Below are 107,484 nucleotides of genomic sequence, written 5' to 3'. Positions count from 1 at the left end.
AGTGTTAAGTATAGGGCAGCCAAAGACCTCCAGAGCTGAAAGGTGGAAAACATCCCTGCTCCCTTAACTCGGTGTGAATTAAAAGACAGAGAAACCAAGAAACTTGAAAGGAGGAATTCCAACAGGAAAGGACCCATATTGACCAGATCAACTCTTGAAGTGCAAATGAACATTGATTTACAGAAAACAGCCAGATATTATCGCCAAAATCAGAGACATAATTTAACCCACCCTTGAGATCTGGAACTTCTAAGCTTTAGAATTTTGTTTATCCCTTTCTGTGTTTTTCCATCTATAATATTTGTGTCAACAATCTGCCCTTTGACTGTCTTAAGTATAATGAATGTGTGTGTATTTGGGGTTTGCAAGGTGTATTCACCAAAGATCCTTTAGACAGTACCTTTCAAACCCACGGAAAAGAACAGCAGATACATGGGAACCCTATCATCTGCAAGTTTCCCTTGAAGCCACTCACCTTTCTGACATGGAAATATATCATTATTCCTTTGCTGTTGCTGGGTCAAAATCCTGGGACTCCCTCACAGGGAGTTCGCACAGGGATTAAATGATAGTGGTTTCTTTTTCTGGTTTCAGTGGGAATTTGTCATTAAACAAAAGAAGCATGGATAGGGTAAATAGACAGGGTCTTTTCCCCAGGGTGGGGGCATCCAAATCTAAAGGGAAAGGTTTAAGGTGAGAGGAGAACGTTTTAAGAAGGGCCTAAGGGGAAACCTTTTTAAGCAGAGGATGGTGCATGTATGGAATGAGTTGCCAGAGGAAATGGTGGAGATTGATACAATTACAACATTTAAAAGGCATCTGGATAGGTTTATGAATAAGAAGGGGTTAGAATGATATGGGCCAAATGCTGGCAAAAATTTATTTAGGATATCTGGTCAGCATAGACGAGTTAGACCGAAGTGTCTGTTTCCATGCTATATATCTCTATGACACTATGACTCTTTCAATAACTTCTGAGACATTGTTGCTAAACAGCACAATATGTGGGTCTTTGGAAACATTGTTGAGGATTCAGATTTCCAATCAAGATTAGGTGAAGTTGTGGAATTATGGAAAGGATAGTTTAAAGTGTACATGTGTTCAAAATTTTAATGGAACAATATCTGCGGTGTTGCTTACGGCGAGTTAGCAGACAAGCTGGTTTTGAACAATAGTAACTTGATGCTTAGCGATGCATTGTATTATCCAGCCACTGATTTACAGTGATTGAGTAAGTTAAGTTCTGTATTGTGGTTCTTGAAATCTGGGAAGTTTTTTGAGTGTCAAACTTTATAATGGCATCTGTTGCTTTGTGAAAATCATTTGCAAGTTTTTTTTAAAACACGTTGTCATTCGTTTCCTGATTTTGTTTAAACCTCAGGCCACACATAAAATATATGATGTGCAAAATGTTCCAGATGGGCCCATTGCTCACTGATTGAGACTGCTGCCTGTTTTTTGGTGGTTAGCTGGATGTCTTGGTTTTATAACTCATCCAGTGAGCCATCAGAGCAATCTGTTTCATGGCTTTGAACCATATAAGGGATTTTTCACATCACTCGGTAGGTTCAATGTGCATACAAACAGTCTATTCCAAATGGCAGAAATGCTCTAAATAATCTGCTAAATCACAAAGTTTTCTTACAGAATCATAACCCCTGAAAATAGATCTTTGGTATGATGTGCATGTATACATTTCTAAAACTGCCATTGCAAATTACTAATTGGCTTTACAGGCATGGGGTACAATAGAATTTTGGAAGACGGGGAATAGAAATGTTTTCATTATTTAGTGACTCAGTGGTGAACTTTGCATCAAATTTCAAGATTTTATTTTTAAAATAATTTATCTTTCTTGCAATGCATGCATTATCTTTTTGAGTAGTGTCTAGAAGTCTTGTAAATATTAATTCTTTTTGTCAACAAGAATTTCTGTGTTTTCGAATAAAAATTCCAGTGGAGGTGTTTGTTAAATGGTGGAGTGGCGTTTTTCCTGTTTTAGTGCACAAATCTTGGCAGACTCTGTGATGTAATAATATTCATGTAAATCATAATGATGTAACTGATCATCTGACACACACATCAGTAAGCGAATAAATACCAGTCTTAGAATGTGAAGAGGCAAGTCTTTTACAAGGGGGCTATATTTGATAATCTCGTATGTACAGATGTAAATAAAAGTGTGTTACAGTACATAGGAAGTTGAGAACTTTTCTTTGTAATAAAGAGCAAGCAGCCTCAGGGACACTGTATGTGTAGATTTCCACAGCCTGAGACACTCCAGACCAATATCTCAATGTGCAAGTGGCAGTATTAGCTGAAAGCACAAGGTAGAGCAGACTTCATGAGCTGACATTTCCATTGGGCATCAGGCATCTGACTTTGGGACAATTTCTGAAGTATGACATCTTTCCCATTCACTCAGTGTGATCTTACAAGAGGCCTGAATTAAGGTCACTTGTACTTTTGCTGTCTGAGTAAGGATGCTGGTGGAACAGTGATGTGGAAACCCCAATCGGCAGTTAGCAGTTGTGTACAGCCTGCATCCCCAGGAGAGGTGAGGGCACCTCAAAATAGAGGTGTTCTTGAATGCCAGCAGAGAATTAAAAAGCAAAGGCTGTCCACAGTTTCACTTGTCAGAATGGAGGGGAGACACTTACAAAAATATTGATGGCTGCAGTGAGAGGAGACTCTGATAGATCCTTCAGCCTTCCCTGGGGGTTGCTTTCACGAAGTTTTCAAGCTAAGCTTTATAAGTACTGCTGCTTAACACCAGGGAAAAAAGACTGAGGGTTCTGGAAATGAACATTAAACATTACCTTCATTACTTCAATTGGTTGTTCAAATCTCATGCATTGCTGATTCACTTGGCAGCCCTGCCCTGGGAATCTCACCAGCATTAGGAATTGCCCAGATGTTGAATTTTCCTGACTCTATCCATCTCCAAGCCTCCTGTATGGGAATAGTAAAATTTCAACAATATATCTTTCATCTTATTTGGTGCCTGTCATTAAACAGGCTACTTTTGTTAGCATTTGTAGTAATTTGAATACATGTGACCAGAGGTCAGTTAGCTCAATTAGCTGGATAGCTGGTTTGTAATGCAGAATAATGCCAATGGCATAGGTTCAATTCCTGCACTGGCTGAGGTTACTATGAAGGAATTGCCTTTTCTCTCTTTCCCCTGACCTGAGGCATGGTGACCCTCAGGTTAAACTACCACCAGTCATCTCTCTCTAACAAAGGACAGCTCTATAGTCTGGTAAGACTATGGTGACTTTAACTTTACATAGGACAACCTTTAATAGGTTTACAATCAAATCTAGTTTGACAGTTTTACACAAAGCGGGTAGTTCATGATTACTTCTGTTTCACAGGCAGTTCTTAAGATCTAACATTTTGAGTGGCGGATTGAATGCGAAAAGAACATATGCTATACCCTAACTAAATATACTATTAGTTTTAATGTATTTAATATTTTAATTTTCTAATTGTACTAAAATAATGAGCATATTTTATTGTTAACTGAATGACTATTCGACTTTAAGTTATGGACCCAGGATAGAGAAAAATAATTATGTAGCACCATGCGACATAATGAATTATACAAAGTTGGAAGATGGGAAATGTCACCTCTGAAAAGCTGAAGGCCAGGGTCGAAAAATAGAGATATACCAATGGTCACTTTAATTTACAATTTACAACATTTGGAGATTCAGGAGAAAATATTAGTTCAGGAGGTTAAATGACTGAGATAGAATCTATGATGGTAGATTGTGTAATAAGCAACAAGTCAATGGCCTTTTTTTTGCTTATTTTCTGATTTTATTAATTAGTGCATTGGGCACAGTACTAATATAGCGATATCTTCATGTGATACTAACACCTATATAAAATCAAATTTGAAAAATCAAAAACTGGTGCACAATTAATTATTTTCTGTAAAATGGAGGATAAAATTGATTGAAACTTTGGTCTTTTACTTTTGGCTCTGACCTAGCCCAATCTAATATGGTTAAAGTCTCTCTTTGATGAAAGAAACGTGACTCACTTTCTTCCCAAAAACCATGACACAGTAACTTACAAATGCCAAAATTCAATACAAATCATCTTTGTCACCCTAAGATGTGGGAAATAGAATTGGACCCGTGGTGAGTTTGAGGTTAAAACACATGATTGCTGGAACTTCAGGATGATGTCATGTTGAAAACTGACTCTAAGGTTGACGCTGTGTGTCTTGAATTAAGTGAAATGCCAGATCGCAATATTCTGCCAAATTGACATCATTAGAGTTAATACTGGATTATCACAACTTCAATAAATGACTGAATATTTATAAAGGCCAACATAGGAAATAATCATGGACTCGTAATGATGAGGTGCTGTTTTATGACTTGTGAATTAATCAGCCAATTACTATCATGGATTAGTTAAAACAGTGAATAAAGTGTCAGGTTTATGCATAAATATGATTAATTAGTAAACAATACATCAACCATTTAAACATGTGCCTGCAATGTATTATGTTGTACAGTACACCCTTGCGATTTGTCATACAGTCTGTATTAATCTGAAGCTGGCAATATGAAAAAAATTAGAGAAATGTTTCATATGCAAAGAATTAAGTGTGAGAGTATATTCTTAAAATAGACTGGTGTTTGTTAAAAGTAAAATTAATAGAATTTTCATTCCTATTCATTATATCGTATTTAGGATTGGGTGTTTGGAATCTGCACTCACTTCAGACCTTTGTGAGAAACAATTTATCTCATTTTATTTCTTAAATGGATTATCAAGTCCTCCCTGACCAGATGTAGAAGAGGCCTAATGTAAATCTCCCTTTACTCTATCCCATTAATATGTATTAGTCATAACTTCACAAAGGCATCGCTACTGGGCCATTGCAGATTTTCTTACTTCATAGATAAATTAATCTTCTTCTCTAGGTAATATTAGAAATTTAGTAATGAATTATGAGTAACTTTGCGCTGGCATCTGAACATTCCAACATAAGATCACTCTTGCAAGCAGATTTCAGTCCTATCATCATACACTGGTTTCCAATTTGGGTTTTTTTTCTTTACTCATGGGACATGGGCATTGCTGGCTGGCCAGTATTTATTGCTCATACTGAGATACCCTAAAACATTTTAGGCGATAGTTGAGAGTCACCACATTGCTGTGGGTCTGTCGTCAAACGTTGGCCAGACCAGGTGAGGATTGCAGATTTCCTTCCCTGAAGGTCATAAGTGAGCCAGATGGGTTTTTTCCTGACACTTGGCAACAGTTTCATGGTCATCAATAGATTCTTAATTCCACATACTTTTTTTTTTCAAAAAATTAAATTCAAATTCCCTCCTCATAACTTGACCAATGAAGTCCAGGTGTCAATCTTGTAAATCTACACTGTACTCCCTCCAAGGCCAATATAGCTCCCCTAATGTGTGGTGCCTAGACCTGCTCACAATACTCCAAGTTATGAGGAGGGGTATTACAAATTAGGCCTGTGTACTCTAGAATTTAAAAGATTAAGGTGTGATCTGATTGAAGCTTCCAAGATTGATACAAACAATTTGGATGAGAATTTAAGAGGCATGGCTAAAGTTTGCAGATGAAACCAAAATTGGTAGTGTAGTCAACAGTTAAGAAGATTATCTAAGTTTACAAACGGACCTTGATCAATTGAGCCAATGGGATGAAAGTGACAGATGGAGTTTAATTTGGATAAATGTGAGCTATTACAAGCAAGAGCAGAACCTATTTGGTTAATGGTAGGGCATTGGGTAATGTTGTCAAACAGAGAGACCTAGGGCTTCAGGTAGACAGGGTGGTTTAGAAGACATTTAGCATGCTTGTCTTCATTGATCAGACCATTGAGTATAGGAGTTGGGATGTTATGTTGAGGTTGTACAGGACATTGGTGAGGCCACTTTTGGAATACTGTGTATAGTTCTGTTGCCCTGCTGTAGGAAGAATTTTAAATTAGAGAGTGTTCAGAAAAGATTTATAAGGATATTGCCAGGACTGGAGGGTTGAGTTATAGGGAGAGGCTGGTGAGAAAGGGACTTTTTTCATTAGAGCATAGGAGGTTGAAGGGTCTTCTAGAGGTTTATAAAATCATGCTAGGCATAGATAAGGTGAATAGTAAATGTCTTTTCCATTGGGTGGAGGAGTTCAAAACCAGGGGTCATGTTCTTAGACAAAGACTTAGGGTCAAACCATTCAAGAGTGATGTTAGGGAGCACTCTTACTCACAAAAGGTGATAGATACTTGAAACGTTCTTCCACAGATAGAAGTGGATGTTAGATCCGTTGTTAATTTTAAATCTGAATTTTTTTTTTATTAAGCAAATGTATTAAGGGATCTGGGCCAAAGGTCACAGATCAGCTGCATTGAATGGCAGAATGGGGTTGAGGGGTTAAATGGCTACTCCTCTTTCTGTGACTGCAGATGGATTTGATGAACTTCAAAGGTACTAGGCTTGAGATGATGTGGAGGTGCCAGTGTTGGACTGCGGTGGACAAGGTCAGAAGTCACATGACACCAGGTTATAGTCCAATAGATTTATTTGAAATCACAAGCTTTCTGAGCTTGCTGCTCCATCATCAGGTGAGCTTCAGACCAAGGTCACGATTCATATTGGTTCTGCTGACATGGGCATGCAAGGGGATGGTTTGGAGTATCAGTTTAGGGAATTCAGGAGTTGGTCTAAGATTTATACAATATAGTCAGGAGGCTTGTAATTGTACCTTACTCCTTGGTTCCAAGTGTAACATCAGCTGAAACAGATTAGATTCCAACATGTGATTTGAAAATGCAATAAGAAGAGTTACAAATTTCTCGGACATTGGTATGAGTTCTGCAGCAAGTAGAACCTCTGCTGCTGGGATTGGCTTCACTTCAATCAAACCAGTTCCATATTATCAACAGAGAAGTTTGAAAAGATGTGTGGAGGTTTTATATTTTAAAAAACCAAGAAGGCAAATATAGGGAAAGGTTTAGCAACCATTATAAAGTACAACGTGACCTAAAACAACTGGTTGAATGGAGAAGCTTGACACAGAACAGTGAGTAAACGTACTTAAGCAGTTAATGACATTAAAGTAGGGCAGAGAACCAAAGGGAAACATGTATTGAAAAGTATAAATTGTGTGTTATAAATATTGCAATGTTTATTCATGAAAAGCTGTAGGAAAAAAATAATAAAAGCGAAGTACTAAGGGTGCTGGAGATCTGAAATAAATACAGGAAGTGCTGGAAAAACTCAGCAGGTCTGGCAGCATCTCTAGAGAGAAACATAGTTTACATTTCGAGTTCAGTATGGCTGTTCTTCGGAACTTCAGAAAAACAATGGGATGGTCTGATGGCTGATTAGAATATATTCACTTATCACTGAGAACCATACAAAATCAATGTCACATTGAAAAGGTGCATCCAATAACTTTAAGAAGAGGTATGCATGAAACTGGAATTCGTGCCTCATTGTAATAACTTGCCAGCACTCTTTGTACTCTTGCTGGGCAGCTCATAAATTTGGGCAGCAAGGATTGTCAGTCTCACTGTTTAAAGGCACTCTGCCTCTGAAGGTGCATCATGAGTGCTTCCCTTTTGTAGTTTAAAAGTGGCAAGCAATGATGTGCTGTCTTCTGGTAACCTTTTCAACTCGCATTGCTTGGAATGTTTCCTACACAGCGACATTGACAGTCGCAGGAATGCTCAATATATCCTCCTGCTGGGCTCCAACTATTACAGTCACAGGTGACCGGAATACAGTGAGAACATCTTAGCAGAGACACTGGACATTCTAGTTTTTTCTCAGGTTGAAGGAGAAGATACTATTACAGAGGACCCACATGTTTCCTGTATCCCACCCTATTTTGGCCTTCTGTAACAGCAGCTGGAACATACTCCTCCAGTATGCTTAAAAGAAAATCCATCAGTTTTGTTGCAATAAATAGCTGACAGAAAATGCGTGCAAGTTGAATAATAGAAATATTTTTCCAAACAATTACTTCTGTCATGGAAGTCCACAAACTGGTCAAATTTTAAAATTGTTTCAATAGTAAGATGTAAAGAGTAAAATGCAACCCAATGTTTTGATTTGGGAATGACACAAGCTTGTGAATTCCAGAGTGTGTGAGTAATTTCCCTGAGGAGCAGTGAATCATAGAATTACTCTCATAGGTGGTCTTTCTTTTGATCTGTTCCCTTAGTGTCTAGAAAATGACTGTGATAATGATTGTGGCTTGTCTGACTAATTCCTGATTATCTGATCAGCAGTGAGGGAGATGGCATCAATTTGATTCTCGTGGAGGATTCAAGATGGACCTTCTTTCCTTGTTCCTTAGAGAAGGTGATCCCAATGGAATTTGAGTAGCTTTTCTTTGTTCCATGGTGATAATCATTAAGTCATTACATTTCAAACAATGGAATTCCCTTCAATGTTCTCACTCATATTTCTTTGACACAGATGCAGTAACCCAACAAAGATTTAGAAATGTTCTCCTCTCAGGATACAAACAACAATGGCACAGTGTTGTAGAAATGATGAGAATTGTGTGGCAGAGACACCCTCAGTGACTTAATTCTGAGTGTACCAATTAGAATGACCACACATTTACTACTGGTTTGTGCAGATTTGATGTGGACCAGCAGTAGCACAACATTTACAATAGATTTCAGCTTCCGACTTGCAGGAAAACAAGGAACATTAGCATATATTGTGGCTTTTGAAAGCTATATATTTTATTATTCATATGATGACATCAGATAAGAATCAGAATTTAACCATGACTTGTCACAATGTGCCAATAGTTATGAACAAGGTTCATATTTGAATAATCGCCCATTGAACAAATAGGCAGAAAATGATAGTTCCACTCTAACCCTCAGCATTAATATTTGTCGGTTTGTAATTTTGATTAACAGTCAGGTACAGTGCAAATTGAATGCTGCATTGTTCGAGATACTATCCTTTGACTGAGGAATTAACCCAAGGACTCTGTTGTCTGATTCTTTGGTTCAGACCATGCAGCACATCTTAGGGAACTACTTGGTAAAAGATTAGAGAGTTCCTCTTGGAGTTATTTATTGCTATCAACATAGTCATATATATGCAATACATATAGTCATATAGTCAATCCAGTGCAGAAACAGACCCTTCAGTTCAAATCATGTTCAGACGTGTCATGAGGAGTTGAATACCAGCCTCCTGCCTGAGAGGTAGGGACACGGCTACACCACCACAATAACCCTAGATTCCCCTTGTAGCTTGGCCAACAGTCAATGCTGTAAACACTACATAGCTGAATTGATCGTTTATCTTCTGGTTGTGTAAGGGATGCTGCAGTGGCAGAACGATTCTCTTTCTTGCTTGCTTAGCAACTGTGACTACATTTCAGAAGCATTTCATTTTGTGAAGCATTTGATTTATTTTAACAAGATAAAGTGCTACTCAGAATTTTAAAAACAAGTAATTTCCTTCTGGAGAGAGAGGGGTAAGAAGATCTCTGAGAAAAAAATGAAACATAAGAATCCTTAATTACCTCAAGCAAAACAATGTCCTTATTTTATATTCTAATTAACCATATTAGACAAGTTACATAATAAGAATCTTTTCACAAATAATATAAATGATTTGGATTCAATACAATGAGCATTTTGATGTGGAAATATCTGTGAATTTAATACATATGCCATTGTTGTTATGTAAAGACATCAGCTGTGGTCAGCAAAGGAGCCCATGAGTCAATGTTCCCTCAAGTCTTTTTCTTGTCCTGATAAATTAGTGCAGTGTTTAGCCATTTTATATTTCTTTCACAATAATGCCTGTGTGGTAATTTAAAAAGACATAGCCATTGCAAGGAGTTAGTTTATATTCTCTTCAATGATTTCAAGAAATTGCTGCATTTGTACTCTTCATACAACTTAACGCTTCACAGAAAGATGAGAGAAGCAGATTCTGGGTAGGGACAGACTAGCTAAGTAGGGCAGCCTCAGTACACACAAACAACACTCGGACTTTAATATGCAGAATCCAAGAAGGCAGAGTAAGAAAGGGTTGAATCCATGAAAACAGCACAAGCCATGGAGATAACAGGGCAAACAACCTTAAACCATTCGCCAAGATGAATATTTGGATCGTAATGGATTTTGAAATAGTATAGAAGGTGGAATTAGGTAGATCACCTTTGATTGGAGAGATTGGCAGAGCAGGTTTGAAGGGTCAAATAGGTTCCTGTTGCTCCTACTGTGCTTTGTCTTTATGAGCGATGTCAATTGGTAATAGGAAAACAGTAGCTTGATGCATTTGGGATAAAATCATACACACACACAAAAAACATCAATTCTCCTGCTGTTCAGATGCTGCCTGACCTGCTGTGCTTTTCCAGCGTCACACTCTCAACACACACCAAGTTATGTCTCTTAGCTTTCTTTCTCAGCAGTTGCCCTTACTTGGAGTGTACCAGCCTCCATTGCTTGTGTTTCTTTTTGGTACACAGGCACTACAGTGTTAACTTCTAGGCTGTCAGCCTCTGTGGCTTGCTTTTTAGCACACAAGCAGAGGTGGGTAGTTTAGCACAACTGAACTGTCAAGGGTGTAGATATGTCATTGCATGGTGGTGTGCTATGTCAGATTCACAGTTACATTTCTATCTGAATGTCAAAGGGGAGCAGTCCTCAGTGGGGTCAAGACGAGCGACAGTCAGTCATGGGGTGCCACCAGGTCAGTCAATGGCTCATCTAATTCCAGTCCACTAAATTGGCCATGGTCAGTCAAGGGTTTAGTCCTACCAGAACTCAGGGATCAGAGTCTTTGTAAACCAGGGAGTTGGCTACTATAAGTTCTACAGATCAACTGCAACCAGTCCAGGGATTGTAAGTACATTGGAGAGGGTGTTGTAAAGACATCAGTCGGGGACTTGGCCATTCTCAGCTTGTGCTGTCCTCACAAGTCAGTCCAGAGTATGGGCCATGATCAGTTGTACGGTTTACGCATTAATGGTCTGGAAGCATAGTCCATGGAGTCCTGGGGAAAGTGGGAAAATCAAGTCTGGTGAAGGCTTCATTGGAGGGAATAATAGAGTGAAAGAGGCAATAAATATGGCAGGATGGGATCTCATGAAGCAAGGAGGAGGCCTGTAACTCCTGAATGAGGTATTTTCAGAAGTTACACCATTCTGGTCTCTACTAAAGAGGAGTGTATGGCCATTACTAGCATGGCAATTTTCAAAACTGAGTCTCTGGGCATAAATCTGGAAATGTTGAAATTATATTTCAAAGATACATTATCTAAGAACAAGGCATCATAGTGGATCCAAGGAAGACCAGAGCCAGCAGTGAATTTCTTGCATTGAAGAGTATAAATCATGTATTGCATTTTTTAGACATAGGAATCAAATGGGAAGGTTTATCACCAACTTAGCCAGTCTTATTTAACCCATAATCAAAGACCAGCAATACTACTGAAGTCATGAACAGACTGTAGCTTTTGAAACACTTACACATACATTACTTTATATTGATGCTCTAGCATATTACAAACTAGATTTATTCATTGTAGTAGCTGCAAATGCATCATCCAAAGGTTTAGGAGCAAGTTGATGGAATATGAAGATTGGTCTACTCTATGTTGAGCACTTTGACAGGGGCCGAACAGAAATACACAACCAGAGAGAAAGAAGCATTAGCAGTTACACAGCATGTGAAATGTTCCTGGACTAACTCATTAGACTGAAATTTCAGGTCTCGACAGACCACAAGCTTAGGTAATATCATTGGGACAAACAGAAATCTTAAAATGCCTCTGCACATTCAAAGATGTGAATGTAGGTTGATGATATATGACTACGGATTAGACTATGTTTCATGCATAGCACACATAATGGTAGATAGATTCTTGAGATCAACAGTGAATTCAGCAGAAACATAGAACCTTATTCTTGTTGAAGAAATAGAGTTGCATTCCTTGGCAATAACCAAAACTCAATATTTGCGCTGCTGAACAATCTGGCAGAGTACACCAAGGTCAGACAACCGTATGCAAATTTGGTTGAAATATAGTTCAGCTGACCCAGTGCTGAAAAGGTATTGTAAACAGAAACAATACTTGACAGTAATGAATGATTAATTGGTGTACAACTGTAAAATCATCATCACAAAATCAATGTGAAGAGTAATCCTACAGAAATGTCACAGACGCCATCCAAATATCACAAAGTTCAGAGCAAGACCACAACAATCCATGTGGTGGTGAACGGCATACAGGATCACATCTCATCATGTCAATTGTTTGCCATATGATTTAAATGCATATATACATACAGAGCTAATGATTTCATTAAGATCTCTGGGAAGGCAATGGAAAAGGCTCATAACGGATTTGTTTGTTTTTAAAGGCTGAGGTATTTAGTCGACTATTGTTCAAAATGGAACTAAGTGGCAGGACCTCATTCAGCCACGGCAGAATAAGTCATCAGAGCTTTGAAACCGATCTTTGCAATATATGCTTTCCTTGATGAATTAGTATCAGACAATGGATCTCCAATCATGAACAAGGATCTCAAAAAGTTCTATTTAGAGGCAGGTATCAACCAAGTGATAAGTTCTCCACTCAAACAGAGAGGAAGAAAAAGCAGTCAAGACTGTGAAGATCTAGCAGTAGAAAGAGAAGCAGGTCTATTCCCAAGAGCTGTGCTTTTATACACTGCCAATTCTGCCATTTTCTTCAATAAGAAGCTATTTGTTTTGATAAAGAGGTTTCAGTAAATGGGTCCCCATAGTTAAGCATGGTATAATCAACAGCATACATTATAATTATTATGCATTTCAACTGTAACAGAGAATATTTGTTTCCCTTAGCAAAACCCCGATTAACACTGTTTCTCTGTTTATTCCTATTGATTTAGCTAGATTATTTTAGTTTTGGTTTTGCTTAGGGAATCAAAGTGGTTAGGTTGGAGCAATTTTTGACCTAGGCCATGTGAGGTAACTCATCCTTAACTCAGTATTATCCCAGAATGTGTCTACTTCAAACATATGGTTTGAACACAAGTTCCCATTTTTGCAATGACAATGAGGGAACGACACACAAATCGTTAGGTTTGTGGTGACTCTCGCCTCAAGTTGTCTCAGTATTAATGCCAATTGCTGACTTATTTCAATTCACCTTTCACAGATGACAGGGCTTGATAAGTTGCCACTTGACTAATACTATTCATGTTGGTTTCTTAGAGACAAAATACACCAGAAAGATTAGTTAAAGATGCTTTGTTTGAACCTTATATTATTTTAGAGCAGGATGCTAATGGTGACATTTTCTTTCACTTGCTTCAGAATTACTGAGTTTTTACAATATGTATTTTATGTACAAATGAGTAGGGCACTGGAGAAGGCACTTACTATTTCACGAGTCATTTATTCCTTTGTATATTAAACAGCACTGACATGTACAGTTATTATACTGCATTTATTACTCCTGTGATTTCATCATGTGAAGCACTTATAAAACTGTGGAAAAGAAAGTGGAATCAAATTTATGACGATCAAGCCAAAAACTCTATTTAATATTTGACTAGCTATGCACATTGTTTCAAGTTACTGTAATTCAATGTCAGTCAGCTGAACCTTTCTAGTTTTGATTAGCTAAGATTTCATACGGTATACATAGGCAATGATTAATAAGAAACTGTTTGTCATTGAGTTTATTCAACAAAAGCTGTTGCAGCATGGGATGGAAATAAATGTTGAATGTATGACCTTGAATTTGTTACTACCATTAGATTATCACTGGATTTTGCCTCGGAGCCTGTTTGAATGCAGAGCAGCAATCCTGATACAAAAAGTCAAAGTTCCCATGGTGTAACAGAAGTAAGTTTGTGGGTAGGGGTGGGTGGAGTGAATGTTCTGACCATTTGTTTCCAATCAGAATCGAGCTGGAAAAGCAAATAGATCATAGATAATGTGAGGCAGTAATTCTGTGTGCTTCATTAACAGAAAAATGTTTCTTAAAACTTCTTCTGTTCATTAACATAAAAAAGTTGATTGTCCTGATATTGTTATAAAATAATCATGGATCTACTTTTCAGCACTTTGAACCTACAGTTTGAACCTAATGGCATATTATCACGGTGAGATTTTAATAATTTATAAACTACATCATGCAGGCAGAAGCGAGCTTTATTGCAATTCTAAAGTCACTAAAAACTGCTTAAGTTATTAAGACTAATTAGAAGCTCTTTTACAATATATTATTTACACATCTGAAAACTAAACAAAGAAACAATTGTAGAGTGAGTGCTATAGAATTTTAAAATAGTCTAAGTGGGAAACAGACCATTTAATGTGGAACTGCCAAGCTTTTTACTTGGGGGTACATGTAAAGTTTACATGAAATGCTCTTATGAATTTGCTTACACTTTAAGTTGTTGATTCTGACAAACTTGGTGTTTTGATGTGAGATTTACCAACGACAATAGGATCAACCCTTTTCAAACCTTTAGATCACAAAGTGGGAACAGAACAGTAAGTGAAAAACAACAATGCAAGTTGGATTATGTTAATTAAGCTTTAAGCACTTGTTTGCCAGAGACAGTGGGTTTTAGTTTCAATATCCCTGACCTTGACCAAAGGAGTACAGTTTCCAAAGGAAGAGGATTTTCACATCAAACTATTTTTAATCCATGTTTGAATGGTTAATGAAATAAGTCCAAATGTGTCAATAGTTTGTTCGAGAAGCTGGATTACCTTTAAAAGAGATTTGTCCTCTCTGTGTACAGTAATTGCTATCGTTCCATATGGTTGAGCTTGTCTCCTGTTCCTGTTCTAATATTCAACTGCTCTATCGCTACACACAATGAATCAATTGATTAAGTCACTCTGATAGAATACCAGTTTTATTGGACATATTTGCAGATGAAATACTGGAATGAACATTCATCTTCAGTGGAGGTTTCAAACAGGTATTATTGGACTGGCTGCAATCAATTTCTGTTAGAAAGGATAATCTAATTATGTGTAAAACAAGTGGCCAATTGAAAAGTGCCAGTTTTGTGCCCTTAACGAAGGTGAACAGTAAAGAATTGCTACAGTCAATTCAGGTAGTTTTTAAAGCGATCAAAATATTGCCTGTACCAATGCTATGTGCATGTATAAATCTCAAAATAGAATTAATAGTGAATCTTCTGACCAGTAAATAAAGTGAAGCATGGTATCTTAGCAAAATGCAGAATTATTGCGTGAAGGTATTTTTTTCACTTTTTGACACTAATGCAATAGGTTAATGAACTTATTGTTGTAAAGCAATGATTTGGGGTTTCAAAGAGAAACTGACAGAAACACAGAATGCAATCCTCAGGCCACAAGTTAAAATGTTGGAAGATCTTGAAACCCCAGAAAATTACTGAATGTGACTTATGAAGCTATCATAAACCCTGAACTAATAACCAACTCATGGTTGCCTAATAAAAACAAATTTAATGTTCTATTCACTGTGGCACTGATTATTGTGGAATGGGGAGGAATTTAATTTCAAACATTTGGATCCTAGTAAGTCTGAATCTTCAAGAATCATTGGAGATTTTTTCACAGTAAGTTGAATGCTGCACTTTTAAAAAGTTTAGAAGTGCTCTGTCATGTAAGTCACAGTGTATTGTTTTTCTATTAACCCCATCAGTGTCTTCTTAAACCATTAGGTCTACAGGTTAATCGGATTTTAATTGTTTTGAGTTGATATTTTTTTAAAGTAGGAAGTAATTACAAATTCCTGGATCAAACTCAATTATTTATTTTGAATTATTTAATAAAATGTGACATCAGGAGTGTGATGGAATACATGGTGCATATAAAAGATTAATCACACTCCTGTGGTATTGCACATAGCCAATCAGAGAACATACCAAAACTGCATAAATAATGCTTTGAAGAAAGCTCCATTCCACAGTGGCTCTCGGTATATGTGATTTCCCGTTACCATTCTTTCTTTGAAAGTCCAGCATGTGTACTTAAATTCTAAGGCACAACTAAGTTATCTGACAGTCCAATCAATCAAGATATTGTTTTCTTCATCAAGCCATCCTTGCTTCTAGCCACATGTATATTGTGTAGCACTTGGTGACATGTAATATTTATAGAGCTGAACTGGGAACTCGGAGGTTGACAATTCAAAATTCATGATAGAATCCCCACCCATTATGGTAAGGTGTGAAATTAAAGTAAATTAAATGTGATAAATCTTTATAAATGTTGCGTGATTATCATTAAAAAAACTCAACAGTGTCCCTATTGTCCTTCAGCAATAGGAACCTTTCATTCGTTCCTTAACCAGCATAGATGAGACTCCATTATGTGATTGGTTATTAACGTTAAATTCACTTAGCAAGCCAAACAGTAGAAAATAGTCATGACAGTAGTAGAGGGAAGGATTAGCCATAATTCAGGCATTGGACGTAACAAGACGTGAGAAGTCCCAGTCCCTTTATAAAAGCCTTCTCACTAATATGTAGGGATTTCTTTTCATGTTGGTTGAGTTATCCAACAGACTATTCTATCAACAGCCTGACAGTGTCATGTTTAGCAGCTAACATTTCAGATCTCTCTATCAGTATATACATTCTGTCCTACAGGCAGAATGGACCCACAGGAGTGAAGCCACAATGGTATAGAGTTGAATAGATTTAGACTGAGGGTACTCAATAATGTAACAAGATTCTGTTAAGTCTCAGTTTCAGATCAAATAACTACTGCTCGGTCTCAACAGCTGAATGTTTCAATCCCCTCTCTAACATCCTTATTTAATGGGCCTGTTAACTCACATTCATGCAGTATGTTATGAATAATACTAGGCTTGCATTCATTCCATCTCTCAATAGAGAGATACAGACATGATGAATTGTTACGTAAAGAAAGGATCATGACTGCTCATGATCGTGTCTGTGACAGCTTTTCTGAGTCTAGATAACATCTAAACATTTTGGGAATAGCCTCCATGGAGATTCCATGTAAAATTTCTTCAACTCTTCAGAAACCATCACAGAAAAGAACTGTGCCCTCTCTTTTTTTTCACTTGAAAAACTATATAAGTTTCCTTGCTTAGCATATACCATACCAGTCATTTGCTTTATGCAAAATTAAATTCGAATTTGGTTATCCACCAGTAGCTTGGAAAGCTTCCTGCCAAAAAGTGACTTTCAGGAACAGCCACTGCATTCCTTGAAGTTCCCTAAATGTCAGCCCATAGCAGATGACATGGCTTCAGTCATTATCTTTGCAATCAAGTGGATACGGTGAAAGCTAGCTTTGACATGTTAATGGTATAATGACATGGCCTCCAAAGGTGAATTCTTGGGTACTGATAGCAATAATGACAGGGTGAAAGCCAAGGACCTTTCAAGACATGGCAGTGAGATGGTGGAAGACAGCGGGTATGAGCAGGAAAGATAAGAGCATTTGACTGCATGTTGGAGGGGTCAAGAAGTAATTGCAGGGGGAAGAGGGCACTCAGATAGATAGGTGACAGGTGGGAGGAGAGATAGAAGAATAAGCAGAATTAGGGCGAGTGAGAAAAAATTTGAATCCTTTGCCCATTGCAACATGCTTTAAATGTTTCTTTTTCCAATAGTATGCTGGTACATTTGTTGTTTAAACAATAATATCAGTTTGAATATTTCATATTTTCTCTTTCAATTGGGTGCTTCCCCAATCAGCTAGTATGGGGAACGCCTAAAGGAAATCCTGTCTCTGCTGAGAGTAAAGCAGCATACTGACTGTTAGCAGAAACATCCCTTAAATCAGTGAAGTGATTTTATTTTCTTACATACAGGGTAATTTTATAAATGCTGAAATAACTAACTTGTATTTGTTTTGTAACCAAAGAGGAACACACAGTTACACTTCAGAAGATTAGCACTTGGTATTTCATTGTGCTCTGTTTCTTAGAAAATAGCATATCCTCTATTAATTGAATAGACAGATTGCTAAAATATTTGAGAATATAAATAGACCTTAAAATCTATATAAAACAGATTGATCTTTCACAATATTTTAACATTGGGAATGACTTTGTATAATTAGCATTCTGAATCTTTATGAAACCTAAGTGTTTATATTAGATTAATTCTGCACTATGTTCAGATTCCCTTTGTGAAAGAACAAAAATGTCAAAATGTTGGCAGGACACAACATTATTCTGAGAAATTTGTGTTTGAATTCTTCACATCCTGAAATGAATGATGTAACTGAATAAAGTAGTATAGCAGCCAATGAAAATGCATTTTGTACGAAAAATCTGAAATGTTTCCAAAATGAGTTGAATTGAAATATTGAGAAATCTGCTATTTTATTTCAAGCTGAGAATGAATACCTTGAAATTGCTGTACTGGAAACTACAAGCTTCATGTCTCCATGAGGAGACATTATTGAGTAAGTACCTTATTTTCAGATGACTACGTCACTTTTAAGTTTTTTGGTTTTACTTAGCATATACTCACCAGATCAGAGTAAATATGTAAGCTAATTGTGAACAGACTACCTCTTTAAATGTATTAAATGGGAATGAAATTGTAGAAGTCAGTACTTTGATTCAAGGTACAAAAGGGTTAGTTGCATTGTCTTCATTTTTCTTTCCCAAGAAGAGATTTCCCACCCTAGCTGCTCTATTGATGTTACCTATGGCCAGCTGCCCAAGTGGGCCTGGATTAAGGGCTGCCAAAATGCCTGGAAATTATGTTGCTGCCTGGAAAATCTGACAGCACCAGAGCAGGGGACTGTTTGTGAATCCCCATGTCTAAGATGAACTTAATGATTAAAAAGTGTTATATAATAAACTGCAAAGAATATTATGTAATGAAGATTAGTTCCTTGAACGACAAATATTTTTATTAAACTTTTCTGTACCATTTATGTGAAGTAATTTGAGAAATTTGTATGTTAGTGCATTTTCACTTGACATTTGAGACCGTCTTTTGGGTGGTGCCAGAGAATATAAATGAATTCAGCAAAGAAAAGTGAAGATCCATAAAAGCCCCTGTGGTCTATTCGACTGTTTCCAAAAATAATAGTCAAATGTCTACTTTTTCAAAGAATGATCTAAGTGAGTCTTTTTGCATAATCAGTCTTCATGTTTTCATGGACAATCTGTTCCACACATTACCATCCTTTGTGTAAAGCAATAAAATCCAATTGTCTGCACCATCCCTCTTCTAAGTTTAAATTCATGTCCCCCAGTTCTAAGGTTTGTGATAAAATGAAGCATTCTGCTTAAGTTTAATGTCTCTATTTCATTAAAAATCTTATTTTCTAGAATAATACATCCATCAAGCCTTTGCTATATTGTGCTGGGCAAAATTACACATAACACATAAGTTGTGAACATTCTAGTAACTTGCACAAATTTAACACCAATTTTTAAAATAATGTGCTATATCCTTTCATAGAGTCATAGAGTCATACAGCACAGAAACAGACCCTTCAGTCCAGCTCGTCCGCGCCGACCAGATATCCCAAACTGACCCAGTCCCATTTGGTAATATTTGGCCCATATCCCTCTAAACCCTTCCTATCCACATACTCATCCAGATGCCTTTTAAATGTTGCAATTTTACCCACCTCCACCACTTTTTCTGGCCGCTCGTTCCACGCACGCACCACCCTCTAGATGAAGACGTTACCACCTCAGGTCCTTTCCCCACTCACGTAAACTTATGCCCTCTAGTTTTGGAGTCCCCACCCTTGGAAAATGACCTTGGCTATTTGCCCAATCCACGCTCCTCATGATTTTATAAACCGCTTTAAGGCCACGCCTCACCCTCCAAAGCTCCAGAGAAAAAAGCCCCAGCCTTTCAGTCTGTCCCTGTAATTCAAACCCTCCAGTCCCAGCAACACCCTTGTAAATTTTTTCTGCAACATCTCAAATTTAACATCTTTCCAATAGAAGGGCAACTAGAATTGGATGCTGTATTCTAAACGTAGCCTCACCAATGTCCTATATACGGCCACAACTCCTATACTCAATGTTCTGACCAATGAATGTAAGCCTGTCAAACACCTTCCTCACCACCCTGTCTTCCTGCAACACCACTTTCAAGGAATTATACACATGCACCTTGAGGTCTCTTTGTTCGGCAGTGCTTCTCAGGGCCCTCCCATTAACTATATAAGTCCTGCCTTGGTTTGCCTTACCAAAATGCAATACTCTATCTTCATCTAAATAAAACTCCATCTACCACTCCTCATCTAATTAAGGTTCTGTTGTACTCTGAGATAATCTTCTTCATTGTGTCACATATTTTGGTCTCATCTGCAAATTTATTAATCATGCCTCCTATATTCACATCCAAATTATTTATATAATTGACAAAAAGCAGTGGACCCAGCACTGATACTTGTAGCATACCCGGTGGTCACAAGCTTCCAGTTGGAAAAGCAACTCTCCACCAACACCCTCTGTCTCTTACCTTCAAGCCAATTTTGTAAACAATTGGCTAGCTCCCCCGGTTCCCATGTGATCTAACCTTACTAACTTGTCTACCATGGGGAACCTTGTCAAAATCTTTGAAGTCCATGTAGACAACATTGCCTTCATCAATCTTCTTTGTCATCTATTCAAAAACCTCAATCAAGTTGGTGAGACACAACGTCTCATGCACAAATCCATGCTGACTACCTCTAGTCAGTCCTTGCACTTCCAAATGCATGTAAATCGTGTCACTCAGAATCCTCTCCAACAACTTTCCCACCACTGACAAACGGCTCATGGGTCTATCATTCCTTAGCTTTCCTTACAGCCTTTCTTAAATAATGACACCATTTTGGTTACTTTTTCTTCAAATTAGAGTAATTTGTAGGTAGTTCTCACTCAAAATTGTCATTACAATATATAGAAACACTACTTTAAGTGAAACAAATTTATGTGAAACCTGGGTTCCTATTGTAGTCATTGTTAAAAGCAGAGCTAGAAATCTGGGTGGAAATGTACATAGATTATTGAAGGTGACAGGCCAGGTAAAGACAGCAGTTAATAAATCATATAGTATCCTAGGCTTTATTAATAGCAATACTAGGTATAAGAGCAGGGAGGAATCAATACACTTTTTAGACCTCAGCTGGAGTATTGTGCACAGGTCTGGGTGCCCACCTTTAGAAGGATATGGACATATTGAAGACAGTGCCAAAGAGATTTACAGAAATGCTGGAAAGCTGATTTGTGAGATAGATTGAAGAAATCAGGACTGTTCTCCTTGGAGAGATGAAGGTCAAGAGAAAATCTGATAGCCGTTTTCAAAATCATGAAGGGGTTGGATACAGAAGATAAGGAGAAACCACTCCAATTCAAAAAAAGGATCAAGAAGAGAGGACGGGTTTCAAGTGATTTACAAAAAAGACAAATCTCATGTAAGAAGAAAACATTTTCACAAATGAGTGGTTTGGGTCTGGTATACACCACTTAGAAGTGTGGTGGAGACAGGCTCAATTGAGGTATTTAAGACGACATTGGATGATTATTTGAACAGAGACAATGTACAAAGGTGCAGGGAAAAGGTAGAAGAATCGCATAAGACCAGTGATGCTCATTTGGAGAGTTGGTGCACACACAATAGGCTGATGGTCTCCTTCTGTTTTCCAACACTCCTGTGATTCCATTAGCTACTGCAGCACTGACCACTGTCACAATCAAATGTTGTAACCCTCATGAACCAGATAAAATGTTATTTTCTAAATCGTTCCCAGAGAACACTGACTTAACTGGAACTTCCCTAGATTGATTGTGTATTCTATCAGACCAAGATTTAGGCTTAGAAGGCACAGGTGGTTAACTAAGCTCAGAGCTCGTCTGTGATTAATATTTCTCTTATTTACAAAATAAAGTTAAATTTTGTTGAATATTGCATCTCAAAAACTTTTACTCACTACATTTGTTGCAAAATCTGAATATAAAATCAAATAGCTTAATGACTCTAAACTGAAGGTGGACTGAGGCATCAATAGATAACTTTCAAATGGAGGCTTCCATCCTTTCAGAGATTATTACCTATCCAAATTCGCTATCCTTTAGGTTTCCTTTCATTTAACATCTACAGTAATCCATCATTCATATCTCTATGAAGCAATCTGCACTGAGTGTTTCTATACCCCTGTTTATTGTCTTTACCACCCACACCTCCCTTAACTCCAACACTGATGCTAAATTTTATTTTGGCATCCAGTACTGAATAAGCAGAAATTTCCTCCCATTAAATGTTGGGAAGACTGAAGCCATTGTTGTTGGTCCCATTCCAAAATCCATTCCTTAGATACTACCCCATCTATCCCTCTCTCTGACAACAGTCTGAGAATAAGCTCATCTGTTTGCAGCTTTAGTATCACTTTTCATTCCAAGATGAACTCCAACCTAATATTTGTGTCATTACTAATATTGCCACCTCTATAACTTTATATCCTGCCTCAACTATTATTTCTGTACTTTATCATGGAATGTGAGTGTTGCTGACAAGGCCAGAATATATTGCATTTGCCTAAATTGAGAAGGCAATGGTCGAATGATTGCAGTCCATGTAGTGCAGGTTACAGTTACAGTATATGAGGAAGGGAGTCCTAGGATATTATCCCAGTGACCGTGAACAAATGGGAATATAGTTAGGATGGTGTGTGACTTGGAGGAAAAGCTGCAAGTGGTGGTGTTTAGTCAACTATTCCACATCACACTTTGCAAGTCTCCCACATTCTACATTCCAAAGACCTGAGGTATCCAGCGCTCTGCAGGAGCTGTCATAACTCTCAACAAGACTTGTTCCCCATGCGTAGCCTTGTACTCACTGATATACATTTGTGTCTCAAAGAAACAACACTATGATTTTAAAACCTCATCCTTTTTTTCAAATTCTGTAATCTCTTCAAAACTCCCAGATATTTGGCCTTATTCTAATACTGGGCTTTAGTAGCTGTGCCTTCAGTTGCCTGGAGTCCAATCTCTGGAATATCCTCCTGATACTTCTCCAGCTTGCTTTCCTCCTATAAAACATTGAAAACCGTCTTCTTTGACCAATCTTTGGTCTGCTGAACTAATATCTCTTTATGTGGCTTAGTCCCATACCAAAGAAGAACTGATTAGGTTTTATCAAAGATTGAAATCCAAGAGTTTTTTTTTTAAGGATCCTGTAATATTGGGCAATATGGTGAATTGATTGTTTTTAAAGAAAACTGAGTGTTATTAGATTTAGAATGGGGATTGTTCTGGCATATTGTGATTACTTCAGATGCAACTGTTAAATGCGAGCAGAGATTTCAAAGCAAGATTTTGGATATGAATTGACACGACATGAAAAGAGATACGAAACAGAATTGGAATGTTTCCACTTTCTGGAAAAACTATAAAGTTGCAATAGAATGGATTAATAAACCTTAGTCATTTGCAACTTGCAACCTTGCTATCTGGGCTGTTGAAACAGTTTTATAGGCTGTATTACAGCCTAGATCTCACAGAGGAGAGGACTTTACAGGCTTTGAAGACATTTAATTCCCAAATTAAACACATGTTCAGTATCAGAACTCAATGAAATGGAGACTAATGATCAGTATGTGACTGCACTGAAACTGGAGAGTTTAGTCAAGTGAAAGATGATCTTAAGAGTAATAGGATTGCTTTAGGTAGCATGGAACCTATTGTGAGAGCATGTCCACTGGGTGAGGAGAGACTTACTCTCAACAAAGCCATCAATACAGACAGAAACTGTGGACAAATTGGAGTCCCAAGTAAGGGAGGTCGAACCCTTGTGAGGAGTGCAAGCCCAGCATAGCTAGGTCCTTATGGATTATGGTAGAACATTACAGCACAGTACAGGCCCTTCGGCCCTCAATGCTGCACCAACCTGTGAAATAAACCTGAAGCCCATCTAACCTACACTATTCCACTTTCATCCATATGTCTATCCAACGATGATTTAAATGCCTTTAATGTCGGTGAGTCTACTACTGTTGCAGGCAGGCTGTTCCACGCCCCTACTACTCTCAGAGTAAAGAAATACCTCAGACATCTGTCCTATATCTATCACCCCTCAAGTTAAAGCTATGTCCCTTCATGCTAATAATCACCATCCGAGGAAAAGGCTCTCACTGTTCACCCTATCTAACCCTCTGATTATCTTGTATATCTCAATTAAGTCACCTCTCAACCTTCTTCTCTCTAATGAAAACAATCTCAAGTCCCACAGCCTTTCCTCATAAGACCTTCCCTCCATGCCAGGCAACATCCTAGTAAATCTCCTCTGAACCCTTTCCAAAGCTTCCACATCCTTCCCATAATGCGATGACTGGGACTGTCCACAATACCCCAAGTGCGGCCGCACCAGCATTTTGTACAGCTGCAGCATGGCCTCTTGGTTCCAAAACTCAATCCCTTTACTAAGAAACGCTAACACACCGTATGCCTTCTTAACAACCCTATTAAGCTGAGTGTCAACTTTCAGGGATCTATGTAAATGGACACTGAGATCTCTCTGCTCATCTACACTACCAAGAATCTTACCATTAGCCCAGTATTCTTTATTCCTGTTGCTCCTTCCTAAGTGATTCACCTCACACTTTTCTGCATTAAACTCCACTTGCCATGTCTCAGCCCAGCTGTGCTGCTTATCTATGTTCCTCTGTAACCCACAACTTCCTTCAGCACTATCCACAACTCTACTGACCTTAGTGTCATCCACAAACTTACTAACCCATCCTTCAATGCCTTCTTTTAAATCATTTATAAAAATTACAAACAGCAGTGGCCCCAAACCAGATCCTTGCAGTACACCAATAGTAACTGAACTCCAGGATGAACATTTCCCATCAATCACCACCTTCTGTCTTCCTTCAGCTAGCCAATTTCTGATCCAAACTGCTAAATCACCCTCAATCCCATGCCTATGTATTTTGTGCAATAGCCTACTGTGGGGAACCCGATCAAACCCCTTACTGAAATCCATATACACCATAACAACTGCTTTACCCTCATCCACCTGTTTGGTCACCTTCTCAAAGAATTCAATAAGGTTTGTGAGACACAATCTACCCTTCCCAAAACTGTTTTGACTATCCCTCTAATCAAATTATTCCATTCTAGATGATTATAAATCCTATCTCTTATAACCTTTTCCAACACTTTACCCACAACCAAAGTAAGGCTTACAGGTCAAGAATTTCCAGAGGTGTCTCTATCCCTTTCTTGAACAAGGGAATAACATTTGCTATCCTGCAGTCTTCTGGCACGATTCCTGTAGACAATGATGACATAATGATCAAAGCCAGAGGCTCGACAATCTCCTCCCTGGCTTCCCAGAGAATCCTAGGATAAATCCCATCAGGCCCACGGGACTTATCTATTTTCACACTTTCCAAAATTGCTAACGCCTCCTCCTTATGAACCTCAATCCCATCTAGTCTAGTAGCCTGTATCTCAGTATTCTCTTCAATAACATTGTGTTTTTCCAGTGTGAATACTGACAGAAAATATTTATTTAGTGCTTCCCCATCTCCTCTGAGTCCATGCACAGCTTCCCATTACTGTCCTTGATTGGCCCTAATCTTACTCGAGAGTGTGTGATGCTGGAAAAACACAGCAGGTCATGCAGTTTCCGAGAAGCAGGAGAATCGATGTGTCGGGCAGGTGCCCCCAGGAATGAGGATGGGAGCTTCGGGGATGGAGAGATAAATGGGAGGGGGAATGGGGCTGGGGAGAAGGTAGCTGAGAGTGCAATAGGTGGATGGTGGTGGGGTAAAGGTGCTAGGTCGGAGATGAGGGTGGAGCGGATAGGTGGGAAGGAAGATTGACAGATGGGACGGGTCGTGTGGACGGTGCTGAGCTGGAAAGTTGGAACTGGGGTAAGCAGAGTGGAGGGGAAGGAAAATGAGGAAACCGGTGAAGACAACATTGATGTCCTGGGGTTGAAGGGTTTCGAGGCAGAAGTTGAGGCGTTCTTCCTCCAGGCGTCGGCTAGTGAGGGAGTGGCAATGGAGGAGGCCCAGGACCTGCGTGTCCTTGGCAAAGTGGGAGGGGGAGTTGAAATGTTAGGCCACGGTCTGGTAGGGTTGATTGGTGTGGTGTCCCAGAGATGCTCCCTGAAGCACTCACCCACCCACAGCTTCCAACCTCACTGATGGGATCATAGTTCGGGAACCGCGCAACACCCAATTCTACCTCCGACCCAAGATCCATAAGCCTGACTACCCCGGCTGACCTATTGTCTCAGCCTGCTCCTGCCCCACCAAATTCAACTCCACCGACCTCGATACTGTCCTATCCCCCCGGCCCAGGAACTCCCCACATATGTTTGGGACACCACCCATGCCTTCCAACTCCTCCAAGACTTCCGTTTCCCCGGCCTCCTCCAACGCCTCATCTTCACCATGGTCATCCAATCCCTCTACACCTCCATTCGTCATGACCAGGGCCTCCAAGCCCTACGTTTCTCCCTCTCCAGACATCTCCACGAGTACATCTTTATGCGTTTGGCTGAACTGGTCCTCACTGCTGAAAATGTGTTGCTGGAAAAGCGCAGCAAGTCAGGCAGCATCCAAGGAACAGGAGAACTGGTCCTCACCCTCAATAATTTCTCCTTCCAATCCTCCCACCTCCTCCAGATGAAAGAGGTAGCCACAGGCACTTGCACGGGCCCCAGCTATGCCTGTCTCTTTGTCAACTAGGTAGAACAGTTTTTCTTCCTGAGTTACACCAGCATCACTCCCCACCTCTTCCTCCATTACATTGATGACTGCATCGGTGACTCCTCATGCTCCCACGAGGAGGTTGAACAGTTCATCAATTTCACCAAAAATTCCACCCCGACATTAAATTCACCTGGACCATCTCTATCACCTCTGTCCCCTTCCTGGATCTCTCCATCTCCATTAATGATGACTGACTCAACACTGACATTTTTTACAAACCCACTGACTCCCATAGCTACCTGGATTACACCGACTCCCACCCTACCTCCTGCAAAAATACTATCCTGTATTCCCAATTCCCCCACCTCTGCTGCATCTGCTCCCAGGAGGACCAGTTCCACCACAGAACACAGCAGATGGCCTCCTTCTTTAAAGACCCGTAATTTTCCTTCCCACATGATTGAAGATGCCCTCAAAAGCATCTCATCCACTTCCCGCACCTCCGCCCTTGAACCCCACCCCTCTAACTGCAACATGGACAGAACGCCTGGTCCTCACCTTCCAGGCTACCATCCTCCGCATAAATTGCATCATCCGCCAACATTTCTGCCACCTCCAAACAGACCCCACCATCAGAGATATTTCCCTCCCTACCCCATCCACTTTCTGCAAAGACCGTTCCTCCACGATACGTGGTCAGGTCCACGCCCCCTAACAACCCACCCTCCCCTCCTTTGCCACCACAGGAATTGCAAAACCTGTATCCACACCTCCTCCCTCACCTCCGTCCAAGGCTCCAAAGGAGACTTTCGCATCCATCAAAGTTTCACCTGCACTTCCACATGTCATTTACTGTATCCGTTGCTCCTGATGTGGTCTCCTCTACACTGGGGAGACTGGGCACCTTCTCACAGAGCGCTTCAGAGAACATCTACAGGACACTTGCATCAATCAATCCCACCGCCCTGTGGCCGAACATTTCAACTTCCCCTCCACTCTGCCAAGGACATGCAGGTCCTGGGCCTCCTCCATTGCCACTCCCTCACCACCCAACGCCTGGAGAAAGAACGCCTCATCTTCTGCCTCGGGACCCTTCAACTCCAGGGCATTAATGTGGATTTCACCAGTTTCCTCATTTCCCCTCCCCCTACCTTAAACCTGTTCCAACCTTCCAGCTCAGCACCGTCCCCATGACCTGTCCCACCTGTCAATCTTCCTTCCCACCTATCACCTTCACCCCCACTCCATCCACCTATTGCGCTCTCAGCTAAATTCTCCGCAGCCCCACCCTCCTCCCATTTATCTCTCCACCCCAGAGACTTCCAGCCTCATTCCTGATGAAGGGCTCCTGCCCAAAATGTCGATTCTCCTGCTCCTCGGATGCTGCAAGATCTGCTGTGCCATTCCAGCATCACACACTCTCGACTCTGATCTCCAGCCTTAGGGTTTTCCTTGATCCTATCTGCCAAAGACTTCTCATGTCCCCTCCTGGCTTTTCTTATCTCTCTCTTTAGGTCTTTTCTAGCTAACTTGTAACTCTCAAGCACCCTGAGTCTTCACGTCTCATCCTAACATAATCCTTCTTTTTTCTCTTGACAAGAGCTTCAACTTCTTTAGTAAAAATGGTGTTGAATTGTATTGTTTTACTATTTTTTAGAAATGAGAGCTGCAATGTTTAACTTTTAACTTTGTTTTCCTTACTTTTCTGCTTTGTAACTAAGACTTTGTAGCTACGTACCTTATTATCTAAGATGGTGTTGTAAATAGTGCTGGAAACTTTTCACTGTTCTCAGATGAGTACATGTGACAATAAACCTAATTCAATTCCAATTCAATAGAGCCTAATAGTGAGAAAACAGGCAAATACTTGCATAATGCTGAAAGACATTCCAGGCTGAATAAGAACAGCAGACTGGGAAAAAGCAAGATTTGCCGAAAAGCCACCAGAAATATTATGACCAAATAGCAGAAAGTAAACATTGAGAAGAACATCACACAAAATGTGTGTTGTTGTGTTACCATAGTCTTACCAGACTACTGGGGCTGCTCTATCATTACAGAGAGAAGCAACTGATGGTGATTTAACCTGAGGACCACCAGACCTCAGGCAAGGGAAGAGGTTGAGAAGGAGAGTCCTTCATGGTAACATTAGCCAGTGCTAGAATTGGCATCACACTGCTCTGTAAACCAACAATCCAGCCAACTGAGCTAAACCAACTCCCACACAAAAAGTAAAGGAAGAGAATCTAATGTGAGAAAACAGTGCTCTAACTATAAGAAGCTGAATCATTTTAAGTGCCTAGTTAAAAAGAAGTAGAACATGCACCTAAAGATGGCTGCTGGAGAGACATCTACCAAAGATTCTGACAAATCCCTCTACAAGATAAATCATCAGGTCTAAGTTGATAAATTGTTTTTGGAATGATGATTGCAGAAGGAGAGCATCAAGTGAATGTGATATGTTGGATATAGATGCTTCATGCAATATCATGAACTTCACAGACTTGCACTAAAGTGGCTCAAGGTGGTGATCCAAAATGAAGCCCTTGAAATTAAGTTTGAGTCTATATAATGGAATGATCCTCAAGCCAAGAGGACAAATGAAGCTGAGAGCCCAATGGAATGGGGGAAAGGAACATATGGAGTTCCAGATGGTAATCAAGAAGCAAGGTTCACTCATCTCAGCTGAAGCAAGCCAAATGTTTGGACTGGTAATCCTAAATGTGCTAGAGGAAATGTGCAGAATTTCACAGCCCATTAACCCACTAAGTGCTGAACAGATTCTAAAAGATTATAAAGATGTTTTACAAGGATGTATTCATGGTAAATATCATCTTGGAACTGATGAGAATAAGAAACCAATTCTGCATCTGCCAAGGGGAGTTCCAACCCAGGCCAGCCTGAAAGACAATACAGAAGAGCTGGAAAACTAGAGACAAATCAAGAAATTGAACACACTGGCAGACTGTATTTTTAAAAAAAATGTAACCTATTATTTCAATCAACCTGTTGAGAGATGTTATTACACACATCTGAAGTATGTGGCACTTGGGCTCCTGATCTAGGGATAGGGACACTACCAGTGCATCACAAAAAGGGCCCTCTGCAGATTGTATTAGCTGCAAGGTGAAAGTAAAAGAACTTGAGATGGATTAGATCTCAACAAAGTGTTGAAGAGATCTCACTACATGATGCTAAGGATGGCTACTGGCCTCAGTTTTCTTCCACATATGGATACTATTCAGGGATACAAATGATTGTACATGCCAATTTGCATTTCCATTGTTCATCAATATACACAACATGCAATAAGTCAGTGATCTTCCAGAGTTGGAAGCTGTTGTGGACCTTATAGTACATGCATGTACAGACACAGTGGAAGAAGCCATCACAGATCACAACCAGTATTTGGTATAACCATTACGGAGACCTCACCAGATGAACCTGAAACAATACCATCTAAAATGTCTGAAAATATCTGAAGTAAAGTATGTAGGTCACATACTGAGAGTGAAAAGACTTTGCCTGAATCCTAACAGGGTGTGAGCTGTAGTAGAGTTGCAATGACCTTCAGATGTGAAAGCAGTGCAATAATTTGTTGGATTCAGGAACAATTTAGTAAGTCCTTGTCTAACTTCAGAGTGCGGAACTTTACACAAGCTCACTATTAAGGACATGCAGTGGTATTGGGGCATAGAACAAAAAAGCAGCTTTCACTAGTAGCATCAAACAGCCAGTGGTGAAAACTCCTTTGCTGAATCATTATGATATTAGCAACGAAGTCTCCCTGCAGTGTAATGCCAGTGAGACTGTACTTACAGTCATCTTTCTGAGGCAAGGGAAACCACTTATATGTGCATCCAGAGCATTAATGCAAACTAAATGATACTACACCAGAGAAAGTGTTTTTTGGCAATTGTCTTTTCTTTTATTCATTTGTGGGGTGTGGACACTGCTGGCTGGCCAGCATTTTTTACTCATCCTTAGTTGCCTTTGAGAAGGTAGTGGTGAGGTGCCTTCCTGAACCATGGCAGTCCACCTGCCATGGGTGACCCACAATGATCACCCACAACAAGCTTTCTTAGATTCTTCATGTGAGTGCACTGGTTACAAAGGCCCAACAATGTCTCTTCTTCCTCAGGCAGCTGAGGAAATTTGGCATGATGGCGAATACCCATGCCAACTTTTATAGGTGTGACAACGAGAACATTCTGCCTGGATGTATCACAACCTGGCATGGCAACTGTACCATTCAAGATTGGAGACGGTTACAGAGAGGGGCAAACTCGGCCCAGAAAATCACAAAGGCCAACCTCCCATCTACAGAATCCATCTACCAGGCCCGCTGTCAAAGAAAGGCTGTCAGCATTCTCAAAGATCCATCCCACCCTGGCAATGTTTTTCTACAAACTCTACCATTGGGGAGAAAGTACAGAAGGTACGCACCAGCCGGTTTTGTAACAGTTTCTATGCAACAGTTGTTATAATACTGAATGTACTCACAAACTCTTAACATTCGCTTGTGTGGTGAAAGGGTTAAAATTGTGTCCCAATACATGTGTGAATCTAACCGAAAATGGAAGGTGTCGCTTAGTCCCGTGTGAATCTTATTATACACCTTCCCGTGTGAATCTTCTTATCTGTATGTAACCAGAATGGAATGTGTTTTTTAGCCTTGCTCTGCTGTTCACATGAATGTTTATATCTGGAAAAGAGTATATCAGCTGGAAAAGTCTCCAGTTCGGTAGAGTCTGCTCCGGGGTTACGTTTAACCGCCGAGCGTGGGTTGTTGCCAACCGCTCTACGAGAACTGACGGCTCCCAGTTCCGGTAACATGTAGAGTGAGTATAAGCCAGACCCGTTGTAAGGATGAGACCTGGTTGTGGCGACGCTGCGGGGAATAAAATGCTCATATTCTAGCAGACTCGCCTCTTGGTCGTTTGTTCTGTGTCAGACTACTCTCCTGCGAGCCTGGTCCTTGACCTTGAGAATTTTTTAAAACATTTTGGCGCAGCGAGCAGGGTCAATCGCAATTGAGGAGAGATTTTGATACAGAACAATGTTTTGGAAAAAGACTAAGAAACCAGAAGAACAAACTGTGGAGGTCCCGACCGTCCCGGGATGGCATGGATGTGGGCATGTACGTGGCAGTTTGTTTGAGAAATGGTGGGGGGCGACCGGAGGAACCCCAGGGTCGCTGCTGTCCACCCTTGAGAGGATCCCAGTCCTGCCGAAGAACCCCTTGCCTGGGGTACAGCGGAGGATGTGGGCATGTCCAAAAAGCTGAAGCGGAGTTAACAGAATTGAATGGGATTGAACTGAACTGAACTGAGTGGAACTGAAGTGAATCAAATTGAACGGAACAAAATGGAACTGAGCTAAATTGAATTGAAATGGACAGAACTGAATTGAACACAATTGAATTGAACTGAACAGACCTGAACTGAGCTGAATTGAACTACACTGAATTGACTGAACTGAAATTAACTGAAACGAATTGAACTGAATTAAGCATAATGTAACACATGTATTGGGCCAAGCAGTGGAATGTGGTGTAAAATTATGTCCCAATACATGTGTGAATCATAATGTAACACATGTATTGGGCCAAGCAGTGGAATGTGGTGAAACGGTTAAAAATTATGTCCCAATACATGTGTGAATCTAACCGGAATGGAGGTGTTGCTTAGTCCCGTGTGAATCTTATTACACACCTCCCCGTGTGAATCTTCTTATCTGTATGTAACCAGAATGGAATGTGTTTTTTAGCCTTGCTCTGCTGTTCACATGAATGTTTATATCTGGAAAAGAGTATATCAGCTGGAAAAGTCTCCAGTTCGGTGAGTCTGCTCCGGGGTTGCGTTTAACCGCCGAGCGTGGGTTGTTGGCAACCGCTCTACGAGAACTGACGGCTCCCAGTTCCGGTAACACGTAGAGTGAGTATAAGCCAGACCCGTTGTAAGGATGAGACCTGGTTGTGGCGACGCTGCGGGGAATAAAACACTTATATTCTAGCAGACTCGCCTCTTGGCTGTTTGTTCTGTGTCAGACTACTTTCCTGCGAGCCTGGTCCTTGACCTTGAGAATTTTTTAAAACAGCTTGTACCTGTGTTTTTGTTTTTGCCACTGATTACCTATTACTTACTATCTGTGCTACTTAATATGTGATCTGCCTGTATTGCTTGCAAGACAAAGCTTTTCACTGTGCCTCAGTACACATGACAATAAATTCAATTCAATTCAATGCCTTCAGCACATGTCTGTGTGGTTTCCTCCCACAATCCACATGCATGTTAGATGGATTGCTCTGCTATGTTGCTTTGTAGTGTCCAGGGAAGTGCAGGTTAAGTGGACTGGTCATGGTAAATGCAAGATTACGGGTATATGGTTGATCTGGATGGGAATCTTTTTGTGGAGGGTTAGTGCAGTCTCAAAGGGGCAAATGGCTGATTCAAGGATAATTGTCAAATCCAGCACAGAGTTACAAAGAAATTCACAGGGCCCTTGTGGTGCAGTGATAGTGTTTTTACTCCAGGTTAGAAGACCACAATTCAAGTATGACCTGCTTCAGAGGTGTGTAATTAATCTTTAAATGGGTTGGTGAGAAAAAATATCTATAAAGCAATCCTCATGTAGAGAAATACATTTACAAAAGGAATGGAAAATCGTCCAAACCAAACAGTAATGTCAAACTAATCAGCCAATAGGGAAAAGACTATTAAAACCAAAAGTAATATCAGGTATGAGTGACAAGATCAAGATGAAATGACAGAAAGTCACATTTCACTTTGACAAAACTATGAGCACTGGAGATTCAGAATGCAAACATTCAACGCTTTCAAAAAGGTCTGCCCTCATGGCAAATTGACAACTGCATTGAGTAGTTACCACTTTGATTGTGTGCCAGGTGAATCTTACTAAGTATGGGAGCCCTGGCTGACAGACATAAACAGGGGTTTCAGAGATTTCTGACTTCGGGGGACTGGCTCTGAGCTGGCTGCAGCCAGTGTACTGTGAATAAAGGGTTATTTCATGACAGGATGCCAGATTCTGGGCAGTTATTTCAGATTATATGCAGAGAATGTAAATAACCAGACGTGTTATCAAAACCTCAACTAGAAAGTACAAGTAAAAAAACATATAAAATAATCACCATCAATAGCTTTGCAATAACAGTTACCACAACAACAGCACTTTCCACAGGAACAACCACCCCAGAGAAAGAACCCCACTCTTAGAACAAGTAAATATCAGATGAACAGCCCACAACAATGTGCAACATTAAATTACCTTCATGGTTTAAGTGCAATGCATGCAATACATATGCAGAGACTGATGAAAAGACTAGAGTTGACACACTTTTCATGATTTTTTTGTTACCATGCATAACTTTAGCTTAAATAACTTCTAACAGCATTTTTTTTTGCAAAAAGGTTAAATGTTCGGAGAAATGTAATTGTACCGAGAGTCTGCTAACTGGCTCGCTATTGTCATGTTTTCTCTACATTTGCAACAAGCGTCTTTTACACACAACTTGTAACATTCATAGTGACCTTTGTGGTCGCAGTCATAGCTTCCATCTACAATTGAAAGTTATATACCAACTTTATAAATTTAACACTTAAGTATCTTGCTCTACATTGCTATAGATAGAATTTTGCACCTCGCCTTGCCCTTTTCCTTCAATATTTTCTCCCTACTATATTGTTTGTTTTCAATCAAACTTCAAAACCACCAGCCAGCCCCCACACACTCAAATTGGAATTTGCAGCATTTGCCAGAGTCGCCCTCTCGTCGTTCAGTTTATTAAATGTTTTCTTCATTCTAAACCTACACATGTTTAATCGTGTTTCTGAGCTTTAATCTTCTTAAAACGGTTTCGATACTTCTCTCGCTATTGCGAGGTCAGATCCTGTTCTGAGCTCTGACTGAGGGAAGTTTCTTCCGCTGCGGCTGTAACTTGACACTGGCCTGGGGCTGTGCCCTGTGTTGGAGGAGAGGGAGAGCGCGGAAGTGTGTGAGCTGGGCGGAGTACAGGATCAAGCAGCAGCGCCATGTCAGGTCAGTGTTCACCGCCCAGTCACGCAGTAATGAGCACGGACAAGCTCGAAAGGCTGACACCAGACCTGGACTGACACCACGTACCGTCCCTGTATCCAGCTCACTCCGCTGCTGCAGCCAGGGCTTCACTGTCTATTTCCTTTTCATTGTAACTGGTGTTGGGGAGTGGGGAATAGACTTTGCTGTCGTGGCACCGCCTTGTTACTTCCTCATAATCCGAATGCTTCTCTTTTGTCGGATTTCTGTTTGTTTAAAACTTGTCTTTACAGGATTTGACCGGGCACCACTTGAAGCGTCAGCGGGCGCAGCCAGCTAACCTTGGTATTGTCAGAGGCGGTGTTCGTCCTGACATTACACGTTAGTCATTCATGTAGCCGCATGCCGTAAAAACTACGTGTCCAAAGCTTTTTGGAGTCAATGTTCACGTCATTTCCAGTAGCAATTGGATTTCAGTTTAACCAATTGTCCTGTGCTATGATTTTCTATAAATCAAAGGCTTCCATTTGTAATTTTCAGGACCCAAACTGTGAAGCTTTTTAGTCGATGAACTGATTGTCAGTGCAGTCAATGGTGTGATGTAGGAACAGAGCAGCACATGCACTCCATAAACTCCCACAAACAACAATGTAAAAGTAACCAGATGATCAGCTGTTGTGTTGTTGATGGAAGGATAAATATTGGCCCTACGCCAGGCTGACTCCTGTTGTGTGTAAATTATCACAAGCTGCTGTTAATTTGGCTACTTATTAAAGAATCTCACATGATCAAATACTGAAACAATAATTTAAACTTTATTGCATGTAGCAAACAAAATAAGGCCCCTCATGTAAATAAGTTAAATCTCACAACCCATTTTAAGGTAGGATTTTGTCAAGATTCCAACCAACTGCGTCTATCTCTGGATATGTCCAGATTCAAGCCTTGTGAAGTGTGGTTTTCCAGAGTTCTGCTGAAGAATCCTGTTGGATTCTTATAGGATTTTCTGTCTTGTTAGGCTTGCAGTGAACAGTGGGTAAAAACAAGGACTGCAGATGCTGGAAACCAGAGTCTAGATTAGAGTGGTGCTGGAAAAGCACAGCAGGTCAGGCAACATCCGAGGAGCAAGAAAATTGACGTTTCGGGCAAAAGCCATTCATCAGGAATGTGCTTTTCCAGCACCACTCTAATCTAGACACTTGCAGTGAACAGTACAGTAATTAAGGGTTCTCGTGAGTAGGCGGGTAAGTGGAGCTGAGTCCACAAAAACATCAGCCATGATTTTATTGAATGGTGGAGTAGGCTTGATGGGCCAGATAGTCTACTCTTGCTCCTATTTCTTATAATCTTATGGTATATCATTATTTATGACACTTCTGAAGTCATCAAGTCTGTTGCTTACTTTCTTATCAGGAGTGAAAGCCAACTACTCTCAACCTCGCTTCTCTCTTCCTTATTACATTTGGTGTTTGCTGTCTGTTCGAAACACAGACTGTCCTGCTATTAACTCCTTAAATTCTTCTGCAGAGCAATCGATTGTCCTTGTGACATTATGTAAACAGCTTTTAAAACAGTTTGTCTATGTACCTTGGAATTTTGCATGCATTTCTGGTCTCCTTCCTATCGGAAAGATGTTGTGAAACTTGAAAGGGTTCAGAAAAGATTTACAAGGATGTTGCCAGGGTTGGAGGATTTGAGCTATAGGGAGAGGCTGAACAGGCTGGGGCTGTTTTCCCTGGAACGTCGGAGGCTGATGGGTGACTTTATAGAGGTTTACAAAATCATGAGGGGCATGGATAGGATAAATAGACATAGTCTTTTCCCTGGGGTCGGGGAGTCCAGAACTAGAGGGCATAGGTTTAGGGTGAGAGGGGAAAGATATAAAAGAGTCCTCTAGGGCAACTTTTTCACACAGAGGGTGGTACATGGAATGAGCTGCCAGAGGAAGTGGTGGAAGCTGGTACAATTGCAACATTTAAAAGGCATTTGGATGGGTATATGAATAGGAAGGGTTTGGAGGGATATGGGCCAGGTGCGGGCAGGTGGGACTCGATTGGGTTGGGATATCAGGTCGGCATGGACGTTTCCATGGTTCTGTTTCCATGCTGTACATCTCTATGACTAATAACTTCAACTCCTTTCCTCAGGAATGGTAAATTGGCATATTATTTGTAATTCCTTGTCAATTTATCTCAGGGAATAATTTAATCCAGAAAAAGTTATTGCTGATTCTTTCAATCCATGATCAACTATTAAAGTTTTGAAGTTTACAACGTTACCTTGTCAATCCACATTTGAAGACCAGACGTCCAAGTGTCTGACCAATTCTGATTACGCACACTCCAAATTTGTTCACATCAGGAAATGACAATCTTAATTAAATGCATTTACATGTATAAGCCACATATATAATGGCATTATTTAATAACATTTTATAACTTTCTGAAATACATTTTATAAATAGGCACAGTGGAAGCTGGGTTCGCTGGCACATTCTCTTATAAGAATGGCATTCTTTTAAACATACAGCTGCTCAGTAATTCATGTTTGCAAAGGTAACCTGGAAAGCATTACGGTCACAGAAAAACTGGTGAAAGGTACAATTATGTTTTCATGGTATCCAGTGTTTCCACAAACTGGGAGCAGACTCTCAGTCATTGATGTTGAAATGAAATTGGTTTGAACCCATTCAGGGAGAATTTGAGTTGTCTATTCAGTCCTTTGGAAATAGAATTATGTACTGGACAAGAAGAAGTCTGAATTGTGAACTACAGTTTAAATCGGCTATGAGAGAGACTCATAGCCTATTGCTCGGAATTTGTAGGAGCATATCATCTTGTCCCCATTTGTTATTCTTTTTATCTCTCTACTTAGCTGAAGGTAAAAATGTGCTTTTAATTGATGGAAATATGAATTGAAGGCCTCCAGACCATCAACAATTTCAGTAAATAACAGGACAGTTTATCTCTTTAACTAATCAGATTAAAGGCAAGTGCAAAGGCAAGAAAAATCAAAAACGGAAATGGGGGAATTGGAGTTAAATTAGATCTCATGAAATGTGAGATAATAAAAGGAAAACAAAATGTAAAAATGAAACATTTTAGAAACAATATTCTGCCTTCAGGAGAAATACTCTATTGTTTCAGCAGTACTGTTTTTGGGCCAGTGAGGTTATCTGACCCTGTGGAAGTAGAAATGTCACTATTTTAAAAGTCTTTGTTCATTGGTAGTCCAGTTTAATTCTTTATACCTGACAAATCCCTGAATTCCCTGACCATCGCTGAAGATTCCCCTAAACTCCCATCTTTACAAGGCTAACAGTAGATCAGTGTTAAATGTCCATCCACATCAGGCACTTTGCAACAGCTGACGTACTACCTGCTGGTCACAAATTGTTGAGTTATTTAAACATTTATAACAGCATGTACACTTGCTGTTATTATGAAGAAATTCTGAATGATTCATTTTTTAAAAACAATTATTTCCCTGTCTTTTCCTTCCCTGATAGAGATTTGAATCCTTGAAGGGGTACAGTTTAATGAAAACCAGGCCCCTCTGCTACATTCACCCAACATCAGAGCAGCCTGGCACTATGCAACTGAATTTTTTTGTCCCAGAAGTATTTAACATTCAACTTCAAAAGTTTTTTGTTGAACTTGGAAGTAAGAAACTTGACTTTTACTGCCCTCTGCTTTTTGCATGCAAGTAATGCACCCTCTACAAGGAAAATAAATGGAATGAAGATAGTGTGGATTAACTCTGGAGGTCAGCTTGAGTTGTCTGAATTTTCTGTTGTTTCATGTGATTGTTTGTTCAGGTTTTGGAAGGTTGAGGTTTGCAACAAGTACTGAACATAGGACCAGGAGTAAGCCATTTAGCACTTCAAACCTGTTCCCCCATTTAAAGAGATTATAGAACATAGAAAAGTACAGCACAGAACAGGCCCTTCGGCCTACACTGTTGTGCTGAGGATTATTCCTAATCTAAAATAAAATAACCTAAACTCTGCACCTCTCAACTCACTGCTGTCGAAGTGAATGTCCAGTAGTCGCTTAAATGTCCCTAGTGACTCTGCTTCCACCACCACCACTGCCAACAAATTCCATGCATTCACAACTCTCTGCGTAAAGAACCTACCTCTGACATCTCCTTTATACCTTCCTCCTAATATATTAAAGCTATGACCCCTCATGCCAGTCAATCCTGGCCTGGGGAAAAGTCTCTGGCTATTGATTCTATCTCTCATTACCTTGTATGCCTCAATCAGGTCACCTCTCTTCCTCCTCCTCTCCAGAGAGAAAAGTCTGAGCTTAGTCAACCTCTCTTCATAAGGCAAGCCCTCCAGTCCAGGCAGCATCCTGGTAAACCTTCTTTGCACCCTCTCCAAAGCCTCTGTATCTTTCCTATAGTAGGGCGACCAGAACTGGACACAATATTGCAAGTGTGGTCTCACCACGGTCTTGTAGAGCTGCACCAAAACCTCGCAGCACTTAAACTCAATCCCCCTGTTAATGAAAGCCAAAACCCCATATGCTTTCTTAACAAGCTTATCCACTTGGGTGGCAACTTTGAGGGATCTATGCACTTGAAGACCAAGATCCCTCTGTTCCTCCACACTGCCAAGAATCTTTTTTTTTTTTTTTTTAGATTAGATTAGATTACTTACAGTGTGGAAACAGGCCCTTCGGCCCAACAAGTCCACACCGACCCGCCGAAGCGCAACCCACCCATACCCCTACCTTTACCCCTTTAACCTAACACTACGGGCAATTTAGCATGGCCAATTCACCTGACCCGCACATCTTTGGACTGTGGGAGGAAACCGGAGCACCCGGAGGAAACCCACGCAGACACGGGGAGAATGTGCAAACTCCACACAGTCAGTCGCCTGAGTCGGGAATTGAACCCGGGTCTACAGGCGCTGTGAGGCAGCAGTGCTAACCACTGGGCCACCGTGCCGCCCACAATCCTGTCTCTAATCTTATATTCAGCAATCAAGTTCGACCTTCCAAAATGCATCACTTTGCATTTAACCAGGTTCTAGACTAGAGTGGTGCTGGAAAAGCACAGCAGTTCAGGCAACATCCGAGGAGCAGGGAAATCGAAGTTTCGGGTAAAAGCCCTTCATCAGGAATGGCCCTTCATCTAGGTTGAACTCCATCTGCCATTTCTCAGCCCAGCTCTGCATCCTGTCTATGTCGCATTGCAGCCTGCAATAACCCTCGATACTATCAACGGCACCTCTAACCTTTGCGTATCGGCAAATTTACTAATCCACCCCTCAACCTCCTCATCCAAGTCATTTATAAAAACTACAAAGAGCAGAGGCCAAAGAACAGAGCCCTGCGGGACATCACTCACCACTGACCTCCAGGCAGAATACTTTCCATCTACAACCACTCTCTGCCTTCTGTCAGCCAACTAATTCTGAATCTAGACAGCTAAATCTCCCTGTATCCCATATCTCCTGACTTTATGAATGAGCCTACCATGGGGAACCTTATCAAGTGCCTTGCTGAAATCCAGATACACCACATCCACTGCTCGACCTTTGTCAACCTGTCTCGTCACCTCCTCAAAGAACTCAGTAAGATTTGTGAGGTATGACCTGCCCCTCACAAAGCCATGCTGACTGCCTTTAATCACACTATGCTTCTCCAAATAATCATAAATCCTATCCCTCAGAATTCTTTCTAAAACCTTGCTGACCACAGATTATGGTTCATCTGTGGTCTAATTCTGTATATTTGCTTTTGGCCCATGTTCTTTACTACCTCTGCTTAATAAAAATAAATTACCTCCAATCTAAAACTAACAACTAGTCTAGCATCAGCAGCTATTTGTGAACAGCAGAGTTCCAAACATCCACCACCCTTTTTGTGTAGAAGTGCTTCAGACTGTGCTTCATAGTTCTAGAATCTCCTAACAATGGAAATCTGTATACTCTCATAACTTGACCGCTGAAGCCCTGGTAACATTCTTCTAAACTTACATTGTATTCCCTCCAAAACCAATATATCCTTTTGTGAATTGCCCAGATCAGCTCTCATTACTCCAAGTGCTCAACTAGCCTGCATTTGCAAAACTCACCATCTAATGTTCAACATTACATTCCAGGATTGGACAACATTTGCTAAATAATCTTGTGTGCAAATAAAAGGTTGTCTTTTCAGCTCACAATGTAGCACACTTTGTAATGTACTAGAAGCTACATGTGTTCATACATAGGACTCTGTTCTTTACAGATGAAAAGACATGTGCAGACACAACATTTCTACGCCGAATAAGTGATAGGTCAAAAATGAATCAGACAATAGCTATCAGAGTCAACCATTCTGGGTGAAACTCTTTGAAAAAAAGCTTGACAGTTGCCTAACAGTCATTAGTCAGTGGTGCATTCTCTGTCGTAATTCCTGCCAATCAGAGTCCATTTGCCAACTGAACATCACTATTATACGGTATAAATGTTGTTTTCCCTTTACTTGGGAATTTCCTGTGATTTGTCCTGATGAAAAGCTTCAACAGAATGTTCACTTTTTTCAGCAATATTCAAAATTTACTCATGTTTTACTGTGTTTTGTTTGAAAAATGCTACACTTTTCAAAATAACTTGCATTAAAATTTGAGACGCTCTTCGTCTTTAGTGCAAATCTCCTGCTCCTGACGTTTCCAATAAGAACAATGCAGTAAGTGGGATAAACTGGCAAAAAAAAAGATGGGGACTGGAGAAAAGAGAGGAGGAAAAGATATGGATAATGAATTTGTGGAAGGAGCAGGTTGTTATGGAGATGATTCCCCCAATTTCATGTTATGATACTTTGCAGTGTCAAAAACTGAACTGCTACATCCATGAAATTTCCTGCATTATTTTCCCCAATCAGGACTGTAATTTGATCTCCAGTGAGGTCTCATCCTGTCCTCTGACAGAGATCTTGGGAATTATGGTATGGTGAGTGGGCTAACATGTGACCCATATTGGCCTCTCTTACAAAAGCAGCTGGATTAAAATTCACTTTGTTGGTTTATTTCTAAAATAATTCTGTGGATGCTGTAAGACTGGGGAAATATCAATAACACGCAAATGACTGGAAGTTATTTTGGAACATTGGGTTATTTTAAATGCACACTATATTTAACATCCATTCAACAAGAATCTGTTTTACAATTAAAGCTGTGGCCAGCACCAACAATGCAAAAATGGACTTACAGCAGCTAAACAGTAAGATGCATGAACAAATGAAACTGAAACATTTAATTTCATTGTAACAATGCTTGTAATGTGATGTCGCCTAATTTATATTAGAGTACCTTTTATCATTAGAATTTTGAATTTTGAGTACTGTAGCGATCAACCTCAAACAAAATCTTGTGTCTAAATTTAAAAGATTAAAATCAATCACTAGAAATTTTGTAAATGTTCACATGAGGGAAGCTGATGGCCTAGTGGTATTAATGTTAGATTATTGGTCTAGAGACTCGGGGAATGTTCTGGGGAGCTGGGTCCTAATCCTGCCATGGCAGATAGAGTTGTATAAGATTATAAGGGGCATGGACAGCATGAATAGAAAGCAGATGTTCTCCTCAGTTGAAGGGCCAGTAACAAGGGGACAAAATTTTAAAGTGGAAGGCAGGTGATTTAGAGGGGGTTTGCGGAAAGACCTTTTCACCCAGAAGGTGGTAGGGATCTAGAGTGCACTGCCTGGGAAGGTAGGGAACTTTGCAACCTTTAAAAGTTACGAGATGAGTACTTGAAGTATCATAATATTCAAGACTGTGAGCCTATTGTGGGATAGTGGGACTAATGTAGGCTATGGTATATTTTTGGCAGTACAGACTTGATGGACTGAAGGGCCTTTTCTGTAGTCTATCATTCTAGGTGTTGGACTGTGAATGTCGCCAAGTCATTTCACTTTGAGGGTATTAAAACTAAGTCCAGTCCAACCTTTCCCTAATGTTCTTGTATGTATTTCCAGCAGAAATCACTGGATTACAATCAGGATTCAGAATACTGAACTATTCTCTCAACCCAGAATGTTGACTCCAGTGACACTAACACTGTTGTCATCTTCTTTGGAATGAATTACTTCTGTACAGGTCAGATTTAACCTATTTTGGCTATTCACTGCCTTAAACATATGCTTCATGATCAATATGTGACCTGTGATTTCATTACTCAGATCCACTCATTTTCTCAGCCTCTTGGACTTCTGCACAAAGTTGAAGCATGTATTTCTGCTCACATTATGAGGCCATTAGAAATTGGTGAGATCTTGCTTGGAAGCTCCGGACCTTTAGTCTATAATTCAAAACCATTACATTTGAAAAGGGCAGAAAGTCTTTAATATTCTTGTCCCAGGACTTTCAAACAATGTAATTTTGTATAGTGGCTGTTGTCAGGTGGTAAATTAAAATGGGAGATGTTTAAAAATGAATGCTTTTTTGAAGAGTAGTGCTCAAAATACTGGGAACATTTTCACAAGTGAAATTCATAATGTGACTTGGATTATAAATGGCTGGTGCAGCTTGGCAAGCAGTCAGAGTTTATTTATATCACTGCAGTGCAAGGCAATAATCAGATCATAACTAGTTGTTAACAGTGCAAACCATTTATTGAAAATCTGGAGGTTTTGAATTCATTTGAAATCCTCATTTTAAATGGTAATGCAAAGTTTAACTGCACAAAGCAGTGTTCTCAATACAATTTAAGTGGCATCTTTGCAGTTAACTTTTATGATAAGCGCAGTTGGTGTCAGAGTGGGAACAGTTAGTAGCCTTTATCAGGTTTGGAGGGAGAATGCCCACAAAGAATTGCAGATTTCAGACTACTGAGTTGCTGATACTGAATTTATTGGTCATATGATTATCCTAAAATCCTAGATATCCTACTATAAACTCGACAGGCCATTTGGCCCAACAGGTCCACACCATGCATACCACCCAGACTCACGCTCCTCCAAAAATCACCCTGCATTTCCCATGGCTATTCCATCTTCTTGGACACTATGGGCATTTTAGCATGGCCTATCCACCGAATCTGCACATCATTGAACTGTGAGAGGAAGAACACACAGACACTGACAGAATGAGTAAACTCCACACAGTAAGTCACCCAAGGCTGGAATTGAAATGGGTCCCTGACGCTATGAGGCAGTCATGCTAACCACTGAGCCACCTAGCTGCTGTAGATTAGATTTGTTATTCAATCTATCTAGGAGCACAGATTCACAAATCATTAAAGGTAGCAAGCATGTTAATATGGCCATATACCTAAACAATGCCAAATAAAAAATTTGGCTTCATTTCCAATCTCTGTAGCACTTATTATTTTTATGTAGCAGTGGAATTAATTTTAATTTAATAGGAGCTTCTTTTCTCCTACAAGCTGCAAAGTTAATCCAAGTTGTTTCTTAATCACAATCACTTGGAAAGGGGTTGGGGCAGATGGTGAGAGGCTTATAGTGGATAAACTGCAAGACAACTAAAAATCATTCCATGTCTTCCTAACAGATATCTAGAAGGAAGACAGTAGCAACAACATGCTAAATACGACTCTGATTTGTAAAAGGATATCATACAAGTGCATGCTCGTGTTATGGTATTTTACAGACTACTGCAAGCGATTGGAAAAGGACACACAGTTTCTAACGAATGAAGGAACACTCAGTGAAAAACTGGTGGACAGAATAGTTCTTCATCTGTATAGAATCTATCCCCAAATTCTGAATAATACAGAAGCTGAAATGGTAAGAAAATGTATATGTTACTGTACTATGTGCTATAACATCCAAGTTTATAGCCCTGTAATTCATTTTGTTATCTTATTGGTAGAAGTATGTTTCAGTTCAGTAATTGTTTAAAGGAGAAAGTGAGGACTGCAGATGCTGGAGATCAGAGTCGAAACGTGCAGCGCTGGAAAAGCACAGCAGGTCAGGCAGCATCCAGGGAGCAGGAGAATTGATGTTTCTGTTATAAGCCCTTCATCACAAAGGCCCATTCCTGATGAAGGGCTTATGCCTGAAACATTGATTCTCCTGCTCCTCGGATGCTGCCTGACCTGCTGTGATTTTCCAGTGCCGCACTCTTCAACAGTAATTGTTTAAAGTTAATTAGCATTTCAGTGGTTCAGTCTGCCATTGTGCTAACCAATTGCAGAGTTTTGCAGGAAAACTAATATGTACAATCCACAGTGACTCTTATATTGTCAGGGATGGCAACGCATGGAGATAAAAGTGGAAGATAAATTAACAGCACACTTTATCTCACCAATTTCTGGCTACTAGTTGAGAGGAAGAGGCTTGGGAATAGTACATGGTGTGAGGAAATGGAGAGGGAGTAATATATTACAGTGGGAGGCTATTTGGTTTGTGTTCGCAATTCATCTAACACAAAATTGGAATGATCTAATTAAATTTATTATGCTGCCCTTTTGCAATACCCGTTTATGTATGTGAGTTCTCAAATGTATATCTAATTCTGTTTAACTGTGTCATTTTCCTTCTATACCAAAATGTCCTGTGCTTGAATAACTCTGTGCAAAGAACTCTTCCAATTTCTCCCTTTGTTTTCACGATAATGCTGAGCCAATGCTCCCCATCTTGAACTGAATAAACATTCATTGAGAAAGGTTGAAATACACAAAATACTGGAAACACTCAGTAAGTGAGTTGCTATCTGTGGACAGAACAAATTGTTTTAGTGTTTTGAATCCAGGTTTTTAAGTGTAAAACATTCACCTGTTCTCTCTACAAATATTGTTTGATCTGCTAAATGTTTCCATTTTGTCTGAGTTTGCAGTCATTTGCTTTTTAATTTACTGTTGCTCTGTGTGTAGAGCTTCTTTAAATACTGTATATGAAAAGGAATAAAGAGACTAAAGCTAACATAGGTCCCCTAGAAAATAATAATGGGGAACTAAGAAATGGTATAGGAGGATGATAAATATTTTGCATCAGTCTTTATAGTAGAAGACATTACTAGCTTTCCAAAAATTCTAAATAACCAAGGGGCAAAATGAGGAGAAGAAGAATATAATAACTATCACTACAGAAAAAAATACTAGGGAAACTAATGAGGTTAAAGACTGACTTGTCCCCTGAAACTGATGGGATGCATCTTAGGATATTTTTTTAAAATAGCTGTAGAGATAATGGATGCACTGGTAGTAATCTTCCAAGAATCCTTAGATCCAAAGAATTGGAAAACTGCAAAGGTAACACCCTTAATCGAATAGGGAAGGTCACAGAAACAGGTAAGTTAGCTAAACATCTGTAATTGGGAAAATGTCAGGGTCTGTTATGAGAGATGTAGAGCATTTAGAAGTACACGATATGGTCAAACAGAGTCAGCATGATTTCATGAAGTGGATATTATGCCTAACAAAATTTATTAGTGTTCTTTGAGGAAATAACAAACAGGATAGATAAAGGGAAAGCAATGGATATAATATATTTGGATTTTAAGAACATATTTGATTAGCTGCCACATGTTAGCTAGTTACAAAGGCAACAGCCCAAGTCAGAGACGTAGAATAAGGCGGACTTTTTAGAATGGCAAGCTGTAATTTTAGTGGAGAGCCAGAAATATCACTGCTGGAACCACAATTATTTACAATATATTTTAATGAATTGGAATGGGAAAGTCAACGTACAATAGCTAAGTTTGGGGGTGACGTAAAAATATGTATGAAGGCAGTGCTCAGAATGACACAAATGCGGAAGGATATAGACAGGTTAAGCCCATGGGCAAAAACCTAGCAGATGGAATATAATATTGGAAAATGTGAGTTTGTGCATTTTGGCAGGAAAAGTAGGTGGCTGAATAATATTTAAAGAGACAAAGAATACAGAAAGCTACACCACAGAGGTATTTGGGAGTACTCATGCATTAATCACAAAAAGCCAGCATAGCATCCAAATTCAGCAGATGGGAAGGAATCTTTATTTCAAAAGGAATGGAATATGAAATTAGGGAAGTTTTACTAAAATTATACAAGACACCAGTCAGATCACAGCTGGACTACTGTGAAAAGTTTTGGGCTCCTTACCTATGAAAAGGTATACTGGCATTGGAGGCAGTCCAAATAAGGTTCACCAATGCTGTACATCTCTATGACTCTATGACTCTATATGGAGGGACCCTCTCATGAGGACAGGTGAGTAGTTTGACCCATATTCATTAGAGTTTGAAAGAGGTGGTCTTACTGAAACATACACAATTCTTAGGAGATGTGACGGGTGGATGTAGTAAGATTGTGTTTCTGGTTCTATGAGGGAAACAATCTCATGTAAGAGGTCACTCGTTTAAATCAGAAACTAGGAGGAATTTCTTCTCTCAAAAGCTAGTGAATTTGTGAAATTCCTCACTACAGAGGGCTGTCAAAGCTGGGTCATTTAGTATATTCAAGGCTGTGATAGACAAATTTTTAATCAGTAAGGGAATCGAGGGTTACAGGGAAAAGGCAGGAAAGTAGAATTGAGGATTATCAGATGAGCCATGATCTCAATGAATGGCAGAGCTGACTCAATGGGCTGAATGGCCTGTTGCTGCTCCTAATGATCTTTATAGATTAAATGATTTTGTTTGCATCCAACTTTGTGAATTTTCATTTTGCAGACACTAAGTCTGAATGATGATCATGTCTTAATTTCAGTAGCCATTCTCAGACCTGAATCAGTCCCCATCTGAACAAAGAACACAATCAAAGTTCACCTGTCCTCCGGCCATTCCATAGATTGTCCATTCCATGCTGATTTTTAAAAGTAAAATATTTGTCTTTTTCATAAATTCACGTGCAAAAATCATGGGCATAATAGTGTAAGAAACAGCTTTTCAGTAATCTTAAATCAGGGTGTCTGCCAAAGTCTATATTGAGTGATGACAACTTCTTAGAGTTCTGTTCAGTGTTAAGCATGACAGAGGTACCTCTGTTTTCTTACAGATGATAATGGTGCATTTCAGTTCACAGCAGAAGTCTGAGTCATTGTGGCAGCCATCACTTTTAGATGTATGTTGTAGTCTGGGGTTTATGCACAGAGAGAGGGCTGGTGCGGCTTACTGCCTGTTATTGATTGCAGATTGATACTACCTGTTTAGCTAAGTTAGAAATATGCATTCCCTAAACAATCACTTCTGGGTTCGGACTCAAATTATGAGGTTTCATGAGCAAATTACTTAACAATGTAGCAGTTATTTTGCATACAGCAATGTCTCACAAACAGCTTTTGTGTCGCCATAGTCTTACCAGATCATAGGACTGTTCTCTCATTAGAGAGAGATGACTGGTGGCGACTTAACATGAGGACCACCATACTTAAGGTGAGAAGAGAGGTTGACAAAGAGCTTCCTTCATAGTAACCTCAGCCGGTGACAAGAATTGATGCCACACTGTTGACATCACACTGCTTCGCAAACCAACTGTCACAAACACCAATATAGTAAACACCAAATATCATTTCTTAGGTATTGGTAAGAGGTTGGTATTGGCCAGGACACCAGAAAGAACTCCCCTGTTTTTCTTTGCATAGCACTATAGGAGGTAAGATAGTATATTTGTTTAATGCTGTGTTAAAATGTCTAATCACTGCTAATGCAGCAGTTTATTGGCATTTTACGAGAGTATCAGCCAAGCTATATGCTCAAGTCCTTGGGGTAGGATTTGAACCTCTGACTTAATGTGAGAATGCTATTCAGTAAGCCAAGGCTAATGCTGTCAGAATAAATGAGCTGATGTGAACAAAGGTAGTTTATTCCTTATCCTGATGGCAATAATCATGCTAAAGCTTGCATTTTCTTTCAACAGTTCAGAAATGTAAATACTCCAGTGTGCGTAAGAATATCGGAGCTCCTCCTTCATCTGCAGAAGAAGAGCAACAGAGCATGTAAGGAATTTTATAATGCTTTGGAGACAAATGATGCACAGATCTACAAACAATTGCCAAGCAAATACCTGGCCAGTAAGTTTGCAATTTCATGCAAGTACTGTATTAAGTAGAGTGTTTTACTTATCTTACTGGATTTGTTACTATCTTCGTACAAATGTTACTTTTAAAATTAGGTTCAAAATTCATATCATTATCGAAAAGAATGACACAGCTATATTTTATTAATTAAAACCTTCACTGAAACAAATGACTAAAAGCATTACTGACAAAAGACTATTTCATTTTAGTAATGATTTGGAGATGCCAGTATTGGACTGAGGTGTACAAAGTTAAAACTCTCACAATATCAGGTTATAGTCCAACAGGTTTAATTGGAAGCACTAGTTTTTGGAGCGCTGCTCCTTTATCAGGTGATTATGGGGTACACAATTGTAAGACACAAAATTAATAGCAAAAGTTTACAGTGCAATGTAACTGAAATTATACATTGAAAAATACCTTGATTGTTTGTTAAGTCTCTCATCTGTTAGAATCTCCATGATAGTTTCATTTCTTTCATATGTAAATCACAATTTTTTAAAAAAAATTGCATTCTCAGGTTAACTTTAACAATTGGTATCAGCCCAGATAATGTGTTGAAGGTGGTCGCCCCTGTGTTCTGTTGTCTGTGCCATAATGTTTAGACTTATTTTAATAAAAAAAAGAGTTAACAGATCCATGCAGTTTTTGAGCAAAGTACAATGTAACTCTGCAAGTACAAATTCACCCCACAAATGTAGATGTGTGTGTGTGTTTTTGTAGGAGTGCCTGTGTGTGTGTGCAATGGTGATCACCTATAATGTGACATGAGCCCAAGGTCCCGGTTGAGGCCCTCCCTATGGGTACCGAACTTAGCTATCAGCCTCTGCTCAGCCACTTTTCACTGCTGCCTGTCCCGAAGTCCGCCTTGGAGGAAGGTAACCCAAAGGTCCAAGGTCAAATGTACAAAGGTAAAAATCACACAACACCAGGTTATAGTCCAACAGATTTAATTGGAAGCAGTATCTTTCAGATTTGGACCTTCGACCTCAGACCTTCGGGTGATCATCCTCCAAGGTGGACTTCAGGACAGGCAGCAGCGAAAAGTGGCTGAGCAGAGGCTGATAGCTAAGTTCGGTACCCATAGGGAGGGCCTCAACCGGGACCTTGGGCTCATGTCACACTACAGATGACCACCATTGCACTGTATATACACATACACACCCCTATATATACACAGGCATACACACACACCTACAGACAAACACACTCCCACACTCTCACATGTATCCTCTCACAGACCTTGACTCCTTTACACTCACATATACACTGTCTCTCACACACACATTTAAGGGGTGAATTTGTACTTATGCAGTTACATTGTACTTTGCTTAAAAACTACATGAATCCATGAAAGACTCTGTTAACTCATTTTTTAGATTAGAACCAGTCTAAACATTATGGCACAGACAACAGCACCAGGGGGCAAACACCTTCAACACATTATGTGGATTGACACCAATTGTTAAAGTTAACCTGTGAATGTAACTTTTAAAAAAAATTTGTGATTTACATATGAAAGAAGTGAAACTAACATGGTCATTCTAACAGATGGGAAACTTAAACAATAAAGGTATTTTTTCAATGTATAATTTCAGTTACATCACACTGTAAACTTTTGCTATAAATTCTGCGTCTTACAATTGTGTCCTCCACAACCACCTGATGAAGGAGCGGTGCTCCAAAAGCTAGTACTTCCAATTAAACCTGTTGGACTATAACCTGGTGTTGTGTGGTTTTTAACATCATTTTAGTAAGCATCTTATACTTTATACTTAACACACAGCTTAATCTCCACAATAGAACATAGGACAATGCAGCACAGAACAGGCCCTTCAGCCCACGATGTTGTGCCGAACATTTGTCCTAGCTTAAGCACCCATCCATGTACCTATCCAATTGCCGCTTAAAGGTCACCAAAGATTCTGACTCTACCACTCCCACAGGCAGCGCATTCCATGCCCCCACCACTCTCTGGGTAAAGAACCCACCCCTGACATCTCCCCTATACCTTCTACCCTTCACCTTAAATTTATGTCCCCTTGTAACACTCTGTTGTACCCGGGGAAAAAGTTTCTGACTGTCTACTCTATCTATTCCTCTGATCATCTTATAAACCTCTATCAAGTCACCCCTCATCCTTCGCCGTTCCAACGAGAAAAGGCCTAGCACTCTCAACCTATCCTCGTACGACCTATTCTCCATTCCAGGCAACATCCTGGTAAATCTTCTCTGCACCCTCTCCAAAGCTTCCACATCTTTCCTAAAGTGAGGCGACCAGAACTGCACACAGTACTCCAAATGTGGCCTAACCAAAGTCCTATACAGTTGCAACATCACTTCACGACTCTTGAATTCAATCCCTCTGCTAATGAACGCTAATACACCATAGGCCTTCTTACAAGCTCTATCCACCTGAGTGGCAACTTTCAAAGATCTATGAACATAGACCCCAAGATCCCTCTGTTCCTCCACCTCACTAAGAACCCTACCGTTAACCCTGTATCCCGCATTCTTATTTGTCCTTCCAAAATGGACAACCTCACACTTGGCAGGGTTGAACTCCATCTGCCACTCCTCAGCCCAGCTCTGCATCATATCTAAGTCCCTTTGCAGCCGACAACAGCCCTCCTCACTATCCACAACTCCACCAATCTTCGTATCATCTGCAAATTTACTGACCCACCCTTCGACTCCCTCATCCAAGTCATTAATAAAATTTACGAACAGCAGAGGACCCAGAACTGATCCCTGCGGAACTCCACTTGTAATTGGGTTCCAGGCTGAATATTTACCATCTACCACCACTCTCTGACTTCGACCGGTTAGCCAGTTTTCTATCCAATTGGCCAAATTTCCCTCTATCCCATGCCTCCTGTCTTTCCGCATAAGCCTACCATGGAAATAATCCTATACATTTCATAATTGTAATTAACTTCATGCAAGCTTACTTGAGTTAGTTGTACATCATGACATTATCTGTATAACACAAGCATCAATGTTACAGACCTTACAGCAAATAGACCAACATTGTTTTTAGCTTCCTCTGGATCTCCATATGCAGCTTTGCTGAATATAATCTTTGTTTTCTGAATGTAAACTGTGTTTTCAGAGTTTTATAAACCCATCACCAGCAACAAAGCCTGTTCCAAAGATTATTTTTTCCTCTCTCGCACCCCCAGAATTAATCTGGTATCTGTAGAAGGCTGCTGAATGCATATTTTGACTAAAGATGCTCTTCCTCCTGCATTTTTTTGTGTTAACTCACCAAGTCCAGCAGTTTTATTTCTCTGCTGATTGCATAAAACTGCTGTGTCTGGTTGTAACGTTCATTAATTAGAAGGGAAATCTACAACCTGATCTCAAAAATGGCTGCTTCTGCATTCTTTCTCATAGCATCGTGAAACATCTTAAGCTTACATCCAGGTAGAAACACTAATTAAGTTTGGAGGGATATGGGCCAAATGCAGGGCAAATGGGACTAGATTTATCTAGAATATCTGGTTGGCATGGATGAGTTGGGCCAAAGGTTCAGTCTCTGTTGTGTACATCTCTATGATTCTATGGCTCTATCTATCCTATACCAGAATTACTTACGTCTTAGAATGTAAAATTAAACCTGTGGCACAATTGTTTACCATCCAATGCCAAGAATACCTTTCTGGGACCTTAGAGACTCAAAGTCTTATTGCAAACTCTGAGACAGCTGCCATTGTCCACCATGCTTGCACACCATACACCTTCCTCTCAGTAAAACAATTTCAGCTTTCCTTAATTTCTAACCATCAAACCACTCAGGCTTACTGTCAGGCAGATCTTAGACCAGGTCATACTACTTGCTTCATTTTGCCCTAAATTTAAGGTTGCACTCCCCATAATATTAATAATCCTATACATTTCATAATTGTAATTAACTTCATGCAAGCTTACTTGAGTTAGTTATACATCATGACATTATCTGTATAACACAAGCATCATGGAACACATTGGGGTTATTTTTGAAGTACACAGGAATCTGCTAACCACAGTCATTCTCTGGTGACTTAACACCTTTGTGCTACGAATCAGTAAATTATCTTAACCTGAATATAGTTGGAGTCTGTGTTTATTTTCAGTCACTTGGGATTCTGGTGCAGTGGCTGTGTCCCTACCTCTGGGACAGAAGTCCAAGTTCAAGTACCACTACCTGCTCCAGATGAATAGAGTCATAGAAATACAGCATGGACACAGATTCTTTGGTCCAACTTGTCTATGCCAACCAGATATCCTATATAAATCTAGTCCCATGTGCCAGCATTTGGCCCATATCTGTCTAAACCCTATTCATATACCCATTCAGATGCCTTTTAAACATTGATAGTGGCATAACATCTAAACAGGTTCATTAATAATAGTCTTAATCTAATCCTAATGACTAATTTACTGACCTGAAATTGAGTTGTTTGCACTCTGCATTGGGTTTGGCTGATTTGAAAGTTGGGACAACTCTGTAAAAATGTGATCTGCTGGATAAGACTATGCTCCAGATTATGAAAATGAAGATTACTTCATTATCATTTCACTTCTTTGTGGCGTTATCATAATGTAAATGATCACCTCTAATTACTTTCCTCCCTATTAGGTTTGCCAACAATTTTCTTGTGATGACCAGGTGCCTTGAAAGTCTTGCTCGATGTGACTGCTCCAAAATTCATCTTTGGAAATCATAGGGTCTTAACTGTTCTCAGATACAGTTCTTCAGATTGTGATAATTTATACAATTCAGAAAAATGCAACTAAATATCTGCATTATTTTCTTTCACAGGAACAATAACATCAATGGGAATTAACATGGATACCTACAATAGGGAGAAATACATACTCAATGACAGGGGTAATTTATTTTTAAAATATATTATTTTGAAGCTTGATTTGAAATGTAAGAACATAGCATTTATTTTATATGATTACTGTTGTTAATTGGTATTAGTGTCCTGTCAAAATTAATTTTCACAATACTGCAGAGAGAGATCATGATAATTTTTGAGAGCATACATTTTAGAATATGAATACATTATGTAAATTAATGTCTGTTTATACCTCCACTCTTTGAAGAGTTTAGCTCAACAACGATGATGTCAGTATTAAAGTCTATACAGCATTTTGAATTTTCACTTCCTCTCAGAGTGCTAAAGTGTTTTAATATGAAGTGAGATTACCTGAGAGAGATCATCACTGACTTTTTCATATTCCATCAAAAAACTTGGTGCCTGATTTGATCATTGTCTGATTGTAAATGTATGTGCTACCTATGGTGGTCTGCCTAATTCCATTTCATGTTACTGGTGAGAAATGTGTTACATGACCAGTTCATCTATATTTTTTATAAAAGTGTAAAGAAGGTGTAAAGGGGTTGACATTAAAGATTTGTCGATACATTAAATTTTTAATTTAGTACATTTTCCTCGCATTGCTGATTATTGTCTTTTTGGACTAATGACAGTTGTTGTAATTTAAATTAGATTAGATTCCCTACAGTGTGGAAATAGGCCCTTAGGCCCAACAAGTCCACACGAACCCTCCGAAGAATAACCCACCCAGATCCATTCCCCTAACTAATGGACCTAACACTATGGGCAATTTAGCATGGCCAATTCACCTGACCTGCACATCTTTGGATTGTGGGAAGAAACTGGAGCACTTGGAGGAAACCCACGCAGACACGGGGAGAATATGCAAACTCCACACAGACAGTAGGAATCGAACCTGGGTCCCTGGTGCTATGAGGCAGCAGTGCTAAACACTGAGCTACTGTGCCGCCTGAAATATTGTGCACCTTGTCTTAATTATTTTAAAATGTAAAATATTTAATAAAGGTTAACTGTAACTTATTTTCCTTGACAAAAATGAATGAAGTAACCAGTGTAAGTATAAAGCCACCTTTTCCTGGTGCTTTTTTGAAAGAGAACATTGATTCTGCAATTTGATATGTATTAAATGCAGAGTGAGTCACACTGGATTTCTGTGGAAATGTCAATTTCTTTGATGATGATTATTCTACCACCTCTGCATTAAAAAATAGGCTACAGGTGTAACCAGCTGATTATTTTTCCTGTTTATTGATCTGACTCATACACAAATCGTTGACCCTTTTGTGTCCATATATATGGTAAAATAGTTCTGGTTCCATTAGCTAAAGGCTTAGACTTTTTACAAAATCTATTTATAATATGTGAGTATTGCTGGCAAGGCCAGCATTTAGTCCATTCTATAAACCTTGGACTTTAAAACTCCCGTTTCTTGTCTTGGGGTTACTTATAATTCATGAATTTAAGAGACCCAATGATCTAATCTAACATTTGCTCTAAAATCCAAAATAAAATGTGTCATTGAGTGTTGCATTTATTTTCAGGTCCTGTATTTTTTCTGGCTTGTTTTAGTGTGGCAGCAGGATTGGCTTTTCTTCTGTATTACTGTAAAGAAGGTAAGAGTGCATAATTAATAAAGGAAGTAACAAATTAAACTGATGTTATAATTCATATCTGCCCCAGGCAAACCTAAAACCCTTTTATTAAGAGGTTAACACAGATGTTAGAAAGCTTAAAAGAGTGAATAGGTTTTTGCAGTTGCAGAGTCCTGTAGTTTACTAACTTTAGTTATATGAATGTGACCTCTCCCCCACATCACCTTAATGAAAACTAAGGATTATTCTGCATTTATGTGTTATGAAGGAAATTCTTAGTTTCACAAAAATGTACTAAGCAATTGTTGCAGAGTTTTTTAAGTTATCAAACATTAAATAGTGTCCACTATTTGTTTTATCAAAATTGGAACTATTATACATTGTTGCAGATTCACTTGTAATCTGAAGATGTTAGATTTTAGACTTATGTCCATCGAAATATCAAATTTGATTGCTGTATGTATTTCCATTGCCACTAAAGGGCAATAAATCACATTACAAACGTGAACCATGATGCCCCAAATGCGAGAACAGCTTGCATTTTATGGAGCTTTTTACCTGGTGAAAGATGTCATGAAGCTCCCTACAGCAGAAACAGGAAGGGGAAAATGGAAACACAAAAAGAGTGAGGGGTGGAACAGAAAGAATGGTCGAAATAATTGGATATAGATAGTTTTTCTAGCAATGACAGGTTTGGCAAGTTTGAAAAATTCAGGAAGGAGTTCTAAAGCACAGCAACAATACAGCTAAATGATTAACCAAGAGTGATGGAACTGAGAGAGCAGAAGTTTAAAGTAAATGACTCATTGAGGAACAGCAGTACGTATATACTGAATTGCATGACTTGCTAAGGTATGGTGCAGTGAGTCTATGGAGATTTATGGAAAGGGGGTCAAAGATCTTGAAATCTACATGCTGGGGGTACATGAGGCACTGTAGCTTGACACATTTTCATAACTTGGAGAAAGTGAGGACTGCAGATGCTGGAGACCAGAGTTGAAAAATGTGGCGCTGGAAAAAGACAGCAGGCCAGGCAGCATCCAAGGAGCAGGGGAATCGACGTTTCGGGCATTCCTGAAGAAGGGCTTATGCCCAAAATGTCGATTCTCCTGCTCCTTTGGATGCTGCCTGTTTTTCCAGCACCACATTTTTCAACATTTTCATAACTTGGTGAATGAGTTGCAATTGGAGGCGAATGATTAGAACATCCAAGCAGGCAAACCATTTGGTGATAATTAGCATTTTGGAGCAATGGGAAAATGTTTAGATGTTGCAAAGGTAGAATGAAATTGTTGAGGTAATGGATGTGGAGCAGGAAACAAATAGTCATATGTTATTTAAAGTTTCACTGTCATTTGATCAATGAATTGTGATCAGAAGGGGATTAATGGCTGTATTCTCTTTTCACATCTATTTCAATTCTGCTGTTTAACATAAGCAGTAGAGGAAGAGGTATAACATATTGCCCCTTAGGTCTACTCTTGGTTAGAGACAAAAAACTGCAGATGCTGGAATCCAAGGTAGACAAGCAGGAGGCTGGAAGAACACAGCAAGCCAGGCAGCATCAGGAGGTGGAGAAATCGACATTTCGGGTGTAACCCTTCTTCAGTATCTGCAGTTTCTTTGTCTCTAATTCAGTATAATCATGGCTGACCTTATGTCTGAACTTCATTTTCCTACATGCTCCCTATACCCTTCCATTCTCAAAAAGACCAAAACTCTTTCCCTCACTGCCATAAAAACAACTGTAATATTCTATTATAATGCTATTTTCAGTTGAAGACATTAAACCAAAACCCAATTGCTGCCAGTGATTGATGCAAAAGATCCCATGGCACTATTTTACTGTGTATCAGGACAGTCATCTCTTGTGTACTGGCAAATAGTTATCCCTCAATCAATGACACAAAAACAGACTACCTGCTCATTATCACATTGACGTTTGGGCTTTTCCCCTGATAAGTTTCCTAAGTTGCAAAAGTGAGTACTCTTCAAAAAAAACTTAATTGGCTGTGAAATGCTTTGAGACACCTGGTAGTCATGAAAAGCGCTAAATAAATGGAAGTCAGTCCAATTGTTTTAAATATAAATTCAATGAGAGAACATCTACAGCTCTCCAGGGTAGAGAATTCCAAAGATTCACAACTATTTGAGTGAAGAAGTAACTTTTTGTCTCAGCCCTAACTGATTGACCTCTCAGTCTAGATTAGAGTGGTGCTGGAAAAGCACAGCAGGTCAGGCAGCATCCGAGGAGCAGGAAAATCGATGTTTCGGGCAAAAGCCCTTCATCAGGAATAAGGCAGGGAGCCTCCGGGGTGAAGAGATAAACGGGAGGGGGCGGGTTGGGGCTGGGGAGAAGGTAGCCAAGAGTACAATAGGTGGATGGAGATGGGGATAGATTGGAGAGGAGGGTGGAGCGGAGAGGTGGGAAGAACGTTTGGCAAGTAGGACAGGTCATGAGGATGGTGCGGAGCTGGAAGGTTGGAACTAGGGTAAGGAGGGGGGGGAGGGGAAGTGAGGAAACTGGTGAAGTCCACATTGATGCCCTGGGGTTGAAGTGTTCCGAGGCGGAAGATGAGAGGGATTCAATAACGAGAGATCACGTGTTCAAGGTGAGAGGTGTAAGGTTTAAGGGAGATACACACAGAAAGTACTTTACACAAAGGGTGGTAGGTGCCTGGAACATGTTGCCAGCAGAGGTACAGTAGATTTATATAAGGTGCGTCTGGACAGATGCATGAGTAGATGGGAGCAGAGGGATACAGATGCTTAGGATTTGGACGATAGGTTTACTAAGTGGATTTGGATCAGCTCAGGCTTGGAGGATGGAAGGGTCTGTTCCTGAGCTGTAAATTTTCTTTGTTCGTTCTTTGTTCTCGTAACACCACGTCAAATCTTCATTATATAGATTGAACCTGTCAGTCATTTTTACAATACTTTTTGTTTAATATCCAGAGATGCAAGCCATCAAATTAAGTTAAAATGTGACAAATATATTTGGTGAGGTTATGTGAACTAAGTTTATTCAATTGATTATTTAGGTACATCATATTGTTCAACTCAAGTCAAAAATTATTGACCTTAAACTGATTTGACAATAGTTTTTCTGTTAAAAGATATGATACAGCTAAATCTTAATCAATTAAAGGTGTTCAGAATTAGACATTAATTAGGCACATAAAAAAATGCCTTTCTGTAATTTGTCTCATGGCTGCTTACGAACTGATTTTCTTTTAGAATTTGAATCCCTACAATGTGGAAACACGTCCTTCAGCCCAACAAATCTACACCGACCCTCCAATGAGTAACCCCCCCAGACCCATTCTCCTACCCTATATTTGCCCCTGACTATGTATTCCTGATTAAGGGCTTTTGCCCGAAACGTCGATTTTACTGCTCCTCAGATGCTGCCTGAACTGCTGTGCTTTTCCAGCACCACTAATCCAAAATTTAGTATGGCCAATATACCTAACCTGCACATCTTGTTGGATTGTGGAAGGAAACCAGAGCACCTGGAGGAAACGCACATAGACACACGGAGAATGTGCAAACTCCATAGAGACAGTCACCCGAGGGTGGAATCAAACTCGAGTCCCTGGTGCTGTGATGCAGCAGTGCTAGCCATGGAGCCACCCCACTGATCAGTGTTTAGTGATCTGATCTAACTGATTATGGATCAGTTAGTTCAGATCACTAATCACAGGTCACTAACTGATATGGATCAGTTTCTGCTGGTCCTAATGACTTACAGAAAAAGAGCAACAATGTATTTATTACTGAGTCACAAAATTAATACTTAAACGTTAGCAGGCAGACTAGCTGTTTCCATACTTGAGATTGATCTTGCGTAGTAATGTATTTTCAATTCTGTCTGCAGATATTAAAGTTGAAAGTGCTGCGAAGAAGATCATAGGTTTCTCTTCTCTTGGTGTTGGAAGACGAGCTAGAAGGTACTTGTTAGCATACATTGAAGACCAGTCAAAGAGGAACTAATGAAAGGGCAGTAGTTCAGCAACTAGCCTACCTGCCTTGTCAACAAATGACTGCGAATACATGTCCTTTCATCTTAAAGGATGGTTCTTCTATAAAATCCAAAGCCAGCTATGTTTATCTATTTGTATTCCAAGTAAATTGCTTCCCGGAAATATTACTACTTCCTTTCAGCACTGATAGACCGTAAACCTCCAATAGGGTATTGATATGATCTGCAATATCAAGAAAAGCATGTGGAATTGACTTCCTCTTCCCTTACAATGCTGGCAGCTAATATGCAAAAACAGGGATTCAGCTATCCATCCTATTTTACTGGCAATACTGTAATTGTAAGCTTTAGGCCAACCATATTTGAAAAGTTTACTGGCACTCAATAGGGGAAAAAAAAAGGTTCATAAATATGTAATGAATGTTGTATCTTGTTGAACACTTGTGAAATTGCTCTAGATTAATTGAAAAACTGCAGCTATACCCACACTACAAGTGTACTGACAGGACTATTTAAAGCAACAGTAGTGGCTGTAGTGATACTGTTTGTTTGCATCGTAATGGGTGAAATTGAGACAGCAGAGCTACATACAAACCCAACAAATAGCTGAAGTTGCTTCCTGTTGCTGTAGCTTCTTTTTACTGTCAGAAAATGTTAATTCATTGGAAAAGAAGAAAGCCTTTTGTATGACCAGTGTTTTTTTTTAACAAATGAAAAAGACCAAATTCACAGTTGTTGCAGTTACAGTGCGGCTGTGAGAAACCTATGTGGAGTAACTACCTGATATATGCTTCCATGAATACTGCCAAAGATTGTTAAGCTGCACTTTTAGCACAGGGAAAAGAAAAGCTGGCACTTTGCCAGTGATTGAATGCTGTATGCTAAAAGCATTAGATAGTCTAATTTCTTGGTGAGGAGATGCAAAATAAACACCATATAAATACAGCAATGAGAGACCTTAATTGAATGTCTGATGAATGGAAATAAAGATAAATATATATTCAAATTAGGAGCAAAAGTAATAATAAATATTAATAATAACAAATGCCATTTAGAATTTAGTCTCTGAAGTCTGGCAAAGTGACACTGACCTACTCATGCAATATCTGGCTTGATTTTGTGCCTGGTAAAGCCATTCACTTGAATCTGCGTAGAAATAAATAGTTTAAAAGAAACAGTTTTCTAACTATTAGAACATATCTGACCATGTGATACTTGATCCATTCGTAAGGCCCCGTTCATTTTAATGTTGAAGTCCTTTTGTTGCTAATCTTAAATAACTAAACCTCATTTGACACTGGTTCTAACTGCTTGTAACTTTCAGCATTATTTCTCATCATGGCAGCTACCACATCTACTGGCATTCTACAGTGAATTGTTTATAAAATGTTGTATTGCAGAAAAGCTGGCTTATAACTAACTTTTTAAAAACCATCAGTTTCCAGTTTATCAGCACCGTGAACCTTGGCATTGCTGGAAAAGGATTGCAGTTTTATTATTACAAAACTGAAAGGTGCTGGTGATTTACTGCTGAGAAGATATTACTGGTTATTTTTGTAATTGAAAGATTGGGAGCTAATAGATATTCTATCTGTCTGATGTTTTTCATTAAGCTATTTCCCTCATTATTTGAACAGGTCAGGAAGCAAGAAACTGAGATTTATATTTTCAGTGATTTGAGCAACTAACATATTCATCTATTAACAAATAATTTAGTACTTCAAACTGCAGCTGAAAATCTCATTATGTTGTTGCAATTAAATGCAGGATACTTAGATTTTGACCGCTCAACAGTAGTCATGTAATTAGCATACTAAACATATCAAACGTTAAGCATTCTCAGGGCAGAATCATAATTTGTTCTCAAATAAAACAACCTAATTTTAAGTGATGACAGGGTTAGAAATATTTCCTTTGTGGTACCAGCAGTTTCATGTAGGTGCTACACAGGTAAGAATTTGTAAGGCTTGTTTGGAAAATCAAGAGTTTTAACTTGACTAACATCCTAATCAAGGATATGGTTACACTACAGTCTCACTCTGAGTGTAAGGCAAAAGAATCTTTGATTCCTGGCCTTTGTGATTTCAGGGAATTTATGTTGTACCACTGATCGTTTTGAGAAAGGGAGCTGTGCTATTAGCAAACACTTCACCAGACTGTTATTTCTCATGGAACACAGTTCTTGACTTGAATAAGAGTTACATATCAGGAAGCAGAAGAAATAAACCTAAAGCTTGTGTTTGCTATCCTGTTGCATAATTATTTCTTACTGGATGTGGTTTAACATGTTTAATGTTGAAATTGGTTCCTTCTTGACATAACTTCTTTGTGATTTATTGTGTTATAAGGCCTTGGAAATAGAATGCTGTCTTTAAAAATTGCTGCCTCTGAGGTAGCAGAAAATCCCATTGACTCATTGTTAAACGTTAAGATTGGTGAAACAAAGTGAATCACAGAGCATCAATAAGGCAGTAAATTTATTATGAAAACAAGAGCACTGTGAAATAGAAGGGTCATGCTTAATAATGAATAATGGCGAATATAGGAATGGAATAAGGCAGGAATTGAACAGAGTTGCAAGGTCGGATACCTGTCCAGCAACATGAATAACAGAATCTGGAAAGAAATCCAGCGGCATTGGAAAATTAATTTTACTAGCATTAAGCAAGACATGACACAACAGTCATGAACCTGTCAGTTTAACATATTCAGTGCTATCTATCTTGCTCTGCACTCCCAAGTGACTTTTTCAGCAGCATTCCACCATAAACTCAGTCCCTGACACAAGTGCTGTTGCAGTAACGTAGATACAAATCTCTAGAGTTCCTTACGTTTGATCTCGGCCTATGCCAACTGGCATGTTTGCAACAGAAAGACTTTAATACAGCTACCTGCATATGTTGATTTCTCAAGCTTGAAGAATGCATTATGATCAAATAGTTCCTGGCTGATTGCGATATCAAAGAGCTTTCTCTGTTCCTGGTACATATTCACTCCAGACCAGGTGCATCCTTCTTTATCCTGTTTTGTCTTTATCCGTTTCTTTTTTTCATTTTCTTTATCTTCTGACATTGTGGGGAAGCCAGAGTGATGTGGGCAAGTTGTCAGCTGTAATGATGGTGTTGCCCAGAGTGAGGACTCTTTGCTGCAGTGGCCTGGAGCATTGACCTAGCGGGTCTTTGTCTGCAATGGTGTCAGTGCCTAGAGCAGGGAGTCTTGATGGGGGGTTGTTGTGGAGGCAGTGCCCGGAGTAGAGACTCATGCCTGTGATATGCCTGAAGTGTGGATTTCTGCTGTATCCAGAGCAGGGATTTCTTGACACCCAGGACATCTGCAGAAGCCCTGGAGCTGTGTTTGAAAACCCCTTGTGCAGAAGATGAACTCTATTTATGTAGTCTCTTTTTATTCTTTTTGTAACTCAAAATGGCACCACATTGTGGCAACAAAACACTTCCCACTCTCTTTCCAGATATATGTAACAATAAACAACTCTATATCATTGCTTGTACTGTGCAATGATGAAAAATCAAATTGCCATCTGGAGTCTCATATATATAATCTTCAAGGTTAGTTGGCAGTTAATGGTGGGACAAGGAAGAGCAAGGAACTGTGAGCCACTTCCTCATGGAGCAAGCTGCCTTTATTGGTTCTAATTAGTTAGTTGCAGAACAACATTGTTAGTGTGCTAGAAACAGGTAATTTACCTTAATTCTCAGCTCAGGAATTGTGGCATAGATTTTAACTACTGAAAGAGGAAATCAACTTTCCCTCATTACTCTTGATGAGGTGGTGTTTTTTTTAAAATTCATTCACAGGATGAGGGTGTTGCATTTATTGCCCATCCCTAATTACCCAGAGGACAGTTATGAGTCAATTACATTGATGTGGATCTGGAGTCACATTTAGGCCAGACTGGGTAAAGATGAAAGATTTCTTCCTTAAAAGGACATTCGTGAATTAAATGGGTTTTTCCAACAATCGACAATGGATTCACAGTCGTCATCAGACTCTTACTTCCAGATTTTACTGAGTTCAATTACACCATCTGAGTTCAACTTAGACAGTGCAGCCGCCAAGTTGGTGGCCCAGTGCAATTTGGTAGCTCTGAGCAACACAACTTCTGATGGTCTGGGGCCAGCCTGGCAAGGAAAAAATATGTTGGACAGAATCTCAGAGCTACAGCCAGATGTACAACTAGGTTTATAGTCACACTGTGGGTCTTAGCAAAACATTATACCATTTGGAGTTAGATTAGATTTCCTGCAGTATGGAAACAGGCCCTTTGGTCCAACAAGTCCATACTGACCCTCCGAAGAGTAGCCCACCCAGACTCATTCCCCTACCCTACATTTACCCCTGACTAATGCACCTAGCACTATGAGCAATTTAGCATGGCCAATTCATCTGACCTGCACATCTTTGGATTGTGCGAGGAAACTGGAGCACCTGGAGAAAACTCACGCGGACACGGGGAGAATGTGCAAATTCCACACAGTCGCCCGAAGTGGAGATTGAACCCAGGCCCCTGGTGCTGCGAAGTCAGTGCTAACCATGCTGCCCCAGTGGTTTCATAAATCACTAAGTTATAACATTAATTGGTAGGACTATAAAAAATGCATACAAAATGTTCTGATTCATTGTTATCAAAATTGAATACAAAAGCAGAAAGGTAATGTTAAAGTGATTTCATTGGATTATACCTGAAGCGTTGTGTGGAATTCAGCTCTCCATATCACAGAAAAGATTTAGAAGCAATGGAAAAATAAATAAAAAGATATTTGAGGAAGTTACTAGAATTAAGGGAGTGCAACTGAAAGCTTTGAGCAGACTGGGGCTCTTTCCTTTGGAAGAGAGAAGCCCTAATACTGACCTTTCAAGTTATTGAAAGGATTCAATAGGATGAGTGTAGAGGAAAAGTTCCACTTGTGGCAGAATCCAGAATATGAGATCATGAACATAAGATAGCCACTGGCAAATAATAATAGGATTCTTTGCACAGTGTTTGCTGATAATGTGGAATGGTTGAAACAAATAGCTTGGCATTTAAGTAGCGGCTTGATGCATGACTTGGGGAGAAGGAAATAGAAGGACCAGGGGAAAAGCTATGAACAGATAATTGGAAGGGAGGACAGTCATGTGTTGGTTAAGGATCAGCATGGACCCCAGTTGAGCCGAATAGCCTGTTTGAGTGCTGAGACTCTTTGGGCTGCATTTTCAAATACCGTCAGGATAGGAACAGATATGTCTTCTGCACTGCCTTGAAAGCCTTGACAATGTTCTGAAAGTACGGTGTTCGGAATTGATCACAAAATTCCAGCTGAGGCTGAACTATTGTGGATGTTGTTATCATTTAATATCATACTAATGATCTTACAGTGTTGGAAATTTGCAGCTGGTACATTTGTGTAGAAATAACTTAGTCCACGCACTAAACAGTTCAAGAGGGCCATATGAGGGGAAACTGAATTACTATCTGATACCTAATAGTAAGACAAATTAGTTACTCTTGTGGTTTCTTCACAGATAGAAGGAGACCTTTTTTAAAAAAATTTATACAATGAGGGCCACACTGACAGGATCAGTATTTATTGCCTATCTCTAACTGTCTTTTAGAAGATGATCCTGAACCAGCTATTGAATTGCTGCAGTACTTGTGGAGTGGGTATTCCACTGTACTATTAAGAAAGGAGTTCCAGGATTTTGACCCAGCAACAGCGGAGGTACAGTGATAATAGTTTTAAATCAGGATGCTTTGTCTAGCATGCAAGAGAATTTGTAGAATTTCCCATACATCTGTTGCCCTTGTCTTTCTAGATGGTAGAGGTTACAGGTTCGGTAAGTGTTGTCAAAGGAGCCCTGGTGAAGTGCTGCAGTACATCACATGGATGATGTGTATTGCTGCCTCTGTGTGTCAGTAGTGGAGGGAGTGAATGTTTAAGGTGGTGAATGGGGTACCATTCAAGCAGACTGCTCTGTCCTGAATTGTATCAAACTTCTTGATTGTTGTTGGAGCTGCACTCGTGCAAACAATTGGGAGTCTTCCACCACTTTCCTGACTTGTGCCTTGGAGATGGCAGACAGGCTTTGATGAATCAGGATTTGAGCTGGTATTAATAGAAGCCTAAAAATAATTTGTTTCCATGCTCTTCCAAAAGTGCCACAATGCAGCACATGGAGAATAAACTAGAAAGGAAATATACATTGTTTTGTGTGGACTTTCTAGTTATAATTATCCATTAGCATTGCATTTTCGATCATTATAAATGTCCCATTTCCCTTTATAAGCCACAACTTTGGATTTTGCTGCTACTTAATTGCATTAGGTTACAATCATACTCTATAGTTTTTAGCAGTTCATTCATGATATTTTGCAGTGCTATTATAGGTATTAGGTGTATAATGACTTGTTTGTAATTTCTAATGTTTTTCATTCCAAAGATGCAAAGAGCCAAAAGCACGCACATTCTAAAACTGTTACTGATTTGTCATTTTGATGGTTAGATGCAAGTTGCATTTCCAACTTGAGAGTTTTAATTTTTGTGAAAGGATCACAGTTGTGATGGATTTCATTCATTTCAAATTTGTGACTAGAATTGTGAAACACGTTTCTTCAAAAACTATATTAATGGAGCGAATTTAGCTGTAACGTTTTTAAAACTCATTTTTGTATGAGCATTTCTAACAACGCCAGTATTTATTGTCAGTCTATGATTGCTGTTTAGAAGATGGTGGTAAGCTTCTTTCCCTCTATGCACACTCTCTTGCTGGTTTGCAGAATTAAATGAAAAATACAATCCGATTATTCTGCGCTGTTTTGTTGTAAATTAATCTGCCTTCAATAAACTTTAAGCTTTTTTTTAACATTATCTTTATGCATCTGAAAGCCAGTTGTATGCATTATGAAGAAGAATCATTTGATGTTAGTTACAAAATTTAGCAATTGAAACTTGTGTAATGCTTCCATATTTCTCATAATATTTATCACAAAGAACTGTAAAACTGAAATGCAGGGTTGTTTTTTTGGTCCTTTGTGTATTTAACTGTATAACACATCAAAACAGATTGCATTTCTGTAATTCCAAATAGACAATCAGTTTTTTTTACTGGTAGTCATTGATCCTATAGCATAGCATCAAAAGTTGATGTTTTAGCACTGTATCCATCCATCTATTCTTCAGCATGTAAATAATTTAGAAACTGTGTGATGGAAATGAATACTAAAACACTCAACTAAATGCTGCAGTTGTCCATTCATTATTTATTTGTATCTTTCTTGTTGCTTTTCCTTTGAACACTTGGTCAATATTTTCCCTGTCCTATGCTAATGTTATTTGTGCCACATGTTACAGGGTGCATGGTCTAGCACAGGGATTGCCAAATTGGGGGTTAGGATGCCAAGTGGGGTCACGAGCTGAGATTTTGGGTCTGAGGCTCTGAGGCAAGAATTGCCACCATGGTACTCTGATCAAGCTCTCACTCCCCCCTCCTCTGCTCTCCCAGTTCCCACTGAGAGATTGAGACAATTTTCAAGCCTTGTCATGGGGTCACAATGGGTGAACGTTTGGTAGACGCTGGTCTAGGATAACCTGGAAAAGATGAAATGAAATTCAAGGTTTGAGCATCCAGATTTGTACTGCTTTAGTTTATTTCTGCTTGTCATATTCTTGACCAAATATTGCTGATACCTTCTGCTGAATTGAATGACCTGCACCTCTTTCAATGTGGTAATTGCTGGTATGCTTTTGAGTTGGTTTATTCATTTGTTTTGTATTATTTTCTTTGTGTACTCATGTATGTCATATTGAATGGGTTGAAATGTAACAATAAAAAGCCTTTTTAAAAGAAAGACAAATGGTTTCACTTGTATTGATTCTCCTTTTAGCTTTCTTTATTCCCAAAAAAACATTTTAATGTATTCAATCTATCCCTGTGACATTTCTCATCTCTGGAACTACTTTTGTAAACATCTTCTAAACTCTCTGTTATGTGTTCATTTCCTTCATATAATGTGGTGCCCAGAACCACATACATTACACCCCCAGCTGAGGTCTAAAAGGTGTCCTGTACAACCTCTTTGCTGTTGCATTCTGCAGTCTTATCAATAAAACCCAGGATGTTGTCTTTCCACCCTTTCTGCCACCTTCATAATCCATGCACTTATACGCCCAGGTTTCTCTATTCTTGCATTCTGTTAAGAATTGTATCCCTTATTGTCAGTGTTTGCCCTGTCAAAATGCATCACCTCACATTTCTTTATATTGAACTTCATCTGTGACCTATCTGCCCACTCCACCAAGTTGTCAATTGCCTTTTCAGAGTTCTACACTGTCTTCCTCCGAGTTTACACGGTTTATGCCCTTCTCTGGTTTGTATTTCTTACGCACTTCAGTTTTACCTTAATCCCATATTTTTGTTCCAATCGTTTATTTTGCTTGTTGGAAAATGCAGTGGTCTGTACTTACTATTTGCTCTTGATGATGTCATTGTTACTGGATGCCTGGAGACCCCAAATTGGCATCAATTTCATACTGACATGGACAGTAGAGAAAACTGTGACACCAATCCTGTAAATCATCGTGAAAAGCTTTTTGATGAGGTTATCCAACAATTAAATTAAGCTAATTTTTCTAAACCAGTAGAAGCTTACAGCTTCAAGGATATTGGCCACTTTTTTGCCTCCCCTAAGTTAATGCTGACAGTAAAAAATAATTTCATCATTCCATCCTGTTAGATGTTTCTCTCAATATTGAGTTAGGTATTTTATAAAGAATTTCTCAGAAGTGTCCCTTCAAGGCATTTTAGGAAGAATTTGAAATGGAAACAATATAGTGGTGTTGGTAGTTAAACTTCCCATTTTGAACAATGATGATGGTGATGAATGCTCCCAGGTATGGTAATATGAATCTCTGTGGCTCCAAAGAGGATTCTGAAAGCATTGACTGGAATGTATATGGTGTATCAGTTCTAATAGTTGGCTCCTATAACTCAAATCTTTTTTCTAATAGTCACTGCATTGTTTTCTTCTCCAAGAAACTCTCTGAAGGTTGTAACTTATGCACAGGTGAACAACTTTCAGTAAACAATAATTCAGTTTAGGAAGTGACAATTAGACCTATTCAGAAATAAATGTACAGGCACAAAGCTTAAATAACTAAGTTGGTATATCACTGTTTCACTTAACTCTCAAAATATGTTATAGCAAGAAAATAGTTTGAAATTATTAACAGTTCCCTGAAGTATTATTTTTAGTTTTTCAGAATACATAATGAAAAACTTGTGAAATTAAAATATTTGCTGTATTGTATAGCCTTAGCTGCTGTTTTACCTGACAAAGCAGGGATCTGATGAATGAGTCTTGATGCTGGACAAAGATTTGACCCTTATGTGCTTTAAAGTCTGACTGAGATATAGAGACTAAAACAATAACCTTCACAGATATGAATATCTCCCAAGCAAAGGTATGAATGTAGCATGAAAACTGCCTGAGAAATTAGCTCATTTCAACAATTCAGCAGGAGAGGGTGAAGCAGGTGAATTTAGTAGCCAAGCGTAAGGAGGGGAAAATTGGCCAGGCTTCCATCCCTCTCCTGATTATTATCACATGATGACTCATCTTTGGCAAAAGGTCAACTGACACTCAGAGCCTGCTGAGCTGTACTTAAGTAAGGAATCAATACGATTGAAATAAAGGAAATTTGCTGATCAAGGAAAAGAAAGTAAGTATGTAAAATGAGCAGCAGATCTGGTCAACAGAAACTTTTCAGATGTTCATTTATTATGTATGTAACCTCAAATTGCAACATCTGCTTATCTAGAATCTTACAGCTGATTGATAAACATTTGCTGTCCTGGGATAACCATTCAATGACTGCATGCAAAATGTTTCATTTACCTGTGTTAGCACCTGTCACTTTTGATAAACCCAAAGCGCTTGAAGTGGGGAGTGAGGGACAAGAAACATTTTAAAGGACAAATATGTTAGTTCCATATTCAATAATTCTATGAATTCCATATTAAATGTTAACTAAATGAGTAAATTTTGTATCTTAGGAAGGAACTGATATACTGGCTACAGAGACAGACTGACCTTGGCCTTGGAAAGTCTTGGTATGGAAAAGCATGAGTAGCACCTTCAGCCAAACCGTTCAACTTAGAAAATGTCAATGACAATGTAGCCTTCGTGAGAGAAATCTTGAGAGACTGTCAAGAGATAATATTTTCTTCAAAATGTAAACAGTAATTACATTAATATTTTAAATTAAAACAAATCAATTATTTTGTTTGTGTTTTTATGTGTTAAAGAGGAAATGCGAAGTCATGGTAGAGTCTTTCAAGGGTTTCATCATTATTTTTATCTTGTTTGCTTTGCTCTTTTGCTCCAACTATGTAAAACTTTCTTTTTGAAAGAATTCCACTCAACTCTCTAGATTTAGAGGATGGCAGAATAGGACTCCTGTGCTGGAGTTCACCTGCTCTGACTGCTTTTCTTTTTCTTTTCTTCACCTCTCTTGTCTTTTGTTTACTTACTTACCTAGTCCTGAGCTTGGACGGCGGTGGCAGTGGCAAGAACCCAGTGTGTGTGGACCTTGAGCAGTCTCGAGCTGGGCCCAGGGTGTGGGGCCTCAGGCAGTTCTACAATGGACCACGAGTGGGCTCAGTATGGAGGAGAATGAGCCCAGCAAGAACCTCGTGTGAGCCCCTACTTACCTTTCTGGAGCAAGCGCAGGACCTGGAATCGGCAGCTGCTACATTGGCAGAGTCGAGGTTGGCCCAGCGCAAAAGATGGCGCCTGGGATCAACCATTTTGTTGTTGGCACTGGCGGCAGTTGAAGGGCATCACAGCAACATCGATGATGTGGGCCCAGGGACGAGAGACATGATTGATGTTGGCCGGTCCGGCGAGACTGCAGTGAGGCAGTGGCAGAGGAGTATCGGCCCAGCGGCAAAGATGGCATCTGAGGATCGGCAATTTCTATGTTGTTTGGGTCTGGTCGAGATGGCGGCACAGGTATCATTGATGTGATTTGTTGGCTCAGGACTGATGGACTCACGGCAAGCTATAATTTTCTTTTTCCTTATTCTTAAATCATTCAAAATAGCACTGAATCACGGGTGACAAATGAAAGTTTTTCACTGTAAAATACAAGTGACAATAAAATCAAAATCAAATTTAGGCAGAAAACAATTCACATAATTGAATAATTTCAGACCTAATGAGAAATATTTTAACTAAATATGTTAAGACTAAGAATCTCCAGTTATTCAAAGCTAAAACTAGGTAAGATATTGAAAGGTGGTTGTTTTCCCAGAGAATATGGGATATCTAAAGCAGACTGCTGATGTTTCTGGGAATGCTGATTGATAGAATTTCCTCACATGAACTGAACCAGTTTCTGGTTGAGGCTTCATATAAGAGGTAGGTGCGATATAACACTAATTATGGCCAACGTGGATGGATTCTCAGACAAGCAGGTAGCACATTTTATAACCCTTTAATTAGTCTGGGTTTTTAATTTTGTTTTAAATTTTCCAGCAGATTATTTGTCTTTTGGGTGAGGCAGGGAGTATATATATGACATCACAGAATCACTAAATGAACCAGTTTATCATGTCCTATTTACCGGTGATCCTTGAGTCACAACAGTGCAAAAAGGTGGCATTTAGTCTATTATATCTATGCCTGCTCTCTGTAGAACAATGCATTAAGTCTTATTCCCTATCCTATTCCCTAACTGTGCAAGTTTATTTTTTTCAAGTGCTATCCAATTTTATTTTGGAATTGTTATACATCTTCTACCACCCTCGTAGACACTGCATTCCCAGTCATGATCACTCACTGATTAAACATGTTCTTTCTCACATCCTCTGCACATTAGAACCTAAAGCCTTAAATTAGTGACCTCTAGTGCCATTACCAACAGCCAAAAGGAATATTTTGTTCTACCTTATCTAAACATGTCATAGTCTTGTAACCCATTATCAGTATCCATTGACCTAATTTGCTCCAAGGAAACCAACACTAGCTTCTCCAATGTGACTTTGTAGCTAAATTGCTCAGACCTGGAAACATTCTGAAAAATCTCTTCTGTACTCTTTCCGAGACCTTGACATCCTGGTGATGACCAGAACTGGAAATGATACACTAGTTATGACCACTAGCTTTATTTATTAACGTTCAGCATAGTTTCCCTGCTCTAGTACTATCAATATAGTTAAATATTCTATTCTAATTTCCTTAAAATTCAATTTTTGAATATAAATAAATTTTACTTTTCAGCACTTTGACAGTTTTTTTTTGGCAGTTCCTATCTATTAATTTATTTGCATAATCCATGTATGTGTATAATCTTTTAAGAAACTAACACAAGCAAATGTTAAATGGGCACTGAATTCAAAATGTGAAATTGCAGTTTTATAAATGTGCTGATATTGTAAATGTTGCACATTTGTTGGAGAAAATCAAAGTAAAAGAAAGAGCTGCTGTGTATAATGTTTTATTCAATGTAATACTCTAAATCAATCTTTGAGTCATAAAAAGCTCCCCTGTGCTTATTACTCCTAACCTTGACCTGGTAACATTTTAAAAACGTAATTATTTAAGGTTTGACAGTACTGGCACAGGAACAATTCATTTCCTACTTGAGCCTTGGTATAAATCATGGGCTCAAAAGGGATTTATGTGTTGTTACACTGCAACAACAGAATTACAACATTGACTACTGGTATGGTAATTACAATACTGTTGCTTTATCCTGCATTCAGCTTAATGTAATGTGCTTTGAGTGTTCTTGTAATTTAAGTGCCAATATATAATTGAGGTAGTTGCAATCAATGTTTTAAATGGAGAAAGTGTGTTTTGAGTTCCATGCTATCACCTTTGTTATCTCAGTCTGCCAGCTTTAATGTAAGGTTACTCACAGCTGAAACAAAGATGGGGAGGATTCCACTGATAGTTGTCAGTTCCAGCTATTGCTTTTAGTAGTACAACCAGCATTTCTTCTAACATTTCTTTTTGCTGCGTGGACCTCAGATGTATCTGCACTCCGATGGCCATGCACAAAAGCTCAAGAATCGCTTGACGGCCCCACGGTTTGGAGGGAATGTTGTTTATAACCAAGGTGCTGGAGGACTGTATCATTGCTCTCGTCCAAGTACTCAATGGATCACAACAGAAAATTAGAAATACTTCTAGTTACCAAGACAACCAATTAAATATTTATATCATCTTTTAAATAAAATGATCTATTCATCAAGTTTCATAAGAAACAATTATTATCAATACAAAACTTCTGCTTTCAGGTCCTAGTTACTCCTACTAGTGAAACAAGTGGAAATGTCTTCTCCATATCCATTCGATCCAGGTCTCTCAGTATTTGGAAAGTTTCAATCAGTTGCCCTGGACCCTTGTGCACCCCAATCTTTCTAAACTCTGTCAATCACAGACCCAGAGTCCTCAACTGCTCCTCACAAGACAAGTCCTTCATCTTTGGAATCATCCTTGTAACCTCCTCTCGTCTCCCTCCAAGGTCAGCACATCCTTCCTTAGATACAGGTCCCAAAACTGCTCACAATATTCCAAGTGCAATCTGATCAGAGCCTTATACACCCTCAGTAGTGCATCTCTGCCCTTATAGTCTAGCCCCATTGAAATGAAAGCTGATGTTGCATTTGCCTTCCTAACTGCCAACTGAACTTGCATATTAATCTTAACAGAATCCTAAACTAGGACTTCCTTTGTGCTTTAGATTTCTGAAACCTTTCCCTAATTTAGAAATTAGTCTATGACTCTATTCCTCCTGCCAAAGTGCTTAAACTCACACTTTCTAACATTCCATTGTTATGGAACAGCCTAAGCCTCCTCAAAACATGCCAAGGAGATAGTCTAACTTTTTCTTATTTTCAAGGTGTCAGGCATTGCATTCTAGATGCAATTTGATTGGTCAAACTATCAGCCTTGAAGCAAAACACACTTTATTCATAAAATAGATACAAAATAAAAAAAATTGACTTAACTGTAACTCTATCAAAATTATTAACAAAATAATAAACAACTCATTAACTGTTCCAGTAATAGTAACAGCTCATTATTACACCCTTGACAAAGGCTAATTCGGTAAAATTCTCCCACCTGCAATGCTAGCAGCAGGAAGAGAACTTCAGCTTTTAACAGAGAGAGGAATAAGAACTTCCACATCCAGCTTCAAGATGCCAGCAACTGTTGAAAACTAAACTAAAAGTCTTGGTTCTTTGAGAATTTGACCCTGCCCCCTCAGGCTGCTTCTATTTTGCCAACTTTTAAGAAAAAAACCCAAGACCTTAAACCTGTTTATTGACTTGAAGCAGACCACTGTCCACCTCTGCCTCACCCTCTCTTCATTAAAAAAAAGCCAGGACAAAATACACCGCTTAGTGTCATAGTATAATCCCGGTATTCCACCTGCCATTTCTTTGTTTACTTTCCTCGCCTGTCTAAGTCTTTCTACAGTTTGTCAGCTTCCTCAATACTATCTTTATGTCATATTCAAACTTAGGAACAATGCCCTCAGTTCCTTTGTCCAGATTGTTAATGTATAACATGAATAGTTATGGTCCATTGCTGACCCCTGCAGAATTCCACAAGACTGAATTGTCAGGCATGACCTCTCCCGATGAAGCCATGTTAACTCAGCCCTATTTTACAACGCAGTCCCCAAGTACTCTGCAATATCATTGTTTTTAAAGGACTATAAAGTCTTACCAATGTCAAGGTCAGGCTAACTAGCCTATTGTTTCCTGTCTTCTGCCTATCTCCCTTTCTTAAACAGAGGTGATCAACATTAAACATGTTTTGACCTTTAGGACCCTCCCTGACTCCAGTGATTGCTGAAAGACCACCACCAATGCCTCTACAATCTCCGCAGCTATCTTTTTCAGAGCTCTGGGGTGTGGTATATCTGAGTCCAGGGACCTATCCACCTTCAGACATTTCAGCTTCTTCAGCATCTTCTCCTTAGTGATGGCCACTATACTCACCTCTGCACTCTGACTCTCTTGAAGTTGCTGGTGTCTTCCACTGTGAAGACTAATGCAAAGTACCTATTCAGTTTCGCTGTCATTTTTGTTCCCCATTACTTCTGCCCCAATGTCATTTTCCACCAGTCCAATATCCACGCTTGCCTCTCTCTTACCTTTTATGTATCTTAAAAGAAGACTGAAAGAGTTTTTTTTACGTTACTAGCTAGCTTACCCTTGTATTCCATCTTGTCTTCCTTACAATTTTTTAAGTGTCCTCTCCTGGTATTTAAAGGCTGCCCTATCCCCTGGCTTCCCACTAATCTTCACCACATTGTATGCATTTTCTTTTGCGTTTTATGCTGTCCCTGACTTCCCTTAACAGCAAATGGTTGTCTTGTCCTCCCTTTAGTATGTTTTTTCTTCCTTGGGATGAAGTTCTGCCTTGCCTCCCGAATTATGCCCAGAAACTCCTGCCATTGCATCTCCACTGTCTTCTTCGCAATCCCCTTCCAATCAATGCTGGCCAGCTCCTTTCTTATGTCTTTGCAGTTACCTTTACTCATTGTAAGGCCATTACATCGGATTCCAGCTTTCTCTCAAACTGCAGGTGAAATCTGTAATACTGATGTCACCAACCCCTAGGGGGGTTCCTTCATCAAGTCTGCCTCATTACACCACAAAATCCAGAACTATCTACAAGCTGCTCCAAAAAACATATTATAGACATGCTACAAATTCCTTTCCATTTGATTTTTCCAATCCACCTGCATATTAAAGTCCGCCATGACTATGTAATAGTGCCTTTCTTACATGGCAATTCTTGTCTCTTGACTTTTTTCCTTTGCAGTTCCTCAACTCTACCCACACAGATTCTGTGCCTACATCACTGCTTGCTATTTATTTAATTTCATTTCTTGGCAACCCCACCCCCTCTTGTCCATCTGCCTGTCCTCTTGATACGATGCATATTCTTGGGATATTTAGTTCCCAGCATTAATGTCCTTGCAGCCACATTTCTGTGATACACACATTCCCATCCATTATCTAGTTCTTCACAGACTTTTCTCCAACTGGGTTAGATAAAACATGAACTTCCCACACCTGTCTCTTTCAACCAACTCCAGCAGGGTTCACTACAAAAACAAGCAGTTATCACTGGTCATGTGATTTCTAGAAAGTTTTATTTAAAACACATCTCCAATGTCAACAGTGAACTCCATAATTAGATCTTTCAAAGGAACCACTATAGTATTTCCACAAAACTTGAAATCAATTCCATTTTCCACATTCATCAAAAGCCATCCAAACAAATATTTAATATAAAGTGTCTTTGTTACAATTGTTGGCATAATTTGAAGATGCATTTTAAGCTTCAGTTTTTGTTTGGTCCAGGAGAAAATTAAATGGGAGATTCCAGCAAGCCCTACAGTGCTATGACAGATTTGGAGCGAGGCTTGGATAAATACTGTGGTTTTAACAAAGCATCTGGCTTAGTTGCCTTTCTGAACAGGTTTTCTTGATTTTGCAGGCTGCAGGAAATGGCAATGTCTAGTGGCAAATTATTAATGGTAAGCATAAACTGAGTTTCCTGATTACAACAATTCTAGATGATATGAAGTAGCTTTCCTTCTCAACTGTCCTTCCATTTATTAAAAGAAAGGAAACTTGGTAGCAAGAATATTGAAAAGCAGGAATTTCAGATGAAGGAAGTTCTCCAATTTTTCGAAAAAAAAATAGTTTTCAGTATGTTGACTTAATAGGGAATGGACGAAAATTCCAGCATTCCTGGTTGCTCGAGAGGTTAATTTTGGGCTTCCTACCTGAAGAGTTATAGCCTGTTGCAGTAGTCTTTGGAGAGATATAATTTGCAGATAGCTTTATGGCCATCCACTGCAGACTGGAATCACATAATCACAGAAAGGGACAGGTTGCTTTCTCAAAGGATATTAGTGAACCAGTTGCATTTGATGATAACATAATCATTACTTTACTTGCACCAAAGGTTTATTTGAGAAGTTTTACAATTAATGTCAAATTTTGAAACTGCCATAACGTGATTTTGGACTGTAGTATTCTATGTGATTTGCAGACCAATGACTAGATCAGTAGCAATCAATGCACAAACATTTCACAGGGAAAAACATCACTGATTTATATTTGGAAATATTATGATATTCATTTGACTAACTGATCTGCAGCTGTTTATATATTATTCCTACGAAGCAAAAATAATGATGTTAAAAATTAATTAGCCATGGATCACTTTGATATGACCTGAATGCATGAACGTTGTTAAGTAAATGCAAATTATTTCTTATTTCTTTCAGTCAATTCACAGAATCAAATATTACCATGTTATATAGCAATTCTAGGTATTTTCTCTAATCAACCTGTGATTTTGTTATTGCAGATATCAAGAGCAGGTGGCACTTGGGATACTACTGTACCAGTGCACCACAAGAGCCTTCTTATGCTGCAGTTCTTCCTCAGTCTTGGAGCTGACCACAATCCTGGAGGTGAGAGCCCCGCAGTAGGAAACTGTAATGGTTTGGATGGCTCAAAATATCACAACATGAACGTCGGCGATTGGGTCTCATGCAGTTTTAATACACAGTTTAGATGCTTTTATCTCCCGTTTGACCTCCTGAGCATTTTCAAAATTTACCTGGAGTTAATTTAAAATGTTGAGAAATAACTTAAGTACGTATATGACATGAATTCTAATAAGTAAAATGAGCCTTGTGTAACTTTCTGTGCATAATGATTTTTGAAAAAATTTTTTAAAAAAGAATCCCTTGCAATTCCTCAGTTGGTGGCGCAAGAGAGAATTTTCTGCCGCTGGAAATTGCTTTAAACCTGAGCCGATGCCCGTGTTTTCCGGGTGTCATCCCGCCCCCGCCCCCCCCCCCCCGACACACAGAGATACAGAGGATTGGTCTGTGGGTGCTGTCTGGACAGTCTGACTGCCAAGCGAAAAGCAGGAAGTAGCAGAAGTTCATGACAGGCTGTGAAATTAATGCTAAGTAAGATGTTTCTGTACATGGCAGCAAAAGGGCTGGCTCAATACGATGTTTGTCAGAGTGATGGCCCGGTTTAAACTAGGCAACATATTTAAACCCGATAAAAAGTTAGATAGTGTATTTATGCTGCTAGTTTGATGCTTGTACTGTGTTAAATATGACTCGGATACTAGTTGTTGTTAGTATACGATCTGACTATCTCGAAACGGCCTCTTTCTCTGGGTTGTACCAAACCCTGAGTATTTAGGTAGAACGCCAGTAATTCGTGTCCTGAAAATATACCGTGTGTGATAACCGACACTTGAGAATAACAGCACTGACATACATGGTACTGTATAGCATTACAATAGCAACACCCAGTCAGAGTATCTAAATGCAACAGCAATCCTGAATTCATAAGAAATAGGGGCTGGGCCATTGGGCCTATCAAACCTGCTTCGCCATTTAATACGATAATGCAAATTTGATTACGATCTTAATGTCACTTTCTTACCCTTTCCCCAGAACAGTTAACTCCCTTATTGGTCAAAATAAAATCGAAATTATTCAGTCTTGAATACATTCAATGACCTTCTCTGCGGATGAGAATACCAAGCCCTAACCCTGATTCTGTTTCCTGCTAATTAGTGAATCCTCTTTCTATGCTAATGGATCACCCCTAACAGAACAGATTTTTATCTTCTATATATGTCTATTGAATGCCTCTTGGAAATTCAGATGCACTACATGTACTGGAATTCCACAGGGATCAGTGCTGAGTCTCAATTATTTATGCAAAACAAACAATTGGAGACCTGAAATAAAAACAGAAATTGCTGCTGAAACTCAGCAAGTCTGACATCATTTGTGGCAAGAAAGCAGAATTAATGTTTTGAGTCTGGTGACTCTATCAAAACTGATAGCAGCTAGGAAAAAAAATAGTATTGATGCTGAAGACAGGCTTGAGGGGAAAGGAGCAAATAAGTCGAGCTAGAGCCCAGAGGAGAGAGAGAGATATGAAAGAGATAGGTAAACGAAGGGATTATGGATGGCAGGCCAGGACAGAAGGGAAGCTGAATAGATGATCATGAGAGTGGAGGGAAGCAGTGAATGGGTAGTCTGTATTGAAAGCAAATTGTGTAATGTGACAATCAGCCTAAGAGTGGGTGACAATGGGTTGGCTGTGCTAAAGTCAGGACTGGGGGGTGTATGGGTGATCTCAAGGATCTGTGGTGAGCCCTGATCAACATTCACTTTCAAGTGGCCTCCCCTGCTCATTGAATCTCCTGCTTCCCAACTCTGTCCTGCTCACTGCCTCCCAACCTGTCCACCTCCATCCCACTCACCATCTCCCCACCTCCTTCTATGACAATACTATGGTTTTAGGAGGTATATTATGTCCCTTTTTTTGTGTGTGAAGATCGTTTGAGACAGATGTGCAAAGCAGTCTGTACAAAGTTAATAAAATAAACAGCTTGTGGTGCCTTAGGGTTTTTTTAAGTTGGAACAATTAATGGGTGGAGGCCACAGACCAGGGCTTTAGTTTAGCTTTTGGTAGTTATAGAGTTTTGCAGCTACCATACATCTCTCCCTGCTACAGCAAAACACTTGTGTTTTCTCTGTCAGCCAGAATTTTCTCTGGATGTTTATTCCTCCTTGACTGGAGAAGCATTGCATGTGAGGCAATCTATTTTACTAAATTTGCTTTTTCCAAAGCTGTGTTTATGGGATGTTACTATATTGGAACAGCAACTATTCCAACTATTAAGTTTTCCAATAGAGGAAAACTTAGAGCAATTCTTTCTCTTGTTTTATTTTAACTGTAGTGTAAAAATAAAGCTGAGTAGCGCAAACAATTGAATTGCATCTGGAACACAGCACCTTTATATTTGCCTTTAAGTGCGATAAATGTTAGGGTCTAGGCCATCTCTTTGATACATCTGAAGGGAGTTTGGTCTAGTCCATACATTTTCCACTCGCCATCTCTCCACCTACTCAATCCTTCCCACCTCTTCCCTACGCACTGCCTCCACATCTCCTCACCTTGCCCCTACTCCATCCTCCCTCTATCTTACCTTCTCCATCCTCCTTCCATCTCCCCTATTCCATCCGCCTCCCCTCTCTCCGACTCCATCCGTCTCCCCTCTCTCCGACTCCATCCGCCTCCCCTCTCCCCGACTCCATCTGCCTCCCCTCTCCCCGACTCCATCCGCCTCCCCTCTCCCCGACTCCATCCGCCTCCCCTCTCCTCGACTCCATCCGCCTCCCCTCTCCCCGACTCCATCCTCCTCCCCTTTTCCCTACCCCGTCTTCCTCCCCTTTTCCCTACCCCGTCCTCCTCCCCTCTTCCCTACCCCGTCCTCCTCCCCTCTTCCCTACCCCATCCTCCTCCCCTCTCCCCGAGTCCATCCTCCACCCCTCCCCCGACTCCATCTGCCTCCCCTCTCCTCTACTCCATCCACCTCACCTCTCCCCTCCCCTGCTCCCTCCTCCTCATCTGCTTCGCCACTCCCCTCCCCTACTCCCCCCATCCACCTCACCTCTCCCCTCCCCACTCCCCCATCTACCTCACCTCTCCCCTCCCCTGCTCCCTCCTCCCCATCTCTTCGCTTCTCCCCTCCCCTGCTCCCCCCATCCACCTCGCCTCTCCCCTCCCCTGGTCCCCCCATCCACCTCGCCTCTCCCCTCCCCTGCTCCCCCCATCCACCTCACCTCTCCCCTCCCCTGCTCCCCCCATCCGCCTCGCCTCTCCCCTGCTCCCCCCATCCACCTCACCTCTCCCTTCCCCTGCTCCCTTCTCCCCATTTGCTTCACCTCTCCCCTCCCCTGCTTCCCCATCCACCTCGCCTCTCCCCTCCCCTACTCCCCCATCCACCTCGCCTCTCCCCTCCCCTGCTCCCCCATCTGCCTCGCCTCTCCCCTCCTCTACTCCCCCATCCACCTCGCCTCTCCCCTCCCCACTCCCTCCTCCCTATCCTCCTCGCCTCTCCACTCCCCTGCTCCCCCATCTGCCTCGCCTCTCCACTCCCCGCTCCCTCCTCCCTCCTCCCCATCTGCTTCGCTTCTCCCCTCCCCTGCTCCCTCCTCTCCATCCGCCTCACCTCTCCCCTCCCCGCTCCCTCCTCCCCATCTGCTTCACCTCTCCCCTCCCCTGCTCCTCCTCCGCATCCGCCTCACCTCTCCCGTCCCCTGCTCCCTTCCCCCCATCTCTGTAGGAATCAATTAGAAAGCGACAACATATTTTCTTTTTAATTAATTTTAATTTTGAATCTGTTTCACTTACTGGTATAGGAATTTAGGCCTACCCAGTATCCTATGACTGTGATCCCTAGCCTGGACTCCCTCACCATCATCCTTCTTGTGTTTATCCTGTTTAGTCCCGGCAGAGTTTTATCGACTTCTGTGAGATCCCTCTCATAAACCCTGTGAATATAATCTTAACCAATCTGGTCTCTCTTCATCTTTTAGACTTGCCAATCCAGGAATAAGATAAAACAATGACTGCAGATGCTGGAAACCAGGAATAAAGGCAGAGAGCCTGAAGGGTGGAGAGATAAGCTAGAGCAGGGTGGGGGTGGGGAGAAACTAGCATAGAGTACAATAAGTGAGTGGGGAAGGGAATGAAGGTGATAGTCAATGAAGAGGGTGGAGTGGATAGGTGGAAAAGAAGATAGGCAGGTAGGTCAAGTCATGGGGACAGTGCTGAGCTGGAAGTTTGGAACTGGGGTGAGGTGGGGGAAGGGGAAATGAGGAAACTGTTGAAGTCCACATTGATGCCCTGGGATTGAAGTAAGGAATAAGTCTGGTAAACCTTTGTTGCATTCTCTCCATAGCCAGAACATTGTTCCTTAGATAAGGAAACCGAAACTGCAAACAGTCCTCCAGGTATAGTCTCACCAAGAACCCTGTACAATTGCAGTAAGATGTCGCTGCTCCTGTAGTTGATTCCTCTCATTATGAAAGCCAACGTACCATTTGCTGCATTCACCACGTGCTGCACCTGCATACTTGTTTTCTCTTTACTTCTGGTTCCGTTAACTATCCGTTAATCCAGAAGAATTGTTCCAGAGTCAAAAGAATTAGAATTTTAATTTTACAGGGTATAATGCTTTAATGTAATTTTGTATTGAGAAAGCTCATACAGACATTATTTACAATTTTAACATTGGTTGTAATGGAGGGATCTGATCACTTAATGTTATTTCACTTGATGTTAGACTTTTCAGAACTGAAACATTATGCAAGATCTAAATGTCCTTGCCTTCTGAAAGTTATGAAGGAAATTCGGAAACTAAGCCTGTAATCTCTGTAGTTCAGATATCTAAAATGGTGATTTGATTGATTTTCTTTCAGTATTTTGAAAGGAGTTGTGGAGGGGATAGAACTTGATTTTGTGGGCTCAGCAGAAGTATTCCCGCTGTTTTCCTGGACTGTTGTTTGAGCAGTCTCTGAAGGGCACTGTTTAAACACAGCTCTGTTGCACCTGAAATTGACAATCAAATTGCTAATATTAGAATAAGAACAAAGAACAATACAGAATCAGGCCCCTCGGCCCTCCAAGCCTGCTCCATCACATTTTGCCTTTCCGTACTAAAACTATCTTCACTTACAGGATCCATATCCCTCTATTCTCTTCCTAATCATGGATTTGTCCAAGTAATTCTTGAATGCTGCTAATGTGTCTGCTTCTACCACCTCTGGCAACACATTCCAGGTACGCGCCACACATCTCTTTTAAACTTTCCCATCTCTTGCATCTTGAACCTGTGTCCCTAGTAATTGACCATTCCACATTGGGAAAAAGCCTAATTCGTTCCACTCTATACATGCTGTTGATAATCTTACAAACTTCTATTAGATTGTCTCTCAACCTCCTGCATATCAGTGAAAACAAACCCAGTCAGCCAACCTTTCTTCATCGATAAATAGATCTCTACAGAGCGGAAAGAGTCCATTCAGTCGGTCGAGTCTGCACCAACCCTCCAAAGTGCATCCTACCCAGGCCCACACTTTATCCCGGTAACTCTGCATTTCCCATTGACTAATTGACCTACCCTACGCATCCCTAGACACTGGACAATTTACAATGACCAATCCACCAAATCTGCACATCTTTGAACTATAGGTAGAAATTGGAGTATCTTACAGAAACCCACACGGACATGGAGTACATGCAAGCTCCACACAGATAGTCACAAAAGGCAGGAATCCAGCCTGGGTGACTGGTATGAGAGGCAGAAGTGCTAATGAGTAAGCCACTGTGCCACCATGTATTACTGGCAATGAACCCTGAATGACAAACTTTTTTAGATTAGATTAGATTACATTACATTACAGTGTAGAAACAGGCCCTTCGGCCCAACAAGTCCACACTGACCCGCCGAAGCGAAACCCACCCATACCCCTACATTTACCCCTTACCTAACACTACGGGCAATTTAGCATGGCCAATTCACCTGACCCTGCACATCTTTTGGACTGTGGGAGGAAACCGGAGCACCCGGAGGAAACCCACGCAGACACGGGGAGAACGTGCAAACTCCACACAGTCAGTCGCCTGAGGCGGGAATTGAACCCGGGTCTCAGGCGCTGTGAGGCAGCAGTGCTAACCACTGTGCCACCGTGCCGCCCACTTAAACCAACCCTGTCTGTCCTAGGAAGGTAGGATGGCTGCTTGCCCATTTAATGGTCTACATTAGATGCCCTTCACAATCAGCTGAATATTCAGTGTGCCCTCCTAATATTTGTTGTGGCTTGAACTGGGAAACCATAGATGAAAGTCACCCCAATTGTGTCAGAACTTGCTGGAAGAATTTTTTTTATTACAGTGAGGGTGGAATAAAAATGAAAGTACAAATTTTAATATTTGTTGCATTCAAATGCTATGACAATGAGAGGAAGTGAGGAAATGTTTCTTGACATATAATTTAATATGTTTTTATAAACAGCTGCCAGATCTTAGCTGTGGAATATGTTTTACATATGATCTGACACTAATTAACAGAAAATATCTTAACAAAATAGAGTCATTGAGTCAAAGAGTAATACAGTACAGAAGAGACGTTTCAGTCCAACTTATCTGTGCTAACCAGATGTCTCAATATCATCTAGTCCCATTTGACATGCCTCTAAATCCTCTGATCTTACACCCATTCCAAAACCTTTTAAATGCTGTAATTGTATCTGCCTCCAATACTTCCTCTGGCAGATTGTTCCATACATGCAGCAATCTCTGCGTGATAAAGTTAACCCTCTGGCCCTTTTTGAACAGGTTGTGAATGGAAAATATTTTATAATGGAGCTCGTATAATCATATGACACTTAGAGTCATAGATGTATAGCATGGAAGCAGACCCTTCCGTTCAACTCATCCATGCCGACCACCCGGCCCATATCTCTCCAAACCCTTCCTATTCATATACCCATCCAAATGCCTCTTAAATGTTGCAATTGCACTAGCCTCCACCACGCCCTCTGGCAACTCATTCCATACACTTACTGTGTGAAAAAGTTGCCCCTTAGGTCTCTTTCATATCTTTTCCCTCTCACCCCAACCTATGCTCTTTAGTTCCGGACTCCTCCACCCCAGGGAAGAGACTTTGTCTATTTACATTATCCATGCCCCTCATGATTTTATAAACCTCTATAAGGTCGCCGTCTCAGCCTCCAACACTCCAGGTAAAACCTATTCAACTTCTCCCTATAGCTCACCCTGGCAACATCCTTGTAAATCTTTTCTGAACTCTTCCAAGTTTCAGAACATCCTTCCAGTAGGAAGGAGACCAGGATGCACGCAATATTCTAAAAGTGGCCTAACCAATGTCTTGTATAGCCACGACATGACCTCCCAACTCCTGTACTCAATACTGTGCCCAATAAAGAAAAGCATACCAAACGCCTTCTTCACTTTCCAATCTACCTGCGACTCCACTTTCAAGAAGCTATGAACCTGAACTCCAAGGTATCTTTGTTCAGCAACACTCCCTAGAACCTTACCATTTAGTGTATAAGTCCTGCTAGGATTTGCTTTCCCAAAATGCTACACCTCGCATTTATCTAAAATAAACTCCATCTGCCACTTCTCTGCCCATTGGCCTATCTGATCAAGATCCCGTTTTAATCTGAGGTAACCTTCTTTGCTGTCCACTACATCTCTAATTTTGGTGCCATCTGCAAACTTACTAACTATACTTCTTAAGCATCCTTCATCAGACTAGGAATTTAAAATCATTTAATGTACAGTTATGAATTTTTTTGTGTCTGTTGCAGGAAAGAGCTGCAAAGATGCTCTGAAAAATGGTAGGCTATATTTTACAAATGAAGGAGATCTCTTGTTAAAGCAGATTATTATTTATTTGACAAAACAGAGCCTCCTGTTCTGAATAGTGGAGAATATGACAGGTGAAGATACATCAATTTTGTATTCTTTTTGTCCATCTTGTTTTATTGTTCAAATTTTTTTGTGTTATTGCACTATATGTACAAGTGAATATAAACTCCACTGAAAACTCATACTGCAGATGAATTATTACATTAAACAAATTGAAATAAAATATATTAAAAAGACATTTATTGTTTTGAGTTTGATTTATTGTTGTCACATGTATAAAGAAACAATGAAAAGCATTGTTTTGATGCTATACAAGCAGATTGTACTGTACAAAGTGCATCAGTGTAGCAGGACAGAATGTAGAATATAGTGTTATGGCTGCAGAGAAGGTGCAGAGGAAGAGATCAAAATTAGCATTTGAGCTCATTCAAAAGTCTGATAACAGCGGGGAAGAAACTGTTCTTGAATCTCTTTGTACGTGTATTCAAACTTACATCTTCTGCCTGACGGAAGAAAGTAGAAGAGAGTTTAACTGGGGTAGGAGGTGCCCTTAATTATGTTGGTTGCTTTCCTGAGGCAGTACTGGGAAGAATGGGAAGAGTCAATAGATGGAAGGCTGGTTTCCTTAATGGACTGGGCTGTGTTCACAACCCTCTGTAGTTTCTTATGGTCTTGGACAGATCAGCTCCTGTACCACGCTGTGATGCGTCCAGATAGGATGCTTTCTATGGCGTATCTGTAAGAAATGATAACAGTCTTGTGGACATGCTGAATTTTCTTGGCCTATGAGGGAGGTAGAGGCGTTGTGCTTTCTTGACCATCGTATTGGTATGGGTGGACCGTTGGTGATCATCACTCCCAGCAACTTGATGCTCTCGACCATCTCCGTCTTGGTACTGTTGATGCCAATATTGTTTTAAATAGTTAAAGTTGAGTGCTATTTCACAAGTCATTATTTCCTGTGTTGTAACCTTTGCAGGCGCCCAATGGAGTCCAGTTGTGTGTCTCATCTTATTTGTGTACTCAAAAGTTATGCTCAGCTCCATCTGCATGACAACTAAACTATTGAAAATTTAATAAATTGTTCTGATGAATATTTAAACAGAAACATTGTGATATTTCTTCATTGAATGAAATCCAACTCAATTTAATCAAATTTTGGATTATGAATAAAGGGGAATATTTGCAGGCACTCAATTTATTACTTGTGAAAGAACTCAATTCGAAGGCAATTGTTCACCATGCAAGCTTGGATGCTGAATAGGGCACATCAAAACCACCATATAGGCTACTGACTACCCTGTTTAGATAACTCCTTCCTGCGTATCACACAAATTCACCAAATGCCCTTGCATAGTCACTTTTGGTCCTGAAATGTGCCCATACTATCATAGATTTTAGAAGGGTAAGATATCTCAAATGCTTGAGCAATTGTTTCATGCTGTACTGTGCAGTAGAACTCAAGTGGTATTCACCATTAATAGGATGCTGCTGTCAAGCCAAAAGGACATTCTGCCTATTACAAATGAATCATGTGGCTTGTGAATTTCTGTGCTAATGTGTGATGCCATATATAGACTATATGTCCCAAAGACAGCAGATCATATTAAACAACATTTCCCTTCTGCTCTTCACAATAAGGTAGTATCAACTGTCCTAAATCAGCCTACACTTGCAAAGCTCTCAACATAGTGTCCAATGTTAGATGTGATTCTGCAGTTGCATAACATTTACTGAATAATCCTGAATGTACAATAATTTACAGGGACAATCAAGTTAGGAATGTCGGTCAGGCTTGCACTTATACATAATAGAAGCTACACATACTAATACACATGTCCCTGTTTTTTACAAACAAAAGGAACATATACATGCATGGCACCTGTTAAAACTTAACTGAATAAGTGCCATTTGCTGATTAATCTTAAAAGGCACTGCTTTGTTTAATTAGAGTCTGGTATGAAATCTAAGCAAAGTCTGGCAGTTCAGTCCATCATTAACCGTTGCATGATCCATGGCAATGCCTCCACCTGTCACAGCCCACTTGCTATCTATCAGTCTTCTCTTGTACTGTATGAATGTTTATGCTTTATTGGTATTCCTGTGATTTATGTTGATAAGTGTAAGACCAAAACTTCAACAAAATGAGATTTTCAGCAACGCTGTAATTCTGAACTATCCACTTTTTTTTATTCTATTGATAAATAATCTGTCAAGTTTCCATTCTATTTTAACAGTTACAAAACTGTAAAATGGAAAGGCACAATCGCACAGCCACTCTTCTTGATTTTTCTTTGTCACAAAAAGGTGAAGAAAGCTGTAATAATTTCTATACAGCATTAAAACTGTATGATTCATATCTGTGCCAACAACTTCCAAGCCAAAGAAAGACCAGTAAATCCCTTAATAGTGGAGAAGTAGTAATTTATTTTTAATGCATTCTTTGTGGCTGTGATTTATTGTGGTATTGTTATCTGTTATATTTGAAAATTGTGGGGATTGAAAATAAACTATTTATTGCTCGTTCAATGTCACTGCAGATAATAAGTTTAACTATGCCAATTAGCTGAAATCGAAAAAAATGTTAACCTTCACATAAATAAGGGACTAGAGTTTGTACTTTGTTTGGAAGTTTGTAACTTCATTGTAGTTTGACATAATGTCTACATATTTATAACAACCATGCTGATTACTCCTTTGCTTTGTCTATTTTGTCAAAAAGGATATGGTAGACTCTCTCATAGGTTTTTCAGTCTGTCGCATCAATTCATAATTGGGATTTCCACAAAGCATGCGTTAGAACATTGCCTTAATGCTGATTTTCAGTGCAAAAAGTAAATTCACAATTAAATAATTTGTGCCATTTGTTGTGCCTTGTCTTTCATAGATCCTTTTATGCATTGATTCCTCTGCCCACAATTTTAAATCCATGGATTAGCGTGGTCCTTCTTCCTGTCGAGGACAAGAGGATCCTGCATTTATACAAGTTCTAAACTTAAATTTATGCTCAAAATGTTAGGAGCAGTGGGACCATATACCATCATATTTTTGTGCTTCATACTGATATCTTTGTTAGCTTTCTGTCACTCAGACTTACTGTATGCTTTTTTGCATCCTCTCTTATTTATGAAAAAATTATGTAAAACATTTAGAGTTTCCATAATTGGATTTCTTAAATGTGCTCTGCATAATGTACATAAGGGAGTGTTTGACACTGCCTTAATTTAATTTTAATACATAAAAATGGATTTAAACAAGGAGAATGCTGTGAGTCATATGGTTTCCTTCAAACCACAATAGTTTCCACTGCGTTTTAAATTCTGGCGTATGTTAATGGGATTGGTAGAAAGATTTAGCCAGCCAACCAGCCAGCAAGTTCAATGTGAAAACTGTTATAAAGTTTGGCTTAACTTACTGGTATTGCTGTTTTGAGAAATTCCAAGTCATTTTGTCATGTTCATAAGATGTAGGAGCAGGAGTAGCCCATTCGGCCCATTCAACCTGTTCTGCCAGTCAATGAGATGATGGCTGATCCAATAATGTTCTAGTTTCCTGGCATTTCCCAAAAGCCTTTGATTCCCTTAGTGATTAAAAATCTGCCTATGTCAACCTTGGGTATACTTAACATTTCAGCCTCGATAGCCATCTACCGTAAATTCCACTACCCTCTAAGACAACAAATTCTTCCTCATCTCTGAAGATTATTGCCTGTAGTTCTAAACTCTCCCACAAAGAGAAGCAATCTTTCCATTTCTAATTTATGAAGCTCCCAAGATTTTTGCATGTTTTGCATATTTGCATTGCATTAGTCAAATCTTGATGCTTTTATAGGTTGTCTTATTTTGTCAATTGCTGCCTAATTGACTCTTAATTAGTTACATAGCATTACATTCATTGCTCCAGTTATGGGCACAGCACCTTTGGATTACTCATCATTTTAATACTTTAACATTATTTTAGAAGGAGTTTGTGGCAGAATGATAATGTCACTGGACAAGTAATCCAGTTCATGCTCCAGGATATGGTTTCAAATCCTATCATGGCAGCAGGTGGAATTTAAACTTCAGTTATAATTCTGAAATTGAAAATAATTCTTACTAATTTTAACCATGAAACTGAAATGCACTATTGCAAAAACTTACCTGCTTCCCTCAGGGAAGGAAATCTGCAGTCATTACTTGATCTGACCAACATGGCACTCCAGACCCATGTGGTTCATTCTCAATTACCCTTATAGATAACCTAGCAAGCCAATCACTTCAGGGATAATTAGGGATTGGCAACAAATGCTGGCCTTGCTGGAGATAGTCGCATCTTATGAAAGAATACAAAAGGCAATTGTCGCAGGGCTATATCCAATTATTTTTCAAAATCTATTATTGTATCAGTTTGATAAATTGGTCAAATCACTGTGAAGAAGAGGTCTCACCATTGAACTCATAGACCTCCTCAGTTTTCCAAAGCTAAATAACATAGTTAGAATCAATTCAGATCATTATAATTGCCTTTCTGTCTCACAATACTGTTCAGAATTCAAATTTCTTTGACCTGGACAAATATGATTGGTGTGGGCATTTGGTATGTTACACAGATTTGGGGCTCTTACAAAGTAAGGCAAATGAGTTCTTAATCTGCTCTTGCCAGTGTCTCAGTGGCTATTTCTGCTCTCACTGTTGAAGTAGACAAATATATTATTCTCCAGAACAAAACAAGACTGAGTATCCTATGAATGCCATATCTAGCTGGTGCAAAGTGTCAACTGCCTGGCCAAAGTTGGTGCTGCAGGATTTAAAATAGCCTGCACGACAGATGAAAAGAACTTTAATATTGTATATTTTCCTATTAGCCTTCCTCTCTATCTCATTTCCTCTGCATCTTCCCAAACTTCTCTCAGCCTTCCCATCACTTCCAGGCAAAAAAAAAAATTTCAAAAATATACTTTATTCATAAAATATTTTGATGATCTGTACAATTGGTCATGCCATACATCCGTAAACATTCCATTTCTTGGTAAACAGAGACAGAGTAATCATTCATATATACAGGCCTGTAAGATTATGTATTTAGCTGAGGCATCAGCAAAGCCCAAATGACTGCGTGGGCCCCCTGTTCTTCTTAGGCAGGCAGATGTTACACAGTGGTCTTTCCCCACCACGCCTTGGCGGCAGCTGCCCCAAGCTTCAGCGTGTCCCTCAACATGTAGTCCTGGACCTTGGAATGTGCCAGTCTGCAACATTCAGTCAGGGTCGACTCCTTCAGCTGGAAGATCAACAGGTTTTGGACCACCCAGAGAACGTCCTTCACCGAGTTGATGATCCTCCAGGCACAGTTGATGTTCGTCTCGGTGTGCGTCCCGGGGAACAGACCGTAGAGCACGGAGTCCTGCGTCAACGGCGCTGCTCGGGACAAACCTCGACAAACACCACTGCATTCCTCTCCAGACTTCTTCTGCATAGGCACATTCCAGAAGGAGGTGTGTGACAGTCTCATTCCCCTCCGCAGCCGCTTCGAGGGCAGCGTGCAGTGAGGCTTAGAGTCAAAAATAGTCTGGTTCATGGTGCAGCCTCCCAGTCCTGCCTGTTGTCCCAGTCCAGCTGAGGCTTAGGTCTCCCCCCTCACCTCCCTTCCTCAGTCGTGCTGATTATGTCAGAGGGCATGGAATGCCGGTAATGCCATTGGTGCAGGCACAAACATTACCTGTGGCCTGACCTGTTATGGCAGTGACATCACTGGCTGCATCTGAGCATGTTCAGTGGCCATATTGCATGATGAATAATCACTCTGTGATGATAAATAAAATGTGTTAATTTGCCAATCAACATTTTCAAGAGAGAAACAGAAAATATTAAGAAGATAAATTCATTGGATGATACTTCATGGCCGTCCCCTGGAGTGCTTGGGTTATTGGGAATAGGTCTGTTCAGACATTTTAAAATGTACTTACTAAAGACAGTGAATATAACATTGTTCCCCTCTGGGTCTCCTCAACTTGAAATGTCAAATTAAATGTATTTGAATGATAACATTTGTTGGTAATATGTTGCTACATGTAACTCATTGTCCTTTATTTAGACATCTATAGTAAAAAGTTAAAAGATAATCATTTACACTTTACAAATGACGGGTATCTCAGTGAGGAAAACTTGCTTCAGGTGATAAATGAACTTCAAAACCAGAAACCATCAGTACTTAATAGATCCGAGGCTGAGAAGGTATAAAACTTTTCTTAACTAATGGTCTTTTTTGACTAGTATATTTCCTATATTACTGGTCACAGAAGGTAAGGAGATACAATGTTCTTAAAGAGAGGAACACTACACTTTCATTTCTCTCCTCCTTGCTCAGTAATCCAGTTACTCAACTCTCTGCGCTCTTGCCCTATACTCAATGTAAGCCAAATTGCCTAGCACGGGTGTGAGCCAGTACCTGAAAGTTGGTAAAGTAAGCAATTAAAAAGAAATCTCAGCCTGAAAAGCCATATATGCCTTTATAGAAGATGGGTGAATGGACATCAGCAGCTTGCTCAGCATTAAGGCGAGGAGTGTTATATCTGTTCATTAAAACATAGGAGAAAGTGAGGACTGCAGATGCTGGAGACCAGAGTTGAAACGTGTGGTGCTGGAAAAGCGCAGCAGGCCAGGCAGCATCCGAGGAGCAGGAGAATCGACGTTTCGGGGATAAGCCCTTCTTATGCCCGAAACGTCGATTCTCCTGCTCCTCGGATGCTGCCTGGCCTGCTGCGCTTTTCCAGCACCCTAATTAAAACATAGTCCAAATACAGGTGGACTAGGTTTTTGATCAGTTTGATCATTGGATTAAAGGCAGACAGAATGAAAAATTGCTACCCCAATTCCATGTAGGTGGGTATAACTGGTGGGAGAAATGCAATATGGACTAAGCATTGTCATATACAAGTTCCAGAAGAAAGAAAATGGAATTTCTGGTGGCATGGGAAGGCTGAATGGGTGGTGCAGGTGGCAAGCAAATGTTTCCAATTTTCCATGATTTCTGAATTCCATACAGTAGTAGGAATCTGGGAAGCTTTCATGATTACTATCTACCTCCGTGTTGACTTGACCCAGGAGCCTCCAACTGTCAAATTGAGAAACTTGAAGAAGCATTGTTGTAAAACTTTAGAGAGTGGATAGCATGTAAGAAATTAATGAATGAATTCCCTTGCGGCCCATGCATCAGGAAAATTTCCAGGCCTCAGGTTCTGCAGCACCTCCTCATCTCACCAGTTCTAACCTGTTAATGGTCATAATATTGCATTTCTCTCAGATTCCATTATTCTGTAGCCTAACATTCCTCTAATGCACCTCCCCCACTATCCCAACAACCTGCTACTCATCACACTAAACATGCATGGACCAATCTACAGTGCAAAATTAAGACCAAATTGGGTATACATTTGGATTTTTTCTCAGCTGAATGATTCATGTTTGCACAGGATACACTGGCTGATCTGCTGGGAAAGTTTATTAACAAGTATCTAAATATTATGAGTGCTAATATTTCCATCCTTAGAGTTTTGTAAAATGATAAATAAGGTTTTCCTGTTTATAAATTCCAGAACTATTTATATTTTTTTCTTTCCAACTGTGCATCCACATTTCCAAGAATTTTCCCATGAACTCCTTTCTGACCACAGAAAATGTTGGGTTTCATGTGTACTTAATACAGGCCAACTGGTGCTTTGTTGCTTTTGAATTTCTTTTTGTATAGACAAGATTGTCCAAAAAAAACCATGCTGTTAACCAATGTTCTCTACATTTTGGATCCTGTCTCTCTGCACGACAGTTTGGTATAAAGTTTGGTTAAAGCAAAGTGCTGTTGGTGGGTATTGTGCCAGTTTGGCCACACTTGTTTATATCAGATATGACAGACCTACCATGGCAGACAGGTAAGTAAGTCATTGCATTGAATTAACAGAAGTCATATATTCTTTTCTGATTGAGCAAAGTTCTTTCTGTTTAATTAGAATCTTTGTGAAATTCTTGGCCTGGTCACTAAACAAACATTAGTGCCTCTCATTTCATAACCATAGAGGGGAAAATAAAAATAAAGTACTTGAGAACAAAGTAGGACTAGTTTAGTTTGGGATTATGCTCAGCACGGACTGGTTGGACCAATGACTGTTATGGTACAAAATGTGGTAAGCCGCATTTTTATCAGGATGAGGACATGATTGGACTTTTTTTTTGTTGGTTATGCGAGATAAGAACAATTTACACAAGTGCTGTGTGAAACACACACCATACTTGTGAACATTAAGATTTTGTTTTTCAACCTAGCTCAATGGTCAATGGAATCTGGATTGGGTGGTGGCTCAGTTTGAAATATTAGTTAATATTATATGTCCAGCAAGAACAGATGAATTTGCACTTGCATCTCTTCCCACACAATTTGTTGTCAGGAGTCCCAAGATAGAAATCAAGCACTAATAAATTTTTACTTTGCACTTTTAGAGTTGCTTTGTATGAGTAAAGCAAAGAATATATTTTGCAGAGTTAAAATGTTTTTATTTGGACCAGTTAATGTATATTTTCCTAATATTTCTTTTGATTATAGTTATGAAATCTTTTTACTCCACAGTTCTTACACTATGGCCATGACTTACATCTCTTGATTACTGACCTGCTAAATGGATCGGTGAATAAGATCGGTGCTTGTGGTTTCTTCTGTGCTGCCTAAAAGATGCTGAATCCACTGGGACACATGAAATTACCAAGCACCATAAAGGAAGTAATCATTTTACAAGATAAAACATGAGAACTTCTGAACAGTCTCATTTTCTAGCTCAGTTCAGCTCAAATTAACTTAAGATCCAAATAAAGATATATTATGTTGGCAGAGACTAAATATTTTAATAAGAAAATTAATATCTATCTCCTAATGTTTAAAGTCAATTTGAGAAAAGAGTGAATTACTTAGATGTGCAGGAAGTGATCTTTAACATTGGTCCATAATTGTCACTGAGTTGATAAAGCTGCCGATGTGGAATCCATTTTGAAGTTTTGAACTCATCTAATTGCTATTGGTGGGTCACAAAGAACAAATAGGTGCTGATCCATCTCACTTCTTCTGGGAGGGTAGTAAATTTTACTTCAGTTCAATGCTCAAGACTTTGTACAGATGGATAGAATGTATGTTCTCTTCCCATTTGTACGGCAAAATTGTTATGCAACACTGTTTATTTTGTATATTCAAATAGCCCGTTTCAGGCAATTAGGTTGCTTGTTTATTTACAGGAAAAATTGAAACCCATATTTCAAAACAAAAAGACACTGTGTAAAGAAATAGATTATATGATGGTGAAACAATATTTTAGAGTATAAAGAACACACGTATCCTGACACAGATACAAATTCAGATCATTTTCTCTGTTTGGCAAAAATTAAGTTGAAAATAAAATTCCAAAAGCGAGAAACATATGTGACCATTTATGGTCTGGTCCTGTGTGGATTGGGAAAAGGGGTTAGGTCAGGTGTGGTGGGGGTCAATTCAGTGGGCGAGGTTGATCCCAGGGTGTGAGGGGAGGGTCATTTTCAGCCTGGCAATAGGGGGAGGGGCTTGCCTGCAATGGTTTAGGTGAGGCATGGTTGGATGGAGGAGTGCTGTCAGATCTGCTCTTAAAATCTGAGATCTCCTGATGAAGAGCTTATGCTTGAAACATCAACTCTCCTGCTCCTTGGATGCTGCCTGACCGGCTGTACTTTTCCAGCATCACACTCTTCGGCTCGGACCTCCAGCTTTTGCAGTCCTCACTTTCTCCTATGTATTTAATAGTCTAGCCTTTACTGAGTAACTAGATTACTCAATTTTACCTAAACCATCTCAAGCCTCCGATTTAAATAGGGACTTTCAGAGGGTCCCGGGTGTGGCGGAATTGCCCAGCAGAATATTCAATTTTCTTGAAAATCTTTTGGAGTCTGCTATGATGAGGATCCCATAGGTGCCCCATTAAGAATGCCCACAAGTTTGGAATAATGACTGGCCAGCAGAAATTCCAGTCTAATATTCCAAGAATGAAATGTAATTTCAGGGGAACCATTTGGAGGCAAGAATGTAATAAACTTGTGGTACGCTGATGACCTGCAGTATCAGAAGAAACCCTTCAAAATATCATGTAATATCATGTAATATCTAGAAGTTTAGAATAGGAGTTGAATGAGATCACCAAAATGACAAAAAGAATGGTTTTTGAAAGGAGTGTATTAAAAGAAACGAGATTGAACTGAATGGTGTCACACTGGAACAAGTAGATCTGTCTATTTAGAAAAATAATAACAGAAGATGGGGGGTGTCATATAGAGGTTAAAAGGAGGATAGAGGTAGCCAGAAGTCGTATTGTGAAAAAATCTGTAACAGGAAAACTCAAGCTTGTAACAAGGAAAAAAGACTAATGAGTCATTACATACTTTCTATTTTCCAATGCCCTTTGAAACCTGGGCAACAAATAAAGATCTGTGGAGGAAATAGAAAGCTTTAAAATGTGGATGCTGAGATGGATGTTAGAAAGTCCATATATGGACAAAGAAATACATAGAGGCATTGAAAACTGCAAGAGCAAAAAGAACTCTTGAGTCACATCCAAAAAAGTACGTATCAGAATACAAGTAATTGTTCAGAGCTGAAATGTTTCAGAGGTCTCTTCTAGACGGAGGAGGGGAGGCAGCAAAATGAAGGGTCAACCTGGGCATACAGTAGTTGGACCATGGATGTTTCAGTGTGATTTCAAAGTAACTCCAGAGTGTGTGTGAAGGTAGCAGCTGAGCATGGCCTATCATGATCTCCTGGCAGGAGTAGCTACGAATAGCATCAGTGTTTAAAAAAATCGATCCCATAGTAACTGATATTTTGCTAAGGAAAAATTAGGAATCATTAAAAATTGAAGTAGTTTTAACGATGGCTTCTACTGCAAGATAATCACTTCCAGGTGACTGATCTCCAGAACCTGTTTATTGTGCATTGATTTATAGGTGAGCTTACAGAAGTGTCTACTGTTTTCATACCAGCTTAATCTTTCTTTCTGCTGCTTTGAAACTAGAAGTCTTAAGTTCTCCAAGAGTACTCAGTTTTAAGAGTTACCATTGTATTAACAGCAGTAATGTTATCTTTACTGATGGCTCTAGATTATCATTGTAAGTCTTTTGCATTATCTCTTAAATAATTTTGTGAAGTTAAGCAGCTTTTTTTTAAATTTGGCAATTTTTTTCTGCCTCATAGCAACTAAAATGACTGTTGAATTCTCATTTCTAAATCATTAATAAAAGCAGTTGATTAATCTTATTATGTATGTAGAAAGTCCCCAGATTTTTTATAAACGTCATGTCCTAACAATTGCTCCATTTATAAAAGTGAGGCTGTTATGTGAACCATATATATCTGATGAATGACTAACATTCTATGCATAAAAATGCAATTTGTTTGAAAAGTTGTGATGGAATTGTAATTTATGATTAAATTGCTAATATGTTGGGAACCAGAAATATTAGCCTACCAGCTGCTTAAATTTAGGGAAGTGCTATTACTGAGGCTTTATGACAGAAATTTTTATCTAAGTTAGGCAATAAAACATCTTTCTTGCTATTTGTTCTCAAAGGAGACCTAGTTACAAGGCATTAATTGTTTTCTCCATTACAATGATCATGTGCTTTCATGAAATAATCCAACATCTAAACATTCTGAGTAAGTTTTCAACAGATGAGGTTGCTTCCTTAATACTTAGAAGCTTACAGAAGGAAAATGAGTTGGAACTATTTGAGATTTTGGTTTCTTAATAACAAAATCTCTGTTTTTTCAGGACATCTGAGGGCTATGCATTGGATCCCATCCAAAATCCTTGCATCAAAGTCATTCATGCACTTTGATTGATATCTGTGCTATTCCAGCATTCTGTACGATACACTACAAAGAAATGATCACTTTGGCAACTTGGAGTATAAATTAGGAACTATGGTGTGCAAGACTTTTAAGCAATAAATTGGAAAAATTTGACTTAACATTTTCCTAATGCTCAGTGACTATTTCAGTATCAGATAAATAGAATTTGAAATGGTAGTAGTCCCCACTTGGCCCATAGTCAGTTGCTGGCACACATTGCTGGCAAGATACATTAAGACATGAGGCAGAAGTAGGCTTTTTGGTCCATCAAGTCTTCTGTGCTATTCGATGAGAACATGCATGAACATAGGCCAAATTTAAATAACTCAATGTAAGGGATGTGACTGCCCCGAGAGCACAGTGTACAAATAACTTGCCCCTTCCCTGATATGGCACAATGTGTGCAGCTTGGCCCCACTTCCTCAACTCAGAGCCAATGTTCCTTAAGCTGCAAACACTTGCTACTCACCTTTGTGTCCAGAAACACTCTCATGCTGTAGCAGCAACTCATCACTCATCCTGACATATCATATTGTATTTTATTTAATTTATTAATTACTCTAGAGTTCCTAATTTATACACTTAATTGTTTTTAGCATCTTTTATTCTTAACAAGCAATACTCTCCACATAGATTATTTTGGCACTCATCCCCAAGGGTGTTGGAGGTCATTGTTTGGAATCTCATTACTCAGAATTGACCCAAATAACGTTGATTAATTAGCTTGAATTAATTTGATAACTGTTCTGCTGTTTGGGGCTCAACACCAATTGGGACATGGGGCTAAATTTCACTTTTTCTGGCTATGTGTGAGCTTTATTGAATTTCAGGATTGGTTTCTTTCCATGAACTTAGCAATGTTCTCACTCCATCTACCTAAACTCACCTCATTAACTACCTACCATAGTCCTATTGCACTCCTGTTACCTGATTCTAGCCCATTTCACCACTCCCCATACCCTCAAACCACATGCCACGGCCTGGATATCATGCAATGGACTGGCATCCCTGGCACCAGCACCATATTTTAAAGGCCAATGTGTACTCAGAGAAGCACTTTTAGTCCAAAGCTGCCCCCTCAGTGTTCCTGATATTTGTTCCATGATGTGACAGAAGGGAAGATTACCAGAAAACATAGCAACGTCATGGCATTGCAGCAGTACTCTAGCTGAGGGGTAAAATATTAAAAGCATCCAGATAGATTCAAGTGAGTCAGCACAAAGAGAGCTGGCAAGCTGCCTAGAGAACCACCCTGGTCAAGAATATGAAGAGAGTGTGTATCCCTGAATGCAAGAGTGTCCTTCCTGGACTATTACAATGATAGCTACCTTTACAGCCCAAGGTGCAGCTTTGAATTACAGAAGCAACCTGTAACTGAATTGAGATGTGTCATGAGGGTACTTAAAAGTTAGCACATGTCAGATATCAATGTCTCTGGATGGGGGTGTCCACAGAACATGAACCATATTGCCATATGTCCAACCATGGAGGTCCTTTGTAGCAACTGGCCAGATGAAGTCTCCATGTACCCATTATGAATTCCATGTCAGGAATTCTCAGTGTCCAGTTTACTCATGGTATGATAGAAAGCTTCATATTAATGAGGCAAGAACTGCTATTAATAAGGTAATTAACAACAAATAATCCCCCTTAATGGGCAACTCACCAATGTCTAGCAGGAATCTCGCTTCAATGGCTGGAAGTTATTTAAAGGATGCAGTGAGTTGATCCTGTTGTCGAGACAGGTCTGTGGAATTTTTGCATGATTCTGACAGATTTCTCACCATAGTCCCCATCTTTCAGACCTCTATAAGATTCCACCCATTTTATCAAACAATGCATAACCTCTTACCACCTGGGCATAGAAAGTTTATTTTACGTTGACTCATATACCACACTGTATTAAGTGCTTTTTATGCAGTTTGGAGAGACGCAGTTTCAGTATATTTAAGATTGAGCACTTGTTTTTTATTCAACAGCAACAGTAGCTATGATTGCTTTATTTTTTTTTAACATTTTTTAACATTTTACCATAATGTTGTTTAAATTTAACTGTCTTAATATGCAAGTTCATACCAGATTTTCATTTCAATAACTGTTACATTGCATTAACTCTTGGCTTTATTAAATAATAAAAAATAATGCAAAGACTTTTTAGTCATCTGCCAATAGAAGAAAGCTGGATTTCTTATCCAAAGCTCAGGTAATAATTCAGATGTCCTTAAACTTTGGTTGCCATTTTAAACTTCTGCATCTCTTTTTGTATTGGTGTGCTGTGATGCAGAACTAAGGTTTGAGATTAAATATTAATAAGTATCTTGTTGCTCATTTTTTGCACCAGCAGATGGTGCAATTCATCCTGTGATCCAGGGAGAGGAATCAACTTGTGACACTACCTCAGTCCAGTGTCCTGCTATGTTTCTAACTTGTGGTCATTGGGAGTATATTTACATCTATTTTTTGATATGACAATCAATATTTTTTGTCAGTGGACAAAAGATCCACTGGATTTGAAAAGGAAGAAAATTAATTTTTATCCATGACTTACGAATATGCAAAAATATAAAATATTGGCCAATCAAAGGTTAAATATAAAAATTGTTTTAACAGTAGATTGGCTAATACCTGTTACTTGTAAATATTTAGAACAATTAAATGGTAAAAACATATTCATGTTCTTCCCGAATGATGTTGCCACCATTTCTTACTACCTTTTCATTCGGAATCAAACAAACTCTTACCAACTGTTTGGAATTTTGGAAAAGTATAATTACCACAGAGTGAATGCAATAAAGTTCACCAGACTTGTTCTCGGGATGGTGGGACTGTACTATGAAGAGAGATTAGGCAAACTGAGCCTGCATGCTCTACAGAGTTTCAAAGAATGAGAGGCGATTTCATTAAAACTTACAATCTATTTAAAAGGATCAACAGGGTGGCATGGTGGCTCAGTGGTTAGCACTGCTGTCGCACAGTGCCAGGGACCCAGGTTTGATTCCGGCCTTGGTTGACTGTGTGGAGTTTGCACATTCTCACCATGTCTGTGTGGGTTTCCTCCAGGTATTCTGGTTTCCTCACACAATCCAAAGAGATGTGCCGGTTGGGTGAATTGGCCATGCTAAATTGCCCATAGTTTTCAGAGATGTTTAGGTTAGGTGCATAAGTCAGGGGTAAATGTAGGATAATAGGGTAGGGGAATGGCTCTGGGTGGGTTATTCTTCGGAGGGTTGGTGTGGACTTGGGCCAAAGAGCCTGTTTCCACACTGTAGTGATTCCATGATCAACAGGGTAGATGTTGGTTAAAATGTTTCCCCCTTAGTGGGGAGTCCAGAAACAGGAGGCAGAATTTAAAAATAATAGGATGTTATTTAGACCAGAACTGTGGTCTGAGTTATCCTGCTGTTCCACAGGCTGGCATTTAAAAGTACCTTGTTGTTAGACTCAACATCAAAACTGACTCAGCATGAAATTGTCTTACATACCTACTAAACATGATTAAACAAATAAATATATTTTTCAACTGTAAAAACTGACAATTATTGCCAAACAAATTCTCTGACCCTGAAAATTAGCATTTACTAGAGTGGAGTATCATTCCCTGAGAAGTTCATGAGGATTTGAGATTTTTTAATAACATTCTATTAACTTTCTTAATTACTAATGGACCTGCATATTTACCTTTGGTGATTCGTGTACTTGAATAGCCAAGTTATTTGCAATCTCTCATAATTTAGATAATATAATTCTCTTTTTATTCTTTCTCCTAAAATCGACAATCTCACAATTTTCTACATTCTATTCCATTTCCCAGAGTTTTTGCCCAAGCACTTAACCAATCACCATCCCCTTGTGGATTCCTTATGCCCCCTTTCACAACTTACATTCTTACCTATCTTTGTGTCAACAGCCAATAAACAAACCATACCTACTGGTCCTTTCATCCAAATTGTAAAAGGTTGAGGCTCCAGCTACATTTGTGCCACACCACTCAATAGACAATAGACAATAGACAATAGGTGCAGGAGTAGGCCATTCAGCCCTTCGAGTCTGCACCGCCATTCAATATAATCATGGCTGATCATTCCTAATCAGTATCCTGTTCCTGCCTTATCTCCATAACCCTTGATTCCACTATCTTTGAGAGCTCGATCCAACTCTTTCTTAAATGAATCCAGAGACTTGGCCTCCACTGCCCTCTGGGGCAGAGCATTCCACACAGCCACCACTCTCTGGGTGAAGAAGTTTCTCTTGAGCTCTGTCCTAAATGGTCTACCCCGTATTTTTAAGCTGTGTCCTCTGGTTTGGCACTCACCCATCAGTGGAAATATGTTTCCTATTGCCAGAGTGTCCAATCCTTTCATAATCTTATACGTCTCAATCAGATCCCCTCTTAGTCTTCGAAACTCAAGGGTATACAAGCCCAGTCGCTTCAGTCTTTCAGTGTAAGGTAATCCTGCCATTCCAGGAATTGACCTCGTGAATCTACGCTGCACTCCCTCAATAGCCAGAATGTCTTTTCTCAAATTTGGAGACCAGAACTGCACACAGTACTCCAGGTGTGGTCTCACCAGGGCCCTGTACAGCTGTAGAAGCATCTCTTTGCTTCTATACTCAATTCCTCTTGTTATGAAGGCCAGCATGCTATTAGCCTTCTTCACTACCTGCTGTACCTGCATGCTTGCCTTCATTGACTGGTGTACAAGAACACCCAGATCTCTCTGTACTGCCCCTTTACATAAATTGATTCCATTGAGGTAGTAGTCTGCCTTCCTGTTCTTGCCACCAAAGTGGATAACCATACATTTATCCACATTAAACTGCATCTGCCATGCATCTGCCCACTCACTTAACTTGTCCAGGTCACCCTGTAATCTCCTAACATCCTCATCACATTTCACCCTGCCACCCAGCTTTGTATCATCAGCAAATTTGCTAATGTTATTGCTGATACCATCTTCTATATCATTAACATATATTGTAAAAAGCTGCAGTCCCAGCACGGATCCCTGCGGTACCCCACTGGTCACTGCCTGTCATTCTGAAATGGAGCCGTTTATCACTACCCTTTGTTTCCTATTAGCCAACCAATTTTCAATCCAATCTAGTACTTTGCCCCCAATACCATGCGCCCTAATTTTACTCACTAACCTCCTGTGTGGGACTTTATCAAAAGCTTTCTGAAAGTCCAGGTACACTACATCTACTGGATCTCCCTCGTCCAACTTCAGAGTTACATCCTCAAAAAATTCAAGAAGATTAGTCAAGCATGATTTCCCCTTCATAAATCCATGCTGACTCTGTCCTATCCTGTTACTACTATCAGGATGTGCAGTAATTTCATCCTTTATAATAGACTCCAGCATCTTTCCCACCACTGAGGTCAGACTAACTGGTCTATAATTTCCTGCTTTCTCTCGCCCACCTTTCTTAAAAAGTGGTATAACATTAGCCACCCTCCAATCCTCAGGAACCGACCCCAAATCTATTGAACTCTGGAAAATAATCACCAACGCATCCACGATTTCCCGAGCCACCTCCTTCAGTACCCTGGGATGCAGACCATCAGGCCCCGGAGACTTATCAACCTTCAGACCTAACAGTCTCTCCAACACCAAATCCTGGCAAATATAAATTCCCTTAAGTTCAGGTCCTTCAGCCACTGTTACCTCAGGGAGATTGCTTGTGTCTTCCCCAGTGAACACAGATCTGAAATACCCATTTAATTCCTCTGCCATTTCTTTGTTCCTAGTAATATATTCCCCTGTTTCTGTCTTCAAGGGCCCAATTTTTGTCCTAACCATTCTTTTGCCTTGCACATACTTAAAAAAGCTTTTACTATCCTCCTTAATATTCTTGGCCAGTTTACCTTCGTACCTCATTTTTCCTCTGCGTATTTCCTTCTTAGTAATCCTCTGTTGCTCTTTAAAAGCTTCCCAGTCCTCAGTTTTCCCACTTATCTTAGCTATGTTATACTTTTTCTCTTTTAACTTTATATGTTTCTTTACTTCCCTCGTCAGCCACGGCCGCCCATGCCTCCTCCTGGGATCTTTCTTCCTTTTAGGAATGAACTGATCCTGCAACTTCTGCATTATACACAGAAATATCTGCCATTGTTCCTCCACGGTCATCCCTGCTAAGGTATTGCACCATTGAACTTTGGCCAGTTCCTTCCTCATAGCTCCATAGTTCCCTTTATTCAACAGAAGTACTGTCACTTCCGACTGTACCCTCTCCCTCTCAAATTGCAGATTGAAGCTTATTGTATTATGGTCACTACTTCCCAATGGCTCTTTCACTTCGAGGTCTCTGACCAATTCTGGTTCGTTACACAATACCAGATCCAGAATTGCCTTCTCCCTGGTCGGCTCCAGCACCAGCTGCTCTAAGAATCCATCTCTGAGGCACTCCACAAAGTCTCTTTCTTGAGGCCCAATACCATCCTGATTCTCCCAGTCTACCTGCATGTTAAAATCCCCCATAACAACTGTAGTGACAGCTTTGCGACAGGCCAATTTCAGCTCCTCATTTAACTTACATCCGACATCCAGACTATTATTTGGGGCCTGTAGATGACTCCCAAGAGGGTCTTTTTACCCTTAGTATTTCGAAGCTCTATCCACACTGACTCTACATCCCCTGACTCTAGGTCCCCCCGCGCAAGGGACTGAATATCGTCCCTTACCAACAAGGCCACCCCACCCCCTCTGCCCGTCAGTCTGTCCTTACGATAGCACGTGTAGCCTTGAATATTCATTTCCCAGGCCCTGTCCACTTGAAGCCACTTCTCAGTTATCCCCACAATATCGTATCTGCTAATTTCCAAAAGAGCCTCAAGCTCATCTATCTTATGTCTAATGCTTCGTGCATTCATGTATAGTATTTTTAATTTGTTACTGCTCTCACCCTTCCCATCAACCCTTATTTCACTCAACCTTACAGCATGATGCCTTTCCGAGTTTTCTGCCTCATTGATACAGTTGTCTTTCTTGACTTCTCTTGTTCTAACTTTCCCTTCAATTTCCTTTTTAAACATCCAGCTTGTCCCCTCCCCCCCGCTACTTAGTTTAAATGTAGCGGTGTTGCAGTAGAAAACCTGCCTGCCATTACATCATGCTAACCAGAAAATAATCCATTTATGCCTAATCTCTGAATCCAGTTAGCTAACTAATCTATCCATACCAATATATTATGCCTTATATCATCAGCTTTTATTTTCAGCAATAACCTTTAACAAGTGACTTTTAGTTATCTAGGTACAATACATCCATAGGCTCCACTTTATCCACAGCTCCTGTTACTTCTTCCAAAGAACTCCAATAAATTGGTTTAATGTGATTTTAATTTCTTAAAGCCCTGAGACTGATTGCCTGGAATTTTTTCTAGGTGCCCTGCTATAATGCCTTTAATGATAGCTCCTAATATTTTTCCTATTACAGTTGTAAACTAATGAGCATGGAGTTTCTGCTTTCTGTTTCCCTTTTTTGAATAGATGAATTGCGTTTCCAATTTTCCTTCCCTAAATCTAGCGAAATTTGGGAATGTAAGATCAACACATCCAATATCTCACTAGCAATTTCTTTTAAAATCCTAGGATGCAACTCATCAGGATTTGTCAGCTTGTAGTTCCAATAACTTACTTTATGTCACTTCCCTGGTGAAGACCATTGCAAAATACTTATTCCAGACATCTGCCTTTGTTACTATCTATAATTAATTCCTCAGACTTATTTCTTCAGGACCAACACTCACTTTGTTCACTATTTTTAAAATAAAACTGTAGAAATGCTTGCCATCTGGTTTTATAATTCCAACTAGCTTTCTATTGTACTCTGATCTTACCTTATTAATCATTTCATCATTTTTACTCTTTCTTATTTTCTGTCCAATCTTCTGACCTATCACTAATCTTTGTGTAATTATATGCCTGTTTTTATAAGTTTTATATTATCTTTAAATTTTCAGTTAATCACAGGTGGTGATCCGCCCATTTCTGCTTTTACATACTGCTTTTCTGAATCCAAGTCATTATTCCCCATTGTGCTAATAACAACATTAACTCAGACCCCTCATTACCACCATGTTTTCCTTGCTCTCTCATCTTCCAAAATATCATATGTCCTTTAATGTTCAGATCCCAATCTATTCGATCAAACTCATTTGTATTTACACTATCATTTCGTTTGTTTTGAATGCTACGTGTATTCAAATACAAAGCCTGTAGTTTTATCTTTTTTGTTATTACATCTGTAACTATAAGCTTTTTTGCTGATTCATTCTCAGATCTGCACTCACTGTCCTTTCCTGCTATTGTCTGTTTATAATATCACAAATTAATACCTTCCTCTTTTATTTTCCTTCTGTTCTTTGATCTATTGCACCTTGTTAAATTTGATCATATATTCCTACTGTTTAATTTAGCACCCTCCACTTCCCTAGTGGCTTACAAAAACATTCACCTGGCATGGTTCAGGTTGAGACTTAAACAATTCACGATTTTCCAATTACTGGTCTCACTGCACCATAAACCAGGTCCCTCTTCTCCCATACCAGTATTTGAGAGAAACAGTGATATCTCTGATCTTATTTCCTCATACCAGTGAGATTATGCTTCTTAATTTGGTGCCTAATTTCTCAAGCTGAAAATGCAGAACCTCCTTTGTCCCATCTGAATTCTTAATACCTATGTGAACCACAATGACTGGATCCTCCTCCGCCCACTGGAAATTCCTCTTCATACGAGAGCAGATATCCTGAATCATGGCACCGGACAGCAGCACAGTTATCTGGACTCACACTGCTGTAGAAAACAGTGTCAATTCCCCTCACTATATTATCCGATATGAGTATTATATTCATTTCTACTTGACTAGCTTCCTGTTCTGCAATACCATTGTCAGCTATTTCAATCTGCAATGCCCATTCTCATGCAAATCAATAGAAAGAATCTAAGAGCTGTTGGACTATTGAAAATGTCAAGGCTCCTCCACTCCCACCCCCAACCACTTTTAACTGCTTCACTCACAGTTGCACATTCCTGTCTGTGACCACTGACCAAATGAAAATACCCTATTCTAAGAAATCTAACTGTCTCCTGGAATAAAATGTACAGGTAACTTTTACCCTCTCTGATATGCAGCAGGATTTGCAACTTGGCCTCAGCTGCTAAACTCTGAATCAGGGTTCCTACAGCCACAGACATTCATTGCAGATGTATTTGCACTTGTAGCACCTAACCTGCCTTGCCATTCATATTATATGTAACAAAGACACTCCATTTTTAGCTTTGCTTGGAGGACTTTTGGAAAAATTGTGGAATATGATTTTTAAATTTAAGGAATATCTGGCATCCATAGATTCCTACAGTGTGGAAGCGGGCCATTCGGCCCATCAGGTCCACATCGACCCTCTGGATGGACCTACCCAGGTCCACCCCCGTACCTGTAATACTGCATTTCCCATGGCTAATTGACATAGCCTGCACAATCTTGGACACTATGGGGCAATTTAACATGTCCAATCTGCCTAACCTGCACATAATTGGACTATGAGAGGAAACTGGAGCACCCAGAGAAAATCCACTCAAACATGGGGAGAATGTGCAAACTCCACTCAGGCAGTCTCCCAAGGGTGGAATTGAACCCAGGTACCTGCTGCTGTGAGGTAGCAGTGCTGACCACTGAGCCACCGTGTCATCTGTAAAGGAATGGGTTCCTTAAATAAGGTAATTTAAGATTTGCTGTGGACATTGGAAGGCTTTTTAAAACAAGATTTCCTGTAAATCACAGGACTGGTGATATCTGCTTGTTTTGCTATAAACCCCCCACTGGGGCTGTTTTTCAACAGTGATTGGTTTGGGAAGGTTGTTTTATCTAGTTTAGTTACCGGGAAGCATTTTAAGATCAAGCTGAACTGGAAGAGAGTTTGGCAAGAACAAACTGCTCAGCAGATCTCTATCATTTGTGAAAAGAAAACCATCCTTTTGAATCTAGGGTTAAAAAGAAACTGTCCTTTTGAATGAGTGATGAAGAAACATCTCAAGATTATATTTCCTGAGTAAAGCTGTGTCTGCAAGATTTCAGAGACTTGGCCAGATGCGCTAGAACATTACAGCAACAAAGTCTGGAACATCCGATGCTTTGTCCTTTTGCCTGTAAGAATAATTCAATAGCCATTGTTAAAATATGAAAGTCAATCTATGCTGACAAATCTTATTTTTACTTCTTTTCCTGAGCAGAGTGCATGCGTTTTGGGAGTATTTAAAGGGATAAGCATTTAAAGTTTTATATTACTAACTGGGTATGTTAACAAATCATTGCATCTTTAATGAATAAATGTTGTTTACAAACTATTACTTGTGTTTTTAAGAAATGTATTTATTAGAAATATAGAAAATAGGAGCAGGAGTAGGCCATTTAGCCTTTTAAGCCCATCTGCCATTCATTATGATCATAGCTGATCATCCAACTCAATAGCTGTTCCTGCTTTCTGCCCATATCCTTTGATCCCTTCAGCTCAGGTGTTTATTTGACTCCTTCTTGAAATCATAACAAGTTTTGTCCTCAAGAGCTTACTGTGGGAGTGAATTTCACAGGCCCACCATTCCCTGGGTGAAAGAATTTCTCCTAATCTCAGTCCTAAATAGTTTAGACTGCGATCCCCAGTCTGGACTCCCCCCATCATTGGTAACATTCTTCCTATGAGGTAAAAACAATGACTGCAGATGCTGGAAACCAGATTCTGGATCAGTGGTGCTGGAAGAGCACAGCAGTTCAGGCAGCATCCAAGGAGCAGCGAAATCGACATTTCGGGCAAAAGCCCTTCATCAGGAATAAAAGCAGAGAGCCTGAAGCGTGGAGAGATAAGCTAGAGGAGGGTGGGGGTGGGGAGTAAGTAGCATAAAGTACTCTATGCTTGGACATGTTAAATTGTCCCATAGTGTCCAAGATTGTGCAGGATATGTGGATTAGACAAGGGAAATGCAGTATTACAGGTAGGGGAGTGGACCTGGGTAGGTCCATCCAGAGGGTCGGTGTGACCTGATGGGCCGAATGGCCCGCTTCCACACTGTAGGAATCTATGGATGCCAGACATTCCTTAAATTTAAAAATCATATTCCACAATTTTTCCAAAAGTCCTCCAAGTAAAGCTAAAAATGGAGTGTCTTTGTTACATATAATATGAATGGCAAGGCAGGTTAGGTGCTACAAGTGCAAAT

The 107,484-nt window shown here is 39.7% G+C and overlaps 1 protein-coding gene across 4 annotated transcripts; it reads left to right on the top strand.

Annotated features, from left to right (window-relative positions):
* The first annotated feature begins 13,761 nt into the window (after positions 1-13,761).
* card19 (caspase recruitment domain family, member 19) lies at positions 13,762-84,612 on the top strand. Of its 4 annotated transcripts, XM_043708029.2 has the most exons (10): positions 13,762-13,870; positions 18,346-18,418; positions 44,285-44,421; positions 48,477-48,630; positions 53,441-53,509; positions 55,028-55,099; positions 58,956-59,028; positions 75,583-75,622; positions 76,465-76,570; positions 84,323-84,612. In XM_043708029.2, exons 1-10 carry the CDS (start codon positions 13,817-13,819, stop codon positions 84,433-84,435), a joined length of 891 nt encoding a protein of 296 aa, XP_043563964.2. In that variant the 5' UTR covers positions 13,762-13,816; the 3' UTR covers positions 84,436-84,612. The 4 variants fall into 4 exon arrangements, with proteins under 4 accessions (XP_043563964.2, XP_043563973.2, XP_087850409.1 ...); XM_043708038.2 differs by lacking the exon at positions 75,583-75,622 and having other exon boundaries at positions 13,771-13,870; XM_087994283.1 differs by lacking the exons at positions 75,583-75,622; positions 76,465-76,570; positions 84,323-84,612 and adding an exon at positions 69,111-69,359 and having other exon boundaries at positions 13,776-13,870.
* The last annotated feature ends 22,872 nt before the right edge of the window (positions 84,613-107,484 follow it).

Source organism: Chiloscyllium plagiosum, unplaced genomic scaffold (genome assembly GCF_037043375.1).
Source record: "Chiloscyllium plagiosum isolate Xiang-an unplaced genomic scaffold, Cpla_swu_hap1 HiC_scaffold_14, whole genome shotgun sequence".
NCBI lineage: Eukaryota > Metazoa > Chordata > Chondrichthyes > Orectolobiformes > Hemiscylliidae > Chiloscyllium > Chiloscyllium plagiosum.
This window is presented reverse-complemented; position numbering and strand designations above follow the sequence as displayed.

Excerpts from the sequence above, each read along its gene's own strand:
- card19 (XM_043708029.2), top strand. The coding sequence starts at position 13,817 with ATGCAGAGCAGCAATCCTGATACAAAAAGTCAAAGTTCCCATGGTGTA. Across the intron at positions 44,422-48,476 it reads ATAATACAGAAGCTGAAATG|TTCAGAAATGTAAATACTCC; the intron begins GTAAGAAAATGT and ends TTCTTTCAACAG. Across the intron at positions 53,510-55,027 it reads ATACATACTCAATGACAGGG|GTCCTGTATTTTTTCTGGCT; the intron begins GTAATTTATTTT and ends ATTTATTTTCAG.